Here is a 144,179-nt window from a genome sequence, read left to right on the forward strand (position 1 = left end):
TCAGGTGGTCCCAACATCGTACATGTGCAATCTGTCATGATCCTCTGTGCCATCAGGCGGTCCCAACATCGTACATGTGCAATCTGTCAGGATTTTCTGTGCCAGCGGGCGGTCCCAACATCGTACGTGTGCAATCTGTCATGATTCTCTGTGCTATCGGGTGGTCCCAACATCGTACATGTGAAATCTGTCATGATCCTCTGTGCCAGCGGGCGGTCCCAACATCGTACATGTGCAATCTGTCAGGATTCTCTGTGCCAGCGGGCGGTCCCAACATTGTACATGTGCAATCTGTCATGATTCTCTGTGCTATCGGGTGGTCCTAACATCGCATATGTGCAATCTGTCATGATCCTCTGTGCCAGCGGGCGGTCCCAACACTGCACATGTGCAATCTGTCATGATCCTCTGTGCCAGCAGGCTGTCCCAACACTGCACATGTGCAATCTGTCAGGATTCTATGTGCTATCGGGCGGTCCCAACACTACACATGTGCAGTTTGTCAGGATTCTCTGTGGAAGCAGGCGGTCCCAACATTGCACATGTGTAATCTGTCATGATTCTCTGTGCCAGCAGGCGGACCCTACATTGCACATGTGCGATCTATAAGGATTCTCTGTGTCAGCGGGTGGTCCCAACACTGCACATGTGCGACCGGTCAGGCTTCCGTGTGCCAACATATGTGGAATTTGGGGTCCTGTTTCCGTATACTCAGTGGTGTGGAGCTTGGCAGTGGAGCCTGCAGCTCAGTTACTTTTTTCCTTACCTTGTCTGTCTTGTGCTTGTCACTATTCCCTATGTTTGTACCATCTGCAGTGGTGAGGCTAGCATCCTTGCTGGCCAGTGCACTAGCCAGGGTATTGTGAGGCGACAGCTAGGAGCTAGGCACATGACGGTGATGGGGGGAAGGACCAGCATAGGGTGTTAGGGGAGCTTAGGGATAGGCACAGGTTGTTGTTTAGGAGGTGCCCCATGCCTTTGTCCCTATTGTTACGCTATGTGAGCACAGTGCATTTTTTCCGCCCGGAAATGGGCCAAAAACGCTATGGAATCCTTATGCAAGCTAATTCAATGACGATCATGAAGTGTTGTGCACATGTAAATTTCAGCGCATATTTGCAGTGTGTTGTTTTCTGCAGCATGTCAATTCTTTGTGCGTTTCTGCAGTTTTTCACCCATTTACTTCAATCCAGTCAAATCCGCAGCAAAAACGCAGGTGTAAAAATGTTTGCAGATTTGCTGAGTTTTCATTTTGCGGTTTGCCGTCTTCCATGTGGCACGGTAGTTCATATCGGTGGTAACACTACAGCCGGTAAGACTGTTGGTCAGAGTGCTTCGGGATCATGCTTTCAGATGTCAGCGTGACCGCGCAGCTGGAACTGTCACCCGCGGACGGTAATGCTACGGCTGGTACTGTCGGTCACAGCCCTGCGGGATCATGCTGGCAGAGAGGCCCTAATGTCAGCCCCTCTCAGAACAGTCCAGACCATGTTAATGCAGAGCCCCCACTACAATCCCCGGGCCCATATCGCCCAGGTGTTATACACTCCCAGAGATCACTTCCACAGACACACTATGCAGACTCCCACTCCATATAATCAGCACTACTTGTACCGAGTACTGTACTATCCACTCCCACAGACCCACGACCACTTTCAGCACGCCGCACACCCGGACCATTCATTTAGCTAGTCCTATGTTGTACACTAGGCGGCGCATGCGCAGCTCCTCGTTGTCACCAGTGTGCGCGCACGTCGCCCTGCTCGCGCTCTACGCTGGGGTTCACAACACAGACCGCCTCCAGTGCGCTCGGCAGAAGCCGGAAGACGTCCGTAAACGATCACGTGACCGCAGAGACGCGTTACCGAGTGACGTCATAGCCACGGAGCCCATGCACTCCCGTCTTTCCTTGCATGGGGTCGGTGGGACAACACGGGCCTTCCCGCAAACTATGTGAGCTCCTCCCACACAGGAGTCTGGTCACATGGGCATGACGTCAGCAGGGGTCCTTCAACGTACTAGGATTTAGCATGTCTGCCTCTTCCGCTGACATGATTGAAACCCCTCCAGTGCTCAACTTTGAGGAGATCGACTTCAAGGAGATCGAGGTGGAAGAGGTGAGCCGTGGGGGGCGGTCCGGAGACTGGGGGCTGGAGACTGTGCAGGGGGCGAGCTGTCACTGGTGCTGTATGGCTGACTCCTGCATGCAGCGCCTCCTAGTGGGGTCCTCACAGGCTTTACCTGTGCGGAGCAGGGATCGCCCCTCAGGGAGAGCAGGGATCGCCCCTCAGGGAGAGCAGGGATCGCCGCTCAGGGAGAGCAGGGATCGCCCCTCAGGGAGAGCAGGGATCGCCCCTCAGGGAGAGCAGGGATCGCCCCTCAGGGAGGGCAGGGATCGCTCCTCAGGGAGGGCAGGGATCGCCCCTCAGGGAGGGCAGGGATCGCCGCTCAGGGAGGGCAGGGATCGCCCCTCAGGGAGGGCAGGGATCGCCCCTCAGGGAGGGCAGGGATCGCCCCTCAGGGAGAGCAGGGATCGCTCCTCAGGGAGAGCAGGGATCGCCCCTCAGGGAGGGCAGGGATCGCCCCTCAGGGAGGGCAGGGATCGCCCCTCAGGGAGGGCAGGGATCGCCGCTCAGGGAGGGCAGGGATCGCCCCTCAGGGAGGGCAGGGATCGCCCCTCAGGGAGGGCAGGGATCGCCCCTCAGGGAGGGCAGGGATCGCCCCTCAGGGAGGGCAGGGATCGCCCCTCAGGGAGGGCAGGGATCGCCCCTCAGGGAGGGCAGGGATCGCCCCTCAGGGAGGGCAGGGATCGCCCCTCAGGGAGGGCAGGGATCGCCCCTCAGGGAGGGCAGGGATCGCCCCTCAGGGAGGGCAGGGATCGCCCCTCAGGGAGGGCAGGGATCGCCCCTCAGGGAGAGCAGGGATCGCCCCTCAGGGAGGGCAGGGATCGCCCCTCAGGGAGGGCAGGGATCGCCCCTCAGGGAGGGCAGGGATCGCCCCTCAGGGAGGGCAGGGATCGCCCCTCAGGGAGGGCAGGGATCGCCCCTCAGGGAGGGCAGGGATCGCCCCTCAGGGAGGGCAGGGATCGCCCCTCAGGGAGGGCAGGGATCGCCCCTCAGGGAGAGCAGGGATCGCCCCTCAGGGAGGGCAGGGATCGCTCTCGACCGTTCTCTTTCTCAGTTCTGCATACATCCGTGCCTCCGCAGCAGCGTAATTCTACAGGCAGCGAGTGCAGGCTCCGCATAGCCGATAGTCCTGATATTCGGTGGTCGCCACTTATTCGGTGATAAACCGCCACTGCTCGACTTCTGTATGGTTATTTGCGCTGCGATGTCCCTCTGCATGGCGGAGTCACCCAGGAGAGGTGGAGAGTCCTCCCAGCCAAGGTAAAGCAGACCGCGCTGGGCTCATATAATCAGCCTGGGAAGGGCCCTGGTTATTTGGCCCTTCCTAGCCTAAAATTACAAGCCCGCAGCCACCCCAGAATGAATGCTTTACGTTAGATGCGCCTTTCCGATTGCTCTTGGTCATGGTAATGGTAGTTGGGTTGACAGCTGTGATTGGTCAATAATCATAGCTGGCATTAAGCGTTGGGGTTAGTAATGAAGAGGTGGATACCCCACTACTAACCCGGTAATGAAAAAAACACAGAAAAGAAAAACTTCATTTGAGTAAAGACTCCCCCACACTATCCCATGAAGGTGCTATCCGATGAATAGAAATGAGGGCTTATCGGTTAGCTGGATCGCTCCGGCTGTTCGGTGTCGCGGCTGTGTGACCGTCACAACACCTGTATGGAGAGCCTGTGTGCTGTGACTGTCACACAGCCGCGACACATGCAGCTGCGGAGCCGAACATCTGGTTATCAGGAGCGCTCCAGGTATCCGGGTTCCTGACGCAGCTGTTCGGATAAGGACTTATCTGAAGTTATTCGCTCATCCCTAATAGAAATACATACCTGAAACACATAAAAATACAGAAATAAACACCAGACAGTCCCTTGTTCATACATTTATTACCCAAAATGTTCCCACGAAGCTCCGATGTAGTCCACGTTCCCCCAGCTCTGGCTTCTGTGAATAGCAGACAAGTTCCTGCTATATCCAGTTGCCGGGGACTGAGGACAACGCTCATCATCGTTGCTCACCGCTGTGAGACCTATCGGCTCTGAGCATTGCAGTCCCTACCCAGCGCCGGTGAATAACCAATAACATAAAAGATCCTACTGACCTGAACAATCTCACTGCAAAGTAATTTTTACTATACAGTGGATGGTGTCAAAATAATACCCCAAAAACGATGGAATGGCGTTTTATTTCACCATTTTATTTCACTTTGATTTTTTTCACCCACTTTCTGTCCATTATACAGTTAAATGAATGGTCAAAACAACGTATCCCACATAAAACAAGTCCCCCTCCCCCCCCTTGCCATTTTTACAACAAGGAATTTCACTGGATTTTTTTTTTTAGAGAGTTTTCATCAGTTTATGTAAACAGCATACCTACAACTATGGAAATTTGGTTATCTTCTTAAAGTGACGCAAACAACAAATAGGACAAAATAACTGAAAACTTTAGTGTGTATAACTATTCACCCCCTAAAGTCAGTACTTTGTAGAGCCTCCTTTTGTGGCAATTACAGCTGTAAGTCCCTTTGGATAAGTCTCTGAACTTTCCACATCTTGCCACTGGGATTGTTCCCCATTCCTCAAGGCAAAACTGCTCCAGCTCCTTCAAGTTAGATGATTTCCCTTGGGGTTAAAATGTTTTTCAAAAAGTAAAATTATCTATGTTTACTGTTTACAGTAATGCAATTTCCATGTATTATCCTTACTGTTCAATAAAAATATCTGATTAAAAAAAATAGATGATTTCCTCTGGTGAACAGCAATCTTAAGGTACCGTCACGCATAACGATATCGTTAACGATATCGTTGTAACGTCACGCTTTTGGTGACGTAGCAACGATCCCGCTTACGATCTCGTTATGTGTGACAGCGACCAACGATCAGGCCCCTGCTGGGAGATCGTTGGTCGCTGGGGAATGATCAGGACCTTTTTTTGGTCGCTGGATCACCCGCTGTCATCGCTGGATCGGCGTGTGTGACGCCGATCCAGCGATGTGTTCACTTGTAACCAGGGTAAATATCGGGTTACTAAGCGCAGGGCCGCGCTTAGTAACCCGATATTTACCCTGGTTACCATTGTAAAAGTTAAAAAAAAAACACTACATACTTACATTCTGATGTCTGTCACGTCCACCGGCGTCAGCTTCCCTGCACTGTATAAGCGCCGGCCGTAAAGCAGAGCACAGCGGTGATGTCAATGCTGTTACTGCCAGCGGTGACAGTCAGTGCAGGGAAGCTCTCGGCAAAAAGCAGTTTTAACCCTGTGGACGCAGGCGGGGGACGTGACAGGCATCAGAATGTGAGTATGTAGTGTTTTTTTTTTTTTTTTTTACTTTTACAATGGTAACCAGGGTAAATATCGGGTTACTAAGCGTGGCCCTGCACTTAGTAACCCGATGTTTACCCTGGCTAACCGGGTGCTGCAGGGGGGCTTCGGCATCGTTGAAGACAGTTTCAACGATGCCGAAGTCTTTCCCCTGATCGTTGGTCGCTGGAGTGACAGCTCCCCAGCGACCACACAACGACTTACCAACGATCACGGCCAGGTCGTATCGCTGGTCGTGATCGTTGGTAAGTCGTTTAGTGTAACGGTACCTTTAGTCTGACCACAGATTCTCAATTGGATTAAGATCTGGGCTCTGACTAGACCACTCCAAAACATTTACGTTTCCCCTTAAACCACTCCAGTGTTGCTTTAGCAGTATGCTTTTGGTCATTGTCTTCTTGGAAGGTGAGCCTCCGTCCCAGTCTTAAATCACTGACAGACTGAAACACATTTTGTTCAAGAATATCCTTGTATTTCGCACTATCCATCTTCCCCTCAACTAGTTCCATTTTCCCTATTCCTGCGGCCGAAAAACATCCACACAGCATGATGCTGCCACCCACTTGTTTCCCTATGGGGATGGTGTTGTTGGGGCGATGAGCTGTGTTGTTGGTGCCAGACATAGTGTTTACCCTGTTAGCCAAAAAGTTTAATTTTGGTCTCCTCTGACCACAGCACCTTCCTCCATACATTTGGGGAGTCTTCTACATGTCTTTTAGTTAACTCAAAACGAGTCTAAGGCTGGGGTCACATTGCGTTTTGGTCAGAGCGCTAACGGACAGCGTTGCACGGCGAAATTAACGCGATGCAACGCGTCCGTTAGCGCTCCCATTGCCCGCAATGTACCAGCGCATTGCTAGCGCGTGTCATTTTCGGCACGCGCTAGCGACGTGCCGGTCTTTTGTAGCGCGCCTCGGACGCTGCTTGCAGCGTCCGCGGCCCGCCCGAGGTCCGTTCCCCGCTCTCGCAGATCGGGGATCTGCGAGAGCGGGGACGTTAACGCGACCCCGAAACGCGACCCTTTAAAAACATTGCGTTAGCGCAATCCGCTAGCGCTAAACGGATTGCACTAACGCAATGTGACCCTAGCCTTAGGCCGGGATCACACATGCGAGAAACACGTCCGTGTCTCGCATGTGAAATCCAAGCTCTGGCGCCGGCACTCCAGAGCGGAGCGTGTGGCCGCATAGCAACACATGGAGCCGCACGCTCCGCTCCCAAGTGCCGGCGCCAGAGCTTGGATTTCACATGCGAGACACGGACGTGTTTCTCGCATGTGTGATCCCGGCCTTAGAATTTTTGTGTAAGTAAAGTAAAGGCTTTTTTCTGACCACTCTCCCATAAAGGCCACCATTATGGAGTGTACGGCTTATTGTGGTCGTACGGACAGAAACTCCAGTCTCTGCATGGGAACTCTGCAGTTCCGTCAGGGTTACCTTTGGTCTCTGTCCTGCCTCTGATTAATGTTCTCCTTGCCCGGGCTGAGAGTTTTGGTGGGCAGCCCTCTCTCTTGACAGGTTTGTTGGGGTACCATGTTCTTTGCATTTGATGATAATGAATTAGATGGCGCTCTGGGGGATCTTCAGAGATTGAGATACCGTATTTATTTATAACCCAACCCTTACTTGCACTTCTGAACAACTTTGTCCCTGACTTGTCTGGAAATCTCCTTGGTCTTCATGGTGTTTGCTTAGTGTTGCCTTTTGCTTAAAGGGGTTTTGCTTTTACTCAATAGATCTTGGAATAAAAATAAGTTCCATAATTGGATTTGTTTAACCCCTTTACCCCCCCAAGGGTGGTTTGCATGTTAATGATGAGGCCCTGGCAGCCAAGACCTCAGAGAAATTCTGACGCTGGGGGGTGCTATAACCTTAAGGCTCAGCGCCGTTAAAAAGCGGCACTGTGGTTTAAGTACCCTCAACTGCCACCGTTAAAAGGCGTATCTACAGTCGTTAAGGGGTTAAATGTAACTCATCATTCTCTCCTGCTCGCGCAGATCGGCGGCAGAGCAGGGGAGAATGATGAGAGCCGCGTTCAGCGTCGGGGAACAGCGCTTACTGCAACGCTTCTTCCCTGGCGCCCCTCCGCGTGGTACTGATGCAGCACACACATGCCACACGTGTGCCCCAAATATCACACGGACAATGACATCTCCGGTACCGGAAATATCAGGACGTGTGAAAGAGGTGTTATAGCGGGTTTTTATGATTGGCAGCTGTCGCACTCTAAAAGATGCTTTTTTTTATTGCAAAAAATAGTTCTTGCATCACCACATTTTGAGAGCTATAATTTTTCCATATTTTGGCCCACAGAGTCATGTGAGGGCTTGTTTTTTGCGGGAAGAGCTGACAATTTTATTGATATAATTTTCGGGTGCATGACACTTTTCGATCACTTTCCATTCTTATTTTTGGGAGACAGAATGAGCAAAAACCAGCAATTCGTGAATTTCTTTTGGGGGGTGCGTTTATACCATTCCGCGTGTGGTAAAATTGATAAGGCAGTTTTATTCTTCAGGTCAGTATGATTACAGCGATACCTCAATTATATAGTTTTTTTTTTATGTTTTGGCGCTTTTATATAGTAAAAAACTTTTATAGAAAAAATAATTGTTTTTGCAGCACTTTATTCTGACAGCTATACTTTCCCCCCCCCCCTCCCCTCTGAGGATGCTATATGGCGTCTCATTTCTTGCGGGACAAGACGTTTTCAACGGTACCACGTTGATTTATATCCATCTTCTTTATCGCGTGTAATTCCACTTTTTGTTCAGCAGTATGAAGCATTGTTTTTTTTTTTTCATGGTGTTCACTAAAGGGGTTAACTAGTGGGACAGTTTTATAGGTCGGGTCATTACAGATGTGGCGATACCTAATATGTGTACTTTAATTGTCTAGATTTTTCTTTTAATTCAAATATTTATTTAGTGATAGAATAAATAGTATTTATTTTTTTTTAAACATTTTTACTTTATTCTAAACTTTACACCTTGTCCCACTATGGGACACTCATGTTTTGCAGCCTGATGGCTTCTATAGCGTGCAGGTGAAGCAGCATCTGCATGCTATAGAAGCTCAGTGCTGTACTTTCTGCACAGTTAACCTGGGAGACTTCCTGATATGTACTGCACATGACCAGGAAGTTTCTTAGCTCTGGTAATCCGGATGTTGTCATGACGACATCGGGTTACCACGGCAGCGATCGGGACCCTGCGTCCCACCGCGGGGTCTCTGATCCCAAGTCAGAGGGGCTGTGCCTGCTCCCAGAATGCTGCGACCTAGTGCCGAATATCAACTGTGAGAATTCCCCCAATGTGCGTGGGCGATCGCGATGACGTACTATCCCGTCCATGGTCAGACAGGCCCAGGTCACATGGACAGAATAGTACGTCGGATGTCAAGGGGTTAAAATTGATCAGTGATTTCTCATTTTTACAACACCATTTCTCTGTTGCAGGCAGCGACACAGGCTCTAGCCATAGCTGCCTGCTCCGGCCTCTGTGACCCGCTGCTCCGCCGCTCCCTCTCCCCCACAGGCTTTCTGGGACAGTTGTCTCGTGTATAAGCTGAGGGGGGGCGTTTTCAGCACAAAAAAATGTGCTGAAAAACATGCACGAGTATATACGGTAACTACATTTTTACCGTCAAAATTTAGTTTTAGCCCAGATTTTACATTTTCACACAAGTGGGTAAAAATGGCACCAAACTTTGTCCCACAATTTTTTTCTGAATGTGGCTGCACAGTACTGAGAAACTGATTACTGAGACCCCAAACATGTATAGGTTCTTTTTTAAGTGGTGAAAAAAATTGCTAAATTTGTTAAAAAAAAAACAACAAAATAGCAAAATTTTCCATTACCCATAGCATCTCCATTTTTTTTTTTTTGTGATCTTGGTTTGGGTGAGGGCTTATATTTTGCGCCCCAAGGTGACCTTTCTAATGAAACATTTTGGTGCAGATAAGTTCTTTTGATCACCCCATTATTGCATTTTAATGAAATGCTGCGGCGACCAAAAAAACGTAATTCTGGTGGCATTTAACTAGTTAACAGCCACGGGTGTGTTGCGATTCCACCCGCAGCTGTTTCGGGCACATGTGAACTGTATATATAAGCTGACATGCTCCCAGAAAGGTGCGTGCCAAAACACTAGGTGTTCGGTACGGACCTCAAACTTTACTGTATGCTCCCCCCCACCACTACTTTCACCATCTGTAGCTGCCTTTTTTATTAAGGAAACCACTGGGCAGCCAGAGGCAGATGGGTTTTCCTAAATATAATTTACTAGATGGAGGCCTGATGCTATCGCATCGGGAGGGCGGTAACGTCACAATGGGGGCAGGCTTTGCCGCGTTGAGAAACTCTTCCCCCCCCCCCCCCCCCCATCTGCTCACCCGTCTATCCACTCTCTCTTTCCCCATGTGCTGACTTCTCCCATCTGTGCTCTCTTCTTTGACCTGTCTACCCATGTGCTATCCCACCCCTGTCTCTCTCCTTCCTGTGCTGTGTTCTCCCCTCAAGACAATACTGGCATTACAGCTGGGGATCGCAGAGGATACATTTTGTGATGTAAAATATTTTTTAAAAGCAGTAGGTGAAATATTTTACCTCACAAAATTAATCCACTGTGATCCCCTGCTGTAATGTCAGTATTGTCTTTTGCTTCCTCCCCTGCTCAGGAGCTGTGGTAAGCTCTGTACATGGTCACATAGACAATTTTTAAAATGAATTTTCGTTTGTGGGAAAACCGCGTTAATGTGACCGGCTTCCTCTGCCTGTAGACACGTCGCGCATCTGCTGCCGGGATCAGCTGAATGATTCACTGAACCTGCGCGGAATTCGCTCAGGTGCAGTAAATCAGACCGCCACCATCTTTGTGCAGACAGATAGCGGCGGTCACATTAAAACTGCGCGTGTGCTCCTCCTGTACAAAGTTGTAGGCGGTCAGTGAATCATTCGGCTGATCTCGGCGGTGGCGTGTTCGCGACGCTGTTCCGCTGGTGGTACCGCGCAAGAGGCTGCGTACAGAAAATAAAGTGTGTGTGTGGTGCGTATAGAGTGCGTGTGTGGTGCAACAGTGTTCCGCTGGTGGTACCCGTAGCAGTTTCCATATTGAGAGACGCATCACTTGGGTGTACCAATATGGCGGTCGGTGAACTTCCTCCGCTTAGAATTCTGGGATACGGTGACATCTGGACAGAACAGGAAATGTAAACATTACAAGGCAATTATATAGACTAGTCAATATGGCCAGAACTGTCTCTAATGCCAAGGTAAAAGACCCAGCTTTTTTTTTTTTGCAAAAGTCAAGTACGAACCTTTAGGCCACATTCACACGTTGCATCCTGTCCTGCGGGTTCTCCCGCAGCGGATTTGATAAATCTGCAGGGCAAACCCACTGCGGTTATCCCTGCAGATTTATCGCGGTTTGTCCTGCGGGTTCCGCTGCGGGATTTTACCCCTACTATTGATGCTGCATATGCAGCAATATGCAGCATCAATAGTAGTGTTAAAAATAATAAAATCATGATATACTCACCCTCTGACGTCCCGATCTCCTCTGCGCTGCAGGCGGCGGTCCGGTTCCAAAGATGCTGTGCGACCAGGACCTTCGTGACGTCACGGTCATGTGACCGCGACGTCACCGCAGGTCCTGGTCGCATAGCAAACCTGAGACCGGACGGCCGCGTGCAGCGCTGAGACTTCAGAGGTGAGTATAGCATTATTTTTTATTTTAATTTTTTTTTTTTTTTTACTCAAATATGGTTCCCGGGGCCTGGAGGAGAGTCTCCTCTCCTCCACCCCGGGTATAACCCGCACATTATCCGCTTACTTCCTGCATGGTGTGCACAGCCCCATGCGGGAAGTAAGCGGATCAATGCATTTCTATGGGTGCAGAATCGCTGCGATTCTGCACAAAGAAGTGACATGCTCCTTCTTTTTTTCCGCAGCAATTCCGCGCGGTTTTTTCCGTGATTTTCCGCAATGTGGGCACAGCGGTTTTTGTTTTCCATACGGTAACATTGTACTGTACCCTGCATGAAAAACTGCTGCGGACCCGCAGCGGCAAAATCGCGGCGGTTCCGCGGTAAAAACCGCATAGTGTGAACATAGCCTTAGGTTGAGGAATTCTGGACTGTAGAGCAAGATCCACCACTATCCTGTGTCCTCGTCACTGAAAAAGCACAAAGTGAGTGTTATCCCGAGAACTCGCACTTTGTGCTAAACCTGTGCTGCGGCATCGTTTCCTGACCAGTTACCGTTCAGTAATCGCTTGAATGATATTGTTGGTCAGTAACTGCTTAGTAAAGGATGTGGCAGCGCTGGTATAGTACAATAGTGTGACTTCTTGTAATTTGACAATGCAGAGGGTCGTGGGATCACCCTCAGCATACCAGACTTTCACTATCTGGCCGGTCAGACCCAAGTTTTGCTAGAAAAGGAGTGTACTGGACATATTTGCAAAGTTATAATTAGGCTACTTTCACACTAGCGTTTTTTTCAATACGTCGCAATGCGTCGTCTAAGGGGAAAAACGCATCCTGCAAAGTTGTCTGCAGGATGCGTTTTTGCCCCATAGACTAACATTAGCGACGCATTGACACACGTCGCAACCGTCGTGTTGTAACGTTTTTTGCTTCCGACAGTCCGCCATTTCCGACCCCGCATGCGCGGCCGGAACTCCTCCCCGCACCTCACAATGGGGCAGCGGATGCGCTGGAAAAATGCATCTGCTGCCCCCGTTGTGCGGCGCATTCACTGCCAGCGTCTGTAACCTCGGCCCGACGCACTGCGACAGTCCGAGCCCGACGATAGAGGGAAAGTAGCCAAAGTAAAATCATCAGTTAGTGGCTGCCCACTGTTTCCCTTGTCAGAAAGGATGACAACAAACTGGGGATTAGAGCTGAAGCTTTTAGAAAGTGCCATTTCTCCTTTACACTAATACAGCTGGCATATGTATTCTAATGCGTAATGTTTTGTATGTAAATTAGCTCTTCTCCGGAAGGGAGAATCTGCAAGTGTAGACATTACAGTATGTAGGATCTGCCTCCATTTTCAGTCCCAGTCCTCCTCCCTTGCTGTTCGTAGCATAAATACTGTATTTTTTTTCCTGCGGCTTCTTATCCGCATATTTTCTGCAATTGCCCACATCATATTACGATAACAATCTTTGATTATTGCGTTTTTCTGTTTTTTTTTTTGTTTTTTTTTATGCTTTTCCTCCTTTTATTCGATGCGTTTTTGGTGCAGACTTGAAGCAATATTTTTAATGCGGTATTTAGTACAGAATAGTTCTGTTTCTGCATTTAAAGGGCACCTGTCAGCAGGTTTTGCCGCTATAAGATGCGGCCACTGCCTTTCAGGGCTTATGTACAGCATTCTATAATGCTGTATATCTGCCCCCGGACTGACCTGCAAGAGAAGTAAAATAAGTTTTATAATACTCACCTGTGGGGTGGTCTGGTCTGATGGGTGTCGCAGGTCCGGGTTCGGCGCCTCCCATCTTCTTGCGATGCCGCCCTCCTGCTTCTTCATGGCTCCTCGGCATCACGCTCCTGTGCAGGCGTACTTATCTGCCCTATTGAGGGAACAACAGGGCAGATAAGTACGCCTGCACCGGAGCGCCATGAAGAAGCAGGAGGGCGGCATCACAAGAAGATGGGAGGCGCCGGACAAGGACATGCGACGCCCATCAGACCAGACCGCCCCACAGGTGAGTATAATAAAACTTATTTTTCTCTAGTCACCTTCCACGACGGCATATGGAGGTTGTCTCTTTGCCCTAATGGGGAACAGGAAACACAGAGAGGTTTAAAAGGACCTCCCACCTGCCAGTGTCTTTCCTGTTCCCCATGGGACAGGGAGAGGTCTCCAGGTGCTGTAGTGGCCGGCGACTGCGGTACCTTTATGCAGGCTTTGCCTGTCAGAGCCGGGCAGATGTGGTCGCGTTCCGCCTCCTCCTTTTGCTGCTCCCGTCGTCCTGCTGTGCAGGTTCCTCGGGACCCCCTCCCGGCCTTCCCGCGCCCCCACGAGGGCAAAGCAAGCCTGGGATCACTCACCGGGCTCCTCCATGAGCTGCCCGGCGTTCTCCCCCTCCATCGACGGCTCGGCGTTCCGGATGTGACGTCGGCGGTCTCGCGCGTCACTTCCGGTCCTTCATTCCTCTGGAAGCCGGTTCTTCCGGGATCGCCGGCCGGCGTGTCGGACTAATGGCGTCCCCTCACATGGATCCTGGAGGGGGAGGGGGAACTTTTGATTGCTGGAGGCAGGTGCAGGACAGCGTTCTTAAACCCTGCTGAACCACCACTGAGGTAAGGCTATTTCCCCAGTATGGATGGTTCCTTGTGCCCTGCGTCTGCGGAGCCCAGCGCTACCCCTGCTACAGTGAGTGTTTTGCAGGGATAGGATCCGGGAGGTAGTACCTATAGGGGGTTTAGTGTCCTCACTCCTCTCTCCCCTTCCATTTCAGGGAGAAAAGTCTGCCCCTAAAGCCGCTATTAAAAAGAAGTGCCCAGTCTGTTCTACTAAATTCCCTCCTAACTGGGACAAAAAGCTCTGCCAGCCATGTACTGACAGGATTGTAAAAGCTGAGCAACCATCTCTGCTGGATGAAATTCGCTCCTTAGTAAAACAGGAAGTGCAATCTTCGTTAGCAGCTTTTACTCCTCCACCTCCACCTCCGCCTCCGCCACCACATTCCCCAGCTAAAAAGAGAAAAATTCAGGTGGTTGAATCGGACTCTGATTCAGACCTCTCCCATACTTCATCTGTGGACTGGGAAGATCCTGTATCACCTAAAGCTGAGGTCAGGAAATACCTCTTTTCCTCAGATTACATTGAGGATCTAGTTTCTGCTGTCCGTAATACTATGGGCCTAGAAGAGGAATATGAACCGCAGTCTGTACAGGATCAGATGTTTGGTGGGCTCAGATCGGAGAAGAGAGTGGGGTTCCCGGTGCACGCTAACATTGTTAGTATGATTGATCAGGAATGGGAACAGCCTGAGAAACGCCTCAGTACCCCTTCAGAGATGAAGCACAGATTTCCTCTAGAGGGTGAAACAATCAAATTGGACATTCCTGAGGTTGATGTGCAGGTGGCTAGAGTCGCCAAAAGAACAGCACTCCCTTTTGAGGATTCCTCACAATTAAAGGATCCTATGGACAGAAAGATTGAAAAAAAGTCTTGGGAAACTTCTACGTCTATCCTTAAGGCCAATGTCGCTTCCACTTGTGTTGCCCGGGCCCTCTCCTGCTGGTTGGAGAAATTAGAGTCTCATATATCTCGGGGTACCCCAAGAGGTGAATTATTAGAGTCACTTCCCATCCTGCATAGAGCCTCTGGGTTTCTGGCTGATGCTTCTCTAGAATCCGTTAGAGTGGCCGCCAGATCTCTCGTACTCTCCAACTCTGCTAGAAGAGCCCTCTGGCTTAAAATGTGGAGCGGTGATATCACCTCAAAGGCCAAGTTGTGTGCTATACCCTTTAAGGGAGATTATGTTTTCGGTCCGGCCTTAGACGATATTCTTGACAAGGCTACTGACAAGAAAAAGGCACTCCCGGAGCAAAAACAACCGAGGAAACGTTTTTTTCGTGCCCCACAGTCTCAGCCTCCTCAAGCAAGTGGGAAAGGCAAAACCGGCAGGTGGAGTTACGCAAAGGGTAGAGGGAAAAATATTTTTGTCCTCCAGCAGCAGCAGCAACAGTCCCAACAGGACAAACAATGACTCTGATCCGGTAGGGGGGAGACTCTCAAAATATGTGGGTCAGTGGGAAAATATCACCAGTTCCCACTGGGTCCTCAATGTCATCAAGGAGGGCCTATTGATCGAGTTAATCTCTTCCCCCCCTCAGGGTCTAAAAGTTACTACCCTTCCGACCTCAAGAGATTACAATTTGTTGACATTGGGTCTCAGGGATCTTATGGAATCAAATGTGATCTCCCCAGTTCCACATCTGGAACAGGGGAAAGGACATTATTCCCGGCTATTCTTAGTACCCAAACCCTCAGGGGATGTACGAATTATTATAAACCTAAAAGGTCTAAACCAACATGTGAAATATCGCAAGTTCAAGATGGAGTCTGTAAGATCTGCAATTCCTCTGATAGGACATCACTCCTTTATGGCAACCATCGATCTAAAGGATGCATATTTTCACATTCCTATCCACCCGAGACACAGAAAATACCTCAGGTTTGCGATACAGGGGAGTCATCGAGTGGAGCACTATCAGTTTGGAGTCCTTCCCTTCGGCATTTCCTCAGCACCAAGAGTATTCTCCAAGATCATGGCAGAGGCAGTGTCATTTATCCGGAGCCAAGGTGTCTGTATAGTGCCCTACCTGGACGATCTCCTGATAGTAGCCCCCACCGAGATGACCCTGATGTCCCATGTGTCAACCACTTTGGAGATATTGAAGTCTCTGGGTTGGATTCCAAGCATGAAGAAGTCTCAGCTTCAACCCTCAAAAACCAGAAAGTTCTTGGGTGTGGCTCTGGACTCAGCAAGACAGATGTCCTTTCTCCCAGACGATCACAGGCTACCATTAGTAGCAAAAGTCAGAAAATTCAAGGAGACGAGATTGCCTACTCTTCGAGAAGGAATGTCTCTCTTAGGCTCCATGACAGCCTGCATACAATCGGTGGCTTGGGCTCAAGCTCACTCCAGAATTCTCCAAACCCACATTCTAGACAGGTGGGATGGTCGACCTGGCACTCTAACAAAAAGGATTCACACACCCGGTCGAGTGAAAGCATCCTTAACATGGTGGATGAATTCCAGAAACCTCCTGAAGGGTGTGAGCTGGATTCAGCTTCCGCTAACCACGATCAAGACAGATGCCAGCAGGAGGGGCTGGGGAGCCATAATAAATCATGTTCCTTACCAAGGTCTTTGGAACCAGTCAATCAGCGAGAAATCGTCAAATTTCAGAGAGCTCAAAGCTGTGGAAGAGGCCCTGCTAGCAGCAAGCCATCAGATTTCTGGTCAACATGTCCAGATCTATTCAGACAATATGACCACGGTGGCTCATATCAAGCACCAGGGCAGTACAAAATTCCTCAGTTTGAAAAAGATCTCCGCTCGAATTTTTTATTGGGCCGAAAAACACTTACTGTCCCTGACGGCAATTCACCTAAAAGGGACTACAAATATTCAAGCAGACTACCTGAGTCGCCAGGACATTCATCCTGGCGAATGGAGCCTGGATCTTCAAACGTTCAACATGCTAGTAAAAAAGTGAGGTCTTCCAGAGGTTGACCTCTTTGCCTCTCACCAGAACGCAAAAGTCAAAACCTTTTTTTCCTTGAACCCAAGAGGCAATCCCAGAGGAGTGGATGCCCTAGTCCAAGATTGGCACTTCCAGCTTGCCTATGCGTTTCCGCCAATCCCAATCCTTGCAAAGGTTCTAAGGAAGATACGAATAGAAGGGACTCCGACTATCCTGATAGCTCCTTTTTGGCCCAAAAGAAGTTGGTTCAACTTGATCATCCAACTACAAGTGGATGGACCGGTAATGTTACCTCTAAAAAACAATCTCCTCTCTCAGGGTCCTATTCTCCAAGCAGACCCTCAGAAATGGAACTTAGCGGCATGGTTACTGAAGCCCAAGTCTTGAAAGCAAAAGGACTATCGGACCCTGTCATAGCTACTCTCCAAAAATCGAGAAAGCCAGTAACCAACGCCATTTACAACAAAATCTGGAAAAAGTTTTCGTCGTTTTGTTTGCCTAGCTTTCCAGACCCTCTCAAGCCCAATATACCTAACATCTTAGATTTTTTACAAAAAGGCTTAGAAATGGGTCTTAGACCCAGTACTCTCAAGGTCCAGGTCTCGGCACTTAGTTCCTTTTTTGATCAAGATCTAGCAGGTCATCGCTGGATCAAAAGGTTCTTAACATCAGCAACTAGGATGAATCCTAGAAAACAGATCATAGTTCCCCCATGGGATCTTAATGTGGTGCTCCAAGGTCTTACAGGCCCGCCTTTTGAACCTTTGTCCTCCTGCTCTCTTCAAAATCTTGCCTATAAAACTGTGTTTTTGGTAGCCATAACTTCGGCTAGAAGAGTGGGTGAACTACAAGCCTTATCTATAAGAGAGCCTTATCTTCTAGTGAGAGATGACTCAATAGTACTTCGTCTAGATCCTTCTTTTCTTCCGAAGGTAGTCTCTGACTTTCATCGTTCCCAAGAGATTGTTCTACCAACCTTTTGCCATAATCCTGCAAACTCGGAAGAAAGAAGATTTAACACTCTGGATGTCCGACGTATTCTGCTGCAATACTTAGATCAGACCCGTGCTTTCAGAATCGATCATAACCTCTTTGTCCATCTCTCTGGGCAAAATAAGGGTAAAAAAGTAGCTAAAAGTACCATTGCTACATGGATCAAAAAGGCTATAACGGAAGCCTACCTTGCTCAAAACAAAATACCTCCAGTAGGAATCAAGGCCCATTCAACAAGATCTACGTCAGTCTCCTGGGCAGAAAGAGCAGGTGCATCCCCAGAGCAGATCTGCAGGGCAGCAACGTGGTCTTCACTTCATACCTTCTCTAAACATTACAGATTAGATGTATTGTCCAATAAGGACTTAGTCTTCGGCCGTAAAGTTCTGCAGGCCGTTGTCCCTCCCTAGTGCCAAATTAGTTGGTATTCCTCCATATGCCGTCGTGGAAGGTGACTAGAGAAAATAGAATTATTCTTACCGTTAATTCGGTTTCTAGGAACCTTCCACGACGGCACTAATTTCCCACCCGATACATATTCCTGGACTAGTTCTGTGATTCAGAAGGTAAACTGGTGCTATGGTTTCAGTTGTAAGTCACTGGGAGGTGGGAGGTCCTTTTAAACCTCTGTGTTTCCTGTTCCCCATTAGGGCAAAGAGACAACCTCCATATGCCGTCGTGGAAGGTTCCTAGAAACCGAATTAACGGTAAGAATAATTCTATTTTCTTATCTTTCAGGTCGCCTGAATGCTGTAGATAAGCCCTGAAAGGCAGTGGCCGCATCTTAAGACCCCTTCACATTAAGCGACGCTGCAGCGATACCGACAACGATCCGGATCGCTGCAGCGTCGCTGTTTGGTCGCTGGAGAGCTATCACACAGACAGCTCTCCAGCGACCAACGATGCCGGTAACCAGAGTAAACATCGGGTAACTAAGCGCAGGGCCGCGCTTAGTAACCCGATGTTTACCCTGGTTACCATCCTAAAAGTAAAAAAAAAACAAACACTACATACTTACCTACCGCTGTCTGTCCCCGGCGCTCAGCTTCTCTGCACTCCTGTACTGGCTGTGAGCACAGCGGCCGGAAAGCAGAGCGTAGACGTCACCGCTCTGCTTTCCGGCTGACCGACGCTCACAGCCAGTACAGGAGGAGTGCAGAGCACAGCGCCGGGGACAGACAGCGGTATGTAAGTATGTACTGTTTGTTTTTTTTTTACTTTTAGGATGGTAACTAGGGTAAACATCGGGTTACTAAGCGCGGCCCTGCGCTTAGTTACCCGATGTTTACCCTGGTTACCAGTGAAGACATCGCTGGATCGGTGTCACACACGCCGATCCAGCGACGTCCACGGGAGATCCAGCGACGAAATAAAGTTCTGGACTTTGTTCAGCGACCAATGATCTCCCAGCAGGGGCCTGATCGTTGGTCGCTGTCACACATAATGATTTCATTAACGATATCGTTGCTACGTCACAAAAAGCAACGATATCGTTATCAATATCGTTATGTGTGAAGGTACCTTTATAGCAGCAAAATCTGCTGACAGGTGCCCTTTAAAAACTCAGCTGCTCCTCAAAGAAGCCTTTTATTTTTTGTAGAAGAAAGCATGAGACAAAAACACACTTTGCTTGGACAGTTAAACTCAGCAGAGTTACTGCACACAAACTGCTTCTGAAAAACCTCAGAAATGATGCTGTGGGAACGTGGCCGAAGAGATATTTCAGCAAGTGTTCAGTATGGGAACTAAGAATGTTCTTCTCCTGAGTGGCCTGTGTCTGAGCTGAGGCTCTCTTCACCTGCTGTGTGGAATCTTCCTGTCCTGTGAGATGGTAAATGACTGATGTCTTCTGTGTTCAGCTACAACCAGTGTGTTAGTAATGGACTAATGGAAATGCTGCACCAGGAGGGAATCATTTATTATGTCGTAACCCGTAATCTACATAAAACAAGACAACAATGTTTCCCTGTGGAGTGATCACGTCAGGCAAATGTCAGACTTCTGTGACAGGGTTACCAGGAGGTGCGATAAATCTGCTAGATTTCAGAACAGCAGCAACAGACTACACACCTAGGGACTGCATCCTACAGCAATCTGGGGGATGACAAATTGGGAACTTTGGGCAAAACGCCATTGGGGGTTGAAGAGCGTATGTTCTGCCTTACCTCCTTGTGTGCACAAATGCATGATGTCCAATACTGGCCCTTAAAACTACACGGACAGCTGATTGTTTGTGTTATACCTTATTTGCCATGAGTTATTTTTGGGGTGTCCCATATCCTCTAGATCAGAGGTCCCCAACTCCAGTCCTCAAGGCCCACCAACATGTCATGTTTTCAGGATTTCCTTAGTCTTGCCCAGGTAATAATTGCATCACCTGTGCAATGCAAAGGAAATCCTGAAAACATGACCTGTTGGTGGGCCTTGAGGACTGGAGTTGGGGACCTCTGCTAGATTATTTATTCATTGTAGTTGGTTTGTTGGAGGGGTGTATTTCTTTTTTTTTTTTTTTTAAACATGTACTTTTTTAACCCCTTAGTGACAGAGCCAATTTGGTACTTAATGACCGAGCCAATTTTTACAATTCTGACCACTGTCACTTTGAGGTTATAACTCTGGAACGCTTCAACGGATCCCGCTGATTCTGAGATTGTTTTTTCGTCACATATTGTACTTCATGTTAGTGGTAACATTTCTTCGATATTACTTGCGATTATTTATGAAAAAAATGGAAATATGGCGAAAATTTTTAAAATTTTGCAATTTTCAAACTTTGTATTTTTATGCCCTTAAATCAGAGAGAGATATGTCACGAAAAATAGTTAATAAATAACATTTCCCACATGTCTACTTTACATCAGCACAATTTTGGAAACAAAATTTTTTTTTTGTTAGGGAGTTATAAGGGTTAAAAGTTGACCAGCAATTTCTCATTTTTACAACACCATTTTTTTTTAGGGACCGCATCACATTTGAAGTAATTTTGAGGAGTCTATATGATAGAAAATAATGAAGTGTGACACCATTCTAAAAACTACACCCCTCAAGGTTCTCAAAACCACATTCAAGAAGTTTATTAACCCTTTACGTGCTTCACAGGAACTGAAACAATGTGGAAGGAAAAAATTAACATTTAACTTTTTTTTGCAAACATCTTAATTCAGAACCATTTTTTTTATTTTCACATGTGTAAGAACAGAAATGTAACCATAAATTTTGTTATGCAATTTCTCCTGAATACGCCAATACCCCATATGTGGGGGTAAACCACTTTTTGGGTGCACCGCAGAACTTGGTAGTGAAGGAGCGCCGTTTGACTTTTTTAATGCAGAATTGGCTGGAATTGAGACCGGACGCCATGTCACGTTTAGAGAGCCCCTGATGTACCTAAACAGTGGAAACTCCCCACAAGTGACCCCATTTTGGAAACTAGACCCCTTAAGGAACTTATCTAGATGTGTGGTGAGCACTTTGAACGCCCAAGTGCTTCACAGAAGTTTATAACGTAGAGCCGTGAAAATAAAAAATCGCTTTTGTTTACACAAAAATGATCTTTTCGCCCACAAATTCTTATTTTCACAAGGGTAACAGGAGAAATTAGACCACAAAAGTTGTTGTGCGATTTCTCCTGAGTACGTCGATACCCAATATGTGGGGGTAAACCACTGTTTGGGCGCACCGCAGAGCTTGGAAGAGAAGGAGTGCCGTTTTACTTTTTCAATGTAGAATTGTCTGGAATTTAGATCGGACGCCATGTCGCGTTTGGAGAGCCCCTGATGTGCCTAAACACTGGAAACCCCCCACAAGTGACCCCATTTTGGAAACTAGACCCCCATGGAACTTATCTAGATGTGTGGCGAGCACTTTGAATGCCCAAGTGCTTCACAGAAGTTTAGAATGCAGAGTCGTGAAAATAAAAAATATTTTTTTTTTCCACAAAAAAGATTTTTTAGCCCCCAAGTTTTTATTTTCACAAGGGTAACGAGAAATTGGACCCCAAAAGTTGTTGTCCAATTTGTCCTGAGTATTCTGGTACCCCATATGTGGGGGTAAACCACTGTTTGGGCGCACGGCAGAGCTCGGAAGGAAGGAAGGCCGTTTTGGAATGCAGACTTTGATAGAATGGTCTGCGGGCGTTATGTTGCATTTGCAGAGCCCCTGATGTACCTAACCAGTAGAAACCCTCCACAAGTGACCCCATTTTGGAAACTAGACCCCCCAAGGAACTTATCTAGATGTGTGGTGAGAATTTTGAATGCCCAAGTGCTTCACAGAAGTTTATAATGCAGAGTCATAAAAATAAATTTATTTTTTTTTCCACAAAAAAGATTTTGTAGCCCCTAAGTTTTTATTTTCACAAGGGTAACAGGAGAAATTGGACCCCAGAAGTTGTTGTCCAATTTATCCCGAGTACGCTGATGCCCCATATGTGGGGGTAACCCACTGTTTGGGCGTACGGCAGAGCTCAGAAGGGAGGGAGCACCATTTGACTTTTTGAGCGCAAAATTGGCTGTCGTGTTTGGAGACCCCCTGATGTACCTAAACAGTGGAAACCCCCCAATTCTAACTCCAACACACCCCTAACCCTAATCCGAACCTGATCCATAATCCTAATCACTAACCCTAACGATAATCACAACTTTTACGCCAAAACAACCCTAATGTCAACCCTAACCATAACCCTAATCAAAACCCTAAATCCAACACACCCCTAATCCTAATCTCAACCCTAACCTCAAACCTAACCCTAATCCCAATACACCCCTAATCACAACCCTAACCCTAATCCCAAACCTAACCCTAATCCCAAGCGTAACCCTAATGCCAACCCTAACCCCAATACTAACCCTAATCCAAACCCTAACCCTAATCCCAACTCTAACCCTAACTTTAGCCCCAACCCTAACCCTAGCCCTAAGGCTACTTTCACACTTGCGTCGTTTGGCATCCGTCGCAATCCGTCGTTTTGGACAAGAAACGGATCCTGCAAATGTGCCCGCAGGATGCGTTTTTTGCCCATAGACTTGTATTGCCGATGGATCGTGACGGATGGCCACACGTCGCGTCCGTTGTGCACTGGATCAGTGTTTTGGCGGACCGTCAGCACAAAAAAACGTTCAATGTAACGTTTTTTTGTACGTCGCATCCGCCATTTCTGACCGCGCATGTGTGGCCGTAACTCCGCCCCCTCCTCCCCAGGACATAGATTGGGCAGCGGATGCGTTGAAAAACTACATCCGCTGCCCACGTTGTGCACAATTTTCACAACGTGCATCGGTATTTCGGGCCAATGCATTGCGACGGCCCCGTACCGACGTAAGTGTGAAAGAAGCCTAACCCTAAATTTAGCGCCAACACTAACCCTAAATTTAGCCCCAACTCTAACCCTAGCCCTAACCCTAGCCCTAACCCTAGCCCTAACCCTAGCCCTAATTTTAGCCCCAACTGCTCTTCTCCTGCCGGCCAGCAGATGGAGACAGATGGCGGGCGCACTGCGCATGCGCCCGCCATTTTCTTTTCCCCAGAAGACGCCGGCGGCCAGGAGGAGCAGCAGGAGGACCCAGGGACACCGGTAAGTATAATAGGGTCCCCGAAACCCCCTATTTCTCTGTCCTCTGATGTGCGATCACATCAGAGGACAGAGAATTACACTTTGCTTTTTTTTTTTTTTTTTTTTTTTGCGGTTGCCGGTAAACAGTTAATTACCGGCGATCGCAAAACAGGGGTCGGTAAAACCGACTCCGATCATGCTCTTTGGGGTCTCGGCTACCCCCGGTAGCCGAGACCCCAAAGATTCTCCTGGGGGCGGGCGCACTGCGCATGCGCCCGCCATTTTGAAGATGGCGGCGCCCACCGGGAGCCACGAGGAGCACCGGGGGAGATAGGTGAGTATTGGGGGGCTACCTGGGACCCCTTTTCTCTGTCCTCTGATGTGCGATCACATTGGAGGACAGAGAAATTAAAAAGAAATCGCGGGTTTTTTTTTTTTTTTTGCGATCGCCGGTAAACGGTTAATTACCGGTGATCGCAAAAGCGGGGTCGGTAAAAAAAAACCCCGAATCATGTTCTCTGGGGTCTCGGCTACCCCCGGCAGCCGAGACCCCGGAGAAAATCCGACTCTGTGGGGCGCTATTTAGTTTTTCCACAGCGCCATTAATTAACGGCGCTGTGGTTTAAGTACCCTTAGTGGTCGCTAAGGGGTTAAGTTAACTTTAGTTTACTTTTGTTGCAACTTTCAGCTATTAACAGATTGTTAATAAATTCCAGTCATATTATGCTTATGTATCCAGTGTGGCACTAGTCAGGACCATGGTATGTGCAGCATGAAGGCTCAATATCAGGCCACGTTCTCACCTTCAGTATTTGGTCAGTATTTTACATCAGTATTTCTAAGCCAAAACCAGGAGTGGAACAATCAGAGAAAAGTATAATAGAAACATATGCACCACTTCTGTATTTATCACCCACTCCTGGTTTTGGGTAACACATACTGATAGTGTGAACACAATTTTATCAGCCACCATACAGGGTGCAAATCCAAATGCCTCCATGCACAGGTATGTTCCCAATGATTACCATATCGAATTACCGTATATTACCAAGTGCAATAAATAATTGGTCACCGAGTTTATTACACTTTATATAAATCAATAGTACAACTGAAGATGAGAAACTTACTGTTTTGTGTGTATATATATATATACTGTAAAATATGCCTCGTGCTCCACTTATGAGCCACTTCTTCCTTCCCCTCTATGGCAATGCCTCAATCACTGTGAAAAGCTTACAAAATGAATCTTGGTGTAAATAAGATGGACTGCCAGCTAACTGAGGTACCTGATTACAGCCGCCTATTGAAGTCTGTAGGAGGGAGAAGGATAGTGATAGAAGGGCATGGACCTATGCTGCTGCTTTCTGGAATGTCTGTATTTCACCCCAGCGCTGCTGTTATAGTTACACCTTCAGTACTGTTGTATAAGGTCCTCTATGCTGCTTCTGAGTGTGCTACATACAGGGGAGCAGGATTACCAGGTATGGAAAACATCATTGCAGCTGTTCTCCAACCCCCAGCTTGTGAATGGGAAACTGGTGGAAAATGCAGTATACACATCATACAATGCCCAGACGGTGTTATGCAACATATACCAAAATTTGATAACTTTTTCTAAACAATCACCTGAAATTAAAGGTGTGCTTTAAATTGTAAACCTTGTTCCCGTCATCCCATTCAGCACATTAAAGGGAATCAGTCAGCAGGTTTTTGTTATGTAATCTGAGAGCAGCATGATCGTCTGATTCCAGCAATGTGTCACTTCCTAGGCTCTCTTGCTGCTTCAATAAAATCAGCAGGATATTATGACCACGGGAATAGGTGTCTTCTGCCTCCTAGTCAACTGCTCGGTGTAACGCCACCTCCACCATTGGCAATTTTATGTGAACATTGATATAAATCTGCTAATCGGTGGTATTGGCAAGATTATTCAGGGCTCAGCATTTAGAGATCTGCAAGAGATTGTATCAAAATGACTGCATGCAAACCAGTAAATAATACGTTGGAGGAATCAGGGTCTCAGCCTCTACATCAGGCTGCTCTCATATTACACAGATTATTTTAAATAATATACAGTTATATGAAAAAGTTTGGGCACCCCTATTAATCTTAAGCTTAATGTTTTATAAAAATTGTTTTTTTTTGCAACAGCTATTTCAGTTTCATATATAGCTAATAACTGTTGGATACAGTAATGTTTCTGCCTTGAAATGAGGTTTATTGTACTAACAGAAAATGTGCAATCTGCATTCAAACAAAATGTGGCAGGTGCATAAGTATGGGCACCCTTATCATTTTCTTGTTTTAAATACTCCTACCTACTTTTTACTGACTTACTAAAGCACTATTTTTGGTTTTCTAACCTCATTGAGCTTTGAACTTCATAGCCAGGTGTATGTAATCATGAGAAAAGCTACTTAAAGTGGCCACTTGCAAGTTGTTCTCCTGTTTGAATCTCCTCTGAAGAGTGGCATCATGGGCTCCTCAAAACAACTGTCTAATGATCTGAAAACAAAGATTATTCAACATAGTTGTTCAGGGGAAGGATACAAAAAGCTGTCTCAGAGATTTAACCTGTCAATTTCCACTGTGAGGAACATAGTAAGGAAATGGAAGAACACAGGTACAGTTCTTGTTAAGGCCAGAAGTGGCAGGCCAAGAAAAACATCAGAAACGCAGAGAAGAATAATGGTGAGATCAGTCAAGGACAATCCTCAGACCACCTCCAGAGAGCTGCAGCATCAACTTGCTGCAGATGGTGTCACTGTGCATCGGTCAACTATACAACGAACTTTGCACAAGGAGAAGCTGTATGGGAGAGTGATGCGAAAGAAGCCGTTTCTGCAAGCACACCACAAACAGAGTCGGCTGAGGTATGCAAAAGCACATTTGGAGAAGACAATTTCTTTTTGGAAGAAGGTCCAGTGGACTGATGAAACCAAGTTTGAGTTGTTTGGTCATATAAAAAGGCGTTATGCATGGCAGCCAAAAAACACAACATTCCAAGAAAAACACTTGCTACCCACAGTAAAATTTGGTGGAGGTTCCATCATGCTTTGGGGCTGTGTGGCCAATGCCGGCACCGGGAATCTTGTTAAAGTTGAGGGACGCATGGATTCCTCTCAGTATCAGCAGATTCTTGACAATAATGTTCATGAATCAGTGACAAAATAGAAGTTATGCAGGGGATGGATCTTTCAGCAAGACAATGATCCAAAACACCGCTCCAAATCTACTCAGGCATTCATGCAGAGGAACAATTACACTGTTCTGGAATGGCCATCTCAGTCCCCAGACCTGAATATCATTGAACATCTGTGGGATCATTTGAAGAGGGCTGTCCATGCTCGGCGACCATCAAACTTAGCTGAACTGGAATTGTTTTGTAAAGAGGAATGGTCAAAAATACCTTCATCCAGGATCCAGGAACTCATTAAAAGCTACAGGAAGCGACTAGAGGCTGTTATTTTTGCAAAAGGAGGATCTACTAAATATTAATGTCACTTTTCTGGTGGGGTGCTACATACGCTGTGACTTTTCAGAGTAAATCGTGCAGCCTGAATCTGATGACCCGCTCACCTAAAACACTAATTTGGCACACTTCATTGTGTATTTGTGTATGAGCATTCCTTTTATGTACATCAGATTTAGTAAAAAACATGTCTATGGCATCGTTTTGTCACTTGTGCTGCTCTGTAATAAACTTTGTTGCAATTGCTCATGATTTTCAAGCTTTCTATCAGTTGGAGCCTTATTTGTTTTCTTCTAGAGGATATTTGCCATGTTACACTTTACAGCTTGGGAAGCCACAATCATTGAGTTTGCATGTAAAGAAAATAAATATATGTCAGATTTATACCATGAATTCGCAGAATACCCTAAATCTGCTACATCTAGTCTTAACATTTTGGAAGTGGTACACACCGGTGATTCAGTTCAAATTTTTTTTCCCCAAGCAATCCATATCACACGAGAGGTTCAGGTCACTTTTGCCAGTTCCCATAGCAATCCGTATCCTAGCGATGGTTCAATACAACTTCGACAGTGTTCGGCAATCCTTAATACCATATCTTTGAAGGACCTGTTTACCATTGTGCAAGGCTATTTTTTTTTTATTTTTTTTTTTTTTATTTTTTTTTTTGGGACTAATTGGCTCTTTTGTGTGTCTATAGGGCTCTATAACAAGACTTAAGCCTATGTGCCCACGATCAGGAATAGCAGCGTTTTAGACACAGTGTATTTTCGCTGTCTCCAAATCGCAGTGTTCTAATCACGCACTTAAATCCTCATGTGTTCCGTGAACCATGCAGAATTACCGCATCTAGTGAATGGCTACGGGTGAGACTACACAGCGCAGACTAGTGTCTTCACTGCAGATAGTTAACATGCTGTGGTTTATAAACCCGCACCGCAGGTGAATTTACGCATCGTTAAATAGAAGCACAGTGGGTGGGATTTATAGAAATATTGTAATGTAGAATGCAGCGTTTTGGACTCTGCGTAAATGCAGTGCATCCAAAGCACTACTATTCCTGATTGTAGGCAAGCCGCCTTAGAGCTTTCTATTAAAGGGATTGTCCACTACCAGGACAACTTTCTTGATCCAAATGTTTGGCCCCCATAAAATAATAAAGCCTATACTCTCCTCCCATGCCAGCGCTGTTCCCACGATGTCAGCAGTCTCTCGGCTATCATGCGGTATTGTTACGCCGGCTCCCGATCAGTCACTGTCTCCGCCTTCGGACATAACTATCATGAAGAGGAAGTTTGGGCTGCAGCTGATCCTTGGCTTCCTGTTCATGTTCAGTTTGTCCGAAGGCGGAGACAGTGACACTAGTGCTGATTGGGCGCCGGCGTCACATGTCACAACACCGCTAGAGAGCGACAGCTGACACCGCAGGAACGACATCGGTGCAGTAGGTGAGTATAGATTTTATTATTTTATTGGGGACAACCGAGGGGTATGACGAGAAATTGTCCAATAGTTGACAACTTATTTATCTGCTGTTTACCCGTGATATGTCAATATACAGCAGAAGGTAGGTATGGAAGATAATGGTGGACTACACAAATCCAAACACATGGTGTCCTGTAATCCTGCATACAAGTGACAGGATATGTGCTGATGATCCGGAAGTTACAGCACTTTGGACGCCTCGCATGTTTGCTGCGTTCAAAGCGCTGCCGTCTATTTAATGCAGGTGAATCCACAGGTGTTCACTGAATCGTGTGGATTCATCGCTTCCAATACATTCTATTGGTGAAACTTCTCTTGAGAATCGCATCTCTGCAAAAGAAATTGACATGCTGCTGTCTGGAGAGACGCACCGTATGTCCCTCTCTGCGAGTGAGCCACTGGACGTATAGTGGCCATTTCTTGAAATCCCATCTACTGTGCTGTAAAGTCTGGATGCTGCATAAATACGCCACATCCCACCCGCAGCGTTTACTGACCATCTGCACATACCCACAATCATCATGGTGTTCCATACTAATCAATAGGAAATGCCAAGCCATGCTCTGGGGCACCAGGGAAGCTTCAGCTTTCTGTGCAGCTGCTACGTGTAATTCAGTAGTAATGGGTGTCATGCTTGGGTGATGTGCACACAGTATTCCCCCATCATTAGATTTTTGTTGCATGATGATTTATTTGCTGAAACCCTAAATTCTTTTAGGGACATTTCCCAGTTGTAGAGCCATATTGTGTAGTGTGTGAATTGCAGTGTTCATAGAAATATAACATCCATCATATAATTGCAAATTTACAGAATTAAAGCCCACGTTCAGACATAATCCGAATGTGTTACGTGCAAATTTTATTGCAGATTTCATCGCAAAGCCTTGAATAGGATGAAATCTGCACAAGAAAGAGCATGCTGCAGGATTGAAATATGCGCCGGGTTTTGTTTTTGGCAGATTTTTTTCCATTACGTGTGATGGGGATGTTCAACTCCCCATATACCGTACTTTTATTACTACGGGTTTGTGTTGTTGAATCCGGATGACACATCAGCAACTCGTGAACTTGGCATAAGTCTTCCCTAGTACACCTCCACCCAATAGTTATGGTCTATGTATTATTGAACATGGGCTGTTTTCTTACTAGGGGGGTTTGCTTTCTGGGTAACCATTTATTGATTGCACTGTTGTCCTATAAATTACATGAATGTGTCTTCTTTATTAACAGGTCGTAGGAAGAGGCACATTTGGTGTTGTCTGCAAAGCAAAATGGCGTGGAAAAGATGTGGCTATCAAGCAGATTGAAAGTGAATCTGAGAGGAAAGCCTTTATCGTAGAGGTATAAGTCGTAATGCTATTATTAAAGCTTATATCCAATACAAAAGACAAATTAGAGAGATCTTATTACCTGTGAATAGCCATTGTGCCCCCCCCGTGCCATGGCATGAAGGCACCATAGGGGCCCAATATTGGCAGGTATAGTACCAGGCGCAAGTTTTCGGCCCCCTGGAACTTTTCAACCTTTTCCCACGTATGCTTCAAACATAAAGATACCAAATTTTTGGTGAAGAATCAACAAGTGGAACACAATTGTAAAGTTGAACCAAATTTATTGGTTATTTTAAATTTTTGTGGAAATTCAAAAACTGAAAAGTGGGGCCTGCAATATTATTCCGCCCCTTTACTTTCAGTGCAGCAAACTCACTCCAGAAGTTCATTGTGGATCTCTGAATGATCCAATGTTGTCCTAAATGCCTAATGCTGATAAATATAATCCACTTGTGTGTAATCAAGTCTCTGTATAAATGTACCTGCTCTGTGATAGTCTCAGGGTTCTGTTTGAAGCACATGGAGCATCATTAAGACCAAGGAACACAAGAGGCAGGTCCGTGATACTGTTGTGGAGAAGTTTAAAGCCGGATTTGGATACAAAATGATTTCCACAACTTTAAACATCCCAAGAAGCACTGTGCAAGTGATCATATTGCAATGGAAGGAGTATCATACCACTGCAAATCTACCAAGACCCGGCCGTCCCTCTACACTTTCTTCTCAAACAAGGAGAAGACTGATCAGAGATGCAGCCAAGAGGCCCATGTTCACTCTGGATGAACTGCAAAGATCTACAGCTGAGGTGGGACAGTCTGTCCATGGGACAACAATCAGTCGTACACTGCACAAATCAGGCCTTTATGGAAGAGTGGCAAGAAGAAAGCCATTTCTCAAAGATATCCATAAAGAGTGTTGTTTAAAGTTTGCAACAAGCCACCTGGGAGACACACCAAACATGTGGAAGAAAGTGCTCTGATCAGATGAAACCAAAATAGATCTTTTTGGCAACAATGCCAACGATATGTTTGGCGTAAAGGCAACACAGCTCATCACCCTGAACACACCATCCCCACTATCAAACATGGTGGTGGCAGCATCATGGTTTGGGCCTGCTTTTCTTCAGCAGGGACAGGGAAGATAGTTAAAATTGATGGGAAGATGGATGGAGCCAAATACAGGACCATTCTTGAAGAAAACCTGTTGGAGTCTGCAAAAGACCTGAGACTGGGATGGATATTTGTCTTCCAACAAGACAATGAACCCAAGCATAAAACAAAATCTACAATGAAATGGTTCACAAATAAATGTATCCAGGTGTTAGAATGGCCAAGTCAAAGTCCATACCTCAATCCATTCGTGAATCTGTGGAAAGAGCTGAAAACTGCTGTTCACAAACGATCTCCATCAAACCTCACTGAGCTCGAGCTGTTTGCCAAGGAAGAATGGGCAAGAGTTTCAGTCTCTCGATGTACAAAACTGATAGAGACATACCCCAAGCGACTTGCAGGTGGCGCATTAAAGTATTAAGTTAAAGGGGCCGAATAATATTGCACGCCCTACTTTTCAGTTTTTGAATTTCCACAAAAAAAAACAATAAATTTTGTTCAACTTCACAATTGTGTTCCACTTGTTGGTTCTTCACCAAAAATTTACATTTGGTATCTTTGTTTGAAGCATATGTGGGAAAAGGTTGAAAAGTTCCAGGGGGCCGAATACTCTCGCAAGGCACTGTATAGGTCATGATGGAAAGTGCAATAACTGCTTTCCTGTGTTTGATATGAAAATGGGGTGATCTGCATAACACCCTGACCCCAGCCCCTTCATTCACATTGTGTTACCCAAGCCTCATTTAGCCTTTTAGATCAGATTAAACCCCACTAATGCTAGTTGGGGCCCAATGAATAAGAACCTCTGCAGAATCGAGAGGAAAAACATAATTGACAAGTGGACATGTCTTCAGTAGCCTCCTTCCTATCAGGGTATGTGCACACGTAGGTTGGATCTCTGCGAATTTTTCCGCACCTGTTTTTGTAAATCTGCAGGTAAACCGCACTGAGGATTTCCTGCAGAATTACAGCGGATTTACCGCGGTTTTTGTGTGGATTCCACCTGCTGTTTAACACCTGCGGATTCCTATTATGGAGCAGGTGTAAACCGCAGCGGAATTCGCACAAAGAATTGACATGCGGAATAAACAACGCAGCGTTTCCGCTCTCTTTCTTCTGCAGCATGTGCACTGCTGATTTTGTTTTCCATAGGTTTACATGGTACTGTAATCACATGGAAAATAGCTGTGAATCCACAGCGTGTGCACATAGCCTAACTGTGTATTTGACTTCCAGTGCCTCTGTTCTGTCCCGTGGGACCGGCCAGAGCTTTCCTAACAGATCAGTGCAGCAGTAGGACCACCTCTGGATCGGGGTCTCGAGGAATTTACCTTTTCGGTCTCTTTCACCAGTATTTGTATGCCAAAATCAGAAGTGGCTGCAAAACACAGAAGAGGTGTGAATCTGTCCACAAGGCCAGGTACGCATGAGCAGACTTCATGGTCCATATGTGGACTGCAATGCACGGCCCTGACCCAACATTAGAGCGTCATGGACACATAACAGGCTGTAAGCTCAGGTTGAGAAACCCGCTGCCAGGTGTGGCATTGTGGTTTGTGTATGGACCATGAAAGATTCTCGTGTACCCGGCCTTATAGTTTTTGTAGGTTTCACTCCTGGCTTTGGCTTCCAAGTACGGATCTAATCTTGATGACTGTCACATGCTACGCTGATGATATAGAGCACTGCACTATAGAGGAGCAGGCTGTCCATATTTATTAACATTGGTTGCATTCCAGCGCAGAACACCACAATGCATTATTAAAGTAGCCCGACAACTAGCGGCATTATAGTCCACAGCACTTTAAAGAAAGCATCATCCCTGTCCCCATTGGGGCTTACAATCTAAATTCAATATCTGTATGTTTAGTGGGAAACCCACACAACACAAGGAGAATATACTACCTCAGGACTACAAACCAACAGTACTAACCACTGAGCCACGATTGTGACAGATCCACTGCAGAATACTGCCTAGAATATGAAATATGCATGTGGAATTACATGTCAACCCTGAGCTAATAACAATGTTTTCTAGTTTCTTTGGCTTCTACATTTTTTTTTAGTTGCAAAGTAATGTAAATTGTTAACACTTAATGAGTTCTTCAATTTTTTTTTTATAGTTTTTTTTAGTTATTTTTTAGGCTATACTCCAACCAATGAGCAATCGTAAGGGCTTTTCTTTAGGTACCTTCACACTAAGCGAGGTCGCTAGCGAGATCGCTGCTGAGTCGCAAGTTTTGTGACGCAACAGCGACCTCAGTAGCGATCTCGCTATGTTTGACACGTAGCAGCGACCAGGCCCCTGCTGTGAGATCGCTGGTCGTGTCGGAATGGCCTGGACCTTTTTTTGATCGTTGAGGTCCCGCTGGGTAGCACACATCGCTGTGTTTGACACCTTACCAACGACCTCGTTGACGACTCAGACACCGACACATAGGCGTGCATTTGCGTTGCCTTTTCCGCACCCCTCCGCTCCGATTGGTGGTCGCTACTGCGTTCTGATTGGCGGTCATGCCTTCAACAGAAGGCGACATAGTAGCGCTTCCATCCTAGGTGTCAGAAGAACCGTTGAAGAATAGATAAATCGAAGAGGAGTCGCAGGCCGGAGAACTCTACAGCGATCTGCAAACCACCACGCGGTCAGGAACAAAGGACGGAAGGGCTATTGTGTCGCCTCATAAGGCAAGGCCGCCACTAATCCGAACGCAGTAGCGACCACCAATCGGAACTGAATGGGCGCAGAAAAGGCAACGCAAATGCACGCCTGTGTGACTACAACGTCACACAGGATGTCCCTCATCGAGGTCTGAATCGTCATAATAGCTGCCATGTGACAGGGTCACAACGACATCGTTGTACAGGTCGCCGCATCGCTGCTGCGTCGTTGGGAAGATCTCACTGTTTGACATCTCACCAGCGACCACATAGCGACGCAGCAACGATCCCCGACAGGTCGTATCGTTGTCAGGATCGCTTTAGCGTCGCTAAGTGTGACGGAGCCTTTTCAGTCCACTTTAATTGGTTCATTGTTTTTCTTCTTTCTTCCAGCTTCGCCAGTTATCACGTGTGAATCATCCAAATATTGTAAAGCTCTATGGAGCTTGCCTAAATCCGGTGAGTTTCCGTAGTCTTGTATCCCATATGTGTGTACTAATCAAAGTGGAACAAGACCTGTCATTTTTTTTAGCCAGTCGAGATCTTTAATTGCTTTTCTCTATCGCCTCATTGGGGGACACAGGAACCATGGGTGTACTAGCCAGAGGAATCTTCCGACGCCACGAAACAGCGAAAGGACAAAAAGGAGCTGAACTGCCATATCAGGGGAGGCTGGCAAGGCTTGGAGGGAACTCGTGCCTCCCGTGGCGTCCTTAATATTTTGTTCCAGCATGTAGTCAAAGACGGGCCCCCTGGAAAGGGAGGCTGGTGAGGGAATTCTTTGAAGACAAGTCCACCTGCCATGTCTTGAGCCAAATATACCGCCAGATGGTCACCATATTGCTGGATGCCTGAGCTGCACAAGACGCGCATCTAGGGAGACAGATACCAAATATTTCCCTGCATAGGAAATCTGGTCTGTCAGGTCGGCTAGCTCCCCCGGAAGAGCTCCAGCCGGGGTGCCCTTACAAGGCTGTTTGGTCCATCTAGCTGTGGTCCTTGAGACCCAGGTAGAGGCAATGGCCGAGGCACAAAGCAGAAGCAGCCACTTCAAAGGCTGATTTTTCCAGCGATTCTATAATTGTATCCTTGGAATCCATAAGGGATGCTGCATTAGAAAGTGGAAGGACCATGTTGGCGGACAGTCTGGGGACTGACGAGTCTGCTGCCGAGGAATCAGTCCAGTTAGCGATGAGCTCAGGGGAGAAGGGATATAGGATGCCGAGACGCTTCCCTGTCTGAAAGCATCTGGTATGGTTCACCTTTCCCCTGGCAAGTACCACAACAAATTCAGTGTGTGGGGCAAAGACCTTGGAAGTTGGTTTTGACCGTCTAAACGAAACCGCCTATTCTGCGGGTTCCGTAGAGGTATTCATGATGCCTAAGGTCTGGTTGACTGCAACAATAAGGCTTTGTACCCTATCACTCATGCTAGAGGCCTGTAGTGAGTGAAACCAAGTCTGAATCTTCCTCTGAAAACATGACCGAGGACGCCCGTCTGACTCGGGAGAGGAGGATCTGGAAGAGGGATCTCACCGTGCCAGACCGGAGGGTGAGATGGAGCCGGAAAAGGACATAGAATTTCGCTCCTGTCTGGATCTCTTGTGGCCTGTGTTGAAAAGGCCGGACGGAGAATCCTGTGACCCACTGGCAACTGCGGGGGGCTGGGAGGGACAATCTGTCAAGCACGGACACCAGGGTCGTGACATCCTGGTGAGGTCCGCCACAGACTGAGACAAAAGGAAAGCCCACCCAGGGATAGGGGCCTCTGTCTCACCCGGGATAGGAACTCCTGGACAGTGGGTTCATGATGAGCAGACCCATTAACTGATGCTAAAACATTAGGGGACAGGAGAGCCGTGGAGAATGTCAGGCTGCAGAGCAGCTACTCACAATACGTGCAGTCATCCTGTATTCAGCTCCTGACTATAGGGCTGCTGTACCAGGAAGAGGAGGCTCCACAGGAAAAAGGTACAATCTGGATCCACCAAGAGGAAAAATGGCAGTCACAAGAGGGTATTCGGGTCCAGGAGTGAAAAAGCGTACACTGCAGGGACACATGCTGAAAAGCCTGCCCTGAGACAGGAAAAAGGGGGCGGAGCTAAGCAGCGGGACCAGGGGGCGGAGCCAAGTGCCGGGGCAGAGCTAAGTCCCAGCAGGAAGGAGCTGACTAAGAGATAGGCGGGAAAAAAGTCCGCCCGAAAAGCAGGAAGAGGTGGCGGAGCCAGCCCTGCAGTTAGGCCCGAGAGAGAGAGTACCTCCCCATCCAAGATCGGACGTCTAATAATCCAGCATAGTGGGACGTCCGCGTCTCCTCGAACTGACCGGCTCTGGTGGGCGAGTGGGTGGGAGACAGAGGCAGGCCCGGGTCCGAATCACCTGAACACGCTTCTGTGTTAGGGGCTGGAGTCCTGCCGACTAGACGTATGAGGATACGGGGTGGCAGTACACGCCGTACTCAGTCTCTCTGTGGGAGTACAGTTGTGACTGTTCACACTGTATCCCTCCGTGGTACCTGAAAAGGAACGACGCACACGGAGGTAGATATGGGTCCAATGAAAGACCAGCGTCCACCTCCTACTGACACTAAGCTAAACTGAATATCCTACTTCCTGTCGGTGGGATGTACACTGCAGAGGAGGAGCTAACTTTTTTATTTGCATAGTGTCAGCCTCCTAGTGACAGCAGCATACACCCATGGTTCCTGTGTTCCCCAATGAAGGCTCCGAGAAACAGATTTTACGGTAAGCAACCAAAAATCCTGTTTTTTCCCCATAAATGGAGCTTTAATGGGAAGATAAGATTTTATAACCCCCAATTTAACAAATTTCAGTACTTAAAATGAGAATTTCTATCTGATCTGCAGGAGCCTAAGGGAGTCAAGACAAGCTTCCAGATCTTCCTCATATACTACCCCTCCCCCATGCAATAAAAATCTGTCTTATTTATCCTTATTTGCTTGTCTCAGTATTTATACACTGTATTATTTGTACTCTTATTTTTAGGTATGTCTAGTTATGGAATATGCGGAAGGAGGCTCCTTGTATAATGGTAATTGCATGAACTTTATTTTTCTAAATGATAGAAGTTCGTATTTTTTTTCTTAACATAACTATTTCACTTTCAAGGACCTTTTTCTGATGCTGAAGTGTTTGATTGTAGAGCTCTGCTTAACATTAGAAAGCCGTTACCTACTGTTGTTGCTGTTGTATTAAAGGCATTATCCACTTTCAGGAAAGTGGACTCCAAATGCTGTAAAACAGCAGGAACTCTTTCTCCGGGTTGAGCACCAGCTCCCCGCCTCTGCTCTGGTTTATAATCGAAATAAATATTATTATAGACATATTCTGCAGCACTTTACATGTTAGAGGGGACTTGTACAGTCAATGGAAGACATTACAGAATAACACACAACTCAACAGATCTCAAAAAGAGTGAGGGCTTTGCTCGCAAGCTTACAATCTATGGTCGCAATATTTTGGCTACAGGTGCGATGCGTTCTGTCATTGGCTGCATCAGTGATCTTACAATCGCTGAGCTCAATGGCTGTACTGAATTTACATCACGTCGACAGTGAGCTTGACCGCTGTAGCCAGTCGCTGAATTTGGTGTCTAAAGAGGTAAATGCAGAGCTCAGTAATAGGATACAACAGTGATAAGCGCTGTCCACGTGATGGCGCCTCAGCAAAGCCGCTGATCTCAACGATTGGCTACAGCAGTGATGTGTGCTGTCAACATGCCACCACTGCTTCAGCCAATACACTGGTGCTGGATCTGGGGAGAGTGAGTACCTGTTCTGTTTGCTTTAGGAGTTTTTCAGCATTCCTGAAAGTGTGAAACTCTTTTAAAGGGAAACATGTACCTCCGGCTCTGTCCCCCGGCCCTTGGCATCGTCTTCCAGGAAGAAAATGGTAGGCATATGCGCAGTGCTCCTGCCGAGATCTGCCGGCTGGCGTCGGCAACAATAGGATATTTTCCAGGTCACCACCTGACAAGCACACTGGAGGACGTCCTTCTTATCCTTGATGGGACAGGAAACACGAGAGGTTAAAAGGACCCTCCCCCTACCACCCTTCAGTGTTTTTCCTGTCCCCTCATGGATAGGAACGGACGAGAGGATCTACCGTTCTGTGCGGGGGGGGGGGGGGGTGGATCGGGGGGCTCTGCCTCACCCTTCCCTCCATGAGACACCCGCTAGCTGACACCTGCCCGAGGGTCCCTCGGCCTACCAGTGTAGCGCTGCTCCTGGTATGAGGATCGCTTCTCCCTGGCGGGGGCTCTCGATCCCTCCGTCGCATCCCCTGGTGCGAGCGATCCCAGCGGCGGCCTCTGCAGATGCCGGGGGAACCAGATCCTCGCCGCACCTTCCTCTCTTTCCGGCCGCGCGTCACTTCCGGTTTGCGGCTGAGGGAGACGGACGGCGTCTCTGCAACAGGAAGTGCAGATAGAGAGCGGTGGAGCGCTGATTTGAACAGAGGAACAGAATAAAAAGGTATAGTGCAGGGGCAGTAGCGATCTCCAGAGCATCATGGAGGACGCAGCTAGAGCAGAGGGGCAGGAGTCGGCAGTGCTAGTAAGTAGGGAAGCCCTGGGAAAAAAAAATAGGGGACGCTAGTGTTTGATATATATATATATATATATATATATATATATATATATATATATAATGTGTGTATATATATATATATATATATATATATATATATATATATATATATATATATATATATATATATATATATATATATATATATATATATGTATGTGTGTATATATATATATATATATATATGTATATATATATATATATGTATGTATGTATATGTATGTGTGTGTGTATATATATATATATATATATATATATATATATATATATATATATATATAGTTAGAGAGAGAAATCGGTAAAGAAGCCCGGTAGGAATAATAAGTGTCCTATCTGTGCGGTTAAACTAAAGGATTCCTGGCAGAAACCCCTATGTGAAGCATGCACCTGCAAAATCATAGGAGAGGAACAGGCGTCTCTTATGACAAATATGAGAGCCATGATAAGGGAGGAAGTTCAGGCTTCAGTTTCAAGTCTGGTACTCCCTCAAGTCTCTCCTTCACCTTCTGAGAGGCCAAGGAAAAGGCCGAGGGTCGATTACTCTTCTGAAGACTCATCATCCTGTGGGTCGGAGGTAGAGGAGGAAGATGAGAGTAGAGATCCTACGGAGAAAGGGAGAAGATATTTGTTCTCCGCCGCAGACACAGGAGAACTGTTGGAGGCAGTGCGGCATACCATGCAGATCGAGGAGCCTCAGCCGTCTTGTTCGGTCCAGGATGAGATGTTCGGGGGCTTGCGCTCACAGACCTCTAAAGTCTTCCCTGTAAACTCCCATATCGGATCCATGATTCTGGAGGAATGGGAGGAAGCCAAGAAAAGACTGACTATCCCTAAGGACTTCAGACTTCGCTTGCCATTTGATCCAGACGAAGTCAAAGAGTGGGTCGATATACCGAAGATAGACATACCTTTGGCTAAAGTATCCAGAAGGACTGCAATTCCTTTTGAAGACTCTTCCAATCTAAAAGAGCCCATGGACAGGAAGGCAGACGGCTTTTTAAAAAGGGCCTGGGAAAGTTCTTCGGCGATTATTGGGGCTAATATTGCAGCGACATCAGTGGCTCGCTCCGTGGACCTTTGGTTAAATGATCTTCGAGATCAACTGATAGCCAAAACTCCCAGGGAAACTATCCTGAAATCCCTACCTTTGCTAAAGTTAGCAACCACCTTTTTGGCAGACGCGTCTGCAGAGTCTGTTAGGTTTGCGGCTAGGGGTCAATCCCTATCTAATGCAGCCTGAAGAGCTATTTGGCTCAAAAGCTGGTCAGGTGACATGCATTCGAAAAACAAAAAACAAATTGTGTTCTATTCCCTTTTCCGGGGGCAGGGTCTTCGGACCGGTCCTCGACGATATTTTAGAAAAAGCCGCAGAGGGTTTCCGGAAGAAAAACCTAAAAAAATTCCAGCCCTTTCGGAGACCCCGCTATAATCAAAAACCCGATTACAGGGTTAAGGGAAAACAGGGTAGATGGAGCTACCAGAAAGGAGGGGATAACAGGCCTAAAAACAAAGAAGCGAGCTACTCGGGATCAGGGTCTAGCTACCGCAGGAAATGACGCCATCAGAGTAGGGGGTCGTCTGGCCGGATTCCTGGGAGGATGGAGGGAGTTTACAACAAGTCCATGGGTCTTACAGATAGTATCCCAGGGGTACAAAATAGAATTTACATCCCTTCCTCCCGAAAGATTCCTGGTGTCCAGCTCCCATCTAAAATTTTCATCCCCCATGTGGTCAGATATTCAAGACCTCTTAAAAATGGCGGCTATTGTTCCGGTACCCCCGCGGCAAGAGTGCAGGGGTCACTACTCCAATCTCTTGTCGATAACAAAACCGTCGGGAGAATCAAGGACAATTATAAATTTGAAACATCTGAACAATTGGGTCCTTTACAAAAGGTTCAAGATGGAGTCGATTCGGTCTACCATCCCTCTGTTGGGAAGAGACATGGTAATGTGCACTCTAGATTTAAAGAGTGCATATTACCATGTACCCATTTACCTAAGTCATCAGAGGTTCCTGCGGTTCGCGGTAAACTTGGAAGGAAAGATCTACCATTTCCAATTCCGCTGTCTTCCCTTCGGCCTGGCTTCCGCTCCCAGGGTTTCTACAAAACTTATGGTGGAAGTAGTCGCTTACCTGAGGAATCAGGATATAATGGTGATTCCCTACTTAGACGACTTTTTAGTAGCGGCAGACTCAGAAGTCCAGCTCAGGATCAACTGTCAGTCCCTCATCTCAACACTAGAGAATCTGGGATGGATTATAAATTGGGAAAAATCAGATCTAATTCCAAAACCCAGAATAAAATTCTTGGGAGTCATGCTCGATTCGCAAGCAAGAATGTCCTTTCTTCCAGAAGACAGGCAAGAGGGTATAATAAAGAAGACCTGTCACTTTTCTCGAGGCCGAAATACGATAAGAGACGGGATGAAAGTACTAGGTCTGATGACGGCCTGTATCCCTTGCGTAAGATGGAGCCAATTTCACTCCCGACAGCTTCAGCAGGGAGTTCTCAGGAGCTGGAACAGAAGGCAGAACTCACTGAACCGGACCCTGAACCTTACTTCTCAGGTCAAAAGATCTCTGGTGTGGTGGACTCTTTCCAGAAACCTCCGACTGGGGGTGCCATGGCTTCAAATACCGAGCGTATCAGTTACGACAGATGCCAGTCAGCTCGGTTGGGGAGGTCATGTCCAAGGAAGATATTTTCAAGGTCGCTGGGAAAGGAAAGACAGCAACCAGTCATCGAACCACAAAGAACTACATGCGGTTTGGAAAGTCTTAACGGCAGCGCAGCATCTGCTGCAGAACAAACACGTGAAGGTCTTATCAGACAACACGACAACGGTAGCCTTCCTGCGGCATCAAGGGGGCCCAAGACATCTGGCATTACAGGACCTGGCGGAACAGATCTTCAGGTAGGCAGAAAGGTCGGTTCTGTCAATCTCGGCGGTCCACCTGGAGGGTTCCAAGAACCAGTTGGCAGATTTCCTCAGCAGGAAAAGCGTATCCCCTACGGAGTGGGAACTGAACAATGAGGTGTTCAGAGATCTGTGTTAACGTTGGGGGAAGCCAACGGTGGACCTATTTGCTACAAAAGAAAATGCAAAGGTCAAGATCTTCTACTCCCTAAACCCCTGGGAAAATCCAGCCGCGATCGATGCCTTCTCACAACCCTGGAACCGCGGTTTTCTGTATGCATTCCCTCCTCTAGCAATGATCCCGAGGACGCTCAGGAAGATCTGTGAGGACGAGGCCAAAGTCATCCTCATAGCTCCTCACTGGCCGAAATGAAGTTGGTTTCCATTGTTAAGGAAACTGTCAGTTGAAAAACCCCTCCTGTTGCCAGAAAGAGAGGATCTTCTACAGGGTCCAGTTCTACACCAGAATCCAAGAGCACTTCAGCTGGCGGCCTGGATCCTGAACGGAAGGTCTTGAGGGCAAAAGGGCTTTCAGATGACGTCATTTCTACCCTTCAAGCCAGCAGGAAGCCGGTGACATCGGCTATCTATACAAAAATATGGAAGCGATTCTGTGTGTTTTGCGGAGAGATGACAGTTGATACTGACCATCCAAATATCCCCAAAATTCTTGACTTTTTGCAATCAGGGTTTCAAAAAGGTCTGAGACCGAGTACATTAAGGGTCCAAATAGCGGCCCTGAGTGTATTCTTCGATTCTTCCCTATCTGCCCATCCTTGGATTAGTCGTTTCTCTAGAGCAGTCTAGAGATTAAAACCATTGATTAGAAGATCAGTCCCGCCGTGGGATCTGAACTTGGTTCTAAATTTCCTATGTGAACAGGCGGGGGATGTAACAGGTGATATAGAAATCAACAAACTTTCCCTTAAAACCGTATTTTTAGTTGCGATCACGTCGGCTAAAAGATTGGGGGAACTACAGCCTCTATCGGTGCAGAATCCATATTTGCAGATCTTCGAGGATAAATTAGTACTTAGACTCGATCCGGCTTTTCTCCCTAAGGTCGTTTCAGATACGAATATGAATCAGGAGATTGTTTTACCGTCGTTTTGCCAGTTCCCTAAAAACCAAAAGGAAAGATTTTACCACAACTTAGACGTAAGAGACTCGGTACTTAGGTACCTTGATTTATCTAGACCCTGGAGACGGGACAACAATTTGTTCGTCCAGTTCAGGGGTCCAAATAAAGGGAAAAAAGCGTCTAAAGCGACTATCGCACGGTGGATAAAATCCACAATCAGTTTAGCTTATAAAGCTAGAGGGCAAAATTCCCCGGTCAACATCAAAGCCCATTCATCTAGGGCCATGGCCACGTCATGGGCAGAGAAAGGGGGGGGTGACGACAGATCAGAGCTGCATCATGGTCTAGCCTTAGTACCTTTTCTAAACACTATAAGTTAGATGTAGTGTCACCTCAGTTGGCTTTCGGTAGAAAGGTACTTCAAGCAGTGGTCCCTCCCTAAATACCAGTCTCCTTTGGTATTTCTCCAGTGTGCTGTCAGGTGGTGACCTGGAAAACAGTAATTAGACCTCTTGGTAATTGTATTTCCAGGAATCCATCCTGACAGCACTATTAGTTCCCTCCCTAATGTATGATCTTTATACTCATGTGATGTAACATTTGTATGATTGATTATTTTGTTGGAATAAACCTTTGTTTTTGCATCCATCCAGATGTGTTACTTTGGAAAAGCACTGAAGGGTGGTAGGGGGAGGGTCCTTTTAACCTCTCGTGTTTCCTGTCCCATCAAGGATAAGAAGGACGTCCTCCAGTGTGCTGTCAGGATGGATTCCTGGAAATACAATAGCCAGTAGGTCTAATTACTGTTTTTTCTATTGGTTCATTTTGATCACTGTGATGGGGTCCATCACAGTGATCAAAATTAAAAAAAACTAGTAAATCAAATTCCCCCTTATCACCATCTTCATTAGCTAAAATAAATGTGCTTTTTTTCCGCTGGGGTTGTGGGGTTTGTTGGGATTAGGGCTGTGTTAGGGTTGAAGTTTGAATTGGGGGGGTTTCCACTGTTTAGGTACATCAGGGGGTTTCCAAACGTGACATGGCGCCCGCCATTGTTCAGCCAATTTTGAGTTCAAAAAGTCAAACGGCGCTCCCTCCCTTCTGAGCCCTGCCATGCACCCAAACAGTGGCTTTCCCCCACAGACAGGGTATTGGTGTACTCAGGAGAAATTGCACAAAAAATTTTGTTTTCCATTTTCTCTTGTTACCCTTGTGAAAATAAAAAAGTTTGGGCCTAAAGTAATTTTTTTTTTAAACTAAAATGTTCATTTTTTCCTTCCACATTGCTTTAGTTCTTGTGAAGCACCACCTGTAGGGTTAATAAACATCTTGAATGTGGTTTTGAGCACCTTGAGGGGTGTAGTTTTTAGAATGGTGTCACTTTTGGGTATTTTCTGTCATTTTGACCCCCCAAATTCACTTCAAATGTGAGGTGGTCCCTAAAAAAAAAAATGGATTTGTAAATTTTGTTGGAATAATGAGAAATTGCTTGTCAACTTTTCTCCTTCGCCTCATTGGGGACACAGGACTGTGGGTGTATGCTGCTGCCAATAGGAGGCTGACACTAAGTGATACAAAAGTTAGCTCCTCCCCTGCAGCATATACCTGCCTGCTGGCTCTCAGCTAACCAGTTCATGCTTAGTGTCTGAAGGAGGCAAACGTTTGGTTCCCAGACCTTTTGGACCCTTTTTTGGAAGTGAGACAGGGGTGACGGACCCTATTGAAGGGGTCCGATCTCCCCAAACCATCAACGGGCGAGCACGTGGAGTGTCGCCTCCACGTATCCTCCTCCACAACGTGGGACTTGCCGGACTAAGCCCTGACCACCCTAAGGTAATGGAACCCTAGGCTGTACAGGTGCATACGGATTGTCCGTGCGGCCCCCACTCCATCACCAATGCTAGACAGCGGTGATAAAGGGGGGCGGACGGTCCCTCTCATCCTATGGAAAGGAAGATGGAGTTAGGGTGCCTGCACCGTCCTTTGGTTACACACAGCCCCCTCACGTGGGCACCGGCATTCAAGAGGGCTGCCTGTGGGGGGGCTATGAGGGCTCCTGAGGCGCGCATCATACCAGGGGTCTGGAGGGCAGGACTGCTCTGCGGGCTCCTCGCTTTCTTGGATGATGCTGCGACTGGCGGACGGAGGTTTTTTTCTGCCAGTGGCGCCGCGGTCTCCTTTTTTCTGGCGGCACCGTGGCCTGTGTATTACTGGCGGCGCCGCACTGCGGACCGCCGGCGTCACTTCTGGGGCAGCCGATAATTTAGTCCCCGGCTTCTGTCAGGAAGTAGGCTGCGGATGGAGGTCCCGCCCCTTCCGACCGCATCATTTTCCGGTGGCTCCGCCCCCTCCCTTTCCTCGCTGAGCGCTGGAAAAAGCAAAATGTAGGCCACAGAAGCTGCCGTTTCCGTTCCGTAGTGAGGGTGCTCTTTTTCAAAAGGCAGCTCGGATTCTTCGCTCTGGGACAGGTTCCACAAGACAAACAGGGACACAGGACTGGGGTAAGTGCTACTCCCCCCCAGCCTGACAGCATTAAGCTCTGCATTGCTACGGCCTATCTAGATCTTCCTGATTATAGCATTGCAGGGCACCATGTCTAGAAGGGCCAAAACTGACACAGTACTATATACCGCATATGTAGTCTGTCGGTCCGCTTTTCCGCATGCTGTGAGCCCTGCGACTCCGAACGCGCTCAGGAGCCCTCCCCTGCGACTCGGGTAGATGCCGTGGTTTCTCCCCCGGAATGGGTCACGTCCTTGTCAGTCTATGGCTTCCCTAACTAAGGCAATGGAGTCCCTACAGACCCCGGCTGGGGCCAGGGACAGCGGTTCACCTGCCGTTGAGAGGTCTTCCGACTCTCAGGAGCCTTCGGCCTGCAGGGGCCGTGCTCGCACTAGGCAGACGCGGGGAAAGCGAACCCACACAGCGTCTCCCGGTCCATCAGGAGCATCTGCGTCCTGGAATTCCGCCTCTCGTTCACTTTCTCCAGTGGAGAGCGGTGAACTCGGTTCGGACTACGATTCCGAGGGATCCCTCAATCTAGAGGCGCCTGATTACCAGGAGTCAGTACACAGTCTAATTGAGGCTGTCAACCAAACCCTGGGTATAGAGGACGAATCTACCTTGACCTCTGGTCATAAGGTATCATTCAAGAGGGTCAAGCGGTCTCATAGGGTGTTTGCTTCTCACCCCCAGTTTGAGGACTTGGTCCAACATCACAGGGAGCACCCAGACAGACGTTTTGTGAGACAAAAGGCTCTGAATGCTAGATACCCTTTTTCTCCTGAACTGCGTAAGAAATGGGCAGAATCCCCTTCGGTAGATCCTCCGGTTTCTCGTTTGGCCTCTAATACACTGTTATCCCTTCCCAATGACTCCTCTATTAAGGATCCTACTGATCGGCTTATTGATAGTTTGGCTCGTTCAGTCTTTGAGGCTTCAGGTTCAGCTCTCTCTCGCCCTCTTTTGCGGCGACGTGGGTAGCTAAGGCCATGATGTCCTGGTCAGAATCTTTGACCAAAGCTCTTCAGGAGAGGGATCTTCCAGTGGAATTGACTGAGATGTCAAATCAAATGGCTCTAGCTGGGAGCTACCTGATCAATGCGTCTTTAGACGCAGCGAACTGTGCGGCTTCAGCGGCAGCAAACGCTATTGCCATCAGAAGGGCTCTTTGGTTGAGAACATGGCGAGCATATTCTACCTCTAAGAAATCTCTTACAACCCTTCCTTATCAGGGAAGGGCGATTATTTGGAGAAAAATTGGATCAGCTCATTTCTGATACAACAGGAGGGAAAAGCAATTTTCTTCCACAGCAGAGGATTAAGCAGCCTTTTCGTCACCAGTTCCAGTCTAAGCCCTTTCGCAATACCAGGTGGACCCCAACGTCAGATCCCGCGGCTCCAGGGCGACCCAATCAGGACAGAGATCATCAGATCTCCTACAGGGCTAACCCGTTGGGAAGAATGCAATCTCAAGGGAGGGGGAGGGGATCTAGGTCCCATAGGTTTTCGGACAAATGACTGGAGTCAGTCTCTGGTTTCCGCCGACAAAGTAGACTGCTGCCTACTCTTTTTTTCATCAGTCCTGGCTCACTGTAGTTCACGACAGATGGGTAAGAGAACTGGTGTCTTCAGGATACAAGATAGTTTGTCAACCTCCCCCCGTGCTGGTTCTTTCCTTCCCGCCTTCCCAGCTCAATATCCCGGGTACAGGCCCTGTTCAATTCTATAAAGTCTCTTCGGCTCCGCGGGGTTATTATTCCAAAGGAAGAAAGATTTCAAGGGTTCTATTCTAACCTGTTCTTAGTTCCCAAGAAGGACGGATCGGTAAGGCCCATTTTGGACCTGAAACATTTAAACAGGTTTGTCAACATTCGTCGCTTTCGAATGGAATCTCTTCGATCAGTCATTGCGTCAATGGAAAAGGGAGAGTTCTTAGCTTCAATAGATATTCAAGATGCGTATCTGCACATTCCTATATTTCCTGCGCATCAAAGATTCCTACATTTCACCGTAGGCAATCTGCATTTTCAGTTCACGGCCTTACCTTTCGGGCTAGCCACAGCCACCAGAGTGTTCACAAAGGTCATGGCGGTTGTTGTGTCCATCCTGCATTCCCGGGGCATACTCGTTTTATCTTATTTAGACGATCTCCTCATCAAGGGGCCTGCAAAGAAAATGTCAGCAGTACTCTAGACACTTTCTCGTCTAGGGTGGCTGGTGAACAGAGAAAAATCATCTTGTACCATCCCGGAGAATTTGTTTTCTAGGGATCATCTTCGACATCTTACGAGGCATGACAATCCTACCTCAGGACAAGGTCCTGAAGCTTCGGCAAGAGGTGAGGACCGTTCGCCGGCCTGTCTATCATACAATCCGGTTTTGCATGGGGGTCTTAGGAAGGATGGTGGCGGCAATTGAAGCAGTGCCATTTGCGCAACTCCCATCTTTGCCCTCTCCAACATGCTTTATCAGCATGGGACAGGAATCCATTCTCTCTCAACCTCAGGTGCCGTCTGTCTTTCCAGGTCAGACAGGCTCTCTCATGGTGGTCAACGAGCCCATCTCTACAACAGGGGAAACTTTTTCCTCCAGTCCATTGGCTGGTTGTCACAACAGACACCAGCCTTCTAGGTTGGGGAGCAGTATTTTAACGCCACACAGCCCAGGGATGCTGGTACTCGCAGGAGTCAACCCTCTCGATCAACCTGTTGGAGATTCGGGCAATTCGGCTGGCGTTGCCGCATTTTCATCATCTCCTGGCAGGCCGCCCTGTCCAGATTCAATCGGACAATGCCACAGCGTTGGCATACATAAATCTTCAAGGGATTACCCGCAGCAGGGCGGCCATGCACGAGGTAAAACAGGTCCTCTGCTGGGCCAAGAGGAATCACTCGGTGATTTCAGCAGTCCACATCCCGGGCGAGAAAAACTGGGCTGCGCGTTTTTCATCTGGCTTCCGTGAGAAATGCCAAAGTACCCAGGTTTGTCGCCCGGTATCGAGATCCACAGGCGATTGCTGTGGACTCGTTAGTTTTGCGTTGTGGCCAGTTTCATCTCCCATATGTTTCCCCCTCTAGCACTGCTCCCCAAGGTAATCAGAAAGGTCAAGACAGAAGGAGTTCCAGCTATCCGTGTCGCCTCAGATTGGCTTCGTTGGTCATGGTACGCAGACCTAGTGCAGCTGCTCGCCGAAGTTCCTTGGCGGCTTCCAGAGCGTAACGATCTACTGTCTCAGGGCCCAATCTTCCACCAGAACTTAGGGGCCCTGTGTTTGACGGCCTGGCCATTGAATCTTGGATTCTGAGACAGGCCGAGTTTTCCCGAAAGGTAGCTTCTACCATGATCAGCACCCAGAAATCCATCTCAGCACGTATTTTATCATCACACCTTTAAGGTTTTCTTTCATGGTGCAGAAAGTGTGAGCTTCCACCACTGCGTTTCTCTATCCCTAACATTCTAGCTTTTCTCCAAGTCAGTCTAGATTCCGGACTTGCACCAGGTACCCTAAGGAGACAAATATCAGCCTTGTCAGTTCTTGTTCAGCGCAAGATCGCTACCAATCTACAGGTGAAGACTTTCTTACAGGGAGTCATTCACATGGTGCCGCCTTACAAAGCCTCCCTGGATGCTTGGGACTTTAACCTAGTCTTAAGTGCCTTGCAGGAAATTCCTTTCGAACCTCTTCAGGATGTCTCTTTATTCTACCTTTCCTGGAAAGTCGTGCTCTTGGTGGCCATAACTCCCATTAGGCGGGTCTCGGAACTGGCGTCTTGTCCTGCCGGGCTCTGTATTTACGGTTCCATCAGGATAAGGTGGTGCTCATGCCAGCATTCTTATTTTATTTTATTTTTTTAACCAAAGGTGGTTTCCTCGTTCCACATTAACGAGGACATTGTTTTACCTTCTTTTTGCCCAGCACCAACACACCGTGTGGAAAAAGCTCTCCATAAGCTAGACCTAGTGAGAGCGCTCAGAAGGTACATTTCACGGACAGCACCTTTTCGGCAGACGGATGCGTTGTTCATCCTCACTGAGGGTCGCGGGAAGGGATTCACTGCATCAGGATCGACCATTGCCTGGTGGATTCGATCGGCTATTTGCCTACCGCGTCAAGGGCATGGTCGTTCTGGCCGGGATCAGAGCACACTCCACTCGGGCAGTGGGGGCTTCCTGGGTGCTTCGGCACCAGGCTTCAGCTGAACAGGTTTGCAAGGCAGCAACCTGGTCTGGTTTGCATACTTTTTCCAAACACTATAGTGTCCATGCTCAGACTTCTGCGGATGCAAGTCTGTGTAGAAGGGTTCTTCAGGCAGCGGTAGCGCACCTATAGGTGGCAGATGCCTGGATATTACTCCGGTGAGTAAATTTCCCACCCAGGGGCTGCTTTAGGACATCCCACAGTCCTGTGTCCCGCAATGAGGCGAAGGAGAAATAGGGATTTTTGTGTTACTCACTATAAAATCTTTTTCTCCGAGACGCTCATTGGGGGACACAGCTGTTATTAGCTTCTGCTTGTTTTATAGTTTGACATGTTATACTCTCATATATAATACTATACTTTATGTTGTTATTGATCTCCTACTGCTTTTGCACCGAATTGGTTAGCTGAGAGCCAGCAGGAAGGTATATGCTGCAGGGGAGGAGCTAACTTTTTTTTTTTATCACTTAGTGTTAGGGTATGTGCACACGATGCAAATTTAGTGCAGAACTGCAGCAGATTTTTCTGCAGCAGAAACGCTGCAAAACTGCACTGTGATTCACAGTACAATGTAAATCAATGTGAAAAAAAGCTGTGCACATGGTGCAGAAAAATCCGCGCAGAAACGCTGCAGATTTCAAAGAAGTGCATGTCACTTCTTTTGTGCAGTTCTGTAGTGATTCTGCACCCCTCCATTATAGAAATCCACAGCAGTAAAATCTGCACAAAAACGCATAAAAAACGCACCTGCGGATTCTGCCAGGAGATGCAGATTTAGTGCAGAAAATTCTGCACCACATTTCCTACGTGTGCACATAGCCTAAGCCTCCTATTGGCAGTAGCATACACCCACAGTCCTGTGTCCCCCAATGAGCATCTCGGAGAAAAGGATTTTACGGTGAGTAACACACAAATCCCTATTTCACCCTTATAACGTCCTAACAAAAAAAAAAAGTTTCCAAAATTGTGCTGATGTAAAGTAGATATGTGGAAAATGTCGTTTATTAACTATTTTGTGCGATATGACTATCTGATTTAAAGGGAACCTGTCACCCCAAAAATGGAGGTTGAGCTAAGCCCACTGGCATCAGGGGCTTATCTACAGCATTCTGGAATGCTGTAGATAAGCCCCCCGATGTTACCTCAACGATGAGAAAAAGAGGTTAGATTATACTCACCCAGGGGTGGTCCCGCTGCGGTCCGGGGCCTCCTAGCTTCATACGATGTGGTCCTCTTCTTGTCTACATGCTGCGGCTCTGGCGCAGGTGTATTTTGTCTGCCCTGTTGAGGACAGAGCAAAGTACTGCAATGCGCAGGTGCCGGGAAAGGTCAGAGAGGCCCAGCACCTGCGCATTGCAGTACTTTGCTTTGCCCTCAACAGGGCAGACAAAGTACGCCGGAGCCGCAGCGTGAAGACAAGAAGAGGACGTCATCGTAAGAAGATGAGAGGCCCCGGACCGCAGCGGAAACACCCCTGGGTGAGTATAATCTAATCTCTTTTTCTCATCTTTCAGGTTACATCAGGGGCTTATCTACAGCATTACAGAATGATTTTAGGGGTGACAGGTTCCCTTTAAGGGCACAAAAATTAAAAGTTTGAAAATTGCAAAATTTTCAAAATTTTTTTTCCAAATTTACATTTTTTTCATAAATAAGCGCAAGTCATATCAAAGAAGTTTACCACTAATATTAAGTACAATATGTCACGAAAAAAGATTCTCAGAATCGGTGGGACTTGTTCTAAGCCTTCCAGAGCTATAACCTCATAAAGTGACACTGGTCGGAATTGTAAAAATTGGTCAGTCATTAAGTACAAAATTGGCTCTGTCACTAAGGGGTTAGGGATTTTTAGACAAGTTGTCTCTAAATGACCAATAAAGTTGGTTGCCAGATGCTGAGGAGCAAGAGTTAGAAGTTTAGATGCAAAATATGTAATCCAGTGCAATGTGGCAAGTCACCTTGGTGGAAAAATTAGTCAATATATTTCATTGCAACGAGAACTTTACTGATGCCTGAGTGTTATATTGCTTCTAGCTTTGTTATAATGCTGAAATTGGTAATACAGTGTAAATTCACATTTTGCTTCTTTAGATTATGCATATGTAATCATAAAACTCCCAGCACCTATGCTCATTCGCCTGACTCTCTGACTCGAGAGTGTACTTACCCAGTAAGGATTATATGTGTAGGCATTTTTGATGGTACCTTACTGTAAGCCATTCAATTTGGGAGAGTTTCCCAATAGATCCCTCATGCAGAAAAAAAATAAATGTGAACAGATCTTAAAAGGGATGTTTTGTGTGGAACATTTATGACTTATTCAACTGATTTGTAGTTTGTGTAACTGCAATTGTCTTAGATCTGCATGTAGATTACATGGTCCAGTCCAGTGATCAGCGCTGCCCCAGTCCCTTCCACACAGGGCTCGGTCTTGTGCCTGCACAGTGAAATCTGCGACCTGCGCATGCGCATGTCACTCTGCCATATTGAACACCCAGGCAGCTTGTGATCTAGAAGTGAAGCTGGTTTCTAATTCCACTTTGCGAGACTTTGACACTATGTACATGTGTCACTTTTGTTTTGCAGTACTGCACGGTGCCGAGCCCCTGCCTTACTACACAGCTGCTCATGCCATGAGTTGGTGTTTACAATGTGCCCAAGGGGTAGCGTATTTGCACAGCATGAAACCAAAGGCTCTTATTCACAGAGACCTTAAACCACCCAAGTAAGTGAACATTCCTTCTGTATTTCTTGCTTATTGACTACACATTTCTGTAGAAATAAACTATATATAAAGGGGTTGTCCACTTTTGGGGACAATGAGTTTTGCCATTGGGTTTAATTTAAAATGTTGCACTATAGCCTCTGTGTTGTACTGTCCATTATCAAATCAGTCAATGAGCTCAGTCTGAGGGGAACATTTGTAATTCTGTCTTTCTCTGAGCCCTTCTCAGCTGAGTTAGGCTATGTTCACACGTTGAGTATTTGCAGCTAATTATTCTGCACCAAAAAGCCGAGTGTCCACAGGAAAATTGCTGTGTTCAATACCTGCATTTTTAATGCTTTTGAATGAGTTTTTAGGAAATCTCATTTATTTGGTACTGCTGTAAAATGTAACTTTTTTCTTCTTCGCCTCATTGGGGGACACAGACCGTGGGTGTATGCTGCTGCCACTAGGAGGCTGACAGTAAGTGATACAAAGAAAGTGATCTCCTCCTCTGTAGTATACACCCTACTGCTGGCTCTCAGCTAACCAGTTCTTGCTTAGTGTCCGTAGGATGCACATGGACGGGTCTGCTGTTCATGTACAAAAGCCGCGGAGACACCATCACGTGTTTCTCAACGCAAGCAATAAATAGCCAGGTCTTTCACCGGGAAGGAACAACCACGGAAAGAGCAGCATCCCAAAAGGGAAAACCACCTATGCCAAAACATGGTATCCATCCACAGACAGCTGTTTCGGGGTATTTGCCCCTCATCAGTGTGGAGTAGGAAACTGGCTTTTAGGAGCAGTGCCTAGTAAAAGGACTATAAACATAAGGATGAATGACCTCGGGGAGATCAAAACATCCAACACCGCGGAGACACCATCACGTGTTTCTCAACGCAGTGATCCAGAACACTGCCCCCATCCCTTATGGGAAATATGCAAATGCATGTAGAAAAGCAGCAGAGACACCATCACATGTTTCTCAACGCAAGCAATAAATAGCCAGGTCTTTCACCGGGAAGGAACAACCACGGGAAGGGCAGCATCCCAAAAGGGAAAACCACCTATTCCAAAACATGGTTTACTCGGACTCCCATGACAGCACGACGAGAGAGGGGATCCGCCCATTAGGAACAGGAAACCTACAGATACAAAAGGGCGGTACCTCTCCCTTGCCTCAGTTGGTTTCCTGTTCCTGAGGGGACGGGTGCCTACAGAGAGAAGGCCCAGGCCGGCCGATTACGGTAGCGGGGGGGGGTCTCCTACCTCGGCTGGTGCGGAGATCCCTGGAGACGCCACGGTGGTCCTTGCTGGACTTCACGGCAGTGGCGTTCGCAGCAGGGAGCGGAGTCCGGAGGATTTCCTGCATCCATCAGCGTTGGCGCAGGTAAGTATTCCCATTGGTGGTGCAGCGGTGCGGCATGGCTGCGAGTGCCGGGCTCGGATGTGTGGGGAGCTCCGGAGCGCTGCCGGTCCGCCCCCGGCGTCCTGCACCACTCTCAGCATGTGCTGGAGCGTTTCCGGGTGCGGTGACGTGGGGGGGCGGAGTTTGGTAGCCGCTTCCGGGTCGCCGGACGTCTGCGCATGCGCGGACGATCCAAGATGGCGGCGCCCATCGCATCTGAACGCCGGTTCGTCCAACAGCCCTCTGCCCTCCTTGCTGTGTCCAGAACCAATAGGGATAGCGCTGGCCTATCTGCTGACCGGATCCAAGGGGGACATAAGCAGGTTACAATGCCAGAACCCTGCTTTTGGTCGTAATCCGTCATGGAGAGTGGTGGTGAGCAGCAGCAGCAGCAGCAGCTGTCAGACGAGATGCGTCAGAAGCCCAAAAAGGATAGAGGCGACCAACCCAGTCGAAAAAGCTCATCCGAACAGGGATCCAGAGCTTCGACTAGGAAAGAACCCCCTCGGATTCCGGTACTTGACTTGGGCGCACGGGTAAGTGACCTACGTGAAAGTTCACTCTGTGACGCGGGCCCCTTATACTTTATCTTTCCAGGGGAAGAAAAGTACGGAAAAATCCAAGCATAAGGAGTGTGCCCTCTGTGGAGTCCCCTTACCCGACTCTTGTACTAAAAAAAGTTATGTGCCCCCTGTATACAACAGACGGTGAGGTCTACAGGAGTGGTTGGGTGGAAGTGACCTTAGGTCAGATAGTGGTTATCACCTATATTGTCCTCCCCCAGGTAGCAGAAGAGTCCGTGAGTACGGCAAATTTAAAAGAAATGATCCGGCTAGAAGTAAGGGAGTCATTACGATCCCTATCCCAAGCCGAAGGCCCGAAGCATAGGACCCCTCTGGACTCTAATTCGTCAGAAGAGGAAAGAGAAGAAAGTATCTATCTCTCTAGTCCTTTCTCCTCTTCATCAGATGAGGAGTCTGGACGATTTTGTCTACCCTTGGATAAAATTGACAAGGTAGTCAAATCAGTTAGAGGCACGATGGGTATAGAGGAACCCAAATCACAGCCCTCAAAACAGGAGTTAATGTTTAGTGGTTTAGATCGTAAGAAACATAGATCTTTTCCGGTAAATGAGAAAATCCAAGAATTGATACTCCGAGAATGGAAGAAACCGGAAAAAAAGGGGGCCTTACCGCCAGCTTTAAAACGCAGGTATCCCTTTGATGATCCGGTGGTGGAGACATGGGATAAAGCTCCGAGGTTGGACGCGGCAGTAGCAAAGGCGTCAAAGAAAGCCTCATTACCCTTTGAGGATATGGGGTCCCTCAAAGATCCCCTAGACAGAAAGGCGGATATCTTTCTAAAAGGTACCTGGGAGATGGCGGCCGGAGCCCTCAGACCAGCAGTGGCCGCAACGTCCACAGCCAGGTCATTAATGGTCTGGCTAGATCAATTAGAGTCTCAGCTGAAGGATGGAGCATCCAGAGATTCTATTCTGAAAGCGCTTCCGACAATCCAGAATGCTGCAGCCTTCCTATCGGATGCTTCTGTGGACTCTGTCAGGATGGCGGCCAGAGCGGCAGGTCTATCTAACGCGGCTCGCAGGGCCCTATGGTTAAAGTGCTGGTCAGGTGACATCCAGTCCAGAACTAAGCTCTGCGCCATTCCGTGCGAGGGACAGTATCTCTTTGGTCCAACGCTGGACGAGTTGCTGGAAAAGGCAGGCGATGATAAAAAGAAGTTTCCAAGCCTGTACTCGGCATCCTACCGCCGACCCTTCAGTCGAAGAAGATTTGGTCGTGGGAAGAAACGCGGGTCCTCTCCCACTAGAGAGAGTTTCAGATGGGAAGACAGACGCGGTAGAGGTACGGGATATATGTTTCGCCGTTCCTCAAAGGATCAGAAAAAACCAGACCAATGACTAGCAATCCCTGTGGGGGGTAGACTGTCAGCATTCTCCTCAGCATGGCTTGACATAACGAACAGTAGATGGGTCAGAGGCATTGTTACTAAAGGTCTAAAGCTGGACTTCAATCATTGGCCTCGGGATAAATTCAAATTAACCCCTTATCGTTCCTCCCCCCTGGAGCAAGCAGCCCTAGAGGCTGAAGTCGTGAACTTATGCGCCAAGAATGTATTGGTGGAAATTCCAGATTCAGAAAAAGGAAGGGGATTTTATTCTCCTCTTTTTCTGATCAAGAAGCCGGATGGATCATTTAGAACGATCATTAATCTAAAGTGTCTTAATGAGTTCCTGGTTAATGAATCCTTCAAAATGGAAACGATTAATTCAGCAATAAAGATATTGTTTAATCACTGTTTCATGGTAGTTGTAGATCTTAAAGATGCATACTATCATGTTCCAATACATGAAGATTTCCAGAAGTTCCTGAGAGTAGCGGTGTCAATGGAGGGTAGCATTCGCCATTTCCAGTTCAGAGCTCTCCCCTTTGGCTTATCAGCGGCTTCTAGGGTGTTCACAAAACTAGTGGCCGAGGTCATGGCGCACTTACGAGAGTCCGACATCCTGATAATTCCCTACTTGGATGACTTCCTTATAGTAGGGAGCTCAGCAGACCATTGCCTGTCCCAGCTAGAAACAGCCAGATCCAGACTGGAGCGTCTGGGGTGGATCATAAATTATGAGAAATCTCGTTTACAGCCTCAAAAAATACAAAGATTCTTAGGACTGTTATTAAACTCAGAATCCCAACAGTGTTGTCTTCCACCCGACAAATCATTACATATCCAGCAACAGGTGTCTAAGGCAATTGACAAACCATCCATGACCCTTAGACAGGCTATGTCACTATTGGGTTCCTTAACCTCTTGCATTCCCGCTGTCCGTTGGGCCCAATTCCACACAAGACCATTACAATCTGAGGTGCTGGTTAATGACAAAATCTTACAGGGGTCCCTGCAGAGTCAGGTTACTTTAGGTCCAAAAGCATTCACATCTCTTAAGTGGTGGCTAGTCAGTGAAAATTTATCGGCGGGGGTTCCCTGGGTGTCTCAGGTAACACGTGTGGTAACAACTGATGCTAGCCCTGCGGGTTGGGGAGCACACATGGATGACATGATGGTTCAGGGTCTATGGCCCCCTCCCCTAATATCAGCCTCCTCCAACCAGAAAGAGTTAATGGCAGTAGAGCTTTCAGTGAAAAAATTCCTCTCATATCTGCAGGGTCATCATGTCAAGATCCTATCGGACAACCGGGTGACGGTCGCGTACATAAATCATCAGGGTGGAACTCATTCCGAGTCACTGATGAGAGTGGCGGATAGTCTGTTCCAGACAGCAGAGAATCACTTTTTATCCCTATCCGCTCTACACATAAGAGGAAAGGAAAACGTCAAAGCGGACTTTCTAAGCCGCAACACCTTGAAGCAAGGGGAGTGGTCCCTAAACAATCGTGTGTTCGATCAGATTGTCCACAAATGGGGACATCCAGATGTAGATCTATTTGCTACCAGGGACAACCGGAAGACAACAAAATTCTGTTCCCTAAATCCCAGGGAGAATCCTCTAGCCGTAGACGCTTTTCTGATCAATTGGGATTTTCAGCTGGCATATGCATTTCCTCCACTAGGCCTATTACCCTTAGTAGTCAGGAAGATAAGAGAAGATCGAGCCAGGGTTATATTGATTGCCCCATTCTGGCCCAGAAGGGCCTGGTTCACTTGGCTCAGGATCATGTCAGTGGAGGATCCCTGGGTGCTTCCGGAGATTCCGGATTTGCTCTACCAGGGTCCGATCAGTCATCCGCAAGTAAAGAACCTTCATTTAACGGCATGGATTTTGAAAGGGCGTTACTGAAAAACAAAGGGTTCTCCCCGAGTTTGATTGAAACCCTTAAGAAAAGTAGGAAACAAATAACCACAACAATCTATGCTAGGACCTGGCGAAAGTTTCTGGCCTCTTCTGATTTCAAATTAGAAGAAGGAATACCTGTAAAACAAATTTTAGAATTCCTGCAAAAAGGCTTAGAGCTAGGTCTATCCACTAGTACTCTAAAGGTACAGGTCTTGGCCCTAGGGGCTCTATTCTCCTGTAACATCGCCAATAATTACTGGATCTCAAGGTTCATTAAGGCATCCAGTAGATCTAGACCCATTCAGAAGGATAGATCTATGCCTTGGGATCTCAACTTAGTCCTATCAGCATTGACTAAAGAGCCATTTGAACCTTTACAATCCGCTTCAATTAAGGCCCTATCCCTTAAGACAGCTTTTCTGGTAGCAATTACATCTGCCCGTAGAATAGGAGACATACAAGCTCTCTCCAGGGTATCCCCTTATACAGAGTTTCTACCAGACAGAGTAATCCTCAGACCGGACCCAGCCTATTTACCAAAAGTGTCATCACGGTTTCACAGGTCACAAGAGATAATTTTACCATCCTTGCTCCCTAATCCTGCTAACCCTAAGGAAGAACTACTCCATACATTAGATGTTAGGAGATGCCTGCTAGAATATATCTCTGTTACCGACACATGGAAGAAAGATGATGCATTATTTTTATCTTTCCAAAATCCTAGAAAGGGACTCAGGGTATCAAAATACACACTAGCAAAGTGGATTAGTGAGGCTATCTCTTTGGCTTATACTGCAGGTGGGGGTCCGGCTCCACAGAATCTGAGGGCGCATTCCACCAGGTCCATGGCTACATCCTGGGCGGAAAAATCTGGAGTATCAATCGACCAGATATGTAAGGCGGCCACATGGTCATCCCCGTCCACCTTCTTTAAGCACTATAGGTTGGATTTGGGGGCTTCCTCTGATCTCACATTCGGGTTAAGGGTGCTACAAGCCATAGTCCCTCCCTAAGGTAGTTTTACATCTCTGTAATTCTCTCGTCGTGCTGTCATGGGAGTCCGAGTAAAGCATTAAGCTACTTACTGGTAGCGGCATTTCTCGGAGGCCCATGACAGCACCCTTAGTTCCCTCCCTATTCACGTGGGGGTTGCACTTCCTATAGATGTATATATCTCACACATGATACCAGTTTCAAATATATAGCTGGAGATTTGTATATAATCTGTATATAATTTGTATATAGTGTATATTTTTTGTGCCACTAACCGTGGTAGTCCTCTCAAGACTCTGAAATACAGCTGAGGCAAGGGAGAGGTACCGCCCTTTTGTATCTGTAGGTTTCCTGTTCCTAATGGGCGGATCCCCTCTCTCGTCGTGCTGTCATGGGCCTCCGAGAAATGCCGCTACCAGTAAGTAGCTTAATGCTATCCATCCACAGACAGCTGTTTTGGGGTATTTGCCCCTCATCAGTGTGGAGTAGGAAACTGGCTATTAGGAGCAGTCCCTAGTAAAAGGACTATAAACCTAAGGATGAATGACCTCTGGGAGATCAAAACATCCAACACCGCGGAGACACCATCACGTGTTTCTCAACGCAGTGATCCAGAACACTGCCCCCATCCCTTATGGGAAATATAATAATAATAATAATAATTTTTATTTATATAGCGCCAACATATTCCGCAGCGCTTTACAAATTATAGAGGGGACTTGTACAGACAATAGACATTACAGCATAACAGAAATACAGTTCAAAACAGATACCAGGAGGAATGAGGGCCCTGCTCGCAAGCTTACAAACTATGAGGAAAAGGGGAGACACGAGAGGTGGATGGTAACAATTGCTTTAGTTATTCGGACCGGCCATAGTGTAAGGCTCGGGTGTTCATGTAAAGCTGCATGAACCAGTTACCTGCCTAAGTATGTAGCAGTACAGACACAGAGGGCTATTAACTGCATAAAGTGAATGAGAACATGATGCGAGGAACCTGATTGTTTTTTTTTTTTATAAATAGGCCACACAGGGATCGTTAGGTTAATGCATTGAGGCGGTAGGCCAGTCTGAACAAATGAGTTTTTAGGGTACGCTTAAAACTGTGGGGATTGTGGTATTCAGACCCAAAACTCTTTATTTTATTTTTACCTTTTACATTTTTGATTTTATTTATTCCACGGACAAATGGGGCGACGGACCCTTTCAAGGTTCCAATCTTCCCGAACCATCAACAGGCGAACAGTGAGAGTGTCGCCTCTCCGTACCCACTCCTGCGACGTGGGATGTTAAGCCTGGGCTGATTATTAGGGGCGAAGGGTCCCTTCAAGGGCACCAATCTCCCCGCACCATCAACAGACGAGCACATGGAGTGTCTCCTCCACGTACCCTCTTCTGCAGCCAGGCCTAATGCCGGACAACTGGCCCTGTCCACCCGGGGACTGATCTCCATGGATGTACAGAGGCCCATCTATTTGGCGTCCGAGCAGCCCCCACTGTCCCACCACTGTTAAAGCGGATGGCACAAGGAGGCGGATGGTTCCTCGACACCTCCCTAACAAAGCGATGATGGATTGAGGTTTATCCCTCTATCCCTGCACCGTTCACGCTGCAAAACCTGACCTGCAGCAGAACAGAAACTCAGTCATCCGCGGCAGCTCCAAGCCGGGACGCGCACCGATGGTGAGTGGATCCAGTCAGCGGTGGGCCTCTGCAGCGGGATATTCACATGCTCACAGGCAGCCTCAGGCTTCCCTGTGGCCCACCTCCCTGAGGTAACGCTCCAGCCGGCTGCAAAAATTTAGCACCCGGCTTCGGCCGATGTGTAGGCTGCACCCTGAAACCCGCACTATGGCGCCCTAAGGCAGCTCTGCCCGCCTTTCTGGTGCTCCTCACCTGGCACGGAAGCGCTCAGTTTTTCTCGCCCACTACAACGCCCCTCACTTCTACCCCTGATATCGCTCCCACCGGCTGCAGAAATTTAGGCCCCGGCTTGGGCCTATTTATGGAAGTTTTGTGGCTCCGCCCACATCGTGCCTGTAGCTCCGCCCTCCGAATTGGCGCTTCTCGCTCTGCGAGATTTTATCACCTCTGCAACACCCGGTGGCCATCTTGGGCCGGCCAGCCGGCTCACACAGGGGCGACGACTTTGCATTAAGGGGCACAACGACTCAGCAACAATTCTCTGGTCTTAAAGGCACGTGACCAGTATTTCCTGGTTTTAAAGGCACGTGACCAGTATTCCCTGGTCTTAAAGGCACGTGACCAGTATTCTCTGGTCTTAAAGGCACGTGACCAGTATTCCCTGGTCTTAAAGGCTCGTGACCAGTATTCCCTGGTCTTAAAAGCACATGACCAATCCGAAGACGGTCATTCTAAATAAGCTCAGGAGCCCTGCGCCGCAGATCCCAGAGTACCTAGTTCCCTCAGTGGACTTCGTCTCTGACCGCAATCCATGGTTTTTCTGACCAAGAGATTGAATCCCTCTGTTATCCCTCTGTGGCTTGGAGTGCTCGCAGGACCAATATACATGGTCCCTCTCCTACATGGGAGCCGTCGGCTAGCGGGGTCGCAAGTATTCTAGAAACGTACAGGCATTTAGAAAACTGAAGTTTTCATTTCCTGATCTCTCTCCCCAATGATTTGCTGAGAACAAGGCTCTGAATATTGAGCGTATATTGCCTTGGATCTAGACTTGCCAGAGCTTCAGAAAAGAATGAACTCGCCTATTTTTATCATCTCTGTACATTGACGAGGACTCCGGTCCTGCTCTAGACTGCGCAGTGTCCCTCATAAGGAGACTAAACTCCCTCGTAGAGCATTTGCCATGCAGTTCGGATAAGCGATTCACTGGACAGAAGCCTCTATGTGGGATGCCATGCCTAGTCTGATTTTTAAGGGCATCGGGTCCTTTAAAGGGCACCGATCTCCCCACACCATCAACAGACGAGCACACGGAGTGTTGCCTCCATGTATCCTCTTCTGCATCCAGCCCTAACGCCAGACAACCTGTCCTGTCCACCTGGAGACCTGAACTCTGTGGATGTACAGAGGCACCTTTTTTGGTGTCCGAGCACCCCCCTCTGCATCACCACTATTTAGCAGATAATGCAATAAGGCAGACAATCCCTTTCCACTTCCCTGTAAAGAGGATGGTGGATCGAGGGTTCCTAATTTTTAACTCTGCACCCTCAAAAGAGAGCGGCGATGGCAAGAGACGATGACCTGCTGGATGCAGCCGCGCATTCTGCCACTTGGCAGATTAAAGGGAACCTGTCACCCCGTTTTTTGAGATTGAGCTATAAATACTGTTAAATAGGGCCTGCGCTGTGTGTTCCTATAGTGTATGTAGTGTACCCCGATTCCCCACCTATGCTGAGAAATAACTTACCAAAGTCGCCGTTTTCGCCTGTCAATCAGGCTGGTCAGGTCGGGAGGGCGTGGTGACATCGCTGGTTCTTCCTCAGCTTTACGTTGGTGGCGTAGTGGTGAACAAGCAGCGCGCGATCTGCGCTGTAATCCCTTGCATCGGTGGGGGCGGCCATCTTCCTGGGGCCGCGCGTGCGCAGATCGAGTGCTCTGCTGCACGGGGCTTCAGGAAAATGGCCGCGGGATGCCGCGCGTGCGCATTAGAGATCGCGGCGGCCATCTTCCCAAAGCCGAGTTTGCATCTCGGCTTTGGGAAAATGGCCGCCGCGATCTCTAATGCGCACGCGCGGCATCCCGCGGCCATTTTCCTGAAGCCCCGTGCAGCAGAGCACTCGATCTGCGCACGCGCGGCCCCAGGAAGATGGCCGCCCCCACCGATGCAAGGGATTACAGCGCAGATCGCGTGCTGCTTGTTCACCACTACGCCACCAACGTAAAGCTGAGGAAGAACCAGCGATGTCACCACGCCCTCCCGACCTGACCAGCCTGATTGACAGGCGAAAACGGCGACTTTGGTAAGTTATTTCTCAGCATAGGTGGGGAATCGGGGTACACTACATACACTATAGGAACACACAGCGCAGGCCCTATTTAACAGTATTTATAGCTCAATCTCAAAAAACGGGGTGACAGGTTCCCTTTAACCGGGTAGAATCTCCTGTGGCATTTCTACCAGTATCCCTGCCCCAATATATCATCAATTAAAAATACCACCGACTGTCAGATAGCAAATCTGGTTTGTTACGTCTTGTGGCTTTGGGTTCAGCGCTCTACGCTCCTTAGCCGCCGCATGGATTGCTAGAGCAATGGTCTCCTGGCTGGAGACCTTAACTACTTTGATTCACACCAGTAACCCTTTCATGAAGACAGTACAACTCGGCTATCAAATCTTTTGAGTGGGAGACTAACAAAGGATCTTATGTTTCCTAAAGACCCAACCAGCAGTGGAAGGGTTGTCCAGGACAGTCTAGATCTTGGTTCCAAAAAGGGGAATGAAAAGTAAGACCAATCCTGGACCTCAAACTTCTAGCAACCTTTGACAAGGTCCTCTGTCTTCGGATGGAGTTCCTCCGCTCAGCCATTACTTCAACAGAAAAGGGTGGAGTTTCTGGCTTCCATCGACATTCGGGATGCTTACCCCTCTTCAAAAATTCCTTCGCTTTTCCATTCGTGAAAAGCATTTTCAAGTCACAACCTTGTCTTTCGGCCTTGCTACCGCACCCAGAGTGTTCTCAAGGGTCATGGTGGCTGTCATGTTCCTCTTGCACCCTGGAGGCGTGGTCGTCCTGCCCTGTTTGGTCGACTGTCTAGCCGCTCTTCCAGGACTACGCTGAGTCGTCTATATCACTTGCGATACCTTCTCACCTGGGCTGGCAGCTAAACTTAGACAAGTGTTCCTCATTTCCAGCCCAGCAGATATCCTTTTTGAGTATAACTCTGGGCGGCTAACCTATTCAGCCGTCAGGGTTCCGCCTCAAGTGAGTGGGAACTTCACCCGGAAGTCTTCCATGAGATCTGCCTTCACTTGAGCTCTCCAGTTGTATATCGGATGGCGTCCAGACTGAACACCAATGTACTCGAGTTTGTGGTTCGGCCTCGTGATCCAAGAGCCAACGCACTGCATGCTCTGGTTCTTCCGTGGCACCAGTTTCCATAACTCCCTTACCACTACTTCCAAAAGCCTTTCCAAAGCAGAAAGGGCCCCAGTGATCCTCGGGGATCCGCACTGACCACGTCAGTTTTTTGTTTGCGCAGCTTGTATCTTTCCGCCTTATTGCAACAAAACTGCAAGTAGGGACTTTCTCGCAGGGAGTTTTCACACATAGGGAAGAACTATCGTTAGATCATTGGGACCTTAATGGTCCTGGGAGTCTTACAGTAGACTCCTTTTGATCCGGACAGACTTTACTATCAGGGAAGGTTGCCCTTTTTTCTCTGCGATATCCTCCTCCTGACGAGTCTTTGGAGCTAGCTATTCTGTTCTTTCAGACTTTTTTCCTTTATTACTTTCAAGGCAAGGTTGTCCTCAGGCCATCCCCGTCCCTTGTTACCAAGGTGGTATTGTATTACCACTGTTATGAGGGCATCGATCTTCCCTCATCTCTTTCGGTACCAGTCCACAAAATGGAATGAGTTCCCCATATTCTGGACAAAGTGAGAGCTCTGAGTAGGTACGTGTTGAGGACTGCGTCCTTCCGAAGGTTGGGCGCTTTATTTGGGCTTCCTGACGGCAAGCAGAATGCTTCCTGATGTTTACAGGAAGGGTTTAGCCATTTCATTGGCCATGTTAGCCTGGTGGATTCTTTTCACCATCCAGGAGTACTTCCGTGTTAAATGTCAGCCTATCTCCCTGTCGATCGAGGGTTCTAGGCACCAGGCATCGGCAAAGCACGCCTGCAGGCTTGCGGATTCGTCCAGTCCGCAACCATTCTTGAAGCACGATAATTCCCCCACTTCCACAGATGTGGGTCTGGGCAGGCGGACTCTGCAGGCCGTGGTGGCGCACTTGCAAGTAGTAGCGGTTACACAGGGCCTGATCTGATGTTGTCCCCACCCAGGGACTGCTTTGGGATGTCCCACGGTCTGTGTCCCCAATGAGGCGAAGGAGAAATAGGGATTTTTGTGTACTCACCATAAAATCCTTTTCTCCGAGCCATTCATTGGGGGACACAGCTCCCACCCTATTATTAGCTTGTGCTTGTTTTCATGCTATACGCTCATATATTGTTATTGATCTCCTACTGCTTTTGCACCGAACTGGTTAGCTGAGAGCCAGCAGGAGGGTGTTTACTGCAGGGGAGGAGCTAACTTTCTTTGTATCACTTAGTGTCAGCCTCCTAGAGGCAGCAGCTTACATCCACTGTCTGTGTCCCCCAATGAATGGCTCGGAGAAAAGGATTTTACCGTGAGTACACAAAAATCCCTATTATTTTTTCCACTCGAAAAATGCATGGAAAAGCTCCACTTATGAACATACGCTTATGACCCCCGACCATGTGAAAATTGAATGCGCAAAGCGCCTGTAAAAGCCAAGCGATGCAAAATGTTAAATGAAACCAAATGAAAGATTGATTTTCTTAGGCCCCAAATATTCACTTACGTAATAAAAAAAAGACCCCTGTGATGGGTCCACAGTCCATAGAAAATGTCCAACAAGAATCGTTAAAAAGCCTTTCTTGCAAGCTAAGTAGTTTGACATCGTGGTATCCAAAGTTTTATATTTTTATTCTTATGGTTGATAACTATACAATGCTTATTTCGTTTTAGAGAAGAAGTGTAATATATCTCACAGGTTGTGCAATTCCTTTGCCTTGCAGCCTGCTCCTGGTAGCGGGGGGCACTGTTCTGAAGATATGCGACTTTGGTACAGCCTGTGATATTCAGACTCATATGACGAACAACAAAGGAAGCGCTGCCTGGATGGCTCCTGAAGTTTTTGAAGGTAAAATAAGCTTAAGGAACAAATTACTTTAACAAGTGAACAGTGTCTGATACCTTCAGTGCAGAAACAAAGCAAGTGGGAGGCCCCATGGCATAGACCCCACCTTTCATGCATTGTCCTGATCTTAGCATTAACCCCTTTCTTCCATTGGACGTATTATCCCGTCCATGTGAACTGGGACTTAATTCCCATGGACGGGATAATAAGTCATAGGCGATCAGCCGTGCTCACGGGGGAGCGCGGCCGGGTGTCAGCTGATTATCACAGGACCGCTTCTGGTACATTAACCCCCGGAACACTGCGATCAAACATGATTGCATAGTTCCGGTGGCATAGGAAGCATCGCGCAGGGAGGGGGCTCCCTGCGTGATTCCCTGAGACCCTCAGAACAACGGGATGTGATTGCTTTGTTCTGAGCGTCTCTTCCGTCCTCCTCCCTGCAGGCCCCGGATCCAAGATGGCTGCAGGGGCCTTCTGGGTTCTGCACAGAGATGGCTTGAGTGCCTGCTGAGAGCAGGCGCCCGCATGTCTCTAGCACTGCATGTCAGATCGCTGATCTGACACAGTGGTCTGCAAAGTGTTAAATCAGCAATCTGACACTATACAGTGATGTCCCACCTTGGGACAAAGTAAAAAAAAAAAAAATTACACTATATAAAAAAAAAATTCCTAAATAAAGAAAAAAAATATATATATATCTACTATATAATTGTCTAAGGATCACTTCCGTCTTTCTGTCTGTCATTCTGTCTGTCTGTCACGGATATTCATTGGTCGCGGCCTCTGTCTGTCATGGAAATCCAAGTCGATGATTGATCGTGGCAAAACAGCCACGACCAATCAGCGACGGGCACAGTCCGGAAGAAAAGGCCGCTCCTTACTCCCCGTAGTCAGTGCCTGGCGCCCGCATACTCCCCTCCCGTCACCGCTCACACAGGGTTAATGCCGGCGTTAACGAACCGCGTTATGCCGCGGGTAATGCACTCCGTAACCGCTGCTATTAACCCTGTGTGTCCCCAACTTTTTACTATTGATGCTGCTTATGCGACTGGGCAATATGCTACGTGACTGGGCAATATGCTACGTGACTGGGCAATATGCTACGTGACTGGGCAATATGCTACGCGACTGGGCAATATGCTACGCGACTGGGCAATATGCTACGCGACTGGGCAATATGCTACGCGACTGGGCAATATGCTACGCGACTGGGCAATATGCTACGTGACTGGGCAATATGCTACGTGACTGGGCAATATGCTACGTGACTGGGCAATATGCTACGTGGCTCTCGGCAATATACTACGTGGCTTTAGGCAATATACTACGTGGCTTTGGGCAATATACTACGTGGCTCTGGGCAATATACTATGTGGACATGCATATTCTAGAATACCCGACGCGTTAGAATCGGGCAACCATCTAGTGTATATATCTATCGCCGCGTCCGTAACAACCCGACCTGTAACACTGTCCCACTAGTTAACCCCTTCAGTGAACACCATAAAAAAATATAAAAAACGAGGCAAAAAACAATGCTTTATCATCATACCACCGAACAAAAAGACGGATATAAATAAACATGGTACCATTGAAAACGTCATCTTGACCCACAAAAAATTAGCCGCCATACAGCGTCATCAGCAGAAAAAAGTTATAGCCCTTAGAATAAAGCGATGCAAAAATAATTAATTTTTATATAAAATATTTTTTATTGTATAAAAGCGCCAAACATAAAAATATGATATAAATGAGGTATCGCTATAATCGTACTGACCCGAAGAATAAAACTGCTTTATCAATTTTACCAAATGCTTAACGGTATAAAGGCCCCCCCCGCCTAACAAAAATCAGAACAAAAAGCGATCAAAAAATGTCATGTTCCCGAAAATGGTACCAATAAAAACGTCAACTCGTCCCGCAAAAAATAAGAACTCACATGACTCTGTGGACCAAAATATGGAAAAAATTATAGCTCTCAAAAATGTGGTGATGCAAAAACTATTTTTTGCAATAAAAAGCGTCTTTTAGTGTGTGACAGGTGCCAAATATAGAAACCCACTATAAATAGTAAATCAAATTCCCCTTTATCACCGCCTTAGTTTGGGGAAAAATAAAAAAATTAAATGTATTTATTTCCATTTTCCCATTCAGGTTGGGGTTAGAGTTTGGATTACGTTTACGGTTTGGTTAGGAGTGTGTCAGGGGTAGGGGTGTGGTTAGGGTTGTGATTATGGTTAGGGGTGGGTTGGGATTAGGGTTAGGGGTGTGGTTAGGGTTGGAGTTAGAATTGGGGGGTTTCCACTGTTTAGGCACATCTGGGGCTCTCCAAATGCGACATGGCATCTGATCTCATTTCCATCCAATTCTGCATTGAAAAAGTCAAACGGCACTCCTTCTCTTCTGAGCTCTGCCATGCGCCCAAACAGTGGTTTACCCCCACATATGAAGTATCAGCGTACTCAGGACAAATTGCACAACAATATTTTGGGTCCAATTTCTCCTATTACCCTTGGTAAAATAAAACAAATTGGATCTGAAGTAATTTTTGTGAAAAAAAAGTTAAATGTTCATTTTTTTTAAAACATTCCAAAAATTCCTGTGAAGCACCTGAAGGGTTAATAAACTTAACAAAACTGTGGTTTTGATCACCTTGAGGGGTGCAGGTTTTAGAAGGGTGTCCCTTTTTGGTATTTTCTATCATATAGACCCCTCAAAGTGACTAAAAATGAGAAATTGCTGATTGCTTTTTAACCCTTAACTCCCTAAGAAAAAAAAATTTGGTTCCAAAATGGTGCTGATGTAAAGTAGACATGTGGGAAAGTTACTTATTGAGTATTTTGTGTGACAGATCTCTGTGATTTAAGGGCATGAAAATTCAAAGTTGGAAAATTGCGAAATTTTCAAAATTTTTGCCAAATTTCCATTTTTCACAAATAAACGCAGGTAATATCTAATAAATTTTACCACTGTCATGAAGTACAATATGTCACGAGAAAACATTGTCAGAATCATCAGAATCCTTTTGAAGCGTTCCAGAGTTATAACCTCATAAATGGACAGTGGTCAGAATTGTAAAAATTGGCCTGGTCATTAACATGCAAACCACCCTTGGGTTTTAAGGGGTTAAAGGGGCTAAATCAAATATGTTCCAATCTGTAGCATAGGTTATAACTTGGACCCACCTATCGGCAGAATGAGGAGCTTTTATCCCATTAGCATGAAGCGCCAGTAAGCGCCACTCTCTTCATTCCCTATGAGGCTGCATAGCGCTACGCCTTACTCTTCCAGTAGCCTCATTGAAATTGAATGGAGCCGAAGTCTGTCATTCGACCTGCCATGCCATTTTGTGACAGAGAGAAAAGTTAAATAAAATTGAGATGGAACACTCACCAATCAGAAAGTTACTTTGCTTTTTTTTTTTTTTAACCCCTTTCCTTAACGCTGTGTAGTTTCACTGGGCAAAAAATGCAGCTCTTTACAGTTCCAGCAAAATAGATTTATAGAAATCTCATGGCCACTGTGTATAAGCTGAACTGCGGTGCGTGTTTTGAAATACATAACATGTCAATTTCTCTTGTGAGTATGCTGAGTTTATGTGCAGATTTTCACATAGAATTGCATCAGATATGGCAAATCCACAGGTGAAAAAAAACCATATGCGTATTTAGTGCATTTCTGCTGTGGAAACACTCTAAACGCATGTGTTCCTCACAACTGTAACAATAAAGTTTTGTGACTAGTTAGTATAAAAAAGAAAACATTCCCAAAAGAGACAAAAAACTGTGTTGAAAATGCAAGTAAGAAAAAAATGCACTCAAACAATGAAGAAATGCAAGCAAACTAATTTACCTAATAGGTACAGAAAATCAAACTCATCAAATGCTCATTGTGGGGTACCAAGCCTAAAACTTCTGGGAATCCTGTTTGAATTAACATTACTGAATGAGACGCATTATTTTATTTTAGATTTGATAGAAATAGTCATTTCGTCACTATACATTTTGGGCTTGAACTCTAGTATATACAGAGACTTAAAAGGTTAACAACTGATCGGCGGGGGTGCCTGGTGTCTCACCCTAGCCGATCAGACATTGATGACCTATCCTAAGGCTAGGTCATCATTGAAAAAGTAGTGGACCACTTCTTTAATGTGGTATGTTTTTCATTAAAAAAAAATGTACATTATCTATTAGGTTTACAAGATATGTGTAATTATGTTTTTGCATTTTCAGGTAGCAACTACAGTGAAAAATGTGATGTGTTTAGCTGGGGCATCATTCTTTGGGAAGTAATTACCAGGCGGAAGCCGTTTGATGAAATTGGAGGTCCTGCTTTTCGTATAATGTGGGCTGTCCATAATGGTGAGGGCTCTCGTCTGACTATATTGTACTGTCTTACATTGCTGATCGTGGGCCAATGCTGAAGGCGAATTGTAGATAAGATTAGGATGTCTTGCACAGATAGATGAAGATATACCAACTTCATTATGTACCAGCGTGCAGATGAGCCTAAAATACCAAGCTGGGATTGCTGCTTTCTTGTGCCAAATTTTTCAAAATGGCGTACACATTTTACACAGTCAAATACAATCTTTATTTTTGCCTTTTGATCCTTTTTAGTGCAAATATAACTCCTTTGGAAACAATGGCTCAAATTGTAGCAAATTATCTGGCATACAAAAAATCACTCTAGAGCAATACTGCAGTACTTTTAGAACAAAATATTTTCAATTTTTGGAAGGAAAAAAATGCAAATGATGCATTGGGTGAAAATCCTAAAGTCCACTCTCAATGGCGAATGTTCGGACTAGAGCATGCAACCGCCACTCATTAAATTCATGATGAGTGGTGGTATTCGCTCTGCCACAAATGTTACTGAAGTAAGATTTGTGGCAAGGCACACACAAGTGTACGTGACTCCTACGCTCCTGATTTATGAAGAGGCCTACACCTCTTCTTGAATCAGGACTGTGTGACTCTAGCATATTTCCTCATCATGACCATGTGAACTACGCCATTGTTGATGTATTGGACCCATAGACTTGAAATAAAGCACAAATGGAATGAGCAATATGGTGCAGGCAAAAAAGTGCAAAGCATTAAAACTTGACAAAAAAAACAATCACAATTATAAATCTTGCCCTTAGGGGCTATTCTCAAATTGTCACTTGAGCAGCACAGAGCTTTTAGTTCTCGTTTCTGGCAGGCTGGGCTCTCCACCTCCTTGGAGTGACAGTTCTGGTGAGTAACAGAACTGTAGTATTAATAGTAGTAAAGTAAATGTAGTAAAGCTCAGCACAAGTTCTGCTGTAACACACGCCGCTAGCTTTCAGTGTTTTATTCTGAGTCTACAATGGTTTTGCTGTATTTGCGTACTGAGATAACAGGGCACTTGAACAAGAACATTGCATTAAGGTACCTTCACACTCAGCGACGCTGCAGCGATACCGACAACGATGTCGATCGCTGCAGCGTCGCTGTTTGGTCGCTGGAGAGCTGTCACACAGACAGCTCTCCAGCGACCAACGATCCCGAGGTCCCCGGGTAACCAGGGTAAACATCGGGTTACTAAGCGCAGGGCCGCGCTTAGTAACCCGATGTTTACCCTGGTTACCAGCGTAAAAGTAAAAAAAAAAAAACAGTACATACTTACCTACCGCTGTCTGTCTCCGGCGCTCTGCTTCTCTGCACTCCTCTGCACTCACTGTGAGCACAGCGGCCGGAAAGCAGAGCGGTGACGTCACCGCTCTGCTTTCCGGCTGACCGACGCTCACAGCCAGTGCAGGAGGAGTGCAGAGAAGCAGAGCGCCGGGGACAGACAGCGGTAGGTAAGTATGTACTGTTTGTTTTTTTTACTTTTACGCTGGTAACCAGGGTAAACATCGGGTTACTAAGCGCGGCCCTGCGCTCAGTAACCCGATGTTTACCCTGGTTACCAGTGAAGACATCGCTGGATCGGTGTCACACACGCCGATCCAGCGATGTCTGCAGGGAGTCCAGCGACCAAATAAAGTTCTGGACTTTCCTCAGCGACCAACGATCTCCCAGCAGGGGCCTGATCGTTGGTCGCTGTCACCCAGAACGATTTCCTTAACGATATTGTTGCTACGTCACAAAAAGCAACGATATCGTTAACGATATCGTTATGTGTGAAGGTACCTTTAGACAGTGAGTGTTGTAATTAGGAGGCATGATCTGGGAGAAGCCAATGCTGGGTCTGGTAATTTTGCAAGATTTATTATAGAAGTTCTCAGGAGCTGAGAGGTGAGCAGATGACTGTCATTTAGAAATCAATGGGCTGGAGAGAGGTGACTGGGATATTAAGTTAACCTCTCTCCTGGAATGTGACTGCTGCCCACTCTTCACCAGGGTTTGCGCAGGCACTAAAATGGCCAAGGTCCATAGAAGCAGCTGTGCATTATGAAAGATAAAAGCTAGAACCACACCAGATAGCAAAAGCAAATGAATTGTAAACTTTATTATTTTCATACTCCCCGACTAACTAAAGCTAAATTAAACCTAATATCATGACCATACCTTTTAATTTTAGTTGGTTTTTCTATTTTCCTTTTGTGTACCCTAATTAAGATATAAAGCTCTAATAATGTCACTAACAAATTAACACTTAAGAAATAATCCGTAAATGTACTTTTTAACATAAGAACTTGTAGCAATTCCTTTCTTTGTCGTGCTCCCTATGGTTTTGTTCATTTTTTTTGTTGTTGTTGTTACAAGTTTGTTCAATTTGCTTTGCTGAAAATGAAACTACTTTCTGTTTTCTTAGTATGGTGAAGCTAGTTGTTTAATCCATTTACTTATTTGCCTTCTCTTATGAATTCCCAGGTACTCGGCCTCCTCTAATTAAAAATTTACCTAAGCCTATTGAAAGCTTAATGACCCACTGCTGGTCAAAAGATCCACCTCAACGACCTTCAATGGAAGAGATTGTCAAGATAATGACACATCTTATGCAGGCAAGGTGTTTCTTTTCTTTTCATCTTGTAAATTGCTGTTACAGTCCCTTAATGTGTTTGTGGTGTCCTATACACTGGTCACTTGGCCAAATCTAGGGTGAACGTGAACAAAGCTCAATTTTTGAAGGCTTTTCCAATTTGCCGTATTATTGAATTTTTTTGTGAAGGTAAAATTTGGAGTGAATTTGTTTTGGCTTCAAAAACCGCATTGAAATAGCACATGTAAAAGCGGCTTCAGTGTGTGTCCACACAAAAAAATATACGAACAGATTGCTCCTGGTGGTAAATTATTTTTTTCTTCACTACCCAATGGTATAAAATTCTGTGAGACCTGTGGTATGATCACTGCACCCTTAGATGAATTCCTTGAGAAGTGTAGTTTGTAAAATGAGGTCACGTTATGGTGGGGTTCTGCTGTTGCCGCACCTCAGGGCCTCTGCCAATGTGACATGGTTTCTTCAAAATCTGGACTCCAGTATGGCGCCTCTTCCCTTTTGATCTTTGTACTGGTCACTCAGGTAGATTGGGTCCCGCCGCGGAGATACCTGGTCAGCTTCCAAATCTGGAAGTTGACATCACATCACCAGACATCAGAGGCAGCTGTAGCGGGGGTTCACGTGATTGGGATGAGCGAACAGTGATGGTGCCGCTCACAGGCATAGTTGGAAACGCAGGGTATTTGAAGAAACACTTATTTCCAAGGTTTAAATCAAGCTGCCCACTACACTTATAGTGGACAACCTGTTTAAAGGCATAAAATTTAAGTTTGAAAATTGCCAAATTTTCTAAATTTTTGCCAAATTTCCGTTACCCCCCTCCACCCACAAATAAATGCTAATCACATTGAACAAATTTTACCGTCATGAGAAAACAGTCTCCGAATCAGTGGGATTCATTGACTTGTTCCTGAGCTATTGCCACATAAAGTGACGCTGGTCAGAATTGTCAAATTTGGCTTAGGAAGGTGAAAAAGGCTTGGGGTGAAGGGGTTAACATGTATTAATGAAAATGAGGTGATCCATCGGCATGAATTAAGTCTGCTCAGAATCCCGTTTCTTGATCTATCATCAGTGTTATGAGTGCTATTTCATCACTTGAAATTTTTCTGCAGTATTTTCCTGGAGCAGATGAATCTTTACAGTATCCATGCCAGTACTCTGATGGGGGACAAAGCAATTCTGCCACGAGTACAGGTTAGTAACTGCTTCCTTCAGGTATGGCCATGCTGCAAGTGAGTGCATATTGCGAGATGATTTCTTACAAAACAAAGACAATTCTCTAGATATTGATGGATGATATGACTGCAAATATGTGCTGGATTGTAGAAAGAGCTTTAACTCCACCAAGGCTGTTCAGACATTTTTAAGGAACACAAAAGTTCTAAAATAAAGAAACACTAATGTTTCAAGGTGAAAGCTAATGGATAAAAAAAAATAATTTAAAGTTTGAGCCCAATTTATTAAGACTATCGGTGTTCTCACTAGTTTTAATAAAGGGTTGTTTGGATTACAATGTACCAAACTGGCATAAAAGGAATGCCATTACTATTGGTGAATTTGATGGGCGGGTTTTTCCGCACCCTGGTTCCTCTCTAACTCCACCCATTTTAGTGGACCTGCCAAAAACTGGTGTTTCTTAACCCCTTTCTGACATCGGGCGTAAAGCTACCCCGATGTCTGACTCCCCCTGTTTAGTGCAGGGTCCGGTGCTGAGCCCGTACCTCTCTGGGCACATGTCAGCTGATATATACAGCTGACATGTGCCCGCCACAGCTGTGGGTGGAATCATTAACTAATTACCGGAAGCACGTTGTAAATCCCACCTATCGATGACCCCCAACACATGATCGCGGGTCACCGATATTTCGGTGGTCATCATTGCCAGATTGCTATGAGTGCTGCCCAATGGTCGGCGATCATAGCAAGTGAACATTTCTGCTACACCCAGGCGATCTAATCATCACGTGTGTGCAGCAGAGGCGATCAAAGTACTGCAGCTTCTAGTCTGAAATGGAGACTATTAAAGCATGCAAAAAGTAAAAATAAAAGTTTTTTTAAAAAATATTTTAAAAATATAAAAGTTCAAATCACTCCCCATTTGCCCCATTCAAAATAAAACAATAAAAAAAATCAAATATACAAATTTGCAATCGCCCGATCTATCAATATAAAAAATAATTAACCCAATCGCTAAACGGTGCAACGAGAAAAAAGAAAATTCAAAACGTCAAGTTTTTTTGGTCGCCGCTACATTGCAATAAAATGCAATAACGGGCGATCAAAAGATCGTATCTACACCAAAGTGGTATCAATAAATGCGTCAGGTCTCAGAAAATCGCGCCATTTTTTATTTACCAAACTTTTTTTTTCACCGCTTAAATGAAAAAAGAACCTAGGCATGTTTGGTGTCTATGAACTCGTAATGACCTGGAGAATCATAATGGCAGGTCAGTTATAGCATTTAGTGAACATGGTAAAAAAAAAAAATAAAACTGTGGATTTGCACTTTTTTTGCAATTTCACCACACTTGGATTTTCTTCCCGATTTCCAGTACACGACATGTTAAAAACCAATGGTGTCTTTCAAAAGTACAACTTGTCCCAACAAAAAAAAAGCCCTCACATGGCCATATTAACCGAAAAATAAAAAAAGTTATGGCCCTGGGAAGAGGGGGAGCAAATGACAAAAAAGCAAAAATGAAAATACCTCTGGTTGTGAAGGGGTTAAAAACATTGCCCCAGAAAAAATATGACCCCTGACGAAGCTGCTAGATAGCAGGAATACACGTGGGGATCTTCAGCTTCAGGCATTACCTTTCTCCCCGGTATTAATTTACTTATCAGACTTTCTCTTTGTTTCCTTTTATTATTTATTCTTGTTTACCATTCTTTATATATCAATTAATATTTACTATATATTTCTGCATATGTATATTACTGGTTCAAATAACTATCCTTAACCCCTTGTGTGGGCCTCATACAAGAATCCTTGAGATATGCAGATTTCCTTTTGGATTGTCTAGCCAGGGCGATCTTTCTGCTGCATCTGCACATGCCTGATGAAGGGGTAATATTTCTGGGATCATTATATCCACCCCCATAATATTACATTGTTTTTAATTGATTTTAAGTTTGTCCTATTTCTGGTATAAGTTTCAATAAACTTTATTGGTATTATGAGTGCGCACAATTTTTCCCTTGCAGCTTTCTCTTCCCATTACATGCAAAATATTGCACATTGCAACTTTTTGAAGGCATTTTATAAACATTTTGATGAATCCGGTGCCTTTATCTTCTTTGTTTTCCTGCAAGCATCTGCTTCCTCCCACTCCAGTTCCAAGACTGAGAGCAATGGATAGGAGATGGAAGAAATTGTCCCCAATTAAAACTAAAAAAAAAAAAACATTAGCGTTATCCCACAGCTAGGACCCTAGACCACCCAAGCAATTGGGTATACTGGGGGACCAGCAGCAAATGTTAAGTTCCTTGAGACTCACTAAAAGTGGAATAAAGCATTGCGCAGCATGAAGAAGTTGACCGGCTCTCTTTAATGTGAGACGGTTTTTAGCCTGTTTAATAAGCAGTATGAACAGCTTGTAAACTCTCATGGTTGTTTTTTTTTTTTTTCGGAAATGTTGGGTAGCACTTATTGTCATCACACAGTCTGCAAATTTAAATAAACGCTCATCAAAATTTGTATCCTCTTAATAATCATCATATTATATAACACTTAGTGATGAGTGAACGTGCTCAAATAACGTGTTGTCAGAGCATGCTCGGGTGTTCTCGGAGTATCTTGGGCGTGCTGGAATAATATGTTCGAGCCCCTGAGGCTGCATGATTTGCAGTGGTTAGCTGCAACAATTCTTGGATTGCCTAACAAACAAGCAATCGCTGCATGTGTCTTGACAGCCGCAAGGACTTGAACATGTTATTTGAGCACGCCCAAGATACTTGGAGAACACCTGAGCATGCTCGGACAACACGTTATTTGAGCACGTTGACTCATCACTAATGGCACAGTGTACTTACAATTGCTCATTTTGCCCTTCTACCCAGCTAATTATTCTGTTTTCCATTAGGTCTGGGACATCACTTGATTATAAACTGACTAGCTGAATGCTTCTAAGCTCTATGTAGAAACAGAAGGTCAATTTTCCCTGTACGGGGAGGATAAAAGCAGTTGGGTCAGAAGTTGAAGAGGGTAATGATTTATGCAGGGACCAGAAACTTCCCTTTTCTAAATAAAGCAGAGAGAAGAATTTCTGGGCACAAATAGTGATGAGTGCAAGTGCTCATTACTCGAATTTGCCTTGGGGTGCTGGAGTAAAATGTTCAAGTCCCCTAGGTGCTAGACTGACATGTTGCGGTGGGGACTGGAACATGTTTGGCGGCAATTAGAACTCCACAAGGATTGCCTGATACTGGGTGGAAAGGTAAAATGATATGATGATTGCAATATATTAAAAGGATAAAAGCTTTGATGGGAGTGCTCCTTTAAGGGGATTGTGCAGGCTTCTCATATATGGGATATTCTAAGGTGAGATCATCAGTATCATATCGGTTGGTGTCCAACACTGAGCCCCTGAGTTAGCTGGCTCAGCTCCTATTAAAATGAGTAAGAGCTGAGCAGCCGTTCTTGGTGGAGGCTACTGGACAGTTATTTGTACTGTGCTGTCAATTGTTGATTGGAGGTATCATTATTAAAAATAAGATCTCATTACTTAAAGATTTTGCTTTTTCGTGATAAATATCAACTGTTACAGCCAAATATGACTTCAATGTTTTGGTTGTTTTTTTTTCCATACAGGATCTTGCATTGATATCACCTCTACAAATACCAGCAATAAGAGTGACGACATCCAAGCCAGCGCTGACGATACCATTAAACGAATAGAGTCCAAATTGGCACATTTGAAAAACCAGTCCAAGCAGGGTGTAAGTAATTGTGACACACTAATGTGTTTTTGGACTTGGACACTAAAATGTTTTAGTGGGATGGTCTAGGTTTTATGTGGGTAAAAAACAAACCTTTTGTAAGTAACTTTGTATGTAAAGTTCTGAAACTTTCCTATTTTCTGTAAAGTCCTCACAATTTCCAAGCTGTACACTGTGTGCAGAATTATTAGGCAAGTTGTATTTTAGATGATGATTTTTATTATTGATCAACAACTGTTCTCAATCAACCCAAAAGACTCATAAATATCAAAGCTTAATATTTTTGGAGGTTGGAGTGGGTTTTTTTTTTAGATTTGGCTATCTTAGGAGGATATCTGTTTGTGCAGGTACTGTAACTATTACTGTGCAGAATTATTAGGCAACGTAATAAAAACCAATTATATTCCCATCTCACTTGTTTATTTTCATCAGGTAAACCAATATAACTGCACAAAATTTAGAAATAGACATTTCTGACATGTAAAAACAAAACCCCAATAAATTAGTGACCAATATATCCACCTTTCTTTAAGATGACACGAACAGCCTTCCATCCATAGATTCTGACAGTTGCTTGATCTGTTTACAATCAACATCGCGTGCAGCAGCCACCACAGCCTCCCAGACACTGTTCCGAGAGGTGTACTGTTTTCCTTCCCTGTAGATCTCACATTTTATGAGGGACCACAGGTTCTCTATGGGGTTCCATCCGATAAGGTGAGCAAGGGGGCCATGTAACTATTTTTTCTTCTTTGAGACCTTTACTGGCCAGCCACACTGTGGAGTAATTGGAGGCATATGATGGAGCATTGTCCTGCATGAAAATCATGTTTTTCTTGAACAATACAGACTTCTTCCTGTACCACTGCTTGAAGAAGTTGTCTTCCAGAAACTGGCAGTAGGTCTGGGAGTTGAGCTTCACTCCTTCCTCAACCCGAAAAGGTCCCACAAGTTCATCTTTGATGATACGACCCCATACCAGTACCCCACCACCACCTTGCTGGCGTCTGAGTCAGAGTGGAGCTCTCTGTCCTTTACTGACCCAGCCTCTGGCCCATCCATCTGGCCCATCAAGAGTCATTCTCATTTCATCAGTCCATAAAACCTTTGAAAAGTCAGTCTTAAGATATTTCTTGGCCCAGTCTTGACGTTTTATCTTATGTTTCTTATTCAAAGGTGGTCGTTTTTCAGCCTTCCTTACCTTGGCCATGTCCCTGAGTATCGCACACCTTGTGCTTTTTGTTACTCCAGTAACGTTGCAGCTCTGAAATATGGCAAAACTGGTGGCAAATGGCATCTTGGCATCTTCACGCTTGATTTTCCTCAATTCATGGGCAGTTATTTTGCGCCTTTTTTGCCCAACATGCTTCTTGCGACCCTGTTGGCTATTTGCCATGAAACACTTGATTGTTCGGTGATCACGCTTCAAAAGTTTGGCAATTTCAAGACTGCTGCATCCCTCTGCAAGACATCTCACAATTTTGGACTTTTCAGAGCCCGTCAAGTCTCTCTTCTGACCCATCTTGCCAAAGGAAGTTGCCTAATAATTAAACACACCTTATATAGGGTTTGATGTCATTAGACAACACTCCTCATTACAGAGATGCACATCACCTGATTTACTTAATTGGTAGTTGGCTCTCAAGCCTGAACAGCTTGGAGTAGGACAACATGTATAAAAAGTATCATGTGATCAACATACAACTTGCCTAATAATTCTACACACAGTGTATACTTACTGTCAGAGCCAATGTAGCTTGCATCCGGACACCTAAGCCATGCTTCTGTGTGATCTGAAATTATCAGTATAGGTTTCCAGCCCCTGCTTCTCTTTCCATTGACTGGCTGGAAGCAGAGCTCTCTAGTTCATGGTTGTAAATTGGGGCACAAGGGCCCCTATTCGCCCTTTCGCCTGTTTTTTGTCTAGTTTTGTGCTTTTTTTTTGGCACCTAATTACTGCCTTTCCTTTTTTTTTTTTTTTTTGTCTGTTTTATATGCGTCCATCTTTTTTTGTTATGTTTTCCACATTGAGTATTATTGGTTTTGTTCGCATGAATTATCAATTGTCGGTTTAAAAATACGCTAAATTTGACGCAACTCTACTTCAGTGCCACCCCCTCTCTCCAGTGTAGTTTTCAACAGTTGCATCTTTTCGCATCATTTTGCAAAAAATGCGTTAATGATGACCGAAACATTTTTTTTTCCCAACTTTGCACCAAATCCAAGAACAGAATGTGTCTTTTTGATGACTTTTGGCTCAATAGAGGTTAGCCGTTGCCTGAATACAATTAAAAAGTAACTTAACAAAAATATAAATGATTAATTGGGGCCAAAGTAAATTAGGAATCCTATTTATGCACGTATTGTGTTACAAACAGCAGTGAAGGTAACGGAAAAGTCTCTGGTTTCTTTATTTCTTGTTTTTCTTACCGCTTAGTAAACCTCGGTTGTCTACTTTTTCTGTAGGGCGAACCAGGCCGTTTGAGTTTGCCACCTTCCCGAGGTAGCAGCGTAGAAAGCCTGTCAGATACGCGAGGGAAGCCCTCATCAATACTGGGCACATCAGAGAACAAGCGTATGAGCGCCGATATGTCGGAATTGGAAGCAAGGATTTCTGCAAGTACAGGTAAAACGTATGGACAGCCCAAAAATGGTTGACGGTCCAAGGGAACCTTTAAACCTACATCTAACTTTGCTGGCAGCATAATTGGTTGGCGATAAGGTAGAAGAAGTTGTGCGTAAACCATCGTAATATAGTAACACTCATTTAGATCAGTGATTAGAGAAATTGAGTTTCTGATATTCATAAAATGGATATATATATTTTGTTTTTTAGCAGTTCATTAATTTGCACTTAACCCCTTCCCAACATAGTGCTTGCTCTGATATCTGCAGTTAAGTCATTGACATGCCGATATTGGTCACGGACATTTGTATTTAAGATAAGAATACTACTTCTGCATGTCGCTTTGGCTGCTATCTTTCCGCCAACGATTAAAGCACGGAGTGTCGGTAGTTTGTCAAGGCAGTTCGAAGCTTGTTATGGCCCCCGATAGCTGCCATTTTAGCCTTTGTGTGTCTGGCCATTAAAATAGAACTTTATTATCTCTATACACTGCAGGACAGATTGTCCTTTAGTCCATTTAGGGGACTTGAGCCTGCAAAGTAAATGGCGTTCTCCACTTATATCATAAAGAAATTTAAAAAAAAAGGCTATTTAGTAACACCACTTACATAAAATAACCTATACAATATCTTTGAATCATATCGCCATAATCCTACAGGTTGGCTGTACTATGTTGCCAGGTTATTTTAACCATACAATGAATGACTTAAAAATAAAACGCAATAAGAAACAGCACAAATGTAACTCTTCACCATTTCACCACATTTGGATGGTGGTGTTCAAAACTACAACTCCTCCTAAGGAAAAAAAACAATACACGCCTTCATATGGTGAGGTCAACAGAAAAATTATAAAGTTCTAGCTCTTGCAAGAAGGGGGAAGAAAGATGAAAATTGGCTATAGCGGGAAGGAGTTAATGCCTATTATTTTATTACTTGTAGTTAACTTTACCAAGCTATTAATTTTTATCATTCACAATTTGAAGTGTTATATACCCATTGGCACTGGCAGGAGGGTGGTGCAGCGGAGCACATACACACATCTAATGAAAAAGACACAGATCCCATAACAGAAGAATAAAATAAAGCAGATATAACACACAAAGGAGCTGTTAGGGCAAACAAGTATCACTTAAGTGCCATTAATTTGCCATAAAAAATAAACCCACCGAGAGAAACATTGAGCGTAATAGCAGCATAATATTATAATATAAATTCTGCAAAGTTCAATGAAAGGTGAAAATGGCAACAGTGCAAAGCTTAAAATAGGAAGCGGCTGACAAGGTTTTCTAGGGTGTAATGCCGTAAACCAGGCTCTGAGATTCCGCAAGAATGTACGTGATGTAAATAGGTCCCATAATTTTATTCTAGAAGCCTTTTATTAGTTTTTGATGCCTTTAAAGCATTTTGCAACATAGTGCTAAATATACCCTTCTGTTGCAACTCGTCTGTGCCACTTTCAGCATTTCTTACAATAAGGATAGGACTAGTGATTTAACCTTATGTACTTGTTTAACCCCTTAATGACCGCCAATACGTCTTTTAACTGACCTGAGATATAAGAGAATAGCCTCCCCATACAGATGACAATCCAGCATCTGTTGGTTGTACACTATAGCTGACAACTTGCTGTATCAGCCACGATCAGTATTTGCGCCTTCTAAGGCCATGTTCACACAGTGCGTTTTTTACCGCGGAACCGCGGCGGTTTTGCCGCTGCGGTTCCGCAGCTGTTTTCCATGCAGGGTACAGTACACTGTACCCTATGGAAAACAGGACACACTGTGCACATGGTCCGGAAATTGTAAAAAAAAAGACGCGCTGAATAGCTCCCGGAAAAAAGAAGGAGCATGTCAATTCTTTTTCCGGAGCCGCAGCGGTTCTGCACCCATAGACCTCCATTGTGAGGTCCAAACCGCAGTAAAACCCGCAGATCAAAAATATATCTGCGGGTCTTACTGCGGTTTGATGTGCAGAACCGCTGCAGCAGGAAGTGCGGGGAGCGGGCGGAAGTGCGTGGGCGGAGTGTGGCTGCCCCCCCCGTGTTCCGATCCCGCCCCCCCGTGCTCCGATGCCCCCCCCCAGTGCTCCGATGCCCCCCCCCCAGTGCTCTGATGCCCCCCCCCCGTGCCCTAATCTCCCCCCCTTATACTCACCCGGCGTCCCGGTGTCCGTCCGGCCGTCTTCTCCCTGGGCGCCGCCATCTTGCAAAATGGCGGGCGCATGCGCAGTGCGCCCGCCGAATCTGCCGGCCGGCAGATTCGTTCCAAAGTGCATTTTGATCACTGAGATATAACCTATCTCAGTGATCAAAATAAAAAAATAGTAAATGACACCCCCCCCCTTTGTCACCCCCATAGGTAGGGACAATAAAAAAAATAAAGAATTTTTTTTTTTTTTTTTTTCACTAAGGTTAGAATAGGGGTAGGGGTAGGGTTAGGGGTAGGGTTAGGGTTAGGGTTAGGGGTAGGGTTAGGGGTAGGGGTAGGGGTAGGGTTAGGGTTAGGGTTAGGGGTAGGGGTAGGGTAGGGGTAGGGGTAGGGGTAGGGGTAGGGTTAGGGGTAGGGTATTTTCAGCCATTTTAACCCTAAAAAAATTCCTAGAAAACACACAGACTCTGGCTAGAAAACTGCATCAAAAAAACGCATCAAAAAACGCATCAAAAACGGACCAAAAAAGGACCAAAAAAAGGACCTGCGTTTTCTGCCAAGAGCTGCAGTTTTTTAAAAAACAGTCAGGAAAAAAAAAGGATGGAAATCCTGAACGTGTGAACATACCCTAAATCTGTTTAACCCCTTAGATGCTGCTGTCAATAGTGACTACATCATTATAAATGGTTAACAGAGTGTGGGGGCTTCTTCTTTATCCCAATTGGTGCCCTCAGATCATGATTTTGTTTTACTGATGTTTGCGATGGCAATTCATGACCAAATAGCGGCCTTAGAGTCTGCCGGCTATAGTAACCTGTTTAGAAGTTAGCAACATTTAGGTGGTAAAAATACACATTTTCATTTCTGTCATGCCATTTTGCAATAATTCCTGTAAAGCACCTGAAGGGTTAATAAACTACCTGACAGCAGTTTTCAATATGTTTAGGGGTGCTGTTTTTAAAATGGTATCACGTTTGGGGGTTTCCCAATATATGGGACCCCTAAAGTCACTTTAAACATGGATAAGTCCCTAAAAAAATAAATGTGGTAAATTTCTTTGAAAAAATGAAAAATTGCTGCTACATTTTTAAACCTCCTAAAATGCTAACAAAATAAAATAACATTTTACAAATGGTGCTGATGTAAAGCAGACATGTGGGGAATGTTATTTATTAATGGTTTGCTGTTGTATGACTATCTGGATTAAAGGGATAATCATTCAAATTTAGAAAATTGCTAATTTTTTAAAATTTTTCTCAAATTTTTTATATTTTTTATAAATAAACACAAAAAATGTTGAACTAAATTTACCATTATCATAAAGTATAATGTGTCACGAAAAAACAATCTCAAAATCACTGGGATTTGTTGAAGCGTTGCAGAGTTATTACCACATAAAGTGACACTGGTCAGATTTCAAAAATTTGGCTCGGTCACTAAGGGGTTAATGCATGTTCACAGCAATCCAATCCATACACGTCTGTGATTTTGACATAAGGCTGCTATTCTGATCCATGTGATGCTCTTCCTTTCTCCATGGAGAGAACCTGTCAGCTCTCTGGTCATGTCTATTTTAGCCTGTTTTTATCACGTATTTTCCATTAACCCCTTCCCGACCTTTGACGCCACGTAGGCGTCATGAAAGTCGGTGCCAATCCGACCCATGACGCCTATGCGGCGTCATGGAAAGATCGCGTCCCTGCAGACCGGGTGAAAGGGTTAACTTCCATTTCACCCGATCTGCAGGGACAGGGGGAGTGGTAGTTTAGCCCAGGGGGGGTGGCTTCACCCCCTCGTGGCTACGATCGCTCTGATTGGCTGTTGAAAGTGAAACTGCCAATCAGAGCGATTTGTAATATTTCACCCATTATAACGGGTGAAATATTACAATCCAGCCATGGCCGATGCTGCAATATCATCGGCCATGGCTGGAAATACTAGTGTGCCCCCACCCCACCCCTCCGATCGCCCCCCCACCCCCCCGATCTGGCCGGTACACTGCTCCGGCTCCCCTCCGTCCAGTGCTCCGCTCCCCCCCGTGCTCGTGTCCGCTCCCCCCGTGCTCCAATCACCCCCCCGTGCTCCAATCACCCCCCCTGCACTCCGATCCACCCCCCCCGTGCTCCGTTCCACCCCCGTGCTCCATTCCAGCCCCCCCGTGCTCCGTTCCACGCCCCCGCGCTCCGTTCCACCCCTCCCGCGCTCCGATTCCCCCCCCGTGCTCCGATCCCCCCCCCCCCCGTGGTCCCCCCCCCACCCTATCATACTTACCGATCCAGCCGTGGTCCCGTCCGTCTTCTCCCGGGCGCCGCCATCTTCCAAAATGGCGGGCGCATGCGCAGTGCGCCCGCCGAATCTGCCGGCCGGCAGATTCGTTCCAAAGTGCATTTTGATCACTGAGATATAATCTATCTCAGTGATCAAAATAAAAAAAATAATAAATGACCCCCCCCCTTTGTCACCCCCATAGGTAGGGACAATAAAAAAATAAAGAAATTTTTTTTTTTCCACTAATGTTAGAATAGGGGTAGGGTTAGGGGTAGGGGTAGGGTTAGGGTTAGGGGTAGGGTTAGGGCTAGGGTTAGGGTTAGGGTTAGGAATGTGCACACGTATTCTGGTCCTCTGCGGATTTTTCCGCTGCGGATTTGATAAATCCACAGTGCTAAACCGCTGCGGATTTATGGCGGATTTACCGCGTTTTTTTCTGCGCATTTCACTGCGGTTTTACAATTGCGATTTTCTATTGGAGCAGTTGTAAAACCGCTGCGGAATCCGCACAAAGAAGTGACATGCTGCGGAATGTAAACCGCTGCGTTTCCGTGCAGTTTTTCCGCAGCATGTGTACAGCGATTTTTGTTTCCCATAGGTTTACATTGAACTGTACACTCATGGGAAACTGCTGCGGATCCGCAGCGTTTTCCGCAGCGTGTGCACATACCTTTAGAATTAGGCTATGTGCACACGGTGCTGATTTGGCTGCGGATTCGCAGCAGTGTTCCATCAGGTTTACAGTACCATGTAAACATATGAAAAACCAAATCCGCTGTGCCCATGGTGCGGAAAATACCGCGCGGGAACGCTGCGTTGTATTTTCCGCAGCATGTCAATTCTTTGTGCGGATTCCGCAGCGTTTTACACCTGTTCCTCAATAGGAATCCGCAGGTGAAATCCGCACAAAAAACACTGGAAATCCGCGGAAAATCCGCAGGTAAAACACAGTGCCTTTTACCCGCAGATTTTTCAAAAATGGTGCGGAAATATCTCACACGAATCCGCAACGTGGGCACATAGCCTTAGGGTTAGGGTTGGAATTAGGGTTGTGGTTAGGGTTAGGGGTGTGTTGGGGTTAGTGTTGTGGTTAGGGGTGTGTTGGGGTTAGGGTTGTGATTAGGATTATGGCTACAGTTGGGATTAGGGTTAGGGGTGTGTTGGGGTTAGTGTTGGAGTTAGAATTGAGGGGTTACCACTGTTTAGGCACATCAGGGGTCTCCAAACGCAACATGGCGCCACCATTGAGTCCAGCCAATCTCGTATTCAAAAAGTCAAATGGTGCTCCCTCACTTCTGAGCCCTGACGTGTGCCCAAACAGTGGTTTACCCCCACATATGGGGTACCAGCATACTCAGGACAAACTGCGCAACAATTACTGGGGTCCAATTTCTCCTGTTACCCTTGTGAATCTAAAAAAATGCTTGCTAAAACATAATTTTTGAGGAAAGAAAAATGATTTTTTATTTTCACGGCTCTGCGTTGTAAACGTCTGTGAAGCACTTGGGGGTTCAAAGTGCTCACCACACATCTAGATAAGTTCCTTTGGGGGTCTAGTTTCCAAAATGGGGTCACTTGTGGGGGGTTTCTACTGTTAAGCCACATCAGGGGCTCTGCAAACGCAACGTGACGCCCACAGAGCATTCCATCAAAGTCTGCATTTCAAAACGTCACTACTTCACTTCCGAGCCCCGGCATGTGCCCAAACAGTGATTTACCCCCACATATGGGGTATCAGCGTACTCAGGAGAAACTGGACAACAACTTTTGGGGTCAAATTTCTCCTGTTACCCTTGGGAAAATAAAAAATTGCAGGCTAAAAGATCATTTTTGAGAAAATAATTTTTTTTTTTATTTTCATGGCTCTGCGTTATAAACTTCTGTGAAGCACTTGGGGGTTCAAAGTCCTCACCACACATCTAGATTAGTTCCTTTGGGGGTCTAGTTTCTAAAATGGTGTCATTTCTGGGGGATCTCCAATGTTTAGGCACACAGGGGCTCTCCAAACGTGACATGGTGTCCGCTAATGATTGGAGCTAATTTTCCATTTAAAAAGCCAAATGGCGTGCCATCCCTTCCGAGCCCTGCCGTGCGCCCAAACAGTGGTTTACCCCCACATATGGGGTATCAGCGTACTCAGGACAAACTGGACAACAATATTTGGGGTCCAATTTCTCCTATTATCCTTGGCAAAATAGGAAATTCCAGGCTAAAAAATCATTTTTGAGGAAAGAAAAATTATTTTTTATTTTCATGGCTCTGCGTTATAAACTTCTGTGAAGCACCTGGGGGTTTAAAGTGCTCAATATGCATCTAGATAAGTTCCCTGGGGGGTCTAGTTTCCAAAATGGGGTCACTTGTGCGGGAGCTCCAATGTTTAGGCACACAGGGGCTCTCCAAACGCGACATGGTGTCCGCTAACAATTGGAGCTAATTTTCCATTCAAAAAGTCAAATGGCGCGCCTTCTCTTCCGAGCCCTGCCGAGTGCCCAAACAGTGGTTTACCCCCACATATGAGGTATCGGCGTACTCGGGAGAAATTGCCCAACAAATTTTATGATCCATTTTATCCTACTGCCCATGTGAAAATGAAAAAATTGAGGCGAAAAGAATTTTTTTGTGAAAAAAAATTACTTTTTCATTTTTACAGATCAATTTGTGAAGCACCTGAGGGTTTAAAGTGCTCACTAGGCATCTAAATTAGTTCCTTGGGGGGTCTAGTTTCCAAAATGGGGTCACTTGTGGGGGAGCGCCAATGTTTAGGCACACAGGAGCTATCCAAACGCGACATGGTGTCCGCTAACGATGGAAATAATTTTTCATTCAAAAAGTCAAATGGCGCTCCTTCCCTTCCGAGCCTTACCATGTGCCCAAACAGTGGTTTACCTCCACATGTGAGGTATTGGTGTACTCAGGAGAAATTGCCCAACACATTTTAGGATCCATTTTATCCTGTTGCCCATGTGAAAATGAAAAAATTGAGGTTAAAAGAATTTTTTTGTGAAAAAAAAAAGTACTTTTTCATTTTTACGGATCAATTTGTGAAGCACCTGGGGGTTCAAAGTGCTCACTATGCATCTAGATAAGTTCCTTGGGGCGTCTAGTTTCCAAAATGGGGTCACTTGTGGGGGAGCTCCAATTTTTAGGCACACGGGGGCTCTCCAAACGTGACATGGTGTCCGCTAAAGAGTGGAGCCAATTTTTGATTCAAAAAGTCAAATGGCGCTCCTTCCCTTCCAAGCCCTGCCGTGCGCCAAAACAGTGGTTTACCCCCACATATGAGGTATCAGCGTACTCAGGACAAATTGGACAACAACTTTCGTGGTTCAGTTTCTCCTTTTACCATTGGGAAAATAAAAAAATTGTTGCTAAAAGATAATTTTTGTGACTAAAAAGTTAAATGTTCATTTTTTCCTTCCATGTTGCTTCTGCTGCTGTGAAGCACCTGAAGGGTTAATAAACTTCTTGAATGTGGTTTTGAGTACCTTGAGGGGTGCAGTTTTTAGAATGGTGTCACTTTTGGGTATTTTCAGCCAAATAGACCCCTCAAACTGACTTCAAATGTGAGGTGGTCCCTAAAAAAAATGGTTTTGTAAATTTCGTTGTAAAAATGACAAATCGCTGGTCGAATTTTAACCCTTATAACTTCCTAACAAAAAAAAATTTTGTTTCCAAAATTGTGCTGATGTAAAGTAAACATGTGGGAAATGTTATTTATTAACTATTTTGTGTCACATATCTCTCTGGTTTAACAGAATAAAAATTCAAAATGTGAAAATTGCGAAATTTTCAAAATTTTCGCCAAATTTCCGTGTTTATCACAAATAAATGCAGAATTTATTGACCTAAATTTACCACTAACATGAAGCCCAATATGTCACGAAAAAACAATCTCAGAACCGCTAGGATCCGTTGAAGCGTTCCTGAGTTATTACCTCATAAAGGGACACTGGTCAGAATTGCAAAAAACGGCAAGGTCTTTAAGGTCAAAATAGGCTGGGTCTTGAAGGGGTTAAAGGGAACCTGTCAGCAGGATTGTGCACAGCAACCTACAGACAGTGTCAGGTTGGCGCCATTATACTGATACCTTGGTTGATGAAATTAGTCTTGTGTTGGTTGTTGGTTGTTACTGTTTAATCCTTATTTTCAGTTTTGAGTTAATGCGCCAGCATGGCTTCCGACAGGTCACCGATTCCTCAGTGACCTGCCCCAATATTTTACATAATGAAAATGCATATATGAAGTGTATATATATATATACTAGATTGTGGCCCGATTCTAACGCATCGGGTATTCTAGAATATGCATGTCCCCGTAGTATATGGACAATGATGATTCCAGAATTCGCGGCACACTGTGCCCGTCGCTGATTGGTCGAGGCAACCTTTATGACATCATCGTCGCCATGGCAACCATTATGACATCTACGTCGATACTGTGCCCGTCGCTGAATCAGAAACGTGAGATGTCTACGTCCTTTATGACATCATCGTCGCTGTGCCCGTTGCTGATTGGTCGAGGCCTGGCGGCCTCGACCAATCAGAGAGCCGGGATTTCCAGGACAGACAGACAGACAGAAAGACAGACAGATGGAAAAACCCTTAGACAATTATATATATACTAGATTGTGGCCCGATTCTAACGCATCGGGTATTCTAGAATATGCATGTCCCCGTAGTATATGGACAATGATGATTCCAGAATTCGCGGCAGACTGTGCCCGTCGCTGATTGGTCGAGGCAACCTTTATGACATCATCGTCACCATGGCAACCATTATGACACCTACGTCGATACTGTGCCCGTCGCTGATTGGTCGAAGCGAATTCGCGGCAGACTGTGCCCGTCGCTGATTGGTCGAGGCAACCTTTATGACATCATCATAGCCATGCTGTGCCCGTCGCTGATTGGTCGAGGCCTGGCGGCCTCGACCAATCAGAGACGCGGGATTTCCAGGACAGAAAGACAGGCAGACAGACGGAAAAACCCTTAGGCAATTATATATATATATATATATATATATATATATATATATATATATATATATTGTGTGTGTGTGTATATATATATATATATATATATATATATATATATATATATATATATATATATATATATATATATATATATATATATACACACACACACACACACACACACACACACACACACACACACACACACACACACACACACACACACACACACACACACACACTCACAATCACACTCTAAAACACGAGTCGGTGACCTGTCATAAGCCATGCTGGTGAATACCTAATCAGAAGACCACATGAAGCCGCCCCCGAAACACGGGCATATCATTAACTCAAAACTGAAAATAAAGATTAAACAACAACCACAAGACGGATTTCATCAACCAAGGTATCATTGTAATCAGAATAACGGCGCCGACCTGACACTGTCTGTAGGTTACTGTGCACAATCCTGCTGACGGGTTCCCTTTAAATAATCTGGAACACACTGCCTTAGGCTTCTGCTTTATGCGGTTCCTTTGTTGCTCCTCATGGAAATATGTGAATAAATTGTCAACTGGGTGTTACCATTTCTCTTTATAAAACCCCCCTACCCATACACATTAGGTTAAGTTCACACAAGAGTGTAAAACCTTGTCTAGGTTATTCCAGGCAAACACAATTCATCCATATGGTCTATTTGCAATCCGTATGGAATCTGTTTTTTTTACATTAGCAGTTATTAAAGCACCACTCCAGCATTCTGTTTTTTTTGTTTCACCACCAGAGTGGCATCACTGATTCATACCCCCTGCCCTTAGTAATATACTTAGCAGCCGCTGTCTTCTGTTCTTGGAGGAGCGTCAGTCGGTCTCCAGCAGTCTGTGCCCTGCTGATTGCTCCAGTGTTTGCTGGGCGGATGGAGGTCAGTTCTCAATGTAAGTCTGTGAGAGGCAGAACGAGGTTCTCCTAGACTTACACTGAGAGCCTGTGACCATTACCTCTGACTTCTGGTCAGTCAGAAGCCGCAGTCACAAGATGGCGGAATGGGGCCAGGAAGAGCACAAGATGGCAGCTGGTAAGTATATCACTAGGGGGAAGGGAACATGCGTTAGTGATACCACACTGGCAGTGAAATGAAGGGAAATAAAACCCTGTATTGGTGGTTTAACATTTATTAGACCAAAACAGTTTCCTCTGTTAAGAATTGCAATGTATCCATAAAAATCAGATGATGTACAGTGATCCATATTGGGATCTGTTTTACTTGGGGTTATTTTGCACACTCGTATGTTTAAATAGGCTCATTTGATCCGAAATGCATAAGAAACTAGTGCATGCTGCGTTGGTTTTTTTGTTCTTGCGCAGATTGGATCTGTAATAATAATAATAATAATAAATAAACGCACATATGTGCTGCCTTATAGAATAAAATTGGTACTAGTGCTATCCTTATGATGTCAGTTTTTTCAACCCTTGTACCAAAAATACGGTTTCACGATCTGACAGCGAAGTCCCCCAGCTCCTCCATACACAGAAATGCCAAGCTCGGCCTGTGTTCATGAGAGCTCTCTGTAATGGCACCTATGTTGGCAAATGATCTCCAGAAAACAAAAAGATCAGCTGATGGCGATCCAACGTTTCGTATCTTTCTCTTCCCCTGGGGTCATCCATTGTGGAAGAATCAGGAGGCCCCCATACACACATTCATAAAGTCAGAGTAAGACCTCTTTTCTGAAAAAAAAAAAAAATCTTCCTCAGCCAATTCTGCTGTAACCCACAGATAATACTCTTTTCAATAAGCAGCATGCAGTTAGTAATCATTTAACCCCTTCTAAATAGACAATACATGGTTTCCATTCATCTTCTTGCCTCCAACAACTTGTTTTTTTTTCTGCATGTTCAGTTTTGCTTCCATTGTCCTCTTACGTGCATGGTTGTTTTCCCGCATGTACTTCCATTGTGTAACATTGTGCTGTACACTTTCATGCTTTTGTGAATTGTGCCCTGTACCACTTGTAGTCCTTTGCATGTGTATTGTGTATGTGTTTTTGCAGCCTATACCAAGCCTAAACGAGGCCACCGTAAAACTGCTTCATTTGGCAATATTCTGGATGTCCCTGAGATCATCATAACAGGTACTACAGGACGATAATACCCTTTTTGTAAGCCAACGATTAATGAAGGCAAATCATACAAACGCTTCTCACTCCAATTTTTTTGTCTGGGTAGTTTTCAACAATTTAACCAGGGCTGTGGAGTCGGTCGGTATAAAATAGACCAACTCCTAAAGTATATAATAAATTGGGTCCAGTAGTCCAATGCAGGATGTGCTGTAAATGTTTTCATAATTTGGGAATGTTCTGAAATGTCCTATACATGTTTGTTCTGTTCCTGATCTAAGGATCTCGGCTTTTAGCTGAGATGAATCTGTGCTGCACTTTAAGTACATGCTCAGTATTGACCAGTGCTGTGGCGTCGTAGGTGACATGAATCTGTGCTGCACTTTAAGGACATGCTCAGTAGTGCGGCAGTCGTGCCCTGTATTTAACATCAGAATTTTATGTAGTACGTGTAATTTACCCATAGACATTCTCACATTTCCATAATTTTTTTTTTACACAGTTTGAAAAAAAAATCCAACTACATTGACGGAATAGATGATGATAAAGTTGAGGAAAAAATAAAATCTATCATGCCTGAGGGCAACACACATTCCACTATCATTTGAAATCCACTTGGAAATGTTCACCTTGCAAAAGTCTTGCAAAGTGAACACAATATACAGGTCCTTCTAAAAAAATTAGCATATAGTGTTAAATTTCATTATTTACCATAATGTAATGATTACAATTAAACTTTCATATATTATAGATTCATTATCCACCAACTGAAATTTGTCAGGTCTTTTATTGTTTAAATACTGATGATTTTGGCATACAACTCCTGATAACCCAAAAAACCTGTCTCAATAAATTAGCATATTTCACCCATCCAATCAAATAAAAGTGTTTTTTAATAACAAACAAAAAAACCATCAAATAATAATGTTCAGTTATGCACTCAATACTTGGTCGGGAATCCTTTGGCAGAAATGACTGCTTCAATGCGGCGTGGCATGGAGGCAATCAGCCTGTGACACTGCTGAGATGTTATGGAAGCCCAGGATGCTTCAATAGCGGCCTTAAGCTCATCCAGAGTGTTGGGTCTTGCGTCTCAACTTTCTCTTCACAATATCCCACAGATTCTCTATGGGGTTCAGGTCAGGAGAGTTGGCAGGCCAATTGAGCACAGTAATACCATGGTCAGTAAACCATTTACCAGTGGTTTTGGCACTGTGAGCAGGTGCCAGGTCGTGCTGAAAAATGAAATCTTCATCTCCATAAAGCATTTCAGCCGATGGAAGCATGAAGTGCTCCAAAATCTCCTGATAGCTAGCTGCATTGACCCTGCCCTTGATGAAACACAGTGGACCAACACCAGCAGCTGACATGGCACCTCACACCATCACTGACTGTGGGTACTTGACACTGGACTTCAGGCATTTTGGCATTTCCTTCTCCCCAGTCTTCCTCCAGACTCTGGCACCTTGATTTCCGAATGACATGCAAAATTTGCTTTCATCAGAAAAAAGTACTTGGGACCACTTAGCAACAGTCCAGTGCTGCTTCTCTGTAGCCCAGGTCAGGCGCCTCTGCCGCTGTTTATGGTTCAAAAGTGGCTTTACCTGGGGAATGCGGCACCTGTAGCCCATTTCCTGCACACCAGACTCAGTCCACTGCTTCCTCAGGTTCCCCAAGGTCTGGAATCGGTCCTTCTCCACAATCTTCCTCAGGGTCCGGTCTCCTCTTCTCGTTGTACAGCGTTTTCTGCCACATTGTTTCCTTCCAACAGACTTACCATTGAGGTGCCTTGATACAGCACTCTGGGAACAGCCTATTTGTTGAGAAATTTCTTTCTGGGTCTTACCCTCTTGCTTGAGGGTGTCAATGATGGCCTTCTTGACATCTGTCAGGTCGCTAGTCTTACCCATGATGGGGGTTTTGAGTAATGAACCAGGCAGGGAGTTTATAAAAGCCTCAGGTATCTTTTGCATGTGTTTAGAGTTAATTAGTTGATTCAGAAGATTAGGGTAATAGGTCGTTTAGAGAACCTTTTCTTGATATGCTAATTTATTGAGACAGGTTTTTTGGGTTATCAGGAGTTGTATGCCAAAATCATCAGTATTAAAACAATAAAAGACCTGACAAATTTCAGTTGGTGGATAATGAATCTATAATATATGAAAGTTTAATTGTAATCATTACATTATGGTAAATAATGAAATTTAACACTATATGCTAATTTTTTGAGAAGGACCTGTATATCCAAAAACAGCAGCAGTGCTTAAGTGGGTGCACAGCTTGGTATCAAAGATATCTGAATTAAAAAAAAAAATAATAATAATAATAATGAGGCAGCACATCCAAAATATTGATCAGAGGAGGAAGCAAAAGAGAATCTACAGACAGGACAGCATTGGATAACAGCTAATTTTTTTTGTGAGGCAAAACTTTTCACGACATGTACCGTATTTTAAGCAATGTTTTGCCTCACAGAAAGAATCGGTATACTCTGTTGCTTCCTCCCCTGCACAGGAGCTGTGGTATGATCAGGCCATGTCCCTGCACGGTCAGATCCCCCTTCACCTTGAAAATAATTACCTGAGGGACAACCACAATGTGGGCTGTAGGGTAAGAAGAGGTGATTGTAGTTCATTTTACTTTTATTGATTTGTTGTTGTTTTTTAAAGCATGGCACATATTAAAACAAAAACATTGTATAAAGGCTGCATTTTTAAAAAAAAACTTCTACATAAAAGTACATATTAATAAACAAAAAATACACAACTGGATCAGTAATCGTTAAGTGTAAAATCTCAATCCCCTCCTTATACCGGGGTAGCCTAGAGTGGTGATGAGATCATAGGCATTTTTGATGAGTGTCTGTACTATTCTTTATGGGGTTCAAACTTGGTTCCATTGAGTTTGGACGTTCATCGTCTTCATCGACTCTGACGTCATACAACAGTCTTGCTACTGCCCTGCAAGACTCATTCCATTCAGATGACTATATAATATTTAGTACTTTTTCTGGTACCATTCACATTTTGAAAAGACGAAGTTAAATCCCTTATCTACTCCTAACACCACAGTGAAATGTTTAGTCTTGCGTCTGGCCTCTATCCATCATGGTGCTACTTGGGACTGAAGTGTAATTGGAGTGAGAAGCATTTGATGCTGATTCTTTAGGGTATGTGCACACGTTCAGGTTTTTTCGCGATAAAAACTAGATAAAAAGCGCACTACAAACTGCAGACATATGCATCCTTTCATTTAGAATGCATTCTGCAATTTTTGTGCACATGATGCGTTTTTTTCCGCAAAAAAAAGCAGCATGTTCATTAATTTTGCGGATTTTTCGCGTTTTTCCCGCTATTCTATGCATTGGGAAAAAACGCAAAAAAAAAGCGTCAAACGCCAAAAAAAAACGCATGCGGATTTCTGGCAGAAATGTCCAGTTTTTGTCAGGAAATTTCTGCTAGAAAATCTTGACGTGTGCACATACCCTCAAGCTTCTACTATTAGTGGAATTTAGGAGTGTTTAAAATACCACGCATGCCTCTTCCAAAATAACCTTCTGCTACTAACCACGCTAATTAATTGTCCTCGCCTTCACTTCCATGGTCCGCTCTTCATGTTGTCGTCGCTTGTTTTTATTCTTCTCCCTCTCGAACAGTTATGACTTCATTTCTCATACCATTCCAGCATGTGCACAAGTGCGGAGAATGCTAAATATATTTCTGTCGCAACGTTTAATTCTGGAGAATTTTAGAGCAGTGTTGTTGTTGAATGAGGCACTTTTGCTAGATCACTAGAGGCCATGATGTCTTAATTGCTGCGATTTGTTAGAATGACAGTGTCCTTAGATGCCAATGAAATGTAGAGGTGGAAGTTAAATGAATCTACCTTGTAAAATGAATTTACTCTGGCTCTCGACATTCCATGAATCTGTTTATTGTGAGGCCCAGCTCACACTTAACAAGACTAAAGTTGGGCGCCTGCCACAATCCTAACAGGATGATGAACAATGGACACTTGAAATGGGTGGACAACTGGACATCTTTTACGTGAGCTGGGCATAATAAGAACCCCTAACCAATCATATGAGTGCCCAAAAGTTGAAATTTTAACAATGAACTTATTCATAATAAATTATCTTTGTAATTAATCCAGAGTGTTTGATTTTTCGTATTAATCAGATTGCGTGATGTCATTAAAGATTCCTTACATTTATGTAACATCATTGGCTAGTCACGTAACCAGAGAATTTCTAAAAAAAAAAAAAGTTATCCTGCACCTATATCCACACACCGGGAGGTGAGCGCATTGATGACGTGCCATCCATTGGACGTATTTATTAGGACAGGTACACGAGATCTGGCAAACTCCCGGTGCTTATGTCAGCAATGCCTCCTCTCCCGTTGCCGAAGTGAGAGCCGCTGGATGAGCATTTTATGTATACATGGTGCGAATACAAAATAGTTTTTCATCTGCAGATTTTCATGTGGAAAATTAACTTTAGTACAGAACCAGAATTCTAAATTAGATTTCTGTAAATCTCATTCACGCTAAAAATATGCAGCATGTCTTTCATACTGTGGATATCACAATGGAATTTGCTTTGCAATGGGTGAAATGAGGAAAGTCAACATATTTTTGGCAACAAAATCTGCAGCTATAATCCAAAGCTATACCTCCTAGCGTAGTTTTTATTGGAAAATACCAGATCGTTCGGACAGGTCTGAAGTTCTATATACCTGACTGGAATGGAGCACAGTGTGCATGTCTCCTCTTTAGCTTGATGGGTGGTGGACGCAGTTGGAGTTTGTGACTCTTTGGTGGTGGACACTGCTGAGCTGTGTGACGTGATGGTGGTGGACACAGTTAGGGTTTGTGACCTGATGGTGGTAGTGAATTAGTATTTGGGTGTGTTTGCCTTTCATCTCTCATGTAATGCATGAAAACACTAGATCCTGGCCTGCTCAAGTTTAGTAAAGCTGTCCATAGATCTTTCCCATAGCTTGTCATTGTATGATGGGGAAAGGGGCTGCCTGACTATTTTGATCATATAAATTTAGGACTAATTTCTTGCCTCTATGTAGCATTTCACTTGGAGAATTAGGTTGTGTTTAGCAGATTTTCTCTATCGAAGTATGTGCAATAGTCGTGACTCTACACAAACTGCTGGTAAAATGGGTTGGCTCTTGCAGCAACTGTTCTTTGCATGCAGTAATGAACGGCCACAGTGAGATGTTATGTCATTTAGTATGGCGGCCCAAGAATCTCAAGCATTTACTCAGCTGTTGCTTCAGGCAATTTCAGGGTTTCCTGGTGGCGTGCTGATCTCTTATGTTAATTCACAATACAAACATTACGTATTCCTTAGTCAAGAAATACCGTACTTGTAAAGTGACCTTAGTAATTGGCTTGTTTTCTCTCTGTGTATTCTGGTTCTTTGCACAAGGCATAGTGACAATTCACGTGAATGTTACTAGAAGAGACTTAGGACAATGCTGTCTAATGTAAGATTAGATATGTAGCATTTATGATGGGAGCGGCAGAGAAAACTGGTTAAAGAGCTGAAATAATGCTTGACTTAATTTCGGAGACCTTGAGAAGTGAGACGTGTCTGTATGCACCCATGAAAGCGGGAATTGCAAAGTAGAACAGAGTTGCTGAAGGGCCTAGATGGCTTATTAGGTCAGCATTCCTGACCTAATAAGCCATCAAACAGTATTATGTCAGGCCCTGGAAATAGATGCCGTCATCAGCCTTGGACAGCAAACATTAAAACATGGTGGAGGACAGAACTTTGTGTGATAGGAGTGGTGATTGTCTTGGTATATACTTTCTGTTGGCCAGTTGAGGTTGCAGCTGTCTCTCATTCCTTGTGTGGATCCCTTCCTTCTTTTCTGCCTGTATACTTGTACAAATACCAAGCTTCCACAGTTGTGTCTGTTCAGCTACATATGGGAGTTTGATAAATTCATTTTTGTTTGATACCCAGCAGGGAACGGGCAGCCAAGACGCAGATCTGTGCAGGACCTCAGTATTGTCGGGACAGAATCCAATCAGGTAATGAGCGTGCGATTTCAGCGGGCGCAGTGCATTCTGAAGTGTACGTTCTGCTGGAGATTTACAGTCCTGGCCGAAGGTTTTGAGACTGACACAAATTTTGTTTTTTTTACAAAGTTTGCTTCAGTGATTTTAGATCTTGTAGTTAGTCAGATGTTATAAGGCTACTTAAGTATAATTTTATAAGTTTTTACAGTTTTATATACAATGACATCAAGTTTATATTAAGACTCTATTTGTATTACAAGAATTCTGCAGTTCGCCCTGACATGTTGAATATCAATTTTGGGGTCAAATGCTGAATGATGACAACCCATTCTTATCTAATCAGTGCTTGGAGTTTATCACAGTTTTTGTTTGTGCATGCGCATTGTGAAGCTTGACCATGGCTTCCCAATGAGTTTCCTTGCCATGAACCCAAAATTTCAATATTTTCTTCTCTGAGCCAAATGTTTTTTTCATTTTTGCCTTGTGGTATTGTGCTCTCATCTGGAAAAAGTATTGTTCATCACAAAATTGTCCCTGGATCGTTTGGAGAAGTTGGTTGATCTTGTAGGATGATTAGATCCCATTCATTATTCATGGAAAGGAATGAACTAGGAGACAAACCAGCGCAATTGGGTCTCATCCGATGATATGGAAGAGTGAGAGAAGTGAGACCACTCACCTGGTGTGGTTGCAATTCAGCAACGTGAGATAAGCATATATTACAGCTGCTGCAGGACACCAATCACAAGTGGACGCATTGAATGACACCTCCTTACTGCTTTTCATTCTTTATTCATGGCAGCTTTCTTAGGCAAAATTGTGAGCAAGCCCACTCCATCCACTGGATAAAAAACGCCCCCACACATGAATGGTCTCAGGATGCTTTACTGTTGTCATGACACAAGACTTATGGTAGTGATCACCTTTTTTTCTCAGGACAATCCTTTCTCCAGATGCCCCAAACAGTCTGTGCTTCGTCAGAAAATTACTTTTATCCCACTACACGGCAGTCCAATGTTTGTACTTCCTGCAGTTATTTTTCTGATAATGATCAATGTTTTTCTAGCATAATGGAGCACCATGTCACGAGGCAAAAGTGATAACTATGTAGCTCTGAAGAACTTCCCACATCTCAATTTTATTCGGAACCTGTGATCAGTCCTCATCAAGACGTGGGTGGAGAAATACACAAAAACTGATTAAACTCCAAGGGCTAGTTAGGAAAGAATGGGTTGTCATCAGCCAGGATTTGGTCCACAAGCCGATATAGAGTATGCCAGGGCCAACTGCAGTAGCCCTGAAAAATAAGGGTCAAAGCTTTAAATATTGAGTCTTTACATAAGTTTCATTTGTCATTAAAAGTGTAAACCCTTATTAAATTGTTATAATTGTACTTCAGTAATCATGGAAAAATCTGACTAAAAGATCTAAAAATGCTGAAGCCGCAAACTTTGTGAAAATCAAAGTTAGTTGTCAGTCTCAAAGCTATTGGCCATGACTGTAGGCTTGTTTTCACTGGACTCGCATTAAAGTAGGTCTCCGATTATATACTGGTCCCCTAATTCTTGTAGTGGAAAAAAGTATTTTTAGGATGCTTGCTTTTATTTTTTGATTTTGTCAGCTTCTGTAAAAGTTAAAAAAAAAAAATTAAAACAGAACATTTTGGGTCTGAAACCAAAATATTGTTTAGTGGTGCGCATCACTTTACACCAAAAGTAGTTTTGTAATTAATGCTTCCTAATATCTAGTTTGATAACCTCTAAGCGCTAATGCTTCACCAGATAGTGTTTGACTCTGTATCTTTCCTAAACTGTTCAGGAAAGTAGAAGTAGCAGCAGATCCTCCAGTCCTAGTGTAAGGATGATTACTACCTCAGGACCAACCCCTGACAAGCCGACACGTGGTATTCCATGGGTTCCTGATGATTCAGGTAGTATTAAGTTTTTACTAAGCATTTATCCTGCACTCTCCGCTGAGCGCTTATGTCGGGGTTTCCATGTAAATTCCCCAAAACCACAATTCAGACACAACCCCCAATAGAACCACTCACTTATGAGGCAGATGGAGTCACTTTGGACTGGTTTCTGTTTCGGTGGTGGCCCATCAAGTGTGGATGACCACAGATCTATGAACACCTAAAAAGATTGATACGACTGAAGCAGACGCCAAATGGATTATGCATTGTCTCCATCTGCCTCATGGGTGGTTCCGTTGAAGCTTTCATCTGAATCGCATATTTGTGGGATTTACACAGAAACTCCGACGTAAGTGGTAAGTTTAGAATACAAGAATGTGATTCCAGCCTCATACTGGAAGCAATAAAAAATATTATGTGCCCCAAAATGTTACCAATAAAAATCATAATTTATCCCGCACAAAACCAGCCCCCACTAAGATCTCTCATCTGTCACTGGAATTATAGGGTTTCCTATGTCACTGCTAGAACAAAGACTCTGGAAAAGCACCACAGCTCCCACCCCCTCAAATAAAATCCAGTTAATTCTACGTTTCCCAACGCTCTACCCCCCTCCCCCCCACCACACACCACCTTCTTTGGAGTACCACTGTGCCTAATCTACAGTAAGCAGTTACATGTGGGGAGAGAGCACTTAACAATTTACAGGGTACGTGTCATAAGAAGCACAAGATGGACACAATATATGGGGGTGCCACAATGTATGGGCACTAAACTGGTAGATTTGTAATTCTCAAAAAAAAACAAAAAGTCTGGCATGGATGTTGAAAAAGTCACTACAGCCATAGATGAATTCATTGATGGGTGCAATTTCTACAATGGGGTCACTTTTGGGGGTTTTCTGCCTTTCGGACACCTTAGGGGCTACGCAAAGGTCACCTGCAAACTAGTCTAGCAAAATCTGTGCTTCAAAAAGCCAAATAGCTCTAGTTCCTTGTCAGCCCTGACATGTGGCCTAACAGTAATTTGACAACAAATGGGAGAAATTGAGCAAAAAATTATGGGGTTCAGTTTCGCCTATTACTATTGTGTACATGGTAAATTTGCAGCAAATGCAAAAATTACAGTTACCACACTGCGGCTTTAAGTCTCCTCATCTCGGCCTGCTTAGCATGTCAATCTCCGCAAGGAGAAACGATAGTTTTACCACAAAAATGTCATATTTCCACATATCAATGTTATAAAATTCTGTGAGGAACGTAAGGAATCAGAATACTCACTACACCCCCAGGTGAATGCCTTAGGCAGTGGAGTTTCCAATATGGGGTGACCTTAGGGAGGTTTCTGCTGTTCTGGCACCTCAGAGGCGCTCCGCTAATGGAGCCCACAATCTGGTCAAACAAAATCTGTGTTATAAAAGCCAAATAGCGCTCCTTCCCATCCGATTCCTGGCGTGTGCTCAAATTGTAGTGTACAACCACATATGGGGTATTGCCACATTCGGGAGAAATTGCATAGCAAACTGTGGGGTCCAATTTCTCCCATTACCCCATGTGTAAATTAGAAATTTAAAGTGAACCTGTCAGCAATTTTGGCTAATACGAGTTATGGCCATCCCCTTTCAGGGCTGATATACAGCCCTTCTTACAATCCCCGTCCTCCTGCTTGCTTTGAGTGTATGACGCGTCCCTTCGTATAGAAGTGCGCCTGCTGAGGAGACACGTCATCCACACAAAGCAAGGAGGAGGGTGGCATCACAAGAAGAAGGGAGGCGCCTAACCAAGAAGAGCAACACTCCTCGGAGCAGACCACCGCGCTGGTGAGTATAATAAAAGTTATTTTTCAGTTCTTCTATGTTGGGTTATAGATATACAGCATTATAAAATTCTAGATCAGCCCTAAAGGGTGATGGCTAGATCTCATATCGGCCAAACTTGGTGACAGGTTCCCTTTAATGCTAAAACAGTATTTTCGAGGGAAAAAAATATTTTTTGTTCTCACATCTAAATATTATCAAGTTTGGTACATAAAACAATAAAAAAATCAAACATACACATATTTGGTATCGCCACGTTCAGAATCGCCCGATCTATTAAAAGGAGTAATCTGATCACTAAACGGCATAGCGAGAAAGTCAAAACGCCAGAATTACATTTTTTTTTTGGTCTCCGCGACATTGCATTAAAAGTTTGGAATTTTTTTTCACCGCTTAGATAAAAAAAGAACCTAGACATATTTGGGGTCTATGAACTCGTAATGACCTAGAGAATCACAATGGTACTTTTTTAGCATTTAGTGAACCTAGTAAAAAGCCAAACAAAAAAAACTTGTTTGGATTGCACTTTTTTTTTGCAATTTCATCGCACCTGTAGTTTTTTTCCCCATTTTCTAGTACACAACATGGTAAAACCAATGGTATTGATCAAAAGGACAACTCGTCTTCACATCGCCATATTGATGGAAAAATCAAAAAATTATGGCTCTGGGAAGAAGGGGAGTGAAAAATGAAAACACAAAAACTAAAATACCTCCAGGGGTTAATTATTACATCTTTTCTCTTTTCCTACATTTTCACTTACTAACAGTGTATCCACATTAGTGACATTCCAGTTCGTTATGCTCTGTCACAATGACACCGCTTTTGTTAGAGCAGCATATAGTGCAGGTGTAGTGTACAGATAGCCCTGGGGTCTCTTGTAAAGAATGAAGAAACTCCCTTGGAAGGAAAATGTCTGGTACTGTATATTTAAAGTAAAAGGGCAGAAATCTTTCATGTGTGCACAATAATAGAAATGCACTGAGCTCTCCCATCATTTACAGGAGAGGGTGGGTGCGGTGCCATGAATTTCTCTACTTCTAGGCAATCTGCCACCAGGTTTTTGATATCTAATATGAGAGCAGCATAATTTAGGCATCGGGACTCTGATTCCAGTGATGTTTCACATACTGGGCTGCTTGCTTTAATTTTGATAAAGTCACTGTTTTATTAGCAGGAGATTATCATTAGAGAATTAGAAAACTTGCTGCAAGGTAGTCCAACCATGTCCCCACCATTGATTCACAGCTTTCTGCCTTTGCACAGTGTACACAAGAAGATGCCAATCTGTGATGTGGGTGGGGTTATACAGTTAAAACCAGAAGTTTACATACACTATATAAAAACACATAGGCATGTATTTCTCAATATCTGACAGAGTATACCTTTCTCGTTTTAGGTCAATTAGGGTTACCATAACTAGTATTTTCCAAATGCCAGTTTTAAATCATTTTTATTACTTACTGCAAATTCAAATATAGACATACACTAAGATTATTATGCGTTTAAACAATTCTGGACTGCCCATATGATTGTCATGTGTTTGGAAGTTTCTGTTTTTTTGGCCACATCTGACTGAGTTAATTAGACACACCTGTGGATGTATTTTAATGCACACCTGTAACACACTGCTTCTTTGTGTAACATTATGGGAAATTCTAAAGAAATCGGCAAAGACATCAGGAAGAGAATTGTGGACTTGCACAAGTCTGGCTCATCCTTGGGTACAATTTCAAGATACCTTAAGGTGCCTCGATCATCTGTACAAACAAGATGGGAACGTCCAGCCATTATACCGCTCAGGAAGGAGATGGGTTCTGTGTCCCACAGATGAACTTGCTTTGGTCCAGCATGTGCATATCAACCCAAGGACAAAAGCAAAACACTTTGTGAAGATGGCAGAAGCTGGTAAGATTGTGTAAATATACACAGTGAAACAAGTATTGTATCAACATGGGCTGAAAGGGCAGAAAGAAGCCATTACTCCAAAAGAAACATAAAAAATCCAGATTAATGTTAATGCACACTGGAACAAAAACTTAAAATTTTGGAGACATGAAACAAAAATGTAACTTTTTGGGCATAATGACCTTTGTTACGTTTGGAGGAAAAAGGTAGAAGCTTGGGAGTCTAAGAACACCATACCAACTGTGAAACACGGTGGGGGGTGGCAGAATCACGTTGTGAGGTTGTTTTGCTGCAGGAGGGACTGGTGCACTTAACAAAATAGATGGCATCATGGGAAAAGAAGATTATGTGGCAATACTGAAGCACCATCTCCAGACATCAGCCAGGAAGTTAAAGCTTGGGTGGAAATGGGTCTTCCAAATGGACAATGATCCGAAGCATACTGCCAAAATGGTAACACAGTGGCTTAAGGATAGCAAAGTCAATGTTTTGGAGTGACCATCACAAATTACTGATCTCAATCCTAATGAAATAGCTGAAAAGGCCGGTGCGAGGAAGGCGATCTGCATACCTGAATCAGTTACACCAGTTTTGTCAGGAGGAATGGGCCCAAATTCCGACCAACTATTGTGAGAACCTTATGGAAGGATATCCCAAATGTTTGACCCAAGTCATTCAGTTTAAGGGCAATGGTACCAAATGCTAATGAAAACTTTTGACTTTGAAGTAAGTAATAAAAATGCCTGAAAACATTCTCTCTCTCATTATTCTGGCATTTGGCAAATATGAATAATTATGGTAATCCTAATTGACCTAAAACAGGAAAGATTTATTCTGATTTCATGTCAGATATTGAGAAAAACATGCAGATGTCTTTTTTTATATAGTGTATGTAAACTTCTGGTTTCAACTGTACGTGGCACAGCATTCAGAGAGCTGGTAGATCTGTAGCAGACAAAACTGTCTAATCAAAACGTGAGCAAGCAGCCCAGTAATTGATACATCACTGGAATTCAGGTCTGTACCCTTTCACCATGCTGCTCTCAAATGTGGTACCAAAATCCTGGTGAAAAATTAATTTTAATTTGTATATTCTAAATCTGGCTGGTAAACAACAGTTACTGTGGCTGCCTCTTCTGAGGACTATTGTAAAATGACATGCTCCATTTTTACATATCTTCTTATTTATTGGCCTCAGTTCAGAATGTCATTGTGCACACAAGTCTTAATGAACCTGACCGGTGGAGTACAATGCACCTAATTCATAGAGGCACACACCGCCACTAGGTGAGGGATTGGAGTACATTTGTGGCAAAATTTATATCTTTAAAGTTGGTTTAGTTTTTAATTATAGATTGATGTGCTTTGCCCTTTTTGGTAAAGCTGACAGAGACTGGTATGAAAACTCCAAATGTCGCAATGGTTTTGCAAGAAGTAAGGCTGTGTGTTACACCAGAAAACTGGCATAAATCCCCTCATAAATCGGAGCAAATGAGTCTATATAAATCTATGGCAGCTCTCCATTAGCTGATTGTTGCTAAAGATGGTTACATTGAAGTGTATTTTCTTCATTGTATAGATATAAACCATACTATCCATATATATATATTTCAGATACCAATGGTTCTGATAACTCAATACCAATGGCATATCTTACTCTGGATCACCAGTTACAGGTTAGTATAAGGGTTCTCAAGTTATATGATCCTCTTTTTATTATTTTATTACCCCTTTAACACATTGTTAAAATTGAACTGTGCTTTCAACAAACGTGGCATGACTCAATAGTACAAACAAACATAAGGCACATAGTAACATATCTTATAGAAATCTGCTTCTTTCCCAATTTATTAGACAACTCTTACCCTCCCATGCGCTTCTGATCCACACACAAAATAAAGCTCATATACATCCTGCTCAGACAATATGGCCCCGCAGCTCAGTGTCGTGTCATGTAACACATCCTATTAAGTTCTATGGAGAGAGAAGTGAGGATCAGGGAGAGCAAACAAGCTGATGGAGACATAGAAAGATTGTGCTGAGCTTTCTAACAAGTCTTTTACCTCACCCCGGATCTGGATACTCATTTCACGCTCCTTTATATTGTTCTCCATGATGCTGTTGCTTATCTTTGAGTGCTAATAAAGCAATGAAGTGTAGGGTTGCATTATAGCAGCTCGTCTCCCCCCATCAGCTTAGAGTGGATTGTAAATTAAAGATGTAGGCTATGGAAAGGAAAATTGGTTGGAAAAGCAAGATACAAGTCATGTAATGGTCAGAAATAGTCTTGTGCTTCATGTACACTCGCGACCATTTATTCTGAAATGTTACTTAAAAACACTATTACTTTTTCTAATACTTCTGATCAGTTTGTCCCTGATGTAAAACCATGGTAGATAATTCCTGTACATACAATCTGACATTTATGTTCTCGTATTACATGTGAAGTGTCCATATTAATAGTGAAAAACCTGTTTTATTTTTGTTTCTATGTTACGTTTAGCCTTTAGCACCATGTCCAAACTCCAAAGAATCTATGGCTGTGTTTGAACAGCACTGCAAAATGGCACAGGAATATATGAAGGTGCAAACAGAGATTGCATTATTACTGCAGCGAAAGTAAGTGCTCACATCGGTTTTGGGGTTGAGACGGGTGTGCACTCGTCAGTAGCTTACGATAAGTCTATCTTTATGATATTCTGTAAAATAAGGATTTATCCTATTTTGCAGATTATAAAACGACACCACATATTTTGGGAAGGAAAATAGGAATAAAATGGTGGTGTTTCATAATCCTCTGTTACGGTTGCTTACCTGAGGGGTGCCGGCGGTGGAACGGGGTTCCAGGTGGCAGGGTCCTTCCTGCAGAAAGCTGGTGGAGGCAGAAGATGCTGTGGTCCCCAGGCTGGTACAAAGTGGTGTTTGGCAGCATTTTGTGAAAGCCCCGAGTCCCTGCACTTTCTATGCTTTTTAATGCGGAGGACTCTGGGAAATGGGCACCAGAGGCGGTGCATGCGCGATTGAGATTTCGGGAGACCACATCTCGGTGTAGATATCTCAATCTGCGCATGTGCCGCTTTCGGCAGCCACTTTCCCTGAGTTCACTGTATTTAAAAGCATGGAGAGTGCGGGAGCTCCGGGCTTTCACACATTGACTGAGCCCCCACAACGCCAACCACCACCTCCTGCCAGCTTTGGGACTGCAGCAGCAACTCTGGGACCCCTCTTCACCACAGGTAGTAAGCTACATTTGGATTTTAAGATGCACCCCCATTTTCCCCAAAACAATTTGGAGGAAAAAATGTGTCTTCTAATCAAAAAAATACGCTAACCACAATTATTAGTAAATGTGTGCTTATTTTCTGGTTTTATAAAAAGTTATTTACTGACAGTGTTGGGGTCCTTAGTCCTGTAATCATTGCGTTATTATTTTCTCCGCCTCATTGGGGGGGACAGACCATGGTGTATGCTGCTGCCACTAGGAGGCTGACACTAATTGATACAAAAAAGTGATCTCCCCTACAGTATACACCCTCCTGCTGGCTCTCAGCTAACCAGTTCTTGCTTAGTATCCTTAGGAGGCACACGGACGGGTCTGCTATTCAGACCCAAAACTCTTTATTTTATTTTTACCTTTTACATTTTTGATTTTAGATTTTATTTTTTCCACGGACGAATGGGGCGACGGATCCTTTCAAGGTTCCAATCTCCCCGAACCATCAACAGGCGAGCACGGAGAGTGTCGCCTCTTCGTATCCTCTCCTGCAACGTGGGATGCCAAGCCTGGGCTGATTCTTAGGGGCGACGGGTCTCTTCAAGGGCACCGATCTCTCCCGGAAGCCGTGCCCGCACTATGGTGCGCTAAGGCGGCTCCATGCCGGGACGTGCACCCATGGTGAGTGGATTCAGTCACCGGTGGGCCTCTGCAGTGGGATATTCATATGCCGACAGGCAGCTGCAGCTTCCCTGTGGCCCACCTCCCTGAGGTAACGCTCCGGCCGGCTGCAAAAATTTAGCCCCCGGTTTCGGACGATGTGTAGGCCGCAGACGAATGGGGCGACGGATCCTTTCAAGGTTCAGATCTCCCCGAACCATCAACAGGCGAGCACGGAGAGTGTCGCCTCTCCGTATCCTCTCCTGCGATGTGGGATGCCAGGCCTGGGCTGATTCTTAGGGGTGACGGGTCCCTTCAAGGGCACCGATCTCTCCCGGAAGCCGTGCCCGCACTATGGTGCGCTAAGGCGGCTCCGACTGCTTTTCTGGCGCTTCTCGCCTGCCACTGAAAAGCTCAAATTTCTCGGCCACTACAACGCCCCTCACTTCTACCACCCGCTGGCTGCAGAAATTTAGACCCTGGCTTGGGCCTATTCATGGAAGTCTCGAGGCTCCGCCCACATCATCTGTGGCTCCGCCCCCGAAACTCACCCCCCACCCCGAATTGGAGCGTCTGGCTCTCTGCGATATTTTACCACCTCTGCAACTCCCGGTGGCCATCTTGATCCTGCTCACACAGGAGCGACGGTTTTTGGATTAAAAGGGCACGACTCCTCTACATCAGTACCCGGGTAAGGAAGTACCTGACCAGTTTACCCTGGTCTTAAAGGCACATGACCAGCATGCCCTGGTCTTAAAGGCACATGACCTGTATGCCCTGGTCCTAAACGCACATGACCTGTATGCCCTGGTCATAAAAGCACATGACCAGTATGCCCTGGTCCTAAACGCACATGACCTGTATGCCCTGGTCATAAAGGCACATGACCAGTATGCCCTGGTCATAAAGGCACATGACCAGCATGCCCTGGTCACAAAGGCACATGACCAGCATGCCCTGGTCACAAAGGCACATGACCAGTATGCCCTGGTCACAAAGGCACATGACCAGTATGCCCTGGTCACAAAGGCACATGACCAGTATGCCCTGGTCACAAAGGCACATGACCAGTATGCCCTGGTCACAAAGGCACATGACCAGTATGCCCTGGTCACAAAGGCACATGACCAGTATGCCCTGGTCATAAAGGCACATGACCAGTATGCCCTGGTCATAAAGGCACATGACCAGTATGCCCTGGTCTTAAGGGCACATGATTTTTTTTTAAGGGCAACGGGTCCTTTAAAGGGCACCGATCTCCCCACACCATCAACAGACGAGCACATGGAGTGTCGCCTCCATGTATCCTCTTCTGCATCCAGGCCTAACGCCAGACAACCTGCCCTGTCCACCCGGGGACCTCAACTCTGGGGATGTACAAAGGCACCCCTTTTTGGCGTCCGAGCACCTCCCTTTGCATCACCACTATTTAGCTGATGATGCAAGAAGGCGGACGATTCCTCTCCACTTCCCTGTTAAGAGGATGGTGGATCGAGGGTTCCTAATTTTCTACTCTGCACGACAATGGCAAGAGACGGTTTTTTTTCCTGACCTGCTCTATGCAGCCCCGCATTCTGCCACTTGGCAGACTAACCGAGTAGAATTTCTTGTGGTATACCTACCAGTATCCCTGCCCAATTTATCATCAATTAAAATACCACGGACGGTCAGATAGCAAATCTGGTTTGTCCCGTCTTGTGGTTTCGGGTTCAGCGCTCTACCCTTCCTTAGCCGCCACATGGGTTGCTTGAGCAATAGTCTCCTGGTCAGAGACCTTTAACTACTTCTATTCACACAAGTAACCTTTCCCCGAAGACAGTACAGCTGGCCAATCAAATCTTCTGAGTGGGAGACTTACAAGGGATCGTACCTTTTCTACAGACCCAACCAGCAGTGGAAGTGTTGTCCAGGACAGTCTAGATCTAAGGGATCTTGGTTCCAAAAAGGGGAATGAAAAGTAAGACCAATCCTGGACCTCAAACTTTTAACAACCTCTGACAAGGTCCTCCTTTTTCGGATGGAGTTCCTCTGCTCAGCTATTACTTCAACAGAAAAAGGTGGAGTTTATGGCATCCATCGATATTCGGGATTCTTACCCTCATTCCTTTTTTTCCCTCTACAATAATCCATTCGCCTTCCCATTCGCGAACAGCATTTTCATGTCACGACTGTGCCCTTCGGCCTGGCTACCGCACCCAGAGTGTTCGCAAGGGTCATGGCGGTTATCATGTTCCTCTTGCACCCTAGAAGCATGGTCATCCTGCCCTATTTGGTCGATTTTTCTAGCCGCTCTTTCTAGGATGGTAATTCTCTCTCTCTCTCTCTCTCGAGTCAAGGTCGTGGCCCTTCAACACGGAGCTCGCGCACTTGATCATTCATCCCCTCAATTCATTTGATTCGCTGGGAGGGTTCTGAGGAAAAAATGGTGACGACAATAGAAGCAGTTTCCTTTGCTCCGCTCGTTTTCAGCAAGTCAATCGGGCTTTCAAAGGGTAGTCTGAGCTCCTTCCTCATCCAGTTAAGTAAATAAGGCAGCACACTGCAGCGCTAAAACATGTAAACTTGAAAACACGAAATTTGAACTGCATTACTGCACTAGAAATATGAAAAATAAGAGCTTTTAGTGCATAAAAATGGCCAATTTTATGTGTACCTGGTAGCCCCTTTACGGCATCTCTCTTATACCAGGTCCTAAACTTGCCTTACCTCGCTGAGAATAAACGTCTCCATCTGAATGGGTACATGTGAAACCTCTTCTTAGACTAAAATTCTCTCTCTCTGTGGAGGTGTATTGGACCTGCTGTAATTAAAACACCTGAAGCTAGGAGGCGGAGTGCACGATCAGAAGGCTAAAGAATACATTTCAAAAACCTGACCTGCACATCCAAACATAGACTAAGTGTGAACAGGTGCTGAACCTAGAGTCGCCAACTCGTATATAGTTAAGTAAATAAGGCAGCACACTGCAGCGCTAAAACATGTAAACTTGAAATGCTCTGGGGATCGGAACGGTTCGGCTAATCCTACAGCAGGTCCACTGCCTTCAGGTGGGTCACCCCATCCGTCTTCAATTGGATAATGCCACGGCTGTGCCATACGTCAATCATCTAGCAGGTACCCCCAGTCAAGCGCCATGGCCGCGGTACCTCACACTCTCTGGTGGGCCGAGATCTATCATTCGGTGATCTCGACAGTACATATCCCTGGAGTAGAACACTGGACGGCAGGCATATTCAGCCGTCAGGGTTTCTCCTCAAGTGAGTGGGAACTTCACCCAGACGTCTTCCATCAGATCTGCCTTCACTGGAGTACTCCAGATGTAGGTCGGATGGCGTCCAAACTGAACACCAATGTACTTGAGTTCATGGTTCGGCCTCGAGATCCAAGAGCATCGCAGTGCATGCTCTGTTCTTCCATGGTACCAATTTCCATAACCCCTCTTCCACTACTTCCAAGATCTTTTGGAGCAGGAAGGGCCTCAGTGATCCTGGGAGACCCGTACTGACCATGTCAGGATTTCTCGCTTGCGGTACTAGTATTTTTCCGTCTTATTGCAACAAAACTGCAAATATGGACTTCCTCGCAGGGAGTCTTCACCTGTGGTTCTTCCCTACCGCATACCGTTAGATCTCTGGAACCTTAAGGCTATGTGCACACGTCAGGATTTTTTCCTGACATAATCCTGAGAATTCTGCCAGAAATCCGCGTGCTTTTTTTCGCGCGGATTTCTCGCGGAATTTGCGCGTTTTTTTGCAAGGATTTTTTGCGTTTTTTTTTTTTTTATTTTCCGGAATGTCCTTTTTGATAAAAAATCCGCAAAAAAATACAGCATGTCCGGATTTTTTGCGGTATGCGTTTTTTTTGCGGAAAAAAACGCTAACATCTGCACAAAAAATGCGGAATGCATTCTAAATGATAGGATGCATAATGTTAGCGTTTTTTAGCGGATTTATAGCGTTTTTATGGCGAAATTCCGCAAAAAAAAACGCTAAAAATCCGGACGTGTGCACATACCCTAATGGTCCTGGGGATCTTGCATTGGCCTTTTTTTGATCCGGACAGACTTTACTAGCAGGGAAAGTCGCTCCCTTTTTTCTCTGCGTTCTTGTCATCCTGATGAGTCTTCAGAGCTTGCCGCTCTGGTCTTTCAGACTTTTTTCCTTATTACCATGAAGGTAAGGTTGCCCTCAGGCCATCCCCTTCCCTTGTTACCAAGGTGGTATTATATTCCCACTGTTACAGGGGCATCATCCTTCTCTCATCTCTTTCGGCTCCAGCCAAACAAAACAGAATGGGTTCTCCATAATCTGGACGAAGTGAGTTCTTCGAGTAGGTTCGTATCGAGGACGGCGTTCCTCCGAAGGTTGGACTCTTTATTTGGGCTTCCCGACGGTAAGAAGTAGGCTTCCTGATGGTCACAGGAAGGGATTAGCCGTTTTATCAGACATGCTAGCCTGGTGGATTCGTTTCACTAGCCAGGAGTCCTTCCGTGCTAGATGTCAGCAAGAACCGAACAAAAGAAAACAAGGATCTTATAAAATATAACTTTTAATATACAAAGTTTAAAAGCGTTTATCCAAAATTGAAGACAAGTAGTCAAAATGTATATACCATAGGAAACAAAGACAATTAATGTGTCCTATTGGGCCCTACAAATCAACTATAATAGCCCCTACCTGAGAGTGGAGGTTGGCACCCTAAGTTTCAGCGGTAGGCGCCCCCACTCCACGGCGGCTTGCCCTCCTGTCCCTATAAAACCCTATGATCAGCTAAAAACTGTCCCAATACACCCATAGCCCAAGTGAAAAAAGCACAAAAAAATATACAAAAAAAAATAATTTAAGAAAAAAATGAAATAAAGATACCACAGATAATTAATGCTCTATTCAGCTCCAAAAAATGGGAAAGAAAAGGGGAATAATATCCCCCCCCCCCTTTTTTTTTTTTTTTTTTTACAAAATATTCATGTCAATCTATAGGCAAATATGGTGTGAGATTGTATACTTGTCTGATTTGTTCTGTAATGTTATTAGGGGGAAGCAAGAACAATGAATCTGCATTCATTGAAACGTAATCACCGGCGTATAGACGTGAGTGAGTGCGCCGGTCCGGCCGGTGGAGCGCAGATGCGTTCCACTGAACGAAGGTCCGATAGCACAGCTTCTCTACGCAGCTCCCTGTCACCAGTGTGTGGGGACGTACCCCCGGAAGTTAGTATCGGGATGCGTTCCACAGGATGCCTGTCCTATTGCGCACGTTCCACTGCGCAGCTTTCGGTCATCAGGTAATAGGGTCGTACCCCCGGAAGTGGATCCTAAAAGGCGTGACAGTTGGCATTTTTAATAAGGTATATAAGAAGGGGATGAGCAGTGTTTTTTCCAGCCCTATTCCATTGCTATGGCCAACATTTCCAGCCCTATTCCATTGCTATGGCCAACATTCCCTGATGAACCCCCGCTATTCCCACGGGGGATAAACGCGTTGGATACTATTTGGGATGTCGTTTATATGTGGCTCACCGATGACCCAGTGCAACAGTGACTCCTTACATCACAGCACGGATGAGTATATGGCTATCTGATATGCCTATAGATTGACATGAATATGTTGTAAAAAAAAAAAAAAAAAAAAAGGGGGGAATATTATTCCCCTTTAATTTCCCATTTTTTGGAGCTGAATAGAGCATTAATTATCTGTGGGATCTACCCGCTTTATTTTTTCATTTTTTTCTTAAAATTTTTTTTTTTTTTTGTAAATTTTTTTGTTTTTTTTTTCACTTGGGCTATGGGTGTGTTGGACCACATTTTTTAGCTGATCATAGGGTTTTGTAAGGACAGGAGGGCAATCCGCCGCGGAGTGGGGGCGCCTACCGCTGAAACTTAGGTAGGGGCTATTATTGTTGATTTGTAGGACCCAATAGGACACATTAATTGTATTTATTTCCCTATGGTACAGTATATACATTTTGACTACTTGTCTTCAATTTTGGATAAACACTTTTAAACTTTGTATATTAAAAGTTATATTTTATGAGATCCTTGTTTTCTTTTGTTCGGTTCTTGCTGGTTATTGAGGATCTTGACGCATTTGTTTTTGGTGGATCATGCTACATGTCTATCTCCCTGTCTGAGGGCTCTAGGCACCAGACGTCGGCAAGCATGGCTGCAAGCTTGCGGATTCGTCCAGTCCGCATGCATTCTTGAAGCACTATAATTCCCACACTTCCACAGATGTAAGTTTGGGCAGGTGGACTCTGCAGGCCACGGTGGCGCACTTGTAAGTAGCAGTTACACAGGGCCTGATCTATTGTTGTCCCCACCCAGGGACTGCTTTGGGACGTCCCACGGTCTGTGTCCCCCAATGAGGTGAAGGAGAAATAGGGATTTTTGTGTACTCACCGTAAAATTCTTTTCTCCGAGCCATTCATTGGGGGACACAGCTCCCACCCTGTTATTAGCTTGTGCTTGTTTTTATAATTTGACATGCTATACTCTCATATATAATCTCACATGCTATACGCTCATATGTTATTGATCTCCTACTGCTTTTGCACTGAACTGGTTAGCTGAGAGCCAGCAGGAGGGTGTATACTGCAGGGTAGGAGCTACCTTTTTTGTATCAGTTAGTGTCAGCAGCACACACCACGGTCTGTGTCCCCCCAATGAATGGCTCGGAGAAAAGGATTTTACGGGGAGTACACAAAAAGTCCTATTTTCAATACAAAATTACATTTATTTTACCATTTTTTTGTAGACAAGAACTAATAGCAGAACTCGACCAGGATGAAAAAGACCAACAAAATACATCTCGTCTGGTACAGGAGCACAAAAAGCTTTTAGATGAAAACAAAAGCCTTTCAACATATTATCAGCAATGTAAGAAACAGCTGGATGTCATACGAAGCCAGCAACAGAAACGGCAAGGAACGTCATGATTTGGATCCGTTACCAGATGACGTCTCGCTACTGTGCAATGAAAGACAATTTGCAAACTTTCCTTTGTTACTTTAAGCATGAACATGGATCTTTTCATTGGATCAGTTCGTGAAACTGCTGGATAAAATACAGCCATTAAGGGATTGATGTGAACAATTGGTGTATGCATGTTTCATGCCTGTGGAAGGTCCTAATACTTTAGATATGAATAGTTTGATTAATCTTCTGTTATATGTAATGCTGACCTTTGCTTCTTAAAGAATGTCAAAGATCCTGCTTTCAAAAGAATTTATTTTTTGGTAACAAAATGCATTTTAGTCTTCTCGCTAATACAACTTCCAGTTCCACCAGTTGTTTTCAGGCCGTTTCACATATTCTATTCTCATTGTATTCTTTTAGTTCAGTAATTTATGTTTTACTATCAGTGTGCAGAGAAACGAAATGTGGGGGTGGTGAACAATGAAATAAAAGGTTTGTTTAAAAAAAAAAAATTGTAAATTGAGAATGACTTTTGGGATTCCTCTTCACTTTGAGCTTAAAGAACAGTAGAGATACGTAATTCAGTTAAAGAGAACCTGTCAGTAGGTTTTCTCAAAATAAATTTAGGCCACCACATTTAACCTCTTCCCGACATGAGCAGTATATATAGCAGTGCGAGATGCGTTATCGCAAAGCGCCGTATACGCCGCTGCTATTTCCGGTTGCCACACTACATCGAGCGGTGACAAAGTTAGGATTGCTGCTGTCTTTGAGAGATCACCAATCACAGCAGTCACAATGGGTTGGGTGATCATGACGTCACTTTTCCTGATTAACCCCTTTGGTGCTGATTGGTCAAAAACTATTGTTCAGCCAATCATCACAAATGGTGTTAAACTAAAATGGTGATGCCACTCTGCACGCCTTCTTTACCTCAGAGTTGGCATGCGGAGTGGTTGTATACCCCATCAGTGTACCTGAGAGAGAATTTTCTCGGTGACCAGTGCGATCCTCCTGTGATTTGTGTCCTGCTTTTGCGATCTCCTGTGCTGCTGGCTGCTGTGTGACTAATCTATGATCACAGCAGCAGTTCCCCTGTCCCATTCCCCTCCTTCTCCAATCTCCCCCACTCCCAATCGTATTTTTGCAAACTTTTTGCGCTATATCCGTGTGCGCGGCGTCCTGCCTTGAGCATTCGTGCTCTTCTTGTGGCCACAGCTGTTGTGAATTCTGTTGTCGAACTCCCTCCTGTGGTCGTGAATGGTACTTCGGCGAGTTCTGTCTATGGGCTCCCTCTGGTGGCTATGAGTGAAGCTACGGCTTCTGAGGTTCCTTACACAGGTGACGTGGTTTATCCTAAGGTTGGCTGTTCTATTTAACTCCTCTCAGATCGTTACTCCATGCCAGCTGTCAATGTTTTTGCATTTGTTCAGTTCGCTCCTGGATCTCTCTGGTGACCTGCCTTCTCCTGCAGAAGCTAAGTTCCTGATAGTCTTTATTTGTTCACTGTTTTCTTGTCCAGCTGGTTATCATGATTTTGTCTTGCTAGCTGGAAGCTCTGGGATGCAGAGTGGCCCCTCCGCACCGTGAGTCGGTGCGGAGGTCTTTTTTGCACACTCTGCGTGGTCTTTTGTAGGTTTTTGTGCTGATCGCAAAGTTACCTTTCCTATCCTCTGTCTATTTAGTAAGTCTGGCCTCCCTTTGCTGAAACCTGTTTCATTTCTGCGTTTTTTACTTTCATCTTTACTCACAGTCAATATATGTGGGAGGCTTCCTTTACCTTTGGGGAATTTCTCTGAGGCAAGGTAGGCTTTATTTTCCATCTCTAGGGCTAGATAGTTCTTAGGCTGTGACGAGGCGCCTAGGTCTGGTCAGGAGCGCTCCACGGCTATTTCTAGTGTGTGTGATAGGATTAGGGCTTGCGGTCAGCAGAGTTCCCACATCCCAGAGCTCGTCCTGTATGTGGTTTAACTATCAGGTCATTCCGGGTGCTCCTAACCACCAGGTCATAACACACAGCACTCCGATCAGTATCGCTGCTGATAAGACTGCACCAAGGGACTTTGTTGTTTTAGCTAGAGTGGCTAGTTTTAGAAAAAAAAAGTTAATACAGTTTAGTTTCATAGATAGCAAGGTAGAGTATTAGACTAGCGGACGTCACACTGTTATTGTGAAGAACAGCACAGCCTGTAAAACCAAAAGCATTATCTTTACTATACCTATGCCTCTACATAAATTCCTTGAGGGGTGTAGTTTCCAAAATTGGGTCACTTGTGGGGGATTTACACTGTTTAGGCACATCAGGGGCTCTCCAAATGCAACATGGCGCGTGCAGATCACTCCATCAAAGTCTGCTCTCCAAACCGTCACTCCTTTCCTTCCGAGGCCTGCCGTGCACCCAAACAGTAGTTTTCCCCCCACATATGGGGTATCGGCATACTCAGGAGATATTACACAACACATTTTGGGTCCATTCTTTCTTGTTACCCTTGAGAAAATAAAAAAAAAATTGGGGGGCGAAAACATTTTTGTGGAAAAAATATTTTTTTTTTTATTTTCACAGCTCAATGTCATACATTTTTTTCTGTAGTCTAGCAACTTATATATAAGTACCCAGCCCCCTCTGCTTATGCCAAAAAATACCTTTTATAATTTCCCTTCCACATCCCTATACGGTGTTGTTGATCTTGCTTACTGTCTCCTCTATCCCTGCAATTGCCATCCTCCTTAATTCCATGTCATCAGCGCTCTTTGGCCACTACCAGCTCATTCACATTACAAGACTTGGCTTGGCCATCAGTACGGCAGAACAAAGTATGACTGCACATGAGATAAATTGGGGACGATGTGTGAATTACCGTATATATTCGTGTATAAGCCGAGATTTTCAGCAGATTTTTTAGTGCTGAAATGCCCCCCTCAGCTTATACACGAGTTATTGTCCAGAAAGCCAGCGAAGGAGGTGGGAGCAGCAGCAGGAGCCGGCGTCTGTGGCACAGTGACAGCTGCAGCTGTAGCCGCTGGCTTCAAGAAGATATCATGATCACCCTCCTCGTGCTGTCGCTGCATCTCTGTCCCTGCATCTCTGTCCCGGCGCTATCAGCTCTTCCCCTGTGCTGAGCGGTCACGTGATACTGCTCATTAAGGTAATGAATATGCATGTGTCTCCACTCCATTGGCGTGGAGTGCATATTCATTACCTTAATGAGCGGTACCACGTGACCGCTGAACACAGGAAGAGCTGCTGGTGCTGGGACAACAGAGATACAGCGACGGCGTGAGGAGGGTGAGTAGGACGGGGGGGGGGGGGGTGAGCCATGTGGGAGCGGGGGAGCCATGCATACAACAGGGGGTGCCTTGGCTTATACTCGAGAATATACGGTATATATTTTGAGATACAGTGCCTTGTGAAAGTATTCGGCTCCCTGGAACTTTTCAACCTTTTCCCATATATCATGCTTCAAACATAAAGATACCAAATGTAAATTTTTGGTGAAGAATCAACAAGAAGTGAAACACAATTGTGAAGTTGAACCAAATTTATTGGTTATCTTAAATTTTTGTGGACATTCAAAAACTGAAAAGTGGGGCCTGCAATATTATTCAGCCCCTTTCAGTGCAGCAAACTCACTCCAGAAGTTCATTGTGGATCTCTGAATGATCCAATGTTGTCCTAAATGCCTAATGATGATAAATATAATCCACCTGTGTGTAATCAAGTCTCCGTATAAATGCACCTGCTCTGTGATAGTCTCAGGGTTCTGTTTGAAGCACAGAGAGCATCACGAAGACCAAGGAACCCAACAGGCAGGTCCGTGATACTGTTCTAGATACATTTAAAGCTGGATTTGGATACAAAATTATTTCCAAAACTTTAAACATCCCAAGAAGCACTGTGCAAGCTATCATATTGAAATGGAAGGAGCATCATTCCACTGCAAATCTACCAAGACCTGGCCATCCCTTTAAACTTTCTTCTCAAACAAGGAGAAGACTGATCAGAGATGCAGCCAAGAGGCCCATGATCACTCTGGATGAACTGCAGAGATCTACAGCTGAGGTGGGACAGTCTGTCCATAGGACAACAATCAGTTATACACTTCACAAATCTGGCCTTCATGGAAGAGTGGCAAGAAGAAAGCCATTTCTCAAAGATATCCATAAAAAGTGTAATTTAACGTTTGCAACAAAGCACCTGGGAGGCGCACCAAATGTGGAAGAAGGTACTCTGGTCAGATGAAACCAAAATAAACTTTTTGGCAACAATGCCAAACGATATGTTTGGCATAAAGGCAGCACAGCTCACCCTGAGCACACCATCCCCACTGTCAAACATGGTGGTGGCAGCATCATGGTTTGGGCCTGCTTTTCTTCAGCAGGGACATGGAAGATGGTTAAAATTGATGGGAAGATGGATGGAGCCAAATACAGGACCATTCTTAAAGAAAACCTGTTGGAGTCTGCAAAAGATCTGAGACTGGGACGGAGATTTGTGTTCCAACAAGACAATGATCCCAAACATAAGCAAAATCTACAATGGAATGGTTCACAAATAAACATATCCAGGTGTTAGAATGGCTAAGTCAAAGTCCAGACCTCAATCCAATCGAGAATCTGTGGAAAGAGCTGAAAACTGCTGTTCACCAACAATCACCAACAATCTCCATCAAACCTCATTGAGCTCGAGCTGTTTGCTAAGGAAGAGTGAGCAAGAATTTCAGTCTCTTGATGTACAAAACTGATCGAGACATACCCCAAGCGACTTGCAGCTGTAATCGCAGCAAAAGGTGGCACAACAAAGTATTAAGCTAAAGGGGCCGAATAATATTGCACGCCCCACTTTTAAATTTTTGTGGAAAATCAAAACCTGAAAATAACCAATAAATTTGGTTCAACTTCACAATTGTGTTCCACTTGTTGTTGATTCTTCACCAAAAATTTACATTTGGTATCTTTATGTTTGAACCATGATATGTGGGAAAAGGTTGAAAAGTTCCAGGGAGCCGAATACTTTCGCAAGGCACTGTATGTAGAGGTGACTGGCTGCTAGACTGCAGTAAGTGTGGCATTAAATCTGTTGGCATTAGTTTATGTTGGGAAAATTTGGTGACCGGTTCCCTATAAGGTAATTTTTTCCAAGTCGGCATTCGGGTTCCCGGGGCTCTCATGCGGCTGTTATGACACATGAGCCTGGTGCCCAATCAGTGCTGGAATCACTTTACCTTCGAATAAATCGAACATCAAGAGGAAGTGAGAGCGCAGCCACAGCTTCAATTTCCTCTTGATCGCTTTGTTTGAAGGTAGTAACGGCAACACCAGCGCTGATTAGACGCCAGGCTCATGTGTCGTAACAGGTGCACCAGAGCCTCAGGAATGCAAGAATCGACACTGCCGGAACTGTGCCGACACAGGAGGTGAGTGTAAGCATGGGTTATTAATAGTGATGAGCGAATATACTCGTTGCTCGGGTGATCTCCGAGTATTTGTTAGTGTTCGGAGTTTTCATCGCGGCAGGTGAATGATTTACAGCTATTAGACAGCTTGATTACATGTGCGGATCTCCTAGCAACCAGGCAACCTCCACATGTACTCAGCCTGGCTAATAGCTGTAAATCATTCAGCTGAGGCAATGAAAACTTAATCTCCGAACACAAACAAATACTCGGAGATCACCCGAGCGTGCTCGGGAAAACCCGGGCAACAAGTATATTCGCTCATCACTAGTTATTAAACAAGTTGTCCACTACTTGGACAACTTCACCTAAGTATTAGAATTCAAGGTCAACATCCCTTTCTGGAACAAAGGCCTTTGTGAGCAGAGTACTCATAGTAATAAATGCCATTCTTCACAGACATTGGACTTTAATCACGAAAAAGGTTTATTTGTACATTTTAATTAACATAACTAGTGCTAAATTGGCTTATACACTAATAACATTTATATTCCTTATAGACATGATTAGTGGGTGGCTAACTGATGAAACCGCAACCAAATTATTAGAAGGTTGGGTCCCGAGTCCACCCCCTCCGCTGCCACCCCATGGAATGGAAGTGCTTGTACATAACCATCACCCTATTAATAAGGGGAAACGTTGCACCACTTTGCATGATTCGTAGGAGTTCCAGCAGTCAGGCCCTCAGTGATCTTGCCTGTCCTATGTAAAGAGTGCTAGTTAATGTGTTTGAAGTATCACTTGCTTGAAGAGTATAGAAAAAAGATGAAAAAAAAGATTTTTCTCTGTTTCCTTCACTTCCAGTCATCACCTATTGTGTCTTTTCACTAGTGTGACATTGTTACTTGTCAAAGTGGCAAATTATTTTTCATGTGTGAATAAAGTGGGTAAAGATTTAAAAGGGTGTGAAGTTTTGCGCTCCATCCTGTAGTACTCCAGAACTTTCTTTACATGCCAATGACTCTTGACTCTGTCAGCCAATAGAGAGAAGTCAAAAGAAAGTGGCAAATAGAGCAGAAGCAGCTGCCAAAACTAGAAGGCAAAGAACGTATTTGAAGATAAATTTCTAACAAATTAGAACAACTGGTAATCCGCCATAAAAATCAGACTTTCAAGTCTACATAGCCAGGCAATAGGAATAAATTAAGCCCTTCGTTGCTCCAGATCTGAAAAAAAAACATAAGCCATCAAGAAGCCATTAATCGTGCTAGAGTTGAGCCTCAAAACACACCATGAAAACTTTGGTTTCAAATAACATTGCTATATTGATACTATAATAATAATAATAATAATAATTTTTATTTATATAGCGCCAACATATTCCGCAGCGCTTTACAAATTATAGAGGGGACTTGTACAGACAATAGACATTACAGCATAACAGAAATACAGTTCAAAACATACCAGGAGGAGTGAGGGCCCTGCTCGCAAGCTTACAAACTATGGGGAAAAGGGGAGACACGAGAGGTGGATGGTAGCAATTGCTTTAGTTATTCGGACCAGCCATAGTGTAAGGCTCAGGTGTTCATGTAAAGCTGCATGAACCAGTTCACTGCCTAAGTATGTAGCAGTACAGACACAGAGGGCTAATACTGCATACTACAGATACTGTAGTACTGCATACTACAGTGTTATACATATATATGTGGGCAAAGTTTGCTGGCATTGTAATACTGTCTGCAACGTTTTCTTAACAGGGATCTATCTTATGTAATTTAAAATGGGCAAAGCGTCAACAGTGAGATATGGAAGTAGGAATCGCATATGACAGGAATCTAGTTAGTGATTAATGCCTAATAAATTGTGGGCCTTGCTTTTTTTTCCATGTACTCATTGACTGAATCATGTTTTTTTTAATGATCATCTGTACTCAAATTCATCAAAGCTGGCAGTGTTACTTGCACTACTCCACAGTTTCTTGCTGCCACGTATAAGAAGAAAAAATGTCAGGGTGTGAAGTTTTGCGCTCCATCCTGTAGTACTCCAGGACTTCAAATCCCTTCAATATTTTACAATAATACTGCTCTCATCTTCAATTCGTCAATAGTAAGGTGTGGCAGTAGTAATAGCGTATAACAGTCTTTAGTCAGGGATTATTGTCTTAAAAATTGTAATTCTTGCTGCTGGTTTTTGCCATGCACTCATTGACTGATTCTTTTTTTTTTTTTTTTCTCGCTGTCATCTGTACGCAGAACTTCATCAAAGCTGGCAGTGTTACTTGCGTTATTCCACAGTTGCCATGTAGAAGAAAAAACATTTCCGGGCCGATTCAAATCCCTTCTATATTCTACAATAATACCGCTCTAATCTGCAATTTGTCTGTGGTGAGGTGTGGCAGTAAGAATAGCGTATGACAGGCATCTAGCCACTGATTATTGCCTTATAAATTCTAAGCCTCGGTGCTGTTTTTTCCATTCACTCATTGACTGATTCATGTTTTTTATGGTGTTCTGTACTCAGAAATTAATCAAAGCAGGCAAAGTTAAATGATTTGCCTTGGATTACAAAGGAATTGAAACACTAAACAAGAAAAAAACTGGCATTTAGGATACAAAGAAACTGAAATTAATACAAAGGGATTTATAGGGGAAAATTAAGAATGCCTGTGAGGTGTTACGAATTAAATTAGAAAATAAATTGTTACACAACAATTCCATGGAGATGTGGTCTGGCATGAAACAGCTAACTGGGTTTAAGGCAAAGCCGGAGCAAGGGGAAGTTGAGCTGCCCTTGGCTAATGAAATGAATGAGTTTTTCAACAGATTCACCAACACAAGCACAGCGTCATCAGGAATGGGGGATGGAGCTGGTAAACGATCGGCAGCATTAACAGTGGTTGATAAACTGCCTGCTTTCACTGTCCCCCAAAGCGATGTGAGAAGACAGTTTAGTAGACTTGTTATTTGCAAAGCAGCTGGGCCTGATGGCCTCAGCCCACGTGTCCTCACAGCGTGTGCAAACCAACTCTGTACTGTTTTCCAGCACCTGTTTAACTGGAGCCTTCAATCACAGGCTGTACCAGAACTGTGGAAGACCACCTGCCTGCCACCGGTTCCGAAGACCACTTTTCCAACTACCCTACATGACTATCGTCCAATGACCTTAACATGCTATGAAGTCCTTGGAGAGAATAATCCTCGTTTACTTGTGCCCCAGGGTGAGGGCTTTTACTGACCCCCTACAGTTTGCGTACCAGCAGAGATTAGGGGTGGATGATGCGGTAGTGTCTCTGCTACATACAGTACATTCATTCTTGAGCAATGATGAATCTGTAGTGCGCGCCATGTTCTTTAACTTCTCAAGTGCTTTCAATACCTTGAATACCACCCTTACTACGTAATAAGTTGACTGATATGGCGGTAGATGAGGGGATGATGAGCTGGATAAACGACTACCTGATGGACAGGCCACAGTTTGTATGGATGGAGGAGGTGGTATCTGGCAGTGTATGGAGCAGTGTTGGAGCCCCTTCGGGTACAGTGCTGTCACCCTTCCTCTTCACATTGTATACAGCTGACTTTCAGTATAAATCGGATCTCTGTCACCTCCAAAAATTCTCAGATGACTCAGTGATTGTGGGGGGCTGGGGAGAGGAGGAATATAGAAGGGCGGTTTCTGACTTTGTGGATTGGTGCCAGACTAACTGTCTAGAACTAAATGTAAAGAAAACCAATGAGTTGGTGGTGAGTTATAGAAAGGAAAAGGAGGATTACTTACCGATCAATATTGCTGGCCAGGAGGTTGAGATTGTTGAGAGCTACAAATATTTGGGGGTTCACCTTGACAGTAAACTCGATTGGAGGTGTCATACAGAAAAGGTTTATAAGAAGGGAATGAGCAGACTGTAATTTCTACGGAAGCTCAGGTCGTTCATTGTGTGCAGTAAAATGCTGGAAATGTTCTACCAGTCCATTGTGGCAAGCGCCTTTTTTTTTGCTATCATATGCTGGGGCAGTAGTGTGCAAGTATCTGACGTTAATAAGCTCAACAAACTTATGAAGAAAGCAAGCGCGGCTGTTGGCCTCCATCTGGATTCTTTTGAGGAGGTATTGGAGGATAGAATTCAGAAGAAGTGTAGGGCTATAATGATCAATAATACACACCCACTATACGAGCTGTTCTTGAAGCAGAAGAGCACATTCAGCAGCCGTCTAATCCTACGAAGGTGTAAGAAGGAGAAATTCAGGAAATCGTTTGTACCTACTGCTATGGGAATGTATAATAATTTCCTAAGAGTGGTAGACAACAATGACTGATTGCTAGTGTACTAATGTCAATTAACAGTGACTTATATACCTGAAATACCCACATTTGTTACGTAATGTTGGTATACGTGTGCAAGATTGTGTCCTAATATTTTATGTACTGCTGTTTGTATTGTTGCTGTAATACCGTAATTTCCCCCTGGGATCAATAAAGTGTATCGTATCATATTTAATGTGTCCATTCCCAGTTTCTCTGTAACATCTGTATGTTAGGGATAGTGGTTGGAGACTTTGCGATACTGGAGTTGGAATTACCACTTCAGAACTCTCCAGTACTTTGTTTCCATCTATTTCTGTGTGTTTCTTGAATTATGTTTGGGGTCACTGTCCTGCTGGAATACACATGACCTACTATGATGAAAACCCAGCTTTCTGACCTCAGACACTACATTATTACCCAAAATCATTTGTGAATCTTCACATTTCAAGGCACCCAGGGCCAGAGGCAGCAAAACAACCCCAAAATATCTTTGAACCTCCACGATATTTGACTGTACCTACTGTGTTCTTTTATTTGTAAGCCTCATTCCATTTACACTAAACAGTAGAGTTATGTGCTTTACTTAAAAACTATATCCTGGTCTTATCTGTCCACAAAGACACCTGGCCCTCTGGCAATAGAAAGGGCCACCTGATGGCCTTGTACAAATAGTAATGGCCAACTGATGCACTTCTATGTATAGCACAAGCGATGGGATGATTGCAGCATTAAGTCCCCTGAGGGACAGTAAAAAAAAAAAAAAGGTTAAAGAAAACAAGTTCAAATCACCCCCCTTTTGCCCATTAACCCCTTTACTCCCAAGGGTGGTTTGCATCTTAATGACCGGGTCAATTTTTACAATTCTGACCACTGTGCCTTTATGAGGTTATAACTCTGGAACGCTTCAATGGATCCTGACATTGTTTTCTCGTGACATATTGTAATTCATGTTAGTAGTAAAATTTCCTTGATATTACTTGAGTTTATTTGTGAAAAAATAATTTCTCAATTTCCCAACTTTGAATTTTCATGCCCTTAAATCACAGAGATATGTCACACAAAATACTTAATAAGTAACATTTCCCACATGTCTACTAAGGGTTAAAAGTTGACCAGCAATTTCTCATTTTTACAACACCATTTTTTTTTAGGGAACACATCACATTTGAAGTCACTTTGAAGGGTCTATATGATAGAAAATACCCAAGTGTGACACCAGTCTAAAAACTGAACCCTTCAAGGTGCTCAAAACCACATTCAAGAAGTCTATTAACCCGTCAGGTGTTTCACAGAAATTTTTGGAATGTTTAAAAAAAAATGATGAACATTTAACTTTTTTCACAAAAAATGTATTACTGATCCAAGTTGTTTTGCTACCAAGAGGTAACAGGAGAAATTGGACCCCAAAAGTTGTTGGACAATTTGTCCTGAGTACGCCGATACCCCATATGTGGGGGTAAACCACTGTTTGGGCGCATGGCAGAGCTCGGAAGGGAAGGAGCGCCATTTGACTTTTCAATGCAAAATTGGCTGGAATTGAGATGGTACGCCATGTCTCGTTTGGAGAGCCCCTGATGTGCCTAAACAGTGGAACCCCCTCAAAAGTGACCCTATTTTGGAACGTACACCCCCTAAGGAACTTATCTAGATGTGTGTTGAGCACTTTCAATCCCCAAGTGTTTCACTAAAGTTTATAACGCAGAGCCGTGAAAATAAAAAATCTTTTTTTCCGCAAAAATGATTTTTTAGCCCCCAAGTTTGTATTTTCCCAAGGATAACAGGTGATATTGTACCCCAAAAGTTATTGTCCAATTTCTCCTGAGTACGCTGATACCCCATATGTGGGGGTAAACCACTGTTTGGGCACATGGCAGAGCTTGGAAAGGAAGAAGTGGCGTTTTGGAATGCAGACTTTGATGGAATGGTCTGCAGGTGTCACATTGCATTTGCAGAGCCCCTGATGTACCTAAACAGAAATCCCCCACAAGTGACCCCATTTTGGAAACTAGACCCCCAAGGAACTCATCTAGATGTGTAGTGATCACTTTGAACCCCCAAGTGTTTCGCTAAAGTTTATAATGCAGAGCCGTGAAAATAAATCTTTTTTTCCACAAAAATGAATTTTTAGCCCCCAGTTTTGTATTTTCCCATGGGTAACAGGTGAAATTGGACCCCAAAGGTTATTGTTCAATTTGTTCCTGAGTACGTTCATACCCCATATGTGGGGGTAAACCACTGTTTGGGCGCACGGCAGAGCTAGGAAGGGAAGGAGCACCCTTTTACTTTTTCAACACAGAATTGTATGGATTGAGATCTGAAGTCGTGTTGCGTTTGCAAAGCCCCTGATGTGCCTAAACAGTGGAAACCTTCTAACTCCAACCCTAACCCCAACACACCCCTAAGCCTAATCCCAACCCTAACCACACCCCTAACCTGAACACACCTCTAACCCTAATCCCAACTCCAACACACCCCTAACCCAAACACACCCCTAACCCTAATTCCATCCCTAACCATACCTTTAACCCCGACACACCCCTAACCCTACCGTAAACGTAATCCAAACCCTAACCCCAACTCTAGCCTCAACCCTAACTTTAGCCGCAACCCTAACTTTAGCCCCAACCCTAACCCTAAGTTTAGCCCCAATCCGAACCCTAACTTTAGCCCCAATCCGAACCCTAACTTTAGCCCCAACTCTAATGGGAAAATGGAAATAAATAATTTTTTTTATTTTACTATTTTTCCCTAACTAAGGGGCTGATGAAGGGGGGTTTGATTTACTATTTAAACAAGTTTTTATAGAGGGTTTTTATGTTTGGCAGCTGTCACACATTAAAAGACGCTTTTTATTGCAAAAAATAATTTTTGCGTTACCACATTCTGAGAGCTATAATTTTTCCATATTGTGGTCCAGAGAGTCATGTAAGGTCTTGTTTTTTGTGGGACGAGTTGACGTTTTTATTGGTATAATTTTCGGGCGTATGACATTTTTTGATCGCTTTTATTCTGATTTTTGTTAGGCAGAATGAACAAAAACCAGCAATTCGTGAATTTCTTTGGGGGGGGGGGGGTGCTTATACCACTCCATGTTTGGTAAAATTGATGAAGCAGTTTTATTCTTTGGGTCAGTACTATTACAGCGATACCTCATTTATATCATTTTTTTATGTTTTGGCGCTTTTATACAATAAAAACTATTTTATAGAAAATATAATTATTTTTGCATAGCTTTATTCTGAGGGCTATAGCTTTTTTATTTTTTCGCTGATGATGCTGTATGGCAGCTCGTTTTTTGCAGGAAAAGATTACGTCTTCGGCGGTACAATGTTTATCCGTCTTTTTGATCGCGTGTTATTCCACTTTTTGTTCGGCAGTATGATGATAAAGCATTGTTTTTTGCTTAGTTTTTTTTCTTACAGTGTTCACTGAAGGGGTTAACAAGTGGGACAGTTTTATAGGTTGGGTCCTTACGGGCGGGCTGATACTAAACATCCGTACTTTTACTTGTTTTTTTTTTATTTACATAAAGAAATGTATTTATTGGAACAATATTTTTTTTTTTAGGATTTTTTTTTACACATGTAAATATTTTTTTTTTTACTTTGTCCCAGGGTGGGACATCATGCTATAGTGTCAGATCGCTGATCTGACACTTTGCAATGCACTGTGTCAGATCAGCGATCTGACAGGCACTGCAGGAGGCTTGACGGAGCCTGCTGTTAGCAGGCGCTTGCAAGCCACCTCCCTGCAGGACCCGGAAGGAGCCCCGCAGCCATCTTGGATCCGGGGCCTGCAGGGAGGAGGACGGAGGAGATGCTCAGAGCAACGCGATCACATCGCGTTGCTCCGAGGGTCTCGGAAGCACACAGTGAGCCCCCTCCCTGCATGATGCTTCCCTATGCCGCCGGAACGCTGTGATCATGCTTGATTGCAGTGTTCTGGGGGTTAAAGTGCCAGGAGCGGTCCCGTGATACTCAGCCGACACCCGGCCGCAATCGGGCACACTCCCCCCGTAAGCGTGGCTGATTCCATTAGACGTACTATTCCGTCCATTGGGAATTAGGGCCTGGGTCAGAAAGGGGTTAAAAATAAAATAAACACTTATTGGTATTGCCGCTTTCAAAATAGTCTAATCTATCAAAATATAAAATAAATGAAATTAATCCAATCGGTAAACGGTGTAAAAAAAAAATCGTAATACCAAAATTGCAATGGCCTCCATAACATTGCAATAAAATGCAATAATAGATTAAAACAGCCTATCCACCCCAAAATGGTATCGGTGAAAAGTCCGCTCTAAGTGCAAAAAATAAGCCTTCACACAGCCCCTTATCCTGAAAAATAAAAACATTACAAGTCTCAGAGAATGGCCACAAAAGCAAAACAATTTTTTTTCAAAATTTCTGCATTTTTTTTCACCACTTTAATGGATTTTCCCACTAAGGCCGGCGTCACACACAGCGTAAAACAATACGGTCCGTATATTACGGCCGTAATACGCTGAAAAGTCCCGAAAATAGTGGTCCGTAGCTCCTCCGTAGGCAGGGTGTGTCAGCGTTTTTTGCGCATGGCATCCTCCGTATGTAATCCGTATGGCATCCGTACTGCGTGGTTTTCTCGCAGGCTTGCAAAACCAACATACCGCTATAGAAGTGATCCATGTGTCCCAAAAAGAAAAAAATATATACAGTGGGGCAAAAAAGTATTTAGTCAGTCAGCAATAGTGCAAGTTCCACCACTTAAAAAGATGAGAGGCGTCTGTAATTTACATCATAGGTAGACCTCAACTATGGGAGACAAACTGAGAAAAAAAAATCCAGAAAATCACATTGTCTGTTTTTTTAACAATTTATTTGCATATTATGGTGGAAAATAAGTATTTGGTCAGAAACAAACAATCAAGATTTCTGGCTCTCACAGACCTGTAACTTCTTCTTTAAGAGTCTCCTCTTTCCTCCACTCATTACCTGTAGTAATGGCACCTGTTTAAACTTGTTATCAGTATAAAAAGACACCTGTGCACACCCTCAAACAGTCTGACTCAAAACTCCACTATGGTGAAGACCAAAGAGCTGTTAAAGGACACCAGAAACAAAATTGTAGCCCTGCACCAGGCTGGGAAGACTGAATCTGCAATATCCAACCAGCTTGGAGTGAAGAAATCAACAGTGGGAGCAATAATTAGAAAATGGAAGACATACAAGACCACTGATAATCTCCCTCGATCTGGGGCTCCACGCAAAATCCCTCCCCGTGGGGTCAGAATGATCACAAGAACGGTGAGCAAAAATCCCAGAACCACGCGGGGGGACCTAGTGAATGAACTGCAGAGAGCTGGGACCAATGTAACAAGGCCTACCATAAGTAACACACTACGCCACCATGGACTCAGATCCTGCAGTGCCAGACGTGTCCCACTGCTTAAGCCAGTACATGTCTGGGCCCGTCTGAAGTTTGCTAGAGAGCATTTGGATGATCCAGAGGAGTTTTGGGAGAATGTCCTATCGTCTGATGAAACCAAACTGGAACTGTTTGGTAGAAACACAACTTGTCGTGTTTGGAGGAAAAAGAATACTGAGTTGCATCCATCAAACACCATACCTACTGTAAAGCATGGTGGTGGAAACATCATGCTTTGGGGCTGTTTCTCTGCCAAGGGGCCCAGACGACTGATCCGGGTACATGAAAGAATGAATGGGGCCATGTATCGTGAGATTTTGAGTGCAAACCTCCTTCCATCAGCAAGGGCATTGAAGATGAAGCGTGGCTGGGTCTTTCAACATGACAATGATCCAAAGCACACCGCCAGGGCAACGAAGGAGTGGCTTCGTAAGAAGCATTTCAAGGTCCTGGAGTGGCCTAGCCAGTCTCCAGATCTCAACCCTATAGAAAACCTTTGGAGGGAGTTGAAAGTCCGTGTTGCCAAGCGAAAAGCCAAAAACATCACTGCTCTAGAGGAGATCTGCATGGAGGAATGGGCCAACTTACCAACAACAGTGTGTGGCAACCTTGTGAAGACTTACAGAAAACGTTTGACCTCTGTCATTGCCAACAAAGGATATATTACAAAGTATTGAGATGAAATTTTGTTTCTGACCAAATACTTATTTTCCACCATAATATGCAAATAAAATGTTAAAAAAACAGACAATGTGATTTTCTGGATTTTTTTTTCTCAGTTTGTCTCCCATAGTTGAGGTCTACCTATGATGTAAATTACAGACGCCTCTCATCTTTTTAAGTGGTGGAACTTGCACTATTGCTGACTGACTAAATACTTTTTTGCCCCACTGTATATATACTGTCTATATATATATATATATATATATATATATATATGTCAGTAGACACATATATGTATATATATTAATATTTTTTCCAGCGCTATACAGCTTGAAAGCCGGTAATTCAATTACCGGCTTTTTCTTTCTCCTTCCTAAAACCCGACATGATTTGAGACATGGTTTACATACAGTAAACCATGTCTTCTCTCCTTTTTTTTGCAGATTCCACACTACTAATGTCAGTAGTGTGTATCTGCAAAATATGGCCGTTCTAGCTAGTAAATTAAAGGGTTAAATGGCGGAAAAAATTGGTGTGGGCTCCCGCGCAATTTTCTCCGCCAGAGTAGTAAAGCCAGTGACTGAGGGCAGATATTAATAGCCTGGAGAGGGTCCACGGTTATTGGCCCCCCCCCCAGGCTAAAAACATATGCCCCCAGCCACCCCAGAAAAGGCACATCTGGAAGATGCGCCTATTCTGGCACTTGGCCACTCTCTTCCCATTCCCGTGTAGCGGTGGGATATGGGGTAATGAAGGGTTAATGCCACCTTGCTATTGTAAGGTGACATTAAGCCTAATTAATAATGGAGAGGCGTCAATTATGACACCTATCCATTATTAATCCAATTGTAGTAAAGGGTTAAATAAAACACGAACACATTATTTAAAATTATTTTAATGAAATAAAAACAATGGTTGTTGGAGTATTCTATTCTACGCCCAATCCAGTCACTGAAGACCCTCGTTCTGTAAGTAAAAAAACATAATAAACCAACAATATCCTTACCCTCCGCAGATCTGTAACGTCCAACGATGTAAATCCTTCTGAAGGGGTTAAAACATTTTGCAGCAAGGAGTTCCGCTAATGCAGGCTGCTCCTTGCTGCAAAACCCCGGGGAATGAGGCTAAATATAGATCAATGTTCTATATTTAGCTTCATTTGCGGTGAGGCGCCCTCTGCTGGCTGTTCATAGATCGTGGGAACTTACCTAGAAAGCTCCCAGGCTCCCAGGCTTTCTAGGTAAGTTCCCACGATCTATGAACAGCCAGCAGAGGGCGCCTCACCGCAAATGAAGCTAAATATAGATCATTGATCTATATTTAGCCTCATTCCCCGGGGTTTTGCAGCAAGGAGCAGCCTGCATTAGGCTACGTTCACACTAGCGTTGCGCCGTCCTGCGTCGGCGACGCAACGCACGACGCACGGAAAAACGCGCGCAAAAACGCGTGCGTTTTGCGACGCGTGCGTCGTTTTTTGACGAAATCGGACGCAAGAAAAATGCAACTTGTAGCGTTTTCTTGCGTCCGACGCTAGCGTCTAAAACGACGCACGTGTCGGAAAACGCGTGCAAAAAGACGCACGCGTCCCCTATGTTAAACATAGTGGCGCGTCGCCGCTGCGTCGCCGACGCAACAGCGACGCGACGCTAATGTGAACGTAGCCTTAGCGGAACTCCTTGCTGCAAAATGTTTTAACCCCTTCAGAAGGATTTACATCGTTGGACGTTACAGATCTGCGGAGGGTAAGTATATTGTTGGTTTATTATGTTTTTTTACTTACAGAACGAGGGTCTTCAGTGACTGGATTGGGCGTAGAATAAAATACTCCAACAACCATTGTTTTTATTTCATTAAAATAATTTTAAATAATGTGTTTGTGTTTTATTTAACCCTTTACTACAATTGGATTAATAATGGATAGGTGTCATAATTGACGCCTCTCCATTATTAATTAGGCTTAATGTCACCTTACAATAGCAAGGTGGCATTAACCCTTCATTACCCCATATCCCACCGCTACACAGGAATGGGAAGAGAGTGGCCAAGTGCCAGAATAGGCGCATCTTCCAGATGTGCCTTTTCTGGGGTGGCTGGGGGCATATGTTTTTAGCCTGGGGGGGGCAATAACCGTGGACCCTCTCCAGGCTATTAATATCTGCCCTCAGTCACTGGCTTTACTACTCTGGCGGAGAAAATTGCGCGTGAGCCCACGCCAATTTTTTCCGCTATTTAACCCTTTATTTTAAGAGCTAGAACGGCCAAATTTTGCAGATACACACTACTGACATTAGTAGTGTGGAATCTGCAAAAAAAAAAGGAGAGAAGACATGGTTTACTGTATGTAAACCATGTCTCAAATCATGTCGGGTTTTAAGAAGGAGAAAGAAAAAGCCGGTAATTGAATTACCGTCTTTTTGCTATATTGCGGCTGTATGAAGTATGAATATATATACATATATGTGTCTCACTGACATATATATATATATATATATATATATATATACCTATTCTATGTGTACATATTTATTCTACCTGTTCTAATGTCAGCTGTCAGTGTGATTTTACTGTACACCGCACTGAATTACCGGCTTTTCTCTCTAACACCGCTGCGTATTCCTCGCAAGTCACACTGCTGGTCCGTGTGTAATCCGTATTTTTGGGGCTTCCATAGACTTTCATTGGCGTTTTATTTGCGCAATACGGTGACAAACGCAGCATGCTGCGATTTTCTACGGCCGTAGAAAGCCGTATAATACTGATCAGTTTAATACGGCAGATAGGAGCAGGGGCATAGAGAATAATTGTGCCGTATTTTTGCGAGTTTTACGGACGTAGTATCTGCGCTCTTACGTCCGTAAAACTCGCAAGTGTGACGCCGGCCTAACACAAGTTCATTTTAAACAATAGATCTTGTAATGATAATAATTTCCACAACTGGATGTGTTTAAATAAAATGTCCCTGTGCTGAGATAATCTTATAAATGTTCCCCTGCTGTGTACTGTGTAATGGCTGTGTCTGACCCCTTCAAGTCGCGTCCCTTTTTCGTTATTGCGTTTTCATTTTTCACTTCCCTCCTTCCCAGAGCCATAACTTTTTTTTATTTTTCCGTCAATATGGTCATGTGGGGGCTTTTTTTTTGCGAGACGAGTTGTACTTTTGAAAAACACCATTGGTTTTACCATGTCTTTTACTAGAAAACGGAAAAAAATTCCAAGTGCGGTGAAATTGCAAAAAAAAAAGTGCAATCCCACACTTGTTTTTTGTTTGGATTTTTTGCTAGGTTCATTAAATGCTAAAACTAACCTGCCACTGTGATTCTCTAGGTCATTACGAGTTCATAGACACCTAACATGACTAGGTTATTTTTTATCTAAGTGGTGAAAAAAAATTCAAAACTTTGCTTAAAAAAAAAAAAAAAAGTGCAATTTTCCGAATCCCGAAGCGTCTCCAGTTTTCGTGATCTGGGGTCGGGTGAGGGCTTATTTTTTGCGTGCCGAGCTGACGTTTTTAATGATAGCATTTTGGTGCAGATACGTTCTTTTGATCGCCCGTTATTGCATTTTAATGCAATGTCACGGCGACCAAAAAAACGTAATTCTGGCGTTTCGGATTTTTTTCTCGCTACTCTGTTTAGCGATCAGGTTAATGCTTTTTTTTTTATTGATCAGGCGATTCTGAAAGCGGCGATACCAAATATGTGTAGGGGTTTTTTTTTATTGTTTTATTTAGGATGGGGCGAAAGGGGGGTGATTTAAACTTTTATATTTTTTATATTTTTTCATATTTTAAAAAACTTTTTTTTTTACTTGTGCCATGATTCAATAGCCTCCATGGGAGGCTAGAAGCTTGAATAGCCTGATCGGCTCTGCTACATAGCAGCGATCATCAGATCGCTGCTATGTAGCTGAAATGCAGGTGTGCTGTGAGCGCCGACCACAGGGTGGCGCTCACAGCTGGCCGGCATCAGTAACCATAGAGGTGTCAAGGACCTCTATGGTTACCTTCCTGATGCATCGCCAACCACCGATCATGTGACGAGGGTCGGCGATGACATAATTTCCGCCCGCCGGTTAAATGCCGCTGTCTGCGTTTGACAGCGGCATTTAACAGGTTAATAGCGGCGGGTGAATAGCGATTTTACTTGCCGCTATTGCGCGCACATGTCAGCTGTACAAAACAGCTGACATGTCGCGACTTTGATGTGGGCTCACCGCCAGAGCCCACATCAAAGGGGGTGACACGGCATGCGCAGTAATAGTACGGCGCATGTCGTGAAAGGGTTAAACACATCCAATTTTGGAACTTATTATTATTCAGAAATCTACTGATTAAAATTAACTTTTGTTCTTTGTAAAACCCCTTTAAATAAACAAAAGCCATACATGTTTGCTAAATTTGTACTCTAAAGGTACCGTCACATTAAGCGACGCTGCAGCGATCTAGACAATGATCCCGATCGCTGCAGCGTCGCTGTGTGGTCGCTGGAGAGCTGTCACACAGACAGCTCTCCAGCGACCAACTATGTGAAGTCCCCTGGTGACCAGGGTAAACATCGGGTTGCTAAGCGCAGGGCTGCGCTTAGTAACCCGATGTTTACCCTGGTTACCAGCGTAAACGTAAAAAAAAAAAAAAACACTACATACTTACATTCCGGTGTCTGTCCTCTCCGGCGCTCTGCTTCTCTGCACTAAGCGCCAGCCGGAAAGCAGAGCACAGCGGTGACGTCACCGCTGTGCTTTCCGGCCGCTGCGCTTACACAGTGCAGAGAAGCAGAGCGCCGGAGGACAGACACTGGAATGTCACACACGCCGATTCAGCGATGTCTGCAGGGAAATCCAGCGACGAAATAAAGTTCTGGACTTTCTGCGCCGACCAACGATGGCACAGCAGGATCCTGATCGCTGCTGCCTGTCAAACTCAACGATATCGCTAGCCAGGACGCTGCAACGTCACGGATCGCTAGCGATATCGTTCAGTGTGAAGGTACCTTTACTGACCTGGTGAATCATATTGCCATGTCTGTTATTTATTATGCATTGCTTATATAGCACTATCATATTCATAAGCGCTTTACAGACATCAAAATCACTGTCCCCATTGGGGCTCACAATCTACATTCCCTATCAGTAAGTCTTTGGAGTGTGGGATTAAACCCACACAGGCACGGGGGAATCATAGAAACTCTTTGAAGATGTTTTCCTTGGTTGGATTCAAATCCAAGACCCCAGAGCTGCAAAGCAACGGTGCTAACCACTGAGCCACCATGCTGCCTGCTTTAGCATATAGTAAACATAGTAAATATAACACCCAAATAACAATAGTGGAATTTGTTTTTTATTTTTTTATTTTTTCGCAATTTCAACGAATTTGCAATTTTAACATCTGTCATCTCCCATTTTATCCTGAAGCAATTCCTGTTTTTTTACATTTCAAAAGTGATCTGCATTATTCCTGTTGTGATTTACCAATCAATAAGCTGTGAATCAGGACCAGGACAGAGGAGAATTCCTGCAGGGCTGAGGCTCTCACTCCTGCTGCTTGATCAGGTCTGAGACTGCTCACTGCCCATAGTGTATGTGTGTACTGCATGTATAAAATGTTTCTCTGTACTGTATATAGGTGAGCTTATCCTGCATACAATGCATGTACTGTTGGTGTTGCAATTTCAATGCTGAGATGTGCACAGTCACATTGCACACAAAGAAGAAAAAGTCTTATAATTATTGAAATCAAAGGATCTATAGACATGTTACTGATATGCAAATTATGAAAACATGGGAACAAAATTTTCAAAACATCTCAAATGATTTAGTATCTATTCTGAGCAGCACATGCAGAAATGTATACAGTTAGCTGCCTTGGCATGCTATCAATGAGGCTATTTGTGGATGTCTGAGGCTATGTGCACACGTTGCGTATTCGTGTGCGGATTTTTCCTCGCAGAATCTGAAAAATACGCAGGTAAAACGCCCTGCGTTTTACCTGCGGATTTATCGTGGTTTTTGTGCGGATTTCACCTTTGGTTTTACACCTGTGGATTCCTATTGAGGAGCAGGTGTAAAACGTGGAATCCGCACAAAGAATTGACATGCTGCAGAAAATACACCGCAGCATTCCAGCGCTGTATTTTCCGCAGCATGTGCACTGCGGATTTGGTTTTCCATACATTTATATGGTACTGTAAAACGCATGGAAAACTACTGCGAATCCGCAGCCAAATCCGCAACGTGTGCACAGGCCCTGAGGAATTTTCTGCCATGCTGAGTGCACTTGGACACACAAATCATCAAGATCCGTTGCTGGCAGCTCTCTTTGCATTTAACAAACACACCTCACGTACCATATTTCCAAGAGCCATAACTTTTTGTTTTCCTTTGTCGACAGCCATACAAGACGTGTTTTTTTGTGGGACGAGTTGTACTTTTGAATTACACCATTCATTTTATCATTTGATGTATTGGAAAGCAGGAAAAAAATTCCAAGTGCAGTGAAATTCGAAAATCAAGTCTATTCCACAATTGTTTTTTTATTTATTTACAGTGTTCCCTATACTGTAGAGTGCAAATTACTCGACAATGTTTCTCTAGGTAAGAACTATTACAGAAATACCACACCTATATTTTTTTCTATTTAAGTAATGAAAAAAATTTTTGCTTGTGTCGATGTTTTCCAAGACCCATAACGTTTATAATTTTCGGTCGATGGGGCTGTGTGAAGGCTTATTTTTACATCTTAGGCCAATGTTTTTGTTTATACCATTTTGGGGGTAGACTTGATGTTTTCAGCACTTTATTGCATTATTTTGCAGTGTTGCGATGGTTGAAGAACTGTAATTCTGGCATTTGGATTTGTTTTCTCATTATTTTGTTTATTGATCTGGTTATTAATTTTATATTTTAATAGATGAGACTTTTACAGATGTAGAATGACGCACATCCTTCCAGCGCGCTGTAGGTCAGGGTTAAATGCCCTATCTGAGGATGACAGTGGCATTTAACAGGTTAACAGCAGCTGGAAGAGCTCTGCTCCACATGCAACTGTCAGAGGCATTGCTGAATGTCACAGGCATCATCTGCCGGCAAAGGGTTCCTGAGCCCGCATCAAAATCCTGAAGCTGGCATAAGACGTACCAATAAGTGGTTAAAGCTCTGTCCACATGGGCTGATAACGGACCTAATTTTTAATAATATCCTATTACAGAACTTATGAGTTTTAAAGGTGTTCCGTTTGTGGAACTCACCTCCATCAGCCCTTTACTTTATATTTCTTCACTCTGATTCTAAAATTAATTAGTGCAAATTGTTAGAAGTCCCTATAAAGTGAACCCCCGACAACTACAGAAGGATTAGAAACTGCTGTAATAAAGTACTTAGCATCAAATCATTTAGTTGTTATGATGACATTTAGTTCTCATTTGACATTACAAAAATTACATTGGTTTTATAGATGCATTTTTTTTGTTAATCCTTTTTCCGGAACACAGTTTTTTGAATAAAAAGGTCATGCTGATTTTAATATAATTACATCGTGATTTCCTATGCCATGTAAATTAGTCTGTCCTGCATGGTTCACATGGTTCATGCTCATTAGAAACAGTCTCCAATTTTTCTGCCTATTTAATATAAATGTCTAGATGTTTCAGCGATGATTCTTGAGAGGTATTAAATAGTATAATACAAGTACACACATTTTTTTTTCTTATTTCGTTTTAAATCAATTTTATAATGATTTTAAAGGTTATATCACCTATTTATTAATTAAAACCACATACTGAAACATGATTATTTATTTTTTCTTTTAATCTCTTTTATTCTCTGATTGATTCATTGAATCATAGAATGTTAGAGTTGGAAGGGAACTCAAGGGTCATTGTGCCTAACCCTCTCCTCAATGCAGGATTCACTAAACCATCTCGGACAGATGTTTGTCCAGCCTATGTTTGAAGACTTCCATTGAAGGAGAACTCACCACCTCTCATGGCAGCCTGTTTCACTCATTGATCACTCTCAAAAAGTTGTTTGTATTATCTAATCTGAACATTCTATATTGTGAGAAGCTTGTGGAAAGATATCCCAAACGTTTGACCTAAGTGTTAGGAGTCGAGTTTCCTCTGCTGCACAGGGGGAATCTCGATCCGTCTCCGCTGCGGTCTCCCATTCTTCTCCAGCCGCAGTGGAGTCTGCTCAGCAGGGACATCGATCCCAGCGTCTCGCTCAGTCTGACTCTGTGCGAAGAGTTACTGCTGCTTTTCCTGCTTCTGCCATTGAAGCCAGTGCTGGGCAGCGGCGAGTGGACGTTTCTGGATCTAAGTCCTGCTTTTCTCTGTCTGAGCATGCCCAGGGCAGGATCTCCCGTTGGAGATCGAGGGTCACATGCTCAGGTACTGCAGCACATCCCATTGGTCCTTTTGGCAGGTCCTGAAAGGGCAAAACTTCTGTAGCTGTTTCCTGTGCTGCAGCTATATAAACTGCGCATGACCGCACGGCCATGCGCTAGTATTGTCTTGTAAATATGTGTGTGTGTTGTGAGTGAAAGTCGCTCTTTAAATAACCCTCCCTATTGAATGTCTGTTCGCGGAAGGTGTATGTTTGCTATCTAGCGCCCGACTTATCCAACAGCACGAAACACACATTACAGCTACCAGTTGCTGTGTCCGCCAGTACGGCGCTGTGCGCTTGCTCTGCGCTTTCCTGACCCAAGCCTGGGTGGTTAGTGGCGTCCGTCAGTGCGGCACCGCACGCACTCTTGTGCCTTAATATTATTATTTATGTTCCTCTGACACACCCAGTTGCGGTGTTGTGCCAGCAAGTGTCTAATCGGACTTCAATCCTGTGTAGGGGTTGAGTCCGCTGACTTCTTGCTCGCACTTTATGTGCGGTACTGCGGTCCTGTGACGCCACAGGATCGCTTCCTTCACGCAGGGTGAAGTTAACCCATGTGTGTATACTTAGTACCGCCATATAGTCCGTCTTACTAGCAGCAGGGTTTTTTACCTGCACGGTGGACCTCGGACTGCGAACGCACCTAATACCATAACATCTGATTCTTGGTGCGTTCCGCCAGTCCCTAACAGAATACTAGCGCCAAGGTCTGGCTAGTAATGACGGACGATCAGCGTTCACAGCGGTACATCCAACAGCTGGAGGGTATGTTGGCGGCTCTAGAGCGTGCAACCTCAGCTGTGGATGTTACTGCTGTCGCTGTTCAGGCTGCAAGTGCAGTTGCAGCCAGTTTGTCCGCTGCCACCCCTGCTCCGACCTTTTCCCATCTCCCGCTTCCAGACAAGTTTGCTGGTGACAGTAAGCTATGTCGGGGATTCGTGAGCCAGTGCTCCATACATCTCGAGCTGCTGGCTGCACGTTTTCCTACGGAACGGGCGAGGGTGGGATTCATCTTGTCTCTTTTGTCGGGCAGGGCGTTGGAGTGGGCAACGCCGCTTTGGGAACGTGGTGATCGTGTGGCACAGAGTGCTCCTATCTTCCTGGACGATCTGAGGCAGGTCTTTTTGGGACCCCGTGTCACCCACGATACCGCGCTCCAATTGTTGGCAATTACTCAGGCTTCGTCCATGGTCAGCCAGTTCGCCATCCTATTCCGGACTCTAGCTTCTGAGCTGGAATGGCCGGATAAAGTCCTTATTCCGGTGTTCTGGAAAGGACTGGCAGATCATGTAAAGGATGCCTTGGCCACCAGGGAGATTCCCGCCACACTGGAGGAGCATATTACTATAGCTACCCGCATCGATCTCCGTTTTAACGAGCGGAGGTTGGAGTGGACCCAGTGTAGGCAGAGGTTTCGGCTGGCTCCCACCTTAGCCAAACCTCTAGAATCTCCTGTTATGGCGTCTGACTCCCATGAGGCCATGGAGGTTTCTCGAGCGGGACCTAGGTCTCAGACCGCTCGAGTACCTGTGGTGTGTAAAAATTGCCAGCAACCGGGACATTACGCTAATAAATGTCCACGGCGGTCGGGAAAACGATCGCGTCTAGTGACCATTGGAGGAGGTTCACTGGACACAGCGGCATTTTCCTCCAAATTGTCCTTTAAAGGGACAATCCTGTTAGGCACATCCACTCTTACAGTAGAGCTTTGTGTGGATTCAGGAGCAGAAGGAAATTTTATGTCTTCTGCTTTTGATCTGCGCAACGCAGTATCTCTGGTTATGCTTGCCAAACCAGTAACCGTTAGAGTGGTGAATGGGTCGACACTTCCGCTACAGATCACACATCAGACTGTCCCTTTCACGTTAGCCATGTCCCCATCCCACCAGGAGATCTTTCCCTTCTTGTCCTTCCCGAGGGAATGGATGAGATTCTGCTGGGAATACCCTGGCTCCGTTTCCACTCCCCACATATTAAGTGGACCTCTGGGAGGATATTGGGTTGGAGTGAATCCTGTAAGGGCAGATGTGTGAAAGAGTGCGTTCAGGTTTCCACCACTGAGATGCCCGCAGATCTCTCTACTCTCCCCAAATACTATTGGTCTTATGCAGACGTCTTCTCCAAAAAGGCCACGGAGACCCTTCCGCCTCACCGTCCCTATGACTGTCCTATAGATCTCTTGCCTGGAGCAGAACCTCCTCGGGGACGTGTCTATTCCCTCTCTCTCCCGGAAACGGAGGCTATGTCCCAGTACATCCAGGAGAATTTGGCAAGAGGGTTTATTAGGAAGTCAGTGTCACCAGCAGGGGCAGGGTTCTTCTTCGTACAGAAGAAGAATGGAGAGTTGCGTCCTTGCATAGACTACAGGGGTCTTAACGCCATCACCGTTAAGAATAAGTACCCGCTGCCCCTGATTTCTGAGCTTTTTGATAGGCTACGGGGAGCTAAGGTATTTACCAAATTAGACCTGCGGGGAACTTATAACCTGATTCGCATCCGTGAGGGGGACGAATGGAAGACGGCATTTAACACCAGAGATGGGCACTATGAGTATCTGGTGATGCCCTTCGGGCTCTGTAATGCCCCGGCCGTTTTCCAAGACTTTGTCAACGACATCTTCCGGGATATGCTTTCCACCTTGGTCGTAGTCTATCTGGATGATATTCTCATCTTCTCTCCAGATATTGACTCCCACCGGAGAGATGTTGGCAGAGTCTTCGACCTCTTACGGGCAAACTCTCTTTACGCAAAGTTGGAGAAGTGTGTGTTTGAGCAGGAGTCTTTACCTTTCCTGGGCTATATCATCTCTGCCCAGGCATTGGCTATGGATCCTGCCAAACTACAGGCTGTGATGGACTGGCAAGAACCCCATTCACTTAAAGCGGTGCAGCGCTTTATGGGGTTCATTAATTATTACCGCCAGTTCATTCCCCATTTTTCAACTTTGGTAGCTCTCTTGGTAGCCCTCACCAAGAAGGGAGCAAATCCCAAAGTGTGGTCTGAAGAGGTCTCCAAGGCCTTTTCTTCTACTAAGTCTCATTTTGCTAGCGCTCCCATCCTACATCGTCCCGATGTCGATAAGCCGTTTATAATGGAGGTGGATGCCTCTTCCGTTGGTGCTGGAGCAGTCCTCTTCCAAAAGGATGCTCAAGGTCGGAAGCATCCGTGCTTCTTCTTCTCCAAGACCTTCACACCAGCGGAGAGGAATTATTCCATCGGGGACAGGGAGTTGCTAGCGATGAAATTGGCTTTCTCAGAGTGGAGACATCTCTTGGAGGGGGCTCGTTTTCCCTTTCAAGTTTTTACAGACCACAAAAATTTGTTCTATTTGCAAACAGCCCAGCGGCTAAATTCTCGCCAGGCCAGATGGTCCTTATTCTTCTCCCGATTCCACTTCACCCTCCATTATCTCGCTGGGGAGAAGAATATTCGAGCTGATGCTCTTTCTCGCTCTGTTGTGTCATCTGAGGAGGAGGAAGGAGAGCCTCGGCTTATTGTTCCTTCTGAGAGCTTGAGAACCGTGGCTCCGGTGTCGCTTGAGTCTGTGCCTCCGGGCAAGACTTTTGGGCCCATAAATTTGCGACCGGAGGTTCTCTCTTGGGCTCATTCCTCCAGGGTGGGTGGACACTTTGGGACAAAAAGGACATCTGAGCTGCTGGCGAGGACGTATTGGTGGCCGCATATGCTCTGAGATGTCAGAGATTACGTTCTGGCGTGTGTCTCATGCGCCAAAAATAAGTCTCCTCGACAACGGCCGTCTGGGTTACTCTATCCCTTGCCGGTGGCAGACAGGCCCTGGGAAATGGTCGGGATGGACTTTGTAGTGGGTTTGCCCAAGTCTCACGGCTGTACCATCATTTGGGTTATTACCGATCATTTCTCGAAAATGGTGCATTTGGTGCCGCTCCCACGGTTACCTTCTGCACGGGCCTTGGCAGCGTTGTTCATAAGACACATCTTCCGCCTACACGGCATGCCAGACAAAATTGTCAGTGACCGGGGTCCCCAGTTTGCGTCTCGGTTCTGGAGAGAGCTTTGTCGTCTTCTCAGCATTGAGTTAAATCTCTCTTCCGCATATCATCCCGAGACGAATGGGTTGGTAGAGAGGGCCAATCAGACTCTGGTCACATATCTACGACATTTTGTTTCTGCCAGGCAGGATGACTGGGCATCTTTATTACCATGGGCAGAGTTCACCCTTAATAACGCTGTAGCCGACTCCACCGGTCAGACTCCTTTCCTCCTTAATTACGGCCAGCATCCGTGGGTTCCTGTGCCTATGCCCGTGTCCTCTGCTGACTCCAGGGTGGCAGACTGGGCAGTGGAGGCACGGGACATTTGGGACCGCACTCAGGATGCCATTCGGGCCTCGAAGGAGAGAATGAGGTCCTCCGCCGATGCACATCGACGCCCTGCCCCGACCTTTGCTCCTGGCGATTTAGTGTGGCTCTCCGCCCGTAACATCAGGCTGCGAGTTGAGTCCACTAAATTTGCTCCTCGCTACTTGGGCCCATTCAAGGTCCTCGAGCAGGTTAATCCTGTGGTCTATCGTTTGGCCCTTCCGCCACGCCTCGGTATCACCGACACCTTTCATGTGTCCCTCTTGAAACCCGTGTATATGTCCCGGTTTTCCGAGTCATCTGCTGGGACATCGGGTTCGTCTACGGACGATTATGAGGTGAACGCTATTTTGGGGTTCAAGGTGGTACGTGGCAAAAAATTTTATTTGGTGGACTGGAAGGGTTATGGCCCCGAGGACAGGTACTGGGAGCCTGTTGAGCACATTCGGGCCCTGCAGCTCATTGCTGCCTTCGAACATAGCGAGGCCCAAGGAGGGGGGGTAATGTTAGGAGTCGAGTTTCCTCTGCTGCACAGGGGGAATCTCGATCCGTCTCCGCTGCGGTCTCCCATTCTTCTCCAGCCGCAGTGGAGTCTGCTCAGCAGGGACGTCGATCCCAGCATCTCGCTCAGTCTGACTCTGTGCGAAGAGTTACTGCTGCTTTTCCTGCTTCTGCCATTGAAGCCATTGCTGGGCAGCGGCGAGTGGACGTTTCTGGATCTAAGTCCTGCTTTTCTCTGTCTGAGCATGCCCAGGGCAGGATCTCCCGTTGGAGATCGAGGGTCACATGCTCAGGTACTGCAGCACATCCCATTGGTCCTTTTGGCAGGTCCTGAAAGGGCAAAACTTCTGTAGCTGTTTCCTGTGCTGCAGCTATATAAACTGCGCATGACCGCACGGCCATGCGCTAGTATTGTCTTGTAAATATGTGTGTGTGTTGTGAGTGAAAGTCACTCTTTAAATAACCCTCCCTATTGAATGTCTGTTCGCGGAAGGTGTATGTTTGCTATCTAGCGCCCAACTTATCCAACAGCACGAAACACACATTACAGCTACCAGTTGCTGTGTCCGCCAGTACGGCGCTGTGCGCTTGCTCTGCGCTTTCCTGACCCAAGCCTGGGTGGTTAGTGGCGTCCGTCAGTGCGGCACCGCACGCACTCTTGTGCCTTAATATTATTATTTATGTTCCTCTGACACACCCAGTTGCGGTGTTGTGCCAGCAAGTGTCTAATCGGACTTCAATCCTGTGTAGGGGTTGAGTCCGCTGACTTCTTGCTCACGCTTTATGTGCGGTACTGTGGTCCTGTGACGCAACAGGATCGCTTCCTTCACGCAGGGTGAAGTTAACACATGTGTGTATACTTAGTACCGCCATATAGTCCGTCTTACTAGCAGCAGCGTCTTTTACCTGCACGGTGGACCTCGGACTGCGAACGCACCTAATACCATAACATCTGATTCTTGGTGCGTTCCGCCAGTCCCTAACACTAAGTTATTCAGTTTAAGGGCAAAGGTACCAAATACTAAGTAAGGCTGTGTTCACACGTTGCGTTTTTTTCGCGGTTTTTCCCGATAAAAATGCTATAAAACCGCAAAAAAAACGCATACAATAAGCATCCCATCATTTAGAATGAATTCCGCGTGTTTTGTGCACATAATGCTTTTTTGTTCCGCGAAAAAAACGCATCGCGGCAAAAAACGCAGCATGTTCATTAATTTTCCATTTTTTTTGCGGATTTCCCACTCCAAAATGCATTGGGAAGTGTCCGGAAAAAAACGCGTCAAAACCGCGGCAAAACGTGTCAAAACCGCGGCAAAATCGCAGCAAAAACGCATGCGGTTTTCTTGCGGATTTCTTGCAGAAAATGTCCGGAATTCTCAGGAATTTTCTGCAAGAAAACCTGAACGTGTGCACATAGCCTTAGTCAGAATTTGTGACCATTCCTCCTGAAAAAACTGGTGTAACTGATCCAGGTTTGTAGGTCACCTTGCTCTCACCTGCCTTTTCAGCTTTGCCAATAAATTTTCAGCAGGATAGCGATCAGGGCTTTGTGATGGCCACATGAAAACATTGACTTTGTTATCCTTAAGCCACTTTGTTACCAGTACGATTTGAGTCATTGTCCATTTGGAAGACCCATTTCCACAGAAAGCTTTAGCTTCCTGGTTGATTGATGTCTTGAGATGTTGCTTCAGTATTGCCACATAATCTTCTTTTCTCATCATGCCATCTATTTTGTGAAGTGCACCAGTCCCTACTGGAGCAAAACAACTCCACAATGTGATGCTGCCACCCCTGTGTTTCACAGTTTGGAAGGTGTTTTTAGGCTCCCAAGAGTCTCCCTTTTTCCTCCAAATGTAACGATGGTAATTATGCCTAAAAAGTTCAATTTTAATCAGACCACAGGACATGTCTTCAAAAATTAGGTCTTTGTTCCTGGGTGCATTTGCAAACATTAATCTGGCTTTTTTTTATGTTTCCTTTGGAGTAAGATTTTCTTCCAGGCAGAGTGGCATTCAGCCCATGTTGCTATAGTACTCATTTCACTGTGGATATTGACACAATCTTACCAGCTTCCGCCATCATCTTGACAAGGTCTTTTGCTGTTATCCTTGGGTTGATATGCACATGTCAGACCAAAGCACGTTCATCTCTGGGACACAGAACTTGTCTCCTTCCTGAGCGGTATGATGGCTGGACATTCCCATCTTGTTAGTACTTGCGTATAATTGTTTGTACAGATGATCGAGGCACCTTCAGGTATCTTGAAATTGTACCCAAGGAT

The 144,179-nt window shown here is 44.9% G+C and overlaps 1 protein-coding gene across 3 annotated transcripts; it reads left to right on the forward strand.

Annotated features, from left to right (window-relative positions):
* The first annotated feature begins 1,737 nt into the window (after positions 1 to 1,737).
* MAP3K7 (mitogen-activated protein kinase kinase kinase 7) lies at positions 1,738 to 113,437 on the forward strand. Of its 3 annotated transcripts, XM_069726353.1 has the most exons (17): positions 1,762 to 2,117; positions 29,417 to 29,527; positions 33,678 to 33,743; positions 36,290 to 36,335; positions 51,179 to 51,317; positions 64,261 to 64,385; positions 68,621 to 68,749; positions 71,231 to 71,361; positions 72,473 to 72,554; positions 76,171 to 76,298; positions 78,765 to 78,924; positions 90,374 to 90,454; positions 96,426 to 96,493; positions 98,300 to 98,411; positions 103,735 to 103,796; positions 104,624 to 104,739; positions 112,748 to 113,437. In XM_069726353.1, the coding sequence occupies exons 1-17, from the start codon at positions 2,031 to 2,033 to the stop codon at positions 112,926 to 112,928; spliced, it is 1,824 nt and encodes a 607-aa protein (XP_069582454.1). In that variant the 5' UTR covers positions 1,762 to 2,030; the 3' UTR covers positions 112,929 to 113,437. The 3 variants fall into 3 exon arrangements, with proteins under 3 accessions (XP_069582456.1, XP_069582454.1, XP_069582455.1); XM_069726355.1 differs by lacking the exon at positions 90,374 to 90,454 and having other exon boundaries at positions 1,738 to 2,117; XM_069726354.1 differs by lacking the exon at positions 90,374 to 90,454 and having other exon boundaries at positions 1,766 to 2,117; positions 96,429 to 96,493.
* The last annotated feature ends 30,742 nt before the right edge of the window (positions 113,438 to 144,179 follow it).

The sequence above is a fragment of the Ranitomeya imitator genome, chromosome 5 (assembly GCF_032444005.1).
Source record: "Ranitomeya imitator isolate aRanImi1 chromosome 5, aRanImi1.pri, whole genome shotgun sequence".
Taxonomy (NCBI): Eukaryota; Metazoa; Chordata; class Amphibia; order Anura; family Dendrobatidae; genus Ranitomeya; species Ranitomeya imitator.

What these genes read in the sequence shown, in the direction of transcription:
- MAP3K7 (XM_069726353.1), top strand. Translation starts at nt 2,031, where the DNA reads ATGTCTGCCTCTTCCGCTGACATGATTGAAACCCCTCCAGTGCTCAAC. An exon ending in TAATGACACATCTTATGCAG is followed by an intron (nt 71,362 to 72,472) that starts GCAAGGTGTTTC and finishes ATTTTTCTGCAG; the next exon opens with TATTTTCCTGGAGCAGATGA. An exon ending in GCATTATTACTGCAGCGAAA is followed by an intron (nt 104,740 to 112,747) that starts GTAAGTGCTCAC and finishes ATTTTTTTGTAG; the next exon opens with ACAAGAACTAATAGCAGAAC.